This window comes from Hyperoodon ampullatus, assembly GCF_949752795.1.
Source record: "Hyperoodon ampullatus genome assembly, chromosome: 10".
Lineage (NCBI taxonomy): Eukaryota > Metazoa > Chordata > Mammalia > Artiodactyla > Ziphiidae > Hyperoodon > Hyperoodon ampullatus.
Genome location: NC_136923.1, coordinates 6,081,782 through 6,195,312, shown reverse-complemented (window position 1 = coordinate 6,195,312; position 113,531 = coordinate 6,081,782). Strand labels below are relative to the sequence as shown.

The 113,531-nt window shown below is 43.5% G+C and overlaps 1 protein-coding gene across 3 annotated transcripts; it reads right to left on the bottom strand.

Moving 5' to 3' along the window:
- Window positions 1–4,434: 4,434 nt before the first annotated feature.
- TAMM41 (TAM41 mitochondrial translocator assembly and maintenance homolog) lies at window positions 4,435–113,274 on the bottom strand (the record flags this gene model as incomplete). Of its 3 annotated transcripts, none has more annotated exons than XM_079712361.1 (8): window positions 4,435–4,553; window positions 67,695–67,757; window positions 69,261–69,426; window positions 84,789–84,934; window positions 100,672–100,822; window positions 108,010–108,102; window positions 110,533–110,715; window positions 113,140–113,274. In XM_079712361.1, the coding sequence occupies 8 exons, from the start codon at window positions 113,272–113,274 to the stop codon at window positions 4,435–4,437; spliced, it is 1,056 nt and encodes a 351-aa protein (XP_079568487.1). The 3 variants fall into 3 exon arrangements, with proteins under 3 accessions (XP_079568487.1, XP_079568488.1, XP_079568489.1); XM_079712362.1 differs by lacking the exon at window positions 4,435–4,553 and adding an exon at window positions 58,134–58,265; XM_079712363.1 differs by lacking the exons at window positions 4,435–4,553; window positions 67,695–67,757 and adding an exon at window positions 58,189–58,265.
- Between the last annotated feature and the right edge of the window lie 257 nt (window positions 113,275–113,531).

Below are 113,531 nucleotides of genomic sequence, written 5' to 3'. Positions count from 1 at the left end.
GGAGCCTCCTCTTCACTTTGGCTCCCTTATTACTGCCCCTACTACCCCTTTTGGCTTTTGCCCCCACCAGTAACTGACTCCTGTCATACCTTCATCATTCAAACTGCTCAGAGAGAAGATTTGATTCTTGTCTTTCTACCAATCCACAAAAATGGCCACAATCTGATTTACCTTGAAGTCCTGGGTCCACGATGGTCTGTGAAGTCAAGCGCGGTCCAGTGATGAAAACTGAGAGCGGGGAGAGGAGAGCGGGGAGAGGCAGAATTACAGGGTGGAGCGCACAGCTGCCCCATCAAGACAGATATAACTCACACATGGAAAAGCCCTCAGGAGTTCAATTAAGTGGGAATAAGGTCTTTGCCTTTCCATTTGCTCCTTTCGATTTTTTAAGGCCTCCCCAGTTAGTACTGTAAAGACAGTTTTCTTTTCCACACCACATTCCCGATAAGTAGTTCATTTTTCAGGGTGTCCTCCCATGTCATACTCCACAGGGGTCATAAGGGAAACCCCACTGGCTGCCAATCTGAAATGGTCGCAGTGCACAGGGACTCTTATTGTTCTTCTAGATGCACTAACCTGTCTATGAAGGAAGTCTTTCTCTACCTGTATCCCTTTGCTTCTAACGTGCTCTCGTGAATCTCTCCTGGTCTTCCTATCTTGCTTTCTTCACTCCAGCTCGTTCCGCAGAGAGCACAGATGGGGGTTCTAGTTCACACTCAGTCTCCGGGTGACAGTGTGAGCCTTGGAAGTCAGCTTGCAGCCCTGGGGCTAAGCCTTCACTTCTGGGAGGAGCTTAGACCAGATCACTATCGGCACACAGGTTTCATCTTGAGCACCAGCTGTGCCTGGAGCCCTCCCTTAAGAGGGCCTCTGAAGCTATTGTTGAGGTTCAATGAAAAAAGAATGTCAAGATTGATTAGTAACGTCTGCTGTGGGTGGGGAATAGGAACTGCTGAATCAGGTGTTTGCCATTTTTGATCTAGAAGAGCTCTACAAATACCTTCTAGCAATAACTTCTCTCTTTTCTCATAGAGAACAGGTGAATTTCTACTTTTCTGCGGGCCAAAGTAACTAGTGGGAAAACCCAAATGGTCTTATTTCAGTGAGAGAGTACAGAATAAGAAATAATCTAAAATAATAATGGTACCTAACACTTAATGAGCACTTACTCCAGCCCAGGCACTAAGTGCTTTAAGATAATTAAGCCTCACAACAGCCCTGTGAGATAGGGACTGTAAATACCCCTATGAAGCAAATAAAGAAACTGAAGCATTGAGAGGTTAAATAACTTGTCGAGGTCTTAAAGATAATAAGGGCACAACTAGAATTGAACCCTGGCAGTCTGATTCTGGAGTCCACGTGTTTAGCCTGTCAGCCACAGCAGACACCCCCTGGGAACTTGCTAGTAATGCACACTCTCAGGCCCACTCAGGCCTACTGAATTAGAATCTGCACTTCAACAAGTCCCCCAGATGATTCATATTCACATTATGTTTTGAGCAGCACTGGTCTACATCATATTGTCTCCTAGAAGGATATTAGCTGCCTTTGTTAAACGTTTACAGTACTCATGCACTTTGCTAAACATTATGCCTGCATAATTGCAATTAATCCACATAAAAGTCCTAGAAGGGAAATCCTAAAAGATCAATGGATTGATCAATGTCAACATCCTGGTTGTGATATAGCGCTTTCGTTTTGCAAGATGTTACTGGTGGGGTAAAGGATATATGGGATATCTCTGTATTATTTCTGACAATCGCATATGAATCTACAACAACCTCACAATTTAAAGCATAATTTAAAAATCCTATGATCTAAGTTTTATTTTTTCCTACTTGTATTGTTGAGGAAACAGAAGCTTTAGAGAGACTAAGTAAGCAGGCCCAGGGTAATTCAACTTAACAAATAAGTATGGAGGCCCTCCTATGTGCAAGGGGGCTGGCTACAGCAGTGAACACATTGCCCTCACTGAGCTATCATTCCTGGGTGGGCAGTCATAATTCAAACCCAGAGCTGCTTGCCGAGTCCTCTAGTGCCCAGATTTCAGAGATATGGTCACAGGATCACAATGTGGTAAATAGAGCTGTGAATAGTTAAAACATTTGCAAAATTTCTAGGCAGATGTACATGAAGGTCTCTAACAGTGCCAGACAGGCAATAAGCACTCAATCCCCTTTCTTCTTTTCCGTCTCAGAGTGCAGAAGTGAGCCTCACCTCCACCTTGACCCCACAGGGATTTTACCCCCCCCACACCTGGATGGAATCCCATGGTGGGGCCGCTGGAGTGGTAGTAACCTGAGCCTCCAGCCCCATGCCGAATTCCATGGAGAGCCTTGCTCCAGGGCTGTGTTCCAAGGGAACGTACCATCTGAAACCTGTCAAGGAGTCAGTGGTGAGCTTTTTTCTGAATGTCAGCTCTTTTCACAGCATGGATCTGAAGGAGTCCCCTTAAGTAAGACCAGATTTATGGCCAGAACAATTGCTCAGACCTCGGATCTCTAAGTGATGTTTAACACTGGTGCAAAGATTGGCTTTGTCCTCGCACAAGGAATTTTCCTTCCAATACTGTAAGGATGATTGCACCTGGCAATCTATTCTTGTTGTCTTTCTTAGACACAGACTTCGGTGGGCCGGGGTGGGAGATAAGAAGAGCCATTTTCCGTAGAAAAGAATGTTGCAGATGCTGGATTCAAGGCCGGCTAGAGTTTGGCCACAGTTAACTGCCTACCTCTCAGATGGAGAATGGTTTGAGCTGGGGAACTCCACCAAAAATAAGCATGGGTTTTTCTTCTGAGGGTGGACACACTCAGAGGACATCACCTCAGAGAGAAATTCTTCAAACCAAGACTGCCATGTCTCTCCTGGCTCCAACTGCTTCTTTGGCATCAACTCTTACAAGCACGTGCTGTACACAGGCAAGAAGAAAGTAAACAGCAAAGGAAGATCGGCATACTGGGTACCAGCCACGTGCCAGGCACTGTGCTGTGCTGAGCACTCTCATTTAATGCAGTGTGATCCTGTGAGGGAGTATTGATGACCCCATTCAGCAGATGAGGAAATGGGGGCTCAGAGCAGGTAGAATATTTGCCTTAGTGCAACTACTTGAGCAGGGCCAAACCAGGATTCAAACCACCTGGCCTGACTCCTCATTCAATAATCTTTCAACAATATCACTCAGCTCACCCAAAAGAGACCCCTTTGATAATCCCTAAATAAATCACTGAATCTACACTCCTAGACCGACACTTCAATTCTGAAGGGAAATATCTCCTCCTGGTTTCCCATTCCCTGTGGGCTACCATGTGGAATTGGAATTTAGTAGGGTCTTAACATCATTTCTGACATTGCTTGTCAAAAGATGGAGAAGCCCTTGGCGCGTGAAAATGGCTGAGACTTCAGCATCAGACAGACCAGAGTTCAAACCTTGGTTCCACCATTTTCTAGCTGCATGACACCGGGCACAAACGTGGACCCTGCTCAAACTTTCATTTTCTCACCTATGTAACAGGGATGATTCCCACTTAGAAAGGTGCTTATAAGACGAATACTGACAGATACAGAGAGAGAAAGACAAATATTGTATGATCTCCCTCATATGTGGAATCTTAAAAAAAAGAAAAGAAAAGAAAGAAACCAAACTCATAAAAAAGAGATCAGATGTGTGGTTACCAGAGGTGGCGGGGGGGAGGGGAAATGGGATGAAGGTGGTCAAAAGGTACAGACTTCCAATTATAAGGTACATGAGTACTAGAGATGTAACACACACAGCATGATCCATATAATTAACACTGCTGTATAGTGTATTTGAAAGCTGTCAGGAGAGTAAATCATAAGACTTCTCATCCTGAGTCAAAAAAAACACATTTTTTTTCCTTTTTAAAAATCTATTTGAGATGATGGATGTTAACTAAACTTGTGGTAATCGTTTCACGATATATGTAAGTCAAGTCATTCTGCTGTACACCTGAAACTTATTCAGTGCTGTATGTCAATTACACCTCAGTAAAACTGGAAAAAAAAAAGCAAAAGCCCTGAGTGAAAAAAAGGCATGGTTTTTAAAATTATTAAGTACTTTATAAAGTATTAAAATTCTTTAATGGCTTTTTTTTTCTTCCACTTCATCATTCGTCTGATTGACCCTACAGTTGATTACTTAGGACAGCTTTAAAATCCAGGTCAACCTTGCTTAGACTGATGAATTTGTATTAGCTTGTATTTTTTTTAAAAAGTGTTTGTATACATTGGAACAGTCACATAATCAATAAAAGTGGGTCCCATTTCAAAGTCCAATGTGACCCCACTGCATGCAGCCCTGGAATACCCAGTAAGCAGACTGTGTTAGTATTTAAGACACCACAACGTACAAAACTTTTTGAAGAATTTGAGATATATTGATAAATAACTAGTTACCTTGGACAAACCACGTCTTCTTTATACTACACTTACAGCTTCATATCCTTCTGAATCACACAGACAAGGAGGCAGGATAACCTTTCCAGTGCTTACTGGCAGCAGGGAAAGTGGGTTTGGGTCCAAAACAGATAAGGTTTCTGTACAGAGAGAAAAAAGAAGGGCAAGGGTATGTTTTGTTTTGTTTTGTTTTCTTTCCAAAGGGGGAGAGAGTCTCCCAAAGAATAGTAAGCTGATGGCCTGGGGTGGTAGGTGATGTCGTTTCTGTACCTTGGAGGCTGCTTCAGAAGGGCTGCCCAGCCTGCCTTCCATCTGCCTCTCCCCAGCTCACTCCTCCTCTCCAGCAACTTTGTGTGGATCCTGGGGTTGTGCTGTGAGGGTCCTTGATCTGATTAGGGCAATTCTTCCTCTCTCCCTTCCACCCCCCACCACCCCCCCCGCCCCGCCACGCTTTTTCCCTCCCTCCCTCCCTTTCTTCCTTCGATCTAGAGCACCTTCTGTCTTACTGTTCTAGACACTGAAGATTCAACTGCCAATAACTCAGACAAGGTCCTGCTCCCGTGGAGCTAATGCTCTAGTGGAGGGGTGCTGGGGAGGAGGTGGGAGAGACATGATTAGCCAGGAAACATGGTTTACGTCATGTAAGTTAACTTAAAAGAGATCATTTAAAATAGTGATAAGATCAATGAAGAAAATAAAACAGGGAATGAAATAGAGAATGACCCGTTGTGGCAGCAGAGTGGCATCAACCTGACAGTGTGATCAGGGAGGACTCCTACGAGGAGGTAACGTTTGAGTTGAGACCTGAATGATGACAAGGAACCAGTCGTGCCACGATCTGGGGGAAAGACCTCCAAGCAGAAGGAACAGCAAGTGCAAAGGCTCTGGGGCAGGAGCAAGTCTGCTGTGTTTGAAGAACTGAGTGAAGGCCAGGGTGGCTGGACCACAATAAACGGGGGAGAAGAGCGGTTTGAGATAAAGCTGGGGCAGTGGACTGGCTATGGGAAGGAGTTCAGACTTTATTCTCCATGCAAAGGGAAGCTATTTGAGGGGGTGACATGATTTGGATTCTTAAAAGGTCTCTCTGATGGCTGTGTAGAGAATAGACTATCGGGGGTGGGGGGGTGGTCTTAGTCCTTCCGGGCTGCTATAACACAAATACCATAGACTGGGTGACTTAAATGACAAACGTTTATTTCTCACAGTTCTGGGGCCTGGCAAGTCCAAGGTCAAGGCACTGGCATATCTGGTGTCTGGTGAGGCCTGGCTTCTTTGTTCTTAGATGGGCATCTTTTTGCTGTACCCTCACATGGCAGAAGGGGCAGGGGAGGTGCCTGGAGTCTCGTATAAGAGCACTAAGCCCATTAATGAAGGCTCCACTCTCATGACCTGATCACCTCCCAAAGGCCCTACCTCCAAATGCCATCACACTGGGGAGTAGGTCTCCACATATGAACTGGGGGAGAGGGCATAAGCATTCAGTCTATAGCCGGCAGGGAGCGAGGAAGGAGATAAGTTAGGAGACTTCAGCAATCTTTCTGATGAGAGAGGATGGAGGTTCCAAATAAAATAAGAGACTAATGAAGACAAGTGGACAGATCTGAGGTATAGTTTGGAGATAGATGTACTGCGTAAGGTAATGTCAGCTACTGAACCAAATGACCCCAAAAACTTAGTGGTTTTTGACATAAAGTCCAAACAGTGAGCAGTTCTAGAAGAGCAAGTGGCTCTCCTCCAAGTGGTGACTCGGGGACCGAGGATCCTCATCTTGTGACTCTGCCAACCCCTGGGGCCCCAGAATCCTTTGAGGATCCTCTTCATCCAGCAGACAGATGGAGAAGGACACGTGGGCCTGCTGTGGCACAGATCATTCCACTTATATCTCTTGATGAGAGCTAGTCATGTGACTTCGCCCAAATGACAGGAGCTACGAAATGTAGTCCCTGTTTGGGCAACTACTTCCCATCAATGGTCCTACACTGTGGAAAGGGGACACAGATTTGCGTCCAGCTGGCCGTTTCTGTCATGGCAGAGTTGGCAGACCTTTTGGTGGATTGCACGTAGGGGTTGGAGGAAAGCAAGGTCCCCAAGATGACTCCTTGGCTTTTGGCATGAGCAAGGTGAAAGGTGGGCTTTAAGTGAAATGGGAACTTTGGGAAGGAGGAGATTTATACTGGGAGCAGGAGGAATTAAGACTTCCACTTTGGACGTATGTAATGTGAGCTGCCTCTGCGATACCCAAAAGGGACTGTTGGAAAGGCAGTTGGGTATATGAGCCAGGACTGCAAAGGACGTGTCAAGAGTGAAGATTTAAATGTCGCATTTCCCCTTTCCCCAGTGGCTTCTGATCCTGGTGCGGGTCCTCCATTGCCCTTGATCCTCCATGCACTAACTACATCAGCATACATTCACTTCTCCTTAGAGATAATGTTTATAACTCCACTACGCATGAAATGATAGCTTTTACTATTACATGCATTCACTCATCCAACACTTTATTGAGTGTCTATTATGTGCTGACCACTAGTGATTAGCAAGGAAGAAGACGTAGTCTCTGCCTCATGAAGATTTATTCTAGTAGGAGAAGATAGATAATAAACAAATAAAGAAGTAAGTATAGGGTGTCAGGTACACTGAAGAGAAACAGGGCAGGGTAAGAAAATACTAGAAGCAGGAGGACTTCTATAGTAAGAAATATATGAGCAGAAACTGGAAGGAAGTTGAGGGAGCAAATCATGTGTCTCTAAGGGGGGAGGAGGTGCCAAAGCAAGGACCAAGCAGGTGCAAAGACCCAGAGGCAGAAGAGGGCCTGGCGTGTTTTGAAACCAGTCAGGAGGTCACTGTAGCTGGAGAGGGGTGGGAGGGGAAGACTGGTAGCGATGAGGTCAGAGAGATGGGCAGGGGGCAGGTCATGCAGTAGCCAAAACAGGTTTTTTTCCCCCCAACACCTTCATGTAACTGGAGAAGGAGGGAGAAAAACACTATTTCCGGGTGCAGAAATCTTTGCAAAAAAAGTAACACACAATCAAGGACTTCCTGTGCAGTTCCCCAGATGAAACACCTTCGAAGTGGAGGATTTGCGACCAAAATGAGAAAGGGTCACGGTTTCCTACTGCGAAGTATAAGACACACAATCTCTCCTCCTGCAGTAGGTTTGCTGCACAGTTAATTGCAGCCACATGTGAAGCGCTGCAGGGGAGTGTTTGAAGCCAGCGCCATCAGAGACCGGGACAAACACCCCCCAGCACTCCTGCTCCCAGCAAAACCAGTTGTGTGATCAGCCCAGGAGGACGGGAACAGAAAAGTGCTGCGATGATAAATACTATGTTTTCTGAATTTCAGCTCCAAAATCTGAGCTAGAGGCCTTTTATTGGCTTCTTTTTATAAACATCAAAAGAAGCTGATTTCAATGAAAAAAAATTTTTTTCCAGGAAGAAAAAATTTTTCTGTTTTCTCTGTTCAATTACTGTCCATGATTCCCTCCTGATCTGCCCACAGCAGTGAGGCCGTGGAACCAAAATAGCCACTGTGGAGGCTGGGCATTTTATCTCTGCTCTTGATCTTGGTGGGACCTGGCAGGACACTGCCGCTGCCGGCAGTAACTGCAAACATGTGGGCAGGGCTTTCGAGCTGATGCTCCTGAGGTTGTGTTATTTAATGCTGACATCCCTAGAACTGGGCCCGTTTTCTCTGACCCACAGTGGAGTGTGTATACTGGACTGGGTTTTGGCTCCCCAGCATCTAGAGGTTTATCCTATTTGGGGGAGACTCTCCATTGGCTGGGTCTACAGAAACCAAAGGGGGCCACGTGGTCCCTCCCTGACAGCCAGGATGTAGGGGAATGGGTGAGGCTCAGCCAAATGGACGTTCCTGCCAAGGTTCTTCATTCTTGAGACAGTGATTTGAAGGCTTGGTGGTGGCAGCCATGTCGAGAGTCCTGGGACACCAGTGCCCGGGCTGAAGTGGTGAATGCAGTGCCGGGACAGCCAGGGCTTCTTCCCTTCCCGAGCTCCTGACCACATTCTGAGCCTGAATCTCTAGCCTCCCATCTATTCTTTGGCCACCCAATACCCATCCTATAACCTCTCTTTCTGCTTATATTAACCAGAGACCTTTTCTGTTGACTATAACCCAGAACCCTGGCCTACTCTTAAGTCATCTGCAGACCCCCATTCATGAACAAAAATTCCCCTGGACTCCCAGAGTTCACTTATATTGTTTTTGTTCTCATGTTGCTCGAATATGGACACCATAAAACTCAACGTAAGTTCCTTAGAGGCTTGCACCTTTTTTTTTCTTCCACTCTTACTGAGATATCATTGACCTATATGTATAAGTTTAAGGTGTACAGCATAGATTTGAGTTACATACATCATGAAATGATGACCACAATACATTCTGAACATCCGTCATCTTATACAGATACAACGTTAAAGAAATAGGGAAAAAAAAAAACCGTTTTCCTTGTGATGAGAACTCTTAGGATTTGTACCTTTTTAAAAGGCTTGTAGCTTTTTTTTTTTTTTTTTTTTTTTTTGGCCACACTGTGCAGCTTGTGGGATCTTAGTTCCCTGATCAGGGATTGAACCCGGACCCTCGGCAGTGAAAGTGCTAAGTCCTAACCACTGGACCGCCAGGGAATTCCCTGGCTTGTAGCTTTTAAGCAATTATAAAACACAAACGTATTTGCAAGCTAAATATATGCAATTCCACTAGATCAGCAATGTTGAAATTAACAGCATTAACTTAATATGACAGATGATGTTGTTCCGTGAAACTAAATATGTTAGCAGTGTGAATATGGAACTCACCTCTGGGCTCATGTGTTTGTATTTTCTTACTACCGTGGGCCCCTTGGCGACTTAACTCTCCTGCCTTTTCTCCATTCAAACCACCATGAACGCTTCATTCATCCAGCTTGTCTTGGGGTCCTTGGCTCTTTATTTTGCATGGGCACATCATTCACTACTGAGGACCACTGATGTTCTTTTGGCTTTGGCTGGGACAATTACAATGATTCTACTCCGCTTAAATGCCACTGTAAACACATATGCAAATGCAGGGCCTGAAATCAGGTAGAAAGGTCATCCAGATGACCCGGTATTTGCTTATATCAAATTTTTAAAGATTGACATAAAAAATACTAGAGTTTAAAAATTCTCATAGAAAACTCATAACTTCCTAAGACTACATTTGTAAACCTCAGTTTCAGAAATCACGACAAAGCAATTAGGAGCACAAGCTTTAGAGTTTAAAAAAAAAATCCTAGTTTTGAATCCTAACCCCACCCTTTAATAGTCTTGGAATCTTGGGCAAGTTAACTCCTTTGAGTCTTAATTTTCTCACCTGTAAAACGGAACCATAATATCTATCTCTTAGAACAGCTGTATTTCACAAGATGATTACGTAACTATTCAATAAATGGTAGTCATTATTGTTATTGGCATCCTAATTGACATTCAAGTTGGTTAACATATTTGCCCCAGTTCAGACAGCCAGCTAGTCACAGAGACAGAACTGGAACCCACATTTTCTCAACACCTAGCCCTTTGCTTTTAATACCATCTGTGTGGATCATCTGAGGGATTTACACTGCAGGAAGTCACTCAGTCCCCAGGTTAATTCCACTGAAGATCCTTCTAAAAAAACTGATCTGATTATTCCCCTGCTTGAAAACTTCTGTCTACCTCCTCCTATTCATTACACCTGTGGTTCTCCACATGGGGTCCCCTCATCAGCAGGGACAAACGTAAATTCTCAGGCCCCATCCCAGACAGACTCAGTCAGAAACTCTGGCAGTGGGGCCCAGCAATCTGCATTTTAACACACACCCCCCACCCCCGCCACCAGATGATCCTGAAGCAGGCTATGGTCTGAGAATTGCTGCTTTACAGAAACAAGTCCAGACTTCTTAGTACGGCATTCAAGGATCTTCCTGTTCTGGTCCCAGCCCATTTTTCTAGCCTTTTCTTCTAACACTCCTAAAACACTCTTATGCTCCAACACCATTAGACTTTCCTCTCTGTCTTAAACTTGACAGGCCCTTTTAGGCCTTGGTACCTGCAGTGCAGTTCCCTCTACGAGCATTTCTTCAAAAGATCTCTTTCTCGGTGGAGCCTTCCCTGATTGCCTCAAGGCTGGATTTGCAGCTTTGCAGCCTATTTGTCATACTTCCATCACACACAGCATGCAACCCTTGGGGACTGGCTTCTTTCACTCAGCGTGATTCCCTGGAGAGCCATCCAAGCTGCTGTGTGTATTAATAGCCCATTCCTTTTACTGCTGAGGAATACTCCACGGTGTGGACGGACCAGTTTGTTTAACCATTCACATGTTGAAGGACATCTGGACTCTCTCCAGCTATTGGCTGCTACAAACAAAGTTGCTGTGAATGTTCCTGTACAAGTGTTTGTGTGAACCTGCCCAGTGTTTTTGAACCCTTTCTGTGACTGGGGAATTCCCCCTTTAGAGTCCTGCTCACTGAAGACAGAGCCAGAAAAACTCATTTTCCCAACTTGCATGTGGGGAGCAAGTTCTGTCCATCAGACACAGCCATGCAAGGTTTTGTTCACAAGTGAGCAGTGTGACGAAGCAGGCACTCCAGGGACTCATGTTAAGACAAGGGTGAGAGCAGAGGCAACCGGCTTTGAGGGCAGCACTGGTGGGGGCTGGGTGTCCATGTCACTGCAGCTGGTGAGCTTCAGTGACTATACCAGCTGGGCTGTGGCAGTGGGGTCTTTGCTGAAAGTCCCGTGGGGTGGTTTGGGCATTGTTTCTGGTCCTGTAGCCTCCAAGCCCCCCTCTCTGGTCCTCTTGGAAATATCTAATATTCTTTTACAAATTTATTTTCGGCTCAAATAAACTTGAGTGGATTCTGTTATTTGCAATTAAGAACTGTAACCAATCTCCATCCCTAGCCTCATTGCTAGCCACTCCTAAACTTAGTGCTTCAGCTCTACTAAGCTCCCTCTAGTTTCCCAAATATTCAGAGCAGCACGTACTTCCCCTATTAGGTGCTTGTCACACTGTACTAACATTGCCTGTTTACTTATCTGTCTCCCTCCAGGAACTGTAAACCGGTATCTCCAGCCTGTGTCACACTTCTATTGCCCTTAGTATATGTTCAGTCAATCTTCAAATGATAATTCAAATGATTGCTCATCTTTTTTTTTTTTTTTTTTTTTTTTTTTTTTTTTTTTTTTGCTGTACGCGGGCCTCTCACTGCTGTGGCCTCTCCCGTTGCAGAGCACAGGCTCCGGACACACAGGCTCCGCGGCCATGGCTCGCGGGCCCAGCCGCTCCGCGGCATGTGGGATCTTCCGGGATCGGGGCACGAACCCGTGTCCCCTGCATCGGCAGGCAGACTCTCAACCACAATTGCTCATCTTTATCTTTGATGAGATAAGAACAATGCCTGTGACTAGTACTATTATGGTCACTTTGCCAGTCTGAACTAAAGTTTCCTCATCTATAAAATGGAATAACACCACTAAGAGAAGGACAGTTGAAAAGTCAGTGGCGACCACAACAGAAAACCAACATCCCAATTTTAAAAACTAGTCAAGGGAAACTTCCCTTGTGGCACAGTGGTTAAGAATCCGCCTGCCAATTCAGGGGACATGGGTTCGAGCCCTGGTCCGGGAAGATCACACATGCTGAGGAGCAACTAAGCCCATGCGCCACAACTACTGAGCCCGCATGCCACAACTACTGAAGCCTGCACACCTAGAGCCTGTGCTCCGCAACAAGAGAAACCACCACAATGAGAAGTCCGTGCACTGTGACAAAGAGTAGCCTCTGCTCACTGCAACTAGAGAAAGCCCGCATGCAGCAACGAAGACCCAACGCAGCCAAAAATAAAAAAAAATAATAAATTTATTTTAAAAAAATTGGCCAAGGACTTGAATAGATATTTCTCCAAAGAAGATATACAAGTGGTGAATAAGCACATGAAAAGATGCTCAACATTACTAATCATTAAGGAAATGTAAATCAAAATCACAGTGAGCTACACCTCACACCCATTAGGATCGCTGTTTTTTTTAAAAAAGAAGAAAAAAAAAAAAACCCAGAAGACAGAAAACAAGTGTTGGTGAGGATGTGGAGAAATTGGAACCCTTGTACACTGACACTGGGAATGTAAAATGGTGCAGCTTCTATGGAAAACAGTATGGTGATTACTCAAAATTTTAAAATAGAGCTATCATATGATCCTGCAATCCCACTTTTGGATATTTACCCTAAAGAATTGAAAGGAAGGCAATTCTGACACATGCTACAACATGGAGAAACCTTGAGGACATTATGCGAAGTGAAATAAGTCACAAAAGGACAAACACTGTACAATCCCACTATATGAGGTACCTAGAGTACTAGTCAAATTCATATAGACAGAAAGTAAACTGGTGATTGCCAAGGGCTGGGGGGAGGGGGAATGAGGAGATAGTATTTAATGGGGGCAGAGTTTCAGTTTTGCAAGATGAAAAGAGTTCTAAGGATGGATGGTGATGACGGTTGTACAATAATGTGAATGTACTTAATGCCTCTGAACTGTACACTTAAAAGTGGTTAAAATGGGGCTTCCCTGGTGGTGCAGTGGTTGAGAGTCCGCCTGCCGATGCAGGGGACACGGGTTCGTGCCCCAGTCCAGGAGGATCCCACTTGCCGCGGAGCAGCTAGGCCCGTGAGCCATGGCCGCTGGGCCTGCGCGTCCGGAGCCTGTGCCCCACAACGAGAGAGGCCACAACAGTGAGAGGCCCGTGTACCAAAAAACAAAATAAAACAAAACAAGACAAAAAAAATGGTTAAGATGGTAAACTTTATGCTATATGTATTTTTCCACAAATTTTTTAAAAGGTTAGTAACAGGGCTTCCCTGGTGGCTCAGTTGTTGAGAGTCCGCCTGCCGATGCAGGGGACACGGGTTCGTGCCCCAGTCCGGGAAGATCCCACATGCCGCGGAGCGGCTGGGCCCGTGAGCCATGGCTGCTGAGCCTGCGCGTCCGGAGCCTGTGCTCCGCAACGGGAGAGGCCACAACAGTGAGAGGCCCGCATACCGCAAAAAAAAAAAAAAAAAAAAAAAAAAAGGTTAGTAACAAACCACAATGTTACCACTTCATTTCCACTAGAATGGCTAGAAGAGTATCAAGTGCTGGCAAAGACTGTGAAGCAACTGAAACTCTCATACACTGTTGGGCACATTTTATAAACATTTAAAAATTTAAACATTTACTTATCACATGACTGCGATTCTACTGCTAGATAGATACCTAAGAGAAATGAAATGTTACAAAAAGACTTGCACACAAACGTCAGAGCAGCTTTACTTATAATAGTAAAAAACTGCAAAAAGCTATTAAAACTTTTTAATAGTAAAAATTAAATGCCCTTCAATAGGTAAAAAATAAACAAATTGAGATAGGTTGACACAATGGATTACTTCTTAGCAAAAAAAGGAATAACCTACTGATACATGCAACAGCAGGGATTAATCTCAAAAACATTATGGTGAAAAAAAGAAACCAGGGGCTTCCCTGGTGGCGCAGTGGTTGAGAGTCCGCCTGCCGATGCAGGGGACACGAGTTCGTGCCCTGGTCCGGGAAGATCCCACATGCCGCAGAGCAGCTGGGCCCGTGAGCCATGGCTGCTGAGCCTGCGCGTCCGGAGCCTGTGCTCCGCAACGGGAGAGGCCACAACAGTGAGAGGCCCGCGTACAGCAAAAAAAAAAAAAAAAGAAAAAAGAAAGAAACCAGATACAAAGGACTACATGTGTGATTTCAGCTCTATGAAATTCTAGAAAAGACAGGTCTAATCTATGGTGATGGAGATGCAGTCAGTGGTTGCCTGTGATAGGGCTTAGGAGGGATTGACTGCAAAGAGGCATGACGGAACTTTCTGGAGTGGTAGAAGTCATTTATACTGTATTGGTGGTTACATATGTGCATACATTTGTCAAAAGTCCTTGAGGCATGCACCTAAAACAGATCTACATTATATGTCGATAAAGTTGAAAGAAGGTTGGGAGGACGCAGATGAGAAAGTGTACTCAGGGGCTTCCCTGGTGGCGCAGCGGTTGGGAGTCCGCCTGCCGATGCAGGGGACGCGGGTTCGTGCCCCGGTCCGGGAGGATCCCACATGCCGCGGAGCGGCTGGGCCCGTGGGCCGTGGCCGCTGGGCCTGTGCGTCCGGAGCCTGTGCTCCGCAACGGGAGAGGCCGCAGCAGTGAGAGGCCTGCGTACCGCAAAAAAAAAAAAAAAGAAAAAAAAAGAAAGTGTACTCAGTATCTATGTTTCAAACTTTAGATTTCAGCCTCAAAGTGATTAGAATGTCTCACATTAATGTTATAAATGTTTTGGGTACTCTTACAATGCAGCAGTAAAATGATAGAGAAAGAAAAGAAGCAAAAACTGACACTTTCCAGAGTTTTCTCTTTGAAGAGAAAAAGCTGGACGGTATGGTGGAGAGCCTGACATTTGAAACTGTGGCCACTATTCTGTTACCATGAAAAGTCTGAGAGCCCAGAGGGGGCCTGCAAGGCACCTTCAAATGATATCTATTACCATTTGATCCTCAATACCCAAGAAGTAGATTTGACTGCACTCATGTTTCCAGTTGTTAAATAACTTCCTTGTGGTGGAACTAGGGCTTGAACTTAAATCTGTCTCCAAAGTCCATAGTCTTTTGACCACAAACCCCGAAACTGGAATCCTATGGTCATATGCTGTGGGTCCTGCCACCAAAGCCCATTTCCTTTGCTTTACAATGATGAGGGTCCCCAGAAGAGCCCCTGAATTCTGTGCGACTCCAACCTACATAGGACAAACAGTCCACTGTTACTACTGTTGGTCAGGTTGCTTTCTTTTTCAGACATGTATTTCTTTTTATTTACAGTGGTGTTCAATGCAAATCAATTCCATAACATGAGAAGTTACTGTGGATCAAAGCACAGACACAATGTACAATCCAAAACAGATGTACAGCTTTCGGGCCATGAAGCAAAAGGGAATGTTCATTCACACCCACAATAGCTTGAGATCTATTGGTTCTGCTTGTTCCCATGTTGGTTTCTCAAGATGTCAAGACTTGACTTTGGTTGTGAAGACTACTGAGGCCGTCCTGGATCTTGGAACATCTTGGCGTTGGTGTGTGACCACAAGATAAAAGACTTCACAGAGTGTCTATTTCTAGATAGCTTTCTCTGTATCAGTTGTAAAATATCTATTTCCCAGAATCAGGCTATGTTAGGCTTCCAACCCTTTAGACCCAGGTTCTAACCCTTTAGACCCAGGTTCTAACCCTCTAAAAATACGGACAGATTGTGATGGGTGTTGCGATTGCTCATGTCACTCTGCTGACTGCAGCCCATGGCTTAGATTCCTATCCTGCTTCAGGAAAGTCTGTTGAAGGGTCTGCGCATCAATAAAGGCCTGGTTGGGCTTCCCTGGTGGCGCAGTGGTTAAGAATCTGCCTGCCAACACAGGGGACACGGGTTCGAGCCCTGGTCTGGGAAGATCTCCCATGCTGCGGAGCAACTAAGCCTGTGCGCCACAACTACTGAGCCTGCGCTCTAGAGTCCACGGGCCGCAACTACTGAGCCCTCGAGCCACAACTCCTGAAGCCCGGGTGCCTAGAGCCCATACTCTGCAACAAGAGAAGCCACCGCAATGAGAAGCCCATGCACCGCAACGAAGAGTAGCCCCCGCTCGCCGCAACTAGAGAAAGCCCATGCACAGCAGCGAAGACGCATCGCAGCCAAAGATAAATAAAATAAATACTTTTATAAAACAACAACAACAGCAAAGGCCTGGTTCACTGTCAACTCAGCACACGTGCAGGCTGACACTGACATCCTGGTTGGATTGGTCAGCCTCCTTCTCGTGTACTGAGTCGTGGAACTGAAGCTTCATTGGGGACAGGCTCCAGACAGGGCCCAGTTTCTCCCTCCCTCAGCTCTCCCTTCCTGGGGAACCTAGTTTATCCGCAGGCTCCAAGCTTCTCTACTTCTGTGGCAGTGAAATGGCTACTGCAGGTCCAGGTCACACACTCTCACACCACAGCAGCCAGAGGAAGAGGAAGAGTCTTTTCCAGGAGTTTCCAGAAGAGACTTACTCAGGAGCCCGAGCAAGCATCCTCTTGGAAGTCCTTGGCTGTGTCCAGCCCTGAGCTGTACGCTGCAGAAGGCAAGCCCATTGCTGTGACCAGTAAGTGCCTGCTCTGGAGGAGGAGGGGGTCAGACCCTCTAAACCACATGGGTGGTAGGAGAAGATGGGGGTACATTCCCTCCTGAGTAGCCTCCTCCATACTTTGAACTGACTGGCTTAACCCTAAAGCATGTCAAGTCTGGACATTGTTCAGTTCTTAGATCCATGAAACTCCCTGCTGCATTTGGCGGTGTTGATCCTTGAAATTCTCTAGTCTACAGGTTCCCTGACCTGGCTATCAGCAAAGTACATCAAAGTGGAGAATTTTACACTACCCATGCCCAGGGGATTCAGATTTCACGGGTATGAGGTTGGGGCAGGGGACAGACATCTGCACGTTTACAAAACCTCATGGGTGACTTTGATGCAAGCAGCCCTGATGGAGAACCACTGCCCTAGGCTGCTGTGACATCACCCCTCCCGGTCCATTCATTCTCTCTGCAGGTATGTACTGAGTGTGCACTAGGTGCCAGGCACTCAGGTAGGTGCCGAGCATATGGGGACGAACAAGGCAGACAAGCTCACGTCTTTTTTTTTTTTTTTTTTTTTTTTTTTGCGGTACGCGGGCCTCTCACTGTTGTGGCCTCTCCCGTTGCAGAGCACAGGCTCCGGACGCGCAGGCTCAGCGGCCATGGTTCACGGGCCCAGCCGCTCCGCGGCATGTGGGACCTTCCCGGACCGGGGCACGAACCCGTGTCCCCTGCATCGGCAGGCGGACTCTCAACCACTGCGCCACCAGGGAAGCCCCAAGCTCACGTCTTTATGGAGCTTACGTCTTAATGGGGGAAGGGAAAAGAGACAAATAATTACTTAGGTTCCAGAGATTTCAGATGGTGCTACAAGCTAGAAAGGAAATAACTCAGGATGAAGTGAGTAGGAATAAAAAGAGCTACCTGAGACAGGATGGTCGAGAGTGTCTGCCCTGCATGATTCACAGCGGCCGAGGCATGGAAGCCAACTAAGGGTCCATCGATGGATGAATGGATAAATGCACATATATACAATGGAATACTGTTCAGCCTTAAAAAAAGAAGGAATTCGTGCCTTTTGTGCCAAGATGCATGAACCTAGAGGACACTGTGCTAAGTGAAATAAGCCAGACAAAGACAAATTATGTAGGATTCCAGTGACATGAGGAATCTGAACTGGTCAAACTCATAGAAGGCAAGAGTAGAAAGGTGGCTACCACGGGCTGGTGAGGGAGACAGTGAGGTGATGATCAAAGGGTACAGACTGCAGTCAGGCAAGATAAATAACTTCCGGTGATCTATTATACAGCATAGTGCCTGGAGCTAACAGCATCATATTGCATACCTAAAATATGCTGAGAGGATAGATCTTATGTTCAGTGTGCTTACCACACACACAAACACACACACACACACACACAAAATACTACTAACTAAGGGGAGTGGAGGAACCCAATAATAATAATGAGGAGGTGATGGATACGTTTATAGCCTTGATGGGGGATGGTTTCACAGGTGTATACTTATCCCCAAACCCACTGAGTTGTGTACATTAAATCTGCACAGCTTTTTTGCATGTCAATCATACCTCAATAAAGTGGTTTAATAAATGGCTGCCCTGGAAGGTGGGGAAGGTCAGAAGGACAGACCCAAGACAGGAATGAGCTTGGTGCGCCGGAGGAAAGAGGAAGGTCGGGTGTGCATCCAGGCAGAAGGGGCAGGAGGCAGGAGATCGAGGAGGCAGGGCCCTGTGGGCGGCAGTAAGGAGCTCAGACTTACTCTCAAAGCAGCGGGAAGCCTCATATACTCCCCGTATTCTTGTGCGTCTCTGGGTTTTCTGAGAGCTGCTTTCTCTCCACCTGCCCCTTAAGCTTTGCAGTTCTCCCAGCCTCTCTCCCTGCCCCTTGTTTTTCTCATTCTACCCAGGGAGGTGGGGGGATCTTGATTGTTCTCAGTTGGCCATCAAGACCTCTCCTGGGTCTTGTGCTCATGTATCAGATGCAGCTGGACCCCCCATCTAGCCCAGAGGCCCCTCAAACTTGTGCAAGGTCCTCGGTAGCCTCCCCTTAAATCGGCTCCACCCCTGTAACTCCAGCAGGTAACAACGCTCCCTGCTACCCAGACAACCACCTAGAAACCAGAGTGTCCTCCTGAGTCCCTCCCTCTCTCTCACCTCCACAGCCAATTACCGATTTATTCTAACCTCGTAAATATGTCTCAGATCTCTCTTTTCCTCACTATCCTGCCTAATGACAGTCCTAAACCAGAGGGCCACAGCTCTCCCCGGGCAGCCGCAGTCGCCCCGCATCGTCCCCCTCCCCCAGTCCTGTCCCCTCAGCTACGCTCTTCACTGTGAACTTGCTAAAGCGTTAAGTCTGCAGGGGATGAACCTGGAAAAGTCCAAATTCCTCCCAGTGTGGTGGTGGGATCTACTTTTTCTCCCTCCCTGCCCCCAGCCCTGTTCTTCTTGACCTTGGCAGATGCCTAAGCCAGGGTAACAAAAGAAAGCCTTGAGGATGGAATTCAGGGTAGAGGGAGAGACCCAGCATAACACAAAGACTTGAGATATGCAAAGAGGGTCGCTATCTAGAGGGTCGCTATCTACGTTTTGAGGACACAGGCGGGTCAAGGAGATGGGAAAAGGCATCTGGACAGGACGAGCATAGGAGGACCCTGAGCGCTCTGGGTACCCTCAGGTGGGAACATTCAGCTTGAACCTGAAGAGAAGGACCACTTCGTGTGGCCCTGTGACCGATGTGACCGATGTGCCCGCACTACAGCTGCTGGATCCTGTGCCCTCCTCTCACTGTGAAGGGGTCACCGCCGCGCAGGATGCTCCGCGGCACCCCTCCTCCCACACACCTCTCCCACCTCCTCTGTTACCTTCCTGGAAAGGACTCGGACCCTCCTGTGAGCCTCTGCGGCTCTTGCTTCTCCCGTGCGCTGTTCTCATACCTGCAATGACTTCACTCCTGCCCACCTCCTGGCTATGCTCCGCTCATCCTGACGACTGCCGTTCCATGTCTGAGTATTACGTAAGGGGGAGGAAAGCCATGTTTGCGCATCACACAGTCCCGGATTAGAGCTCCAGCTACACTGTTTACTCAGTGTGAGACCTTAGCAAGCATTTTGTCTGTCTTATTACCAGGAAACGAGACAAACCCTTCCTTGTGGGTCTTTCTGAGGCTCAAATGCACTTATTTAAAGTGCCTGGCACATAGTAGGTGCTCAATAAATGTTAGCTCTCTTTCTTGCCCTCGAGGCACTCAATAAATGTTGGTCCTAATTCTAGAGTCACCGAACAGCTAGTCTGATAGCACTGCCTTTCCCTTCTTCCTTGACCTCCCTTTACAGGTTAACATGTGTGCAATTTTCATTTATTATGTATTGGAAATGATGTATTTTCCATGCAGAGTAACAGACAGGAGCTATCACGTACTAGGTGTCTACTCCGTGTCTGACCTTCACCAGGGGTTTTCTAGACAGTCCCTCAGTTAATATTCACAATGACTGCTGGGGGTCAGTAGTATTAAACTCTATCCTACTCTGACCAAGTTGAGGCTCTAAGTTAAATAACTTCCCTGAAGTCACACAGCCAGTAACTGAGACAGTCAAGATAGAAAGCCAGTCTTCTGGATTCCAAAGCCCATATCTTTACAAATAGACCACATTTCCTCTCATGAAAATTACAATATAACAATAATAGTAATAGAAATAGTTAGCACTTAGTGATTATCGATTTCCTGGGAATTATTATTATAACTCCGAGCATGTATTAGTTTAATGAACTTCTGCAAACACCTTATGAACTATTATTATCCAGTTTTTCAGAGAAGACCTGAAGCATAGGAGATGAAATGACTTGTCCAGACCGTGAGCAGAATCTATTTGTATATATAACATGCAGAACACTGTACTCTTCAGTTTATCTTTTTTCTTCAAGGAGCATAAGACCCACAATCAAACGAGAGAGGGAATAAGTGGGTAAGTTTTACACACCTTGTTGTTAGCTGTTATGCTGAAATTCAGGGGAGGGGCAATACTGAGTGTGTTCAGGGTTTGAAAGCCTGTGTACAGAGGCACTGTTTTCCTGGAACTCTGCATGTGCAGTGGAGGCCACCACCACAGAAGGGCGGGCTAGATCCTGAGGGTCACGAGGAGGGCAAAGGAATCCGGAGATGAAGTTTGTCACCCATCCCTGGAGACCTACAGAGTCAGAAGCCGTACAAAGATGATGAGCAGCCCAAGAGCGCAAGGACAGACTCTTCCAACCAGCAAACAGAGCAGACAACTTGCACAGTCCCTCGGGAGTGTGTCACCATGATGTCACCTTGTTTATTCCCCTCGTGGGAATCGGGCCCCACTGGGGCTTGATTAACCGCCAGCCGCAGAGAGCAAAATGACAATGCTTTTAAACTTATTCTTCAGACCGTCAGTAGCTCCCCAGCTAGAAGTCACTCAGAAGTAAATCTCAGGGTTGTTTAATCTTTGCTCTGATTCTGCGATTTAGCAGCAATTCTGTGTCACTTCCCTTCAATCACTTGGCTTGTCACCACTTCTTCAGTGCGGTGTGAAAATCATCCATGCAGACAAACATGTATTCATGGAGAGTTTCATGCCCATTCACCGAGAAGGTGCTCAGGAGATGATGGTGAATAAGGATGGGACAGTCCCCGTGGGCTAGGAACTGAGTCAAGGTGGGAAGGGGGACATTTAAGAAACAGAGTTGTATTAGGAGTTCTTAAAGGAGGTGAACAGAGAGCCCTGGGCGTCCACAACGCAGGTCCCAACTCAGTCTTGGGAGGACAGAGGATGCTTCCCTGCAGAGTCGATGTCTAACTGAGGCTGGGGGTAGAGTAGGAGCGAGGCAGGTAAAAGAAGGGAAGAACAGCATGTACGAAGGCGGGAGACAGCACGTCCAAGGAACGGAGACGATTCCAGTTGCCTGAAGGGTAGAGAGCCAGAGGGAGGGCGCTGCAAGGCGAAGAGGACACCGGGTCACAGCAGATTGTACAGGACTCCGTAGGCCAGGTTAAGGCGTGAACGGTTTCAGGGCTTTTCGTTTTTTAAGGGTGATGAAGACATTCAAGGGTTTTAAGCATCCCACCGTCTCGGCAGCGTAGGATGGACGGAAGGAAGAAGAGGGCAGGCAGGTGAGAGGCCACTGCGGCAGTGGAGGTGGGAAACCGAGGTGTCTCGGGCTGGGATGGAGGTGGTGGGCGTGGAGAGGAGTGAATGGTTTGAGAGAGATTTAGGAGTGAGGATTAGCAAGATTTGGTGAGATTACAGAGTGTAATGATGGAATAGCAACTACTTTTCATCTTTCTCATAAAAGATATCCATCAGGGATTCACCAGCCTGTGCTTGCTATTATCTATTTTTTTAAATTTTATTATTTATTAATTAATTAATTTTATTTTTGGCTGCGTTGGGCCTTCGTTGCTGCGCGCGGTCTTTCTCTAGTTGTGGTGAGCGGGGGCTACTCTTCGCTGCGGTGCGCGGGCTTCTCATTGCGGTGGCTTCTCTTGTTGTGGAGCATGGGCTCTAGGCACATGGGCTTCAGCAGTTGTGGCTCACGGGCTCAGTAGTTGTGGCTCGCAGGCTCTAGAGCACAGGCTCAGTAGTTGTGGTGCACCGGCTTAGTTGCTCCATGGCATGTCGGATCTTCCTGGACCAGGACTCAAACCCGTGTCCCCTGCATTGGCAGGCGGATTCTTAACCACTGCGCCACCAGGGAAGTCCCTGTGCTTGGTATTAATCAGCTCCTGTCTGTACTATTCAGGGAAAGGACTGATTGCCCGTTTAGGAACCTATGGGTTGATCAATGGGGCTTCCATTCTTTGGGCCAACAGTTATTAGGCATCTTTCATGTGCCAAACACTGTGCCAGGCACCAGAAATACAAACAAAAATGTGACATCGTCTCTATTTTGAAGTGGAAAGAGCACTGGAACAGGCAGACATGGGTTCAAATTTCCGCCTCACCACCTCCTGGGCTCCAGGGAAAATTTGAAGTCCTTTAACCTTTTGGAGCCTCAGTTTGTAACAGGGGGATCAAAACACCCAACCTCCAGAGTTGGTGTGGAGATTAATGAGAGTGTATGGAAAACAAGGGCAGTGTGTGACTCAGTAAATGTTCACTCCCACCACCCCAGCCCAGCTCTTCCTCTCTCCAGGGTTAAGTAGCTAGACTAAAACCAAATTCTGTAAATCAGGTTTAAGAAAACATTCCTCAGTAGAAAACCCACAAGTTGATGGACCTAATAATATTTCCGTAACACACAACTGCAGTCATTCTGGATGGGCGAGTTGCTGCCCTCCCAGGAAGCTTTCTGAAGTAAAGAAATATATTTTCTTTGGCTCTGTGAGCATTGATTTTCCTTATAGACTTTGGGATTCTGGTTTGCATGCTCATCCTAAGGCCACATTTCCCCTCCTGACCACCCCACCCCCACCCCACCCGGTCTCTCTGCTTTTCTCCTTCCTTCTTCCCTGTCCAGGTTTCTGGTGGCCCCCATCCAGCCCCTCGGGCTCCTCGTCCAGAATCAAGTGTCATGTTGGTGCCCTGGGTGTCCATATTGAGCTCTCTACCCACACAGGGGAAATGCCAATCCAAGCACAAGTCACTGGACAGGCTGCCCAGGTCTTGGCCTCTCCGTCTCCCAGGGAGCATACCTTCACAAGCCACACGTCCAGAGAGCTGTGGATTTCTTAGCCTCCTTTCCTGGGTGTACGTGTCTGTGCACGTGTGTGTGTGCACGTGCGTGAACAAAGAGGACATCCTTCCCCAGGGAGCTTGAGCCGCGCCCTTCCCCTTGCTTGGTGCCCCTGCGTCTCCTGTCACTACACAAAAGGCCGATTCCTGGTCACCTCTGCCGGCTTTCCCACCCAGAGCCCTGCTGGCCCATTTATCACTCACTGTGATCCATTTATGCTGCACAGACATATTTATTATGTCTTTTAATGTGGCTATGTTTTTTCTCTCTCTTTTCATACTTTTTCTGTCATTTCATATATTTGGAGCAGCAGAAAGCCTCAAAGCATGACCCGACGACACCACCTCAAGCAGAAGCCTCCCAGGTCCTCTCCACACACTTCTGTTAGCCCGCTAGCTACCTGGTATTAAAAGCGTTTACACGGCTGACTCCACAGCTCGCCCAAAGCCATAGGTCAAGTAGCAGAGCCAGGATTTGAACTTCAGTCTACTGACTCCAAGGCCTCTTGTCCAGAACACTGAGGAATAAACAACTGGCACAAAACAGGTGCTCAGTTGATGTTTGTTGAGTGACTTAATGTTAGACTCCCATTGCTATCTTGTAGATTTATCATAATCCTCCTTTGTTTTTTCTTCCCTAAGCTAACATTGTATCCCTCTCCTTAGAAATGCAAGGTCAGTGAACACCTAATTCTTACCTATCCTGCCCTTCCCATGCGCAGAGCAAACACTACAATCGGTCAGACTCTCTCTTATTGCCCAGACCTTGATGCATGACCCCTCCTTACCCAGCACTTCAGACACTCACTATTAGTTGATGAGCATTTGGCCTCCCAGAGTAGACACAAATTTTTCTTTTATCAACTGAAGGTCCTAAATCTCTTGAAAAACAAAACAGGAAAATTTTTTAAATTAGTTACATGCAGTGGTCTCCTTCTATTGTCCTGGAATTTTTACTTCACACTCTAATTTTGGTCTACAACCTGAAAAACAAACACATTTAGAAATAATACAATTCTGTGGTCCTGGTTATCTGTAAACAGCCCACAACTGAGAACATTTGCTATAACTTCCCATAATGTTGCTTATATTTGAAAAAGGTTCAATTTCTCTTACTTAGTTTCACACCAAACCAGTGAGGTGGGTATTGTTCATTTTTTACCGATGAGGAAAATGAAGCTCAGAGAGGTTAAGTGACTTGGCTAAAGTTGCACAGTAGGTGGGTGGCAGAACCTGTAACACAACCCAGATCTTTTCATATCTAACCTTTGTATTGCCTAGTATATCAGTGCATTTCTACTGTTCTATTGTTTTTCTAAAACAATACTTTTCAACTGCCAGAAACATGAATAGGACCTTCATAATCATTTTTGTTTCAACATTATCTTTGACTAACAGGATAAAACATTTACAGAATCACTGATTTTTATTTGTTAAAGATCTCTTTTTGTGTTTTGTATTGTTTTGTTTTGCTTTATCGTTGTTTGACTTTTACATTTTATAAGTATGATACTGTGAGTGCCAGAGCTGCTGCTCTGCGTCCTCAGTGCTCAGTGAGGTGCTAGCCCCTGACACATGTTTTCAGAGCTGTCACAAACCGTGATCCCAAAAGTGACACAACCTTAAAGCTCAGGCTTGGCAGGGAGGTCCCAAGGCACATAATCTTGCTTTTTTCAATAAAGATGACTGAGTAAATGTATAACCACGTTTGATTTAGGTTCTACGCAAGCCTTTTCATAGGTCAGACGCCACAAATCGCACAGATTTTAAAAAATAACTTCTAAAAAATAGGTATCCTGGGCTTCCCTGGTGGCGCAGTGGTTAAGAGTCTGCCTGCCGATGCAGGGGACACGGGTTCGTGCCCCGGTCCGGGAAGATCCCACATGCTGCGGAGCGGCTGGGCCCGTGAGCCATGGCCGCTGAGCCTGCACATCCGGAGCCTGTGCTCCACAACGGGAGAGGCCACAACAGTGAGAGGCCCGCGTACCGCAAAAAAAAAAAAAAAGGTATCCTGTGTTTTAGCAAGGAAAATACAGTCATTGTCAGATCATGATTTGTATGAAATGCTTTGTGACTCAATCAACTACCAGCTGACCTCAGGATGCAAACCTTAGCTGGCTCTACCCCTCCTGTGGTTTTTCCACACTATTTTTGTAGCTTTCATTTAAAATAATGTTAGCTGGAGCCTCCACTATAACCAGGTCATTGTTCTCCTGCTTCAACTGTTCCTCCAGCAGAGCTGACAATAGCAGCCGTCACTCTGGCTCTGCTTAAGTACAAAGCCATTGTCAAGTGGACCCAAGGACCTCCTGGGCTCAAGGCTTTTATCATCAGCCCCAGTGACCTACAAATATCCATCAGGGTCGACAGTGAGTACATCACTGTCCTGTGTAACATCATCATCATCATAACTTCCTTACTATGGAGCATGTAATCTACTGAGCCTTTTACATGAATTAGTTATTCATGTAATTTTAACTTTCACAACACCTCTATGGAGTAGATACTGCAATTTTCTTTACACAGATAATGAAATCATTAAGCTAAATGAAAGAAGCCAATCACAAAAGGCCACATAGCATATGATTGCATTTTAAAATTATTTGTTCTAGTTTGTACTATAGTTTTGCAAGGTGTTACCACTGGGAGAAACTGGATAAAAGGCACATGGATCTCTCTCTTTTATTCATTACAACTGCATGGAATTTACAGTGATCTAAATATACAAAACATAATTTAAAAACATACTCAATCTCTTTCCTGTTCCTCTCCTCCCAAAATAAGAATTCTTCCAGGAGCAGCATGTCCCTGTTTTTTAAATGATGTTGCTATTTGGTGGCATCTTCTGCTTTTGGAAACCACAGGCCCAGTTCATTGACACTATGAATTTTTCAAGAGCTGACCAAAGTGTTGGATGCACCAAAAATGTCTGACTCCAAAAGGTGAAAAGAAAACCACAAAATCATTGACAAATGTTTACATATCTACAAACTATGATCCTACATCAAACAGTCAGCTGTAACTCAACTCAGCTCATATACTTCTGTGTGTGCGTGCGTGCATGTGTGTGTGTGTATCATACATACTTAATATTTAATGTGGGGTTTCATGAGAATTTGAAACCCAGAGGTGACCTGGCTTGGAATCCTGTCTTTACCTCTTGTAGCTCTGTGACTTTGGATACATTTCTTTTTTTTTTTTTTTTTTTTTTTGTGGTACGTGGGCCTCTCACTGTTGTGGCCTCTCCCGTTGTGGAGCACAGGCTCCAGACACACAGGCTCAGCGGTCATGGCTCACGGGCCCAGCTGCTCCGCGGCATGTGGGATCTTCCCAGACTGGGGCACGAACCCGCGTCCCCTGCGTCGGCAGGTGGACTCTCAACCACTGAGCCACCAGGGAAGCCCTGGATACGTTTCTTAACTTCTTTGAGTCTCGATTTCAAAAGAACTCGAATAGCCAAAACAATCTTTAGAAAGAACAACATAGCTGGAGGAATCACATTCCCTGACTTCAGACTATATTACAAAGCTACAGTGATCAAAACAGTATGGCACTGGCATAGAAACAGACATATAGATCAATGGAACAGGATAAGAAACCCATAAATAAACCCACACACTTATGGTCAATTAATCTATGACAAAGGAGGCAAGAATATTCAATGGAGAAAAGACAATCTCTTCAGTAAGTGATGCTGGAAAAACTGGACAGCTACATATAAAAGACTGAAATTAGAACATTCTCTAACACCATATACAAAAATAAACTCAAAATGGATTAAAGACCGCAAAGTAAGACCAGAAACCATAAAACTCCTAAAGGAAAACACAGGCAGAACACTCTTTGACATAAATCATAGCAATATTTTTTTGGATCCGTCCCCTAAAGCAAAGGAAATAAAAGCAAAAATAAGCAAATGGTACCTAATTAAACTTAAAAGCCTTTGTACAGCAAAGGAGACCATCCACAAAATGAAAAGACGCTCTACAGAATAGGAGAAAATGTTTGCAAATGATATGACTGATAAGGGGTTAACATCCAAAATATATACACAGCTCATACAACTCAACATCAAAAAAACAAACAACCTGATTAAAAAATGGGCAGAAGATCTGAATAGACATTTTTCCAAAGAGGAGATGCAGATGGCCAAGAAACACATAAAAAGATGCTCAACATCACTAATCACCAGGAAAATGCAAATCAAAACCACAGTGAGAGATCACCACACATCAGCCAGAATAGTTATCATCAAAAAGAACACAAACAACAAATGTTGACAAGGATGTGGAGAAAAGGGAACCCTCGTACGCTATTTGAGGGACAGTAAATCAGTGCAGTCACTGTGGAAACAGTATGAATGTTACTCAGAAAACTAAAAATAGAACTACCCAGTAATTCCACTCCTGGGTATATATCTGAAGGAAACAAAAACGCTAAATCAAAAAGATACATGTACCTGAAAATGGAAAATAGAGCTACCGTATGACCCAGCAATCCCACTCCTGGGCATATAGCCGAAGAAAAACTTGGTTCAAAAGGACACATGCAGGGCTTCCCTGGTGGCGCAGTGGTTGAGAGTCCGCCGCAGACACGGGTTTGTGCCTCGGTCCGGGAAGATCCCACATGCCGCGGAGTGGCTGGGCCCATGAGCTATGGCCACTGAGCCTGCGTGTCTGGAGCCTGTGCTCCGCAACGGGAGAGGCCACAACAGTGAGAGGCCCACATACCACACACACACAAAAAAAGGGTACATGCACCCCAATGTTCACTGCAGCATTATTTACAATTGCCAAGATATGGAAGCAACCTAAGTGTCCATCAACAGATGAATGCATAAAGAAGATGTGACACACACACACACACACACACACACACACACACAATGGAATATTACTCAGCCCTAAGAAAGAATGAAATCTTGCCACTTGCAAGAGCATGGATGGACTTGGAGGGTATTATGCTAAGTGAAATAAGTCAGACAGAGAAAGACAAATACTGTATGATATCCCTTAATCTAAAAAATACAAATGAATATAATAAAAAAGAAACAGACTCACAGATATAGAGAACAAATTAGTGGTTACTAGTGAGGAGAGGGAAGTGGGGAGGGGCAACGTGGGTGTAGGGGATTCAGAGGTACAAACTACTATGTATAAAATTAAGGACTTCCCTGGTGGTCCACTGGTTAGGACTCCACGCTCCCACTCTGGGGGTCACAGGTTCGATCCCTGGTCAGGGAACTATGATCCTACATGTTATGCGGCATGGCCAAAAGACAAAATAAAATAAAATTAGCTACAATGATATATTGTACAATAGAAGGAATACAGCCAATATTTTATAATAACTATAAATGGAGCATAACCTTTAAAATTGTGAATCACTATACTGTACACTTGAAATTATATAATATTATACATCAACTATAGTACAATGAAAAAAATTATACTACAATTTGGATATTGAATTGATAGAATTCACCAATTTTAGCTCTATTCAATGTAGAGTACTTAAAACACACACACACACACACACTCACAATGCAGTTATAATCCACTACCATGAAATAAGCCCATTTAAAGGGTATAGTTCAATTATTTTAGTATATTCACAAACTGGTACAACTATCACCACTATCTGATTCCAGAACATTTTTATCAACCCAAAAAGAAATTCCCAGCCCATTATCAGTAACTGCTCATCTCTTCCCCCACCTCCATCCCCACTAAACCTAGGCCACCACTAATCAACTTTCTGTCTCTGTGGATTTGTCTATTCTGGACATTTCATATAAATGCAAACATATGCTATGTGGCCTTTTGTGATTGCCTTCTTTCACTTAGCTTAATGTTTCAAGGGTCATCCATCTCATAGAACACATTAGAATTTCATTCCTTTTTAAGGCTGAATAATATTTCATTGCATGGGATACACATTTTATTTATCCATTTATCAGTCCATGGACATTTATGTCATTTCTACTTCTTTGCTATTATGAATAATGCTGCTGGGAATACTGCTGTGTGTGTTTTTGTGTGGAGGCACATTTACTGGGTCATTTGGTAACTCGATGGAACTGCCAAACTGTTTTCTACAGCATCTGTACCATGTTTCACTCCCACCAGCAGTGTACGAGGCTTCTAATTACTCCACATTCTCACCAACGCTTATCTGTCTTTTTGATTATGGCCATCCTAGTGGGTGTGAAGTATCTCATCATAGTTTTGATTTGCATTTTCTTAATGATTAATAATACCGAGCATCTTTTAATGTGCTTATTGGTCATTTGTATATCTTTGGATGGAGATAAACTACTTTTAAAAGTCTTGAAGGTACTTGATGATAAAGGGAATGTAACAATGTGTTTACTGCATTTTGATGTTGGAATAGAAGAAAAAAAATATGTATTTACACACTCACTATTAAGGCATTTTCTGAGCACCTATGATATTCCAGCTACCAGGAGGTACAGAGATAAGAAAAAACCCTACCGTCAATCATGAGAGGTGGCATGGATAAGATGTTGTAGTCAGGTTCCTGGCACTTTTATAAAGGTCTGCTTCTGACTTAACATATCATCCAGATAATTCATCTTCATCCCTGGCAGGGGCAGAAAGCCAATGAGACAAGGTCCCTGATCTCTAGTAGCTCACTGTCTAGTGGGGGAGACAAGCACAGAAAGAAAGACACCACTGCCATCCCATATGGTCAAGACAATGGCGGTTGTCTGTCCAAAGAGGCATGGGAGCACCAAGCAGGGAGCAATTAATTCGGCTAAGCATCTAGGAAGGGTGCTTAGGGGAGATGACATTTGAATTTGGTGTTAAAGGATGTCTAGAGGCTTGGCAGATGGAGAAAGCGGAAGGGTGTTCTAGGCTGGACAAAGGCATGGCATCAGGGCTGATCATGAGCAGAGGCGGAGGGTGCAAAGTCGAGATGGAAGGGAGTGAGTGACGGGCTGTGTAGAGCCACACGAAGGAGCTTCTGTCTACACAGTGTAAATTTGGAGATTTTTTTAAAGCAGAAGAATGGTGTGATTGAATCTGAGGCTTAAGTGATCAGTGTGGGGCAGCCAAGTAGATGATTTAAGAGGTTGGCAAACTCTCTAAAGGGTCAAATAGTAAACATTTTTTGCCTTGCCAAAATATGATCTTCATCCCAGCTTCTCAGCTCCACTATTGTAGTGTGAAAGCAGCCATAGACAATACTTACATGTATAAGCCTGGCTGTGTCTGAATACAGCTCATTTACAGAACAAGGCAGAGTCTATTTGTCTGGTTTACTGACTGCTAGATTAGGCAAAGGGAAGAATGAAAGCAAGTAGGCCCCTGACTATCCAGAAGTTCTCTTACTGGTGGTGAAAATCAAAACCAAACGAGGGAAGTTTTTGTTTTTAGTAGATCTCTATTGGAGTATAATTGCTTCACAATACTGTGTTAGTTTCTGTTGCATAATAAGGAGAATCAGCATACACATACACATGTCCCCATATCCCCTCCCTCTTGAGCCTCCCTCCCATCCTCCCTATCCCATGCTTCTAGGTCATCGCAAAGCACCGAGCTGATCTCCCTTTGCTATGCTGCTGCTTCCTACCAGCCAACTATTTTACATTCAGTAGTGTATATATGTTGACGCTACTCTCACTTCGCCCCAGTGTTGCTATCCCACCCCATGTCCTTAAGTCCATTCTCTACATTTACCTCTTTATTCCTGCCCTCTAGCTAGGTTCATCAGTACCTTTTTTTTTTTTTTTTTAGATTCCATATATATGTGTTAGCATACGGTATTTGTTTCTCTCTTTCTGACTTACTTCACTAGGTATGACAGACTCTAGGTCCATCCACCTCACTACAAATAACTCAATTTCATTTCTTTTTATGGCTGAGTAATATTCCATTGTATATATGTGCCACATCTTCTTTATTCATTCATCTGTCAATGGACATTTAGGTTGGTTCCTTGTCCTGGCTATTGTAAATAGTGTTGCAATGAATATTGGGGTGCATGTCTCTTTTTGAATTATGGTTTTCTCAGGGTATATGCCCAGTAGTGGGATTGCTGGGTCATATGGTAGTTCTAGTTTTAGTTTTTTAAGGAAGCTCCATACTGTTTTCATAGTGGTTTTATCAATTTACATTCCCACCAACCGTGTAGGAGGGTTCCCTTTTCAACACACCCTTCCCAGCATTTATTGTTTCTAGCTTTTTTGATAATGGTCATTCTGACTGGTGTGAGGTGATACCTCGTAGTTTTGATGTGCATTTCTCTAATAATTACTGGTGTTGAGCATCTTTTCATGTTCCTCTTGGCCATGTGTATGTCTTCCTTGGTGAAATGTCTACTTAGGTCTTCTGCCCATTTTTTAACTGGATTGTTTGTTTTTTTGATATTGAGCTTCATGAGCTGTTTGTATATTTTGGAGATTAATCCTTTGTCTGTTGTTTCATTTGCAAATATTTTCTCCAATTCTGAGTGTTATCTTTTTGTCTTGTTTATGGTTTCCTTTGCTGTGCAAAAGCTTTTAAGTTTAATTAAGTCCCATTTGTTTATTTTTGTTTTTATTTCTGTTACTCAAGGCAGTGAGTCAAAAAAGATCTTGCTGTGGTTTATGTCAAACAGTGTTCTTCCTACGTTTTCCTCTAAAAGTTTTATAGTATCTAGTCTTACATTTAAGTCTTTAATCCATTTGGAGTTTATTTTTGGTGATGGTGTTAGGTGTTCTACTTTTATTCTTTTACATGTAACTGTCCAGTTTTCCCAGCACCACTTATTGAAGAGACTGTCTTTTCTCCATTGTATATGCTTACCTCCTTTGTCGTAACTTAGTTGACCATAGATGCATGGGTTTATCTCTGGGCATTCTATCCTGTACCATTGATCTACATTTCTGTTTTTGTGCCAGTACCATACTGTCTTGATTACTGTAGCTTTGTGGTATAGTTTGAAGTTGGGGAGCCTGATTCCTCCAACTCCATTTTCCTTTCTCAAGATTGCTTTGGCTATTCAGGTCTTTTGTGTTTCCATATGAAATATAAGATTTTTTCTTCTAATTCTGTGAAGAATGCCATTGGTAGCTTGATAGGAATTGCACTGAATCTGTAGATTGCTTTGGGTAGTATAGTCATTTTCACAATATTGATTCTTCCAATCCAAGAACATGGTATATATCTCCAACTGTTTATGTCATCTTTGATTTCTTTCATCAGCATTTTATAGTTTTCTGAGTACAAGTCTTTCACCTCCTTAGGCAGGTTTATTCCTAGGTATTTTATTCTTTTTGTTGCAATAGTAAATGGGATTGTTTCCATAATTTCTCTGATTTTTTGTTGTTGGAGTATAGGAGTGCCAGAGATTTCCGTGCTTTAATTTTGTATCCTGCAATCTTACCAAATACATTGATTAGTTCTAGTAGTTTTCTGGTGGCATCTTTAGGATTTTCTATGTATAGTATCATGTCATCGGCAAACAGTGACAATTTTACTTCTTCTTTTCCAATTTGTATTCCTTTTATTTCCGTTTCTTCTCTGATTGCTGTGGCTAGGACTTCCAAAACTATGTTGAATAAGAGCGGCGAGAGTGGACATTCTTTTTTTTTCCTGATCCTAGTGGAAATGCTTTCAGTTTTTCACCATTGAGTATGATGCTTGCTGTGGGTTTGTCATATATGGCCTTTATTATGTTGAGGTAGGTTCCCTCTATGCCCATTTTCTGGAGAGTTTTTATCATAAATAGGTGTTGAATTTTGTCAAAAGCTTTTTCTGCATCTATTGAGATGATCATATGGTTTTTATTCCTTAATTTGTTAATGTGGTGTATCACATTGATTGATTTGCGTATATTGAAGAATCCTTGCATCCCTGGGATAAATCCCACTTGATCATCTTGTATGATCCTTTTAATGTGCTGTTGGATTCTGTTTGCTAGTATTTTGTTCAGCATTTTTTCATCTATGTTCATCAGTGATATTGATCTATTATTTTCTTTTTTTGTGGTATCTTTTTCTGGTTTTGGTATCAGGGTGATGGTGGCCTTGTAGAATGAATTTGGGAGTGTTTCTCCCTCTGCAATTTTTTGGAAGAGATTGAGAAGGATTGGTGTTAGGTCTTCTCTAAATGTTTGATAGAATTCGCCTGTGAAGCCATCTGGTCCTGGACTTTTGTTTGTTGGAAGATTTTAAATTACGGTTTCAATTTCATTACTTGTGATAGGTCTGTTTATATTTTCTAATTCTTCCTGGTTCGGTCTTGGAAAATTGTGCCTTTCCAAGAATTTGTCCATTTCTTCGTGGTTGTCCATTTTATTGGCATATAGTTGTTTGTAGTAGTCTCTTCTAATCCTTTGGATTTCTGCAGTGTCAGATGTGATTTCTCCTTCTTCATTTCTTATTTTATTGATTTGCATCCTCTCCCTTTTTTTCCTTGATGAGTCTGGCTAAAGGTTTATCAATTTTGTTTATCTTCTCAAAGAACAAGCTTTTAGTTTTATTGATCTTTGCTATTGTTTTCTTCATTTCTATTTCATTTATTTGTGCTCTGATCTTTATTTCTTTCCTTCAACTGACTTTGGGTTTTCTTTGTTCTTCTTTCTCTACCTGCTTTAAGTATAGGGTTAGATTGAGATTTTTCTTGTTTCTTGAGGTGAGATTGATTGCTATAAACTTCCCTCTTAGAACTGCTTTTGCTGCATCCCATAGGTTTTGGGTCTTCGTGTTTTCGTTGTCATTTGTTTCTATGTATTTTTAAATTTCTTCTTTGATTTCTTCAGTGATCTCTTGGTTATTTAGTAGCGCACTGTTTAGCCTCCAGGTATTTGTGTTTTTTACAGTTTTTTCCTATAACTGATTTCCAATCTCATAGCGTTGTGGTCAGAAAAGATGCTTGATACAATTTCAATTTTCTTAAATTTTCCGAGGCTTGATTGTGACCCAAGATGTGATCTATCCTGGAGAATGTTCCATGTGCACTTGAGAAGAAAGTGTATTCTGCCACTTTTGGGTGGAATGTTCTATAAATATTAATTAGATCTATCTGGTCTATTGTGTCATTTAAAGCTTGTGTCTCCTTACTTACTTTCTGTTTGGATGATCTGTCCATTGGTGTAAGTGGGATGTTAAAGTCCCCTACTATTATTGTGTTACTGTCGATTTCTCCTTTCATGGCTGTTAGAATTTGCCTTATGTATTGAGGTGCTCCTATGTTGGGTGCTTATTTATAATTGTTATATCTTCTTCTTGGATTGATCCTTTGATCATTATGTAGTGTCCCTCCTTATCTCTTGTAACAGTCTTTATTTTAAAGTCTATTTTATCTGATATGAGTATTGCTACTCCAGCTTTCTTTTGATTTCCATTTGCATGGAATATCTTTTTCCATCCCTTTACTTTCAGTCTGGATTGTCCCTAGATCAGAAGTGGGACTCTTGTAGACAGCATATATATGGGTTTTGCTTTTGTATCCATTCAGCCAGTCTGTGTCTTTTGGTTTGGGCATTTAATCCATTTACATTCAAGGTTATTATCAATATGTATGTTCCTATTACCATTTTCTTAATTGTTTTGGGTTTGTTTTTGTGGGTCTTTTTCTTCTCTTGTGTTTCCCAGCTTAGAGAAGTTTCTTCAGCATTTGTTGTAAAGATGGTTTGGTGGTGCTGAATTCTCTCAGCTTTTGTTTGTCTGAAAAGCTTTTGACTTCTCCATCGAATCTGAATGAGATCCTTGCTGGGTAGAGTAATCTTGGTTGTAGGGTTTTCTCTCTCATCACTTTAAGTGTATTCTGCCACTCCCTCTGGCCTGCAGAGTTTCCACTGAAAAATCAGCTGATAACATTATAGGGATTCCTCTGCATGTTATTTTTTGGTTTTCCACAAGGGAAATTTTAGTTGAGGCAGATGCTACCTTCAGAGTGCCAGAAGAGTCAGGTCCTCAACATGGGCTAGGCTGGAGAGTGGAACTCTGCCTCCCAGCCCCATCCAACCTTCAGCCAGCATTTGGTACAAGGCAAGGCAGAACTCTGAGGCTGTGCCAAAGCACACCATTCCTTCAGGCCACTGGAGTTCTCTGCCAGTCCCTGTGTTAACCACATGGGAGATATGGAGCCTAAATCAGGGACCATCCTGCCAAGGAACCACAGTCAGGGAAGAAGGAGCCTGGATAACAAGGTAGGAAGTCCTGGCAAAGCATAACTTGGTCTGGGACAGTAAGGCTTGATTCCAGGTAATTTAAAGAATTTCTTCAGGGCACCCCCTGGAACCCAGAGGTGGGATGCACAGGTGGTCCTGGACCAGAGCCGGGAGCTGCACAGCTGGAAGCAGGTGCCTGTTTATTTCAGTGTCTGCTGCAGACTTTGCAAGCCGGCTTTCTACCTCAGTGTGTGGAGGGCTCATCCATAAGCCTGGGGTGGAGACACGGAGAAAGTTTGTAAGTGGCCCTAAAAAACTATGCAGGCTTTTCAAAAATCCGTTTAAAAGGCTTGGCCTGCTGATGAAAACTGTCAAGCTTCTTTGCTCTTGGCCGGGATTAAGTCAACCTAGGCAGTAACACTGGAATCGCACACTCACCAGCTTCTCTGATTGGCTGCTGGTGACATAATAGAAGTTCAGGAAGGTGATTGGTGGGCCAGGCGCGGCTGCTGAGCCGTGAACTTAAAAAGGGAACAGAATGGGGGGGGGGGAAGCCACCAACCAACACATTTTAAAGCATGGGTTCCTGTTTTAAATAATAAAGATGGTGTTCAAGATAGTGATATCTCTGCATGGTCCCTAAGGTGTACCTGGGTTCCTTTGTGTTGCTTCTGCCTCCCCCGTCCCAGGTGTCTTACTCTGTCTCTCCCTGGAGACTTGCAGGCAAGTGCCGACAGGTCCCCCTCCACTGCCAGTCCCCCTCTCTCTGCCCAAACCTGATCTCTGCAGCCCCGAGGCGGGCAGCCCAGGCCGGCTGAGCCCCCGGGGCTTTCCCTGCTCCAGCAGCCATGCCGGCAGCATCTCGAGCCGTGCCCTGGTGCTGGCGCAGGCAGCCTCCTTGGCAAATTCTCCAACAGAGCAAAGCCATAGCGGGAGCAATGAACATGACGAGAAGCAGGAACGTGTCGGCCTAGCCAGGAGAGGACTGTTTTCTTTAACACAACAGGGGCTGGGGCCGGGCTCACCTGGGGAGTCACTGCACATCCTCTGCCCTTGGCAGGCGACCAGAGGAGAAGAGAACGCAGGCATAACAGCCGGTGGCCTCAAGGGACAGTGTGTGGGGCATTTTAGAAAGGCTCTGGGTTTGCAGAAGGGAATAGCACAACATGGCAGGGAAGCCCTTGAGGTTGGGATTCTACCCCTGATGTGCTGCAAACTTGCTGTGTGATTTTTGGGCTCTTCTCTGAGTCTCTGTTGCCTCCCCTGTGGGATGCGGGATACAATCCAATTATCTCCAGGCCTTTTCCATCTCAGGCTTATGGAACACTTGTGTTCCAGGGGCAAAACGAGGTGTTCCCACACCAATAGTATTAACAATGCCTGGTGTTTATTAACCTTCCTACTATGGGGCAGGTGCTGTGCTGGGGGCTTTACAGACACTAATGCTAATCTTGAGAATAATCCTGCCAAGTAGGTATCGTCTCCATTTTAGAAGAGGAAGCAGGTTCCAAGAGATTGACTAACCTGTCCACCGTCCCACAGCTAATACTCTTAATTTGAACCCAGGTCTTTCTGACTGCAAAGTCCCCCAAATATAATTATTTTTTTCCTTTTTGATTTGCTTTAAAAAAAAAAAAGCTAATGACTAGTACTTGGTCAATTTTAAGTTTTTCTCCCAATATTTTTCTTTGATGACTACTATCAAATAGTAGCGGAACACCCAAACCTCTTGGAAAATGTATACTGGAAATGAAACGAATGTACTGGAGACTCTTGGAAACTGGATCCTGAGGAAACCCGTCTAGAGCCTCAGCAGCTCGTCTCCTTCATGAACCAGTCTGCTTGAGGCACGTCAGTGTGCAAGTTTAATCAAGCAGAACATTTCTGACCCAACTAGATGCTAAGTACATCAACGTATTCTCAGCTATATCATGGTTCGTATGAGACATAGAAATGCAGGTGTTTCATCATCTTCTGCAAAGGAAGCTGACTTCCAGGTGCTCTGCGACCAAAAACAGGTTTGCGCACCCTGGTTCTGACTCCATGAAGGTGCAATTTACGGGCAGGAAAACTTCCTGGACGAACAGAGTGAAGGAGAGCTCTCTCAGCACCTTAGAAAACCCAGCCCTGCGAGGCGTCTGCTTCTCTTCCCTGGGAGTCAGAAGACGTCCTTTCCCTTTAAATGTGCACCTGGAAAGTTCTCTATCAAACCAGACTGTCACAGGCAGGCCCTCCACCCTGCCAACAAGAGCAGTCACTGAGATCCAGGGTGGCTGTTGACTAGCTGGCGGGGTTAGCACAGATGGACTAGCTGGACCATGGACAGACGGGGGGCACTTGCCATGAAGGGACCACACACCACAGGCCCAGGGGGTGGCGCCCGCGATCTCCTGACTCCCACAGCTGCCCTCGGACCTCACCTCTCTCCCTTTGAGGCTCAGGCCACGAGCCAGAACACTTTTCCTCTTGCTGACCTCCGACATTCGCTGCAGGCCTTGGAGCCCTGCTCACCAGCCCCACCAGGGTCACATTCCCTGCTGCTGTCCTGGCGATTTCTGACATCTACGTGGACAACTCACCCTTCAACTATGTTTCTCAGGACAGCATTGCTGTTTCAGGCAGGTGGCCAGGGTCTAATCGTTCTGCAGTCCCATCTCCACTATGTAAACTGTTACAAATTTTAAGAGACGTGTGTGCTGAGAAGTCTTAAAATAAAGTCAAGCCAGTGTGCTGGTGCAGGAATCTTAGTACAGGTCCAGACTTTTACTGCACTCCTACGGAAAGCAAGGTGTTACGATGCATATTATCCCACTGGATCCTAAAGTTAAGCATTTGAGCTTTTGCATTTGAGTAAAAGCATTAAGCTTTTACTTTTGTATTTATAGTTAATCTAGTTGTAAAAAGGGTTTGGGCATCTCTAAAAAAGCAGTTGTGGTGCTACTATGTGATGTCAGGATTAATATCACTACAGTTTTACAGATTAAAAAAAAAAAACCCTGATGGGACTTCCCTGGTGGTCCAGTGGGTAGGATTCTGTACTCCCAAGGCAGGGGGCCCAGGTTCGATCCTTGGTAGGGGAACTAGATCCCGCATGCCACAACTAAGAGTCCACATGCCGCAACTAAGAATCCGAATGCCACAACTAAATATCCCGCATGCAGCAATTAAGTCCCGACACAGCCAAATTAATTAATTAATCAATCAATTAATTTAAAAAAACAAACCCTGAGACTTAGAATAAACGTTGTCCCCAAGGCTGCATAGTAATTGGTATAATGGAAACTTGAACTTAAATCTAAGAGGTATAGTGAGAAGAACAGAGTGCAAAATGGGAATATTAACATCCATCTGGCAGGGTTATTGTAGGAAAATGATACAATTTACGTGAAGGGGAGGAGAGCACAGCAATGTTGCCTTCCTTCCCCTCCATCTTCAGATTCTGAGCTCTTTCCATTATACCACTCTGCCTCCTCATCACCGCAGTTCATCAGAGAGGATATTATACATCAGCTTTACAATGGATAAAATACTACCACAGTCATTTAATTGGGCTTCATGCCAACCCTTGCAAAGTAGGCATTATCCCCATTTTCCAGACAAGGAAACCCAACTTCTTAGCGGATGAATGACCTCCTGGAGCCTCTCAGCTGACAAGCAGCAGGGTTGGGATTTGAACCCCAGTCTAACGACCCCCAGAGGCTACACCTTTTCCGTTAAACCATGCACTTTCTGAGTCGATAATTAAGCTTCTAACAGCAATAAGCATAGAAGGAATATGTATTTCCTTTAGATAAGTTAATACTATGTGGAAATATCATTTGGGAATTGGAAAGTAGAAACACTTTCTCTTCTGTTCTGTGAGTAAAAAGGAAAGAGAAACTGAGAAGAGTGTTCGCTACAAAATTGTATGTACGTACGTAATCGTGTAAAATAATCATGTAGTTTAAGGTTCACACGCAAACCTGATGGAAACATAAAAATATATATAGGGCTTCCCTGGTAGCGTGGTGGTTGAGAGTCCGCCTGCCGATGCGGGGGACGCGGGTTTGTGCCCCGGTCCGGGAAGATCCCACGTGCCGCGGAGCAGCTGGGCCCGTGAGCCGTGGCCACTGAGCCTGCGCATCTTGAGCCTGTGCTCCGCAACAGGAGAGGCCGCAGCGGTGAGGGGCCTGCGTACCGCAAAAAAAAAAAAAAAAAAAAAAAAAAATATATATATATATATATATATAATATATATATATAAAGCATAAAAATATTCTGAAAGAAACATCATAAAATATGCTTATTGCATATTTTAAAAATAAATGTATTTTACATTTATAAATGAGTTAAACATTTCTAAAACTTTCATTCTTTTGTTGGAAGAAAATCTGCTTCTTTTGTCTTGAATAAAGATATCTGGGAAACACGTTTGTTGTTCTAGTTAAATAAAACCACTGACAGGTCTACATTTGTGGTGGCTGTGGCTGTACTCTTAATAAAAATAACGAAAATATTACCCAAGCCCCTCCCTGACCTGCTGACTTGGAAACAGGTCACCTCCCAGTGAATTCACAGTTACGTGCTTCGATTAGCATCGGATTCTGGAAGAGCTCCAAAATTTGAAAACCAAACTGCTTTCAGCATCTGGTCCTCCCAAAAAGGAAACCTTAAAATTATCTTTGAGTTATGAAGGATGCATAATAAGGTTATGTTAAACAACTAGAGTATAGTTACAAAAGAAAAACTGAAATGGAATCTCCTGTACCAGGGATGGAATCAAGTCTAAATAAATATTTAAATCACAATGTAAATGCATTTGATTAAAATTTTCAATCAAGGTTTTTGGACTAAAGCATATATTGAAACCTTACTCATTTGGTTTCAATTAAGTTTTCAATATAAAAATATGTAATTGGCCAAGGAACAGGGTGTCAAAACCTCAGATCCCACAGGGCCAGGCAGGTAATATAAACCAGAGTTTGGAGAGATGAGTTCCCTCACCTGCAAAATGAGAATAATAAAAATATATGTCTCACAGCACTGTTATGAGGCTTACGTTAGATAATGCCCGTGAAAAAGGACTCAGAGACATGTATATAGCTGTTAAGACTCTGCACAAATAGTGGGCATTGTGTTTGTATAATCTTTCCCCAACTGCTTTCTTTGAATGACATCACAAAGTCCTAATAAGCTACTCTTTCTTTTACACACCCTCGACACACCCACAATCTTTCTTCTTTCCCATCCATGATGAAGCTGATACAATGGCACAGGAACATCTAAAAGACGGAAGTCAAACAAAGTGGGATGTTCCTGCTTCATCATTTTCCTCAACAAATTTTTGTGAGAGCTTCCATGGGCAAGGCATGGGTGACCAGAAGAAATGAAAAGAGTTCTTACCGGCCATCCCGTGAAGAGAGAACAGTCTTCACTGCACTTCAGAAAGAAACCAGGATACAGACTGTCTGAAAAGGTCCAGGGGAGCACTGCCCAGGGGAGGCATCATGGGAGCCACAATTTTAAACTGTACAGAGGCACGTTAAAACAAAAAAAGTAGGGACTTCCCTGGCGGTCCAGTGGTTAAGACTTCACCTTCCAATGTAGGGGGTGTGGGTTCAATCCCTGGTTGGGGAGCTAAGATCCCACAGGCGTCATGGCCAAAAAACCAAAACAGAAAACAGAAGCAATATTGTACCAAATTCAATAAAGACTTTTAAAATGGTCCATATCAAGAAAAAAAAAATCTTATAAAGTATAAAGGAACAGGTGAAATTAGTATTAATACTAGCATTAATGATATATTTAGCCAAGGTATCCAAAATATAATCATCTCAATATACATTCAATATTAAAAATTATTCATGAGCCATCCTACATTCTTTTTTTCATGCTAAGTCTTCGAAATCTGGCATAAATTCTACACTCACATCACATCTCACTTTGGAGCGGTCATATGTCAAGGGCTCTATGGCCACGTGTCTAGTGGCCACCATGCTGGGCTGCACAGGTCTGAGATCTTTAGAGAAAAGGGCTAAAAAAAGTGTTAACATATGAACAGCCAATATTTGAATGTTTGTTCTATATTACAGGGGCTCTGAGGTGTTATAGCTGAAAAGATCTGGAAGAGAGTTGTTCCAGACAACTGAAAAGGAAAGAAACTGTTCTGAAAAGAGTTGTTGCCTTGGAACACAGACCCGGCTGCCGTGCTCCGATCTGGGAGTACTCCGCAAGGCCACCCGGCCCCAGAGCTTCCCTGGAGGACCAGCGGAGGCCGCTATTGAAGCTGCATCCCAGCCCAGCTTCTCCCTCAGCCTGCCCTCGCTGCCCTCACTTTCTTCCAGGGGCTGTTCCTCTACCACTCCCTGATAAACCTCCTGCAGGCCGATCCCCTTCTCAGAGTCTGTTTCCCAGGGAACCCGCCTAGGCCTTACATCCTCAGTGCTACATTGTCCTTCTCGAGGGAAGCGACTCTATCAACAGACTGAGACTTTCGTCTGCCATAGTTGCCCAAGGACATGGAGGTCTGTGGGCCTCTTGCAGGATGATTAGCTACATCTCTGCAGCAAACAAGGAAAATACGTCACCACGGCAAATTCCCTCTTAGAAGTCCCTCCAGTCTCAGGAATCGTACTTGCTTCTCCAATTTCTATAAGACATTGAGAAACTTGCACTCAGTATGCGACTGTGGTAAGACTGGATGTCATCGGACATCACGATGGGCCCCCCGTTTCGGCACTGCTGCCTCACATGTGAGGCGTGTAGATACTCAAGTCGAAAGTCCCAGCAGCTCTTCTGAGAGCACCACCGGCTCTGGGGCAGGCTGAGGAGTCCTACTCTCCAGCAGAGGGCTGGAAGCAATGTACCCAGGCATTTCCTGGCATTGCACTGGAGAGCAACCAAACAGAGTAGGACCTCCTCCGAGTTGTCCCTGTGTCCTAAAGTCTAGCTTGGCTTAGAGATGAGAGGTAGCCCTGGTTGGAGACCCTGAAACTAAACTCTAAATTCTCAGGCAAAAAAATTAAAGCCCTACTTGCTGTTTCCTGTCAACTCCTTAACTCCCACCATTCCTATGAGGCCATCTCAAGGGACTTCTCCATAAGACCTTTCTTCTGTTTATTTTTAAAAGCTTTATTGAGATATAATTCACATACCATACAATTCACTGTTTAATGTACTTAAACCACTGAATTTAAGTACAATTCAATGGTTTTTAGTGTATTCACAGAGTTGTGCAACCATAACCACGATCAGTTTTAGAACATTTTCAATAACCCAAAAAGAAACCTCTCATCTCTGAGCTGTCATTCCCAAGCCCCCTCAATTACCCACCTCCGGCCTCAGGTAACCACTCACCTACTTTCTCTATACATTTGTCTATTCTGGGTATTCAATAGACACTGAGTCATATATTATGGGGTCTTTTGTGTGTGGCTTCTTTCCCTGAGTATAATGTGCTCAAGGTGCATCCACGTTGCAGCATGTGTCAGCACTCCATTCCTTCTTATTGCTGAATAATATTCCATTGTAAGGGGTATACCACATTTTCTTTATCCACTCATCATGATGGACACTGGGATGTTTCCACTTCTTGGCTATTGTGGATCGCGGTGCTGTATTTACATACACGTTTTTGTTTGGGCATCTGTTTTCATTTCTCTTGGGTGCGTAGCTTAAAGTGGGGTTGTTGGATGATGTGGTAAATGTTTAACCATTTGAGGAAGTGCCAGATGGTTTTCCACAGCAGCTGCACCCTCAATTCTCACAAGGAGTGGCTGAGGGTTCTGATTCTCCACATCTTCACCAATGCTTGCCATTTTCTGTTTTTTTGATTAGGGCCACCCTAGTGGGCGTAAAGTGGTAGCTCATTGTGGTTTGATTTGCATTTTCCTGATGACTAATGATGTCGAGCATCTTTTCATGTGCTTATTGGCTGTTTATCTTCTTTGGAAAAATGTCTATTCAGATCCTTTGCCCATTTTAAAATATGGTTGTCTTCTTATTATTGAATTAAATAGTTCTTTATATATCCTAGGTACAAGGACCTTCTCCAATATATGATTTGCAAATATTTTCTCCCATTCTGTGGGTTTTCTTTTCACTTTCTTGATGGTGTCCGTTGAAGCACAAAAGTTCAAAATTTTGATGATGTCTAGTATATTTTTTTCTTTCGTTGCTTGCGCTTTTGGTGTTATGTCTAAGAAACCGTTGACTAATTCAAGGTTATGATTTACTCATGTTTTCTTCTAAGAGTTATATATTTTTAGCTGTTACACTTAGGCTTTGATCCATTTGAATTCATTTTGGTATGGTGTGAGGTAAGGGTTCAGCTTTTTTGACCCTCCCAATTGAATGTGACCTTTCCCACTTTGTCAGTCAGGATAGGCTAGGTTATATTGCAGTAACAAGTATTTCCCAAATCTCAGAGGCTACAACCACAAATGTTTGTTTTCCACTCATGCTAAGAGCGCATCGTGGGTCAGCTGTGGCTCTGCTTCACGTTTTCTTCACTCTGCGACCCAGACTGTTGGCATTGCCTCTCCCTGGAACACTGCCAGTCCTATGGCAGGGGGAAACAAGACAGGATAGACTCTGGGCTGACTCCTTAAGTTTCTGTCCAGAAGTGACATGTGTCTCTTCCATTCTCACTTCATTGGCCAAAACAAGTCATAAGGCTAAATCTGATGTCTATGGGGGAAGAAGATTAATCCTCCCATAGGGCAGGCACTCCAAGGAGGAAACACTGATCGTTCAGGGGAACAGGAATACAATTTAACACTTCCTCACTATCCCCTGTATGACTTGATGCCTTGTTCTCCTGGTTTTCCTTCCGAACTCAGCATGCCAGGACCTGAACTTATCACCGTCCTCATCACCCCAAAATCTGCTCCTCATCCTGAACCCCCAACTTGGGAAACAGCACCCCATTCTCCTGGTTGCCCCAGCCAGAACCTTGACACCACTTTCTCCATATTCAACCATCAAGCTGTACTGAGTCTGCTTCCTAAACATCAGTTGAAGTTGTCTCTCTGGGTCCATTCTTGGTGACTGTGCCCTAGACCACCATTGCCTCTTCACTGGATGATCAGAGAGTCCTGTCCCTTCAAATCCATTCTCCATGCTGAGGCCATAATCATTTCCATAAAATGAAAATCGTTTTCCACTCTCCAGCTCAAAATCCCTGCTGGCTCTTCATTGCTCTGGGGATAATGATTAATACACTAACAGGCCTTGTAAGACCTTTCATGATCTGGCTTCAGCCATCTCTCCAGCCTCACTTCTGTACGGTATCAGCCTGGTATTTTATTGCTCTTGAGCTAACTTTAGTTCCCTAAATGCACGGTGATGACTTCACTCAGGGCTTTTATCCCCATGTGTGCAATACTGTTCTTCCTCTTCTGAGTAAATCATACTTCTTCTTAAAGTAGTAGGCTGGGCATCACTTGCTCCTTCCTTCAGACTAGGCGATCACTAAGTGATGGGAAGATGGTTTAGCTAAGAGGCTAAAAGGGAGGGCTCTGGAACCCGACGCCCCAGTTTTGAATCCTGGCTGTCATCTACGATCTGTGAAACAGTGTGCAGGGTATAGCTTCCCTGGGCCTCCATTTCCTCAGGCATAAAATAGGGGATAATAAGAGTCCCTATTACATAAGGCTGTGGGGAGGATTAAATGAATAAATACAGAGAGAATGCTGAGAATAGCGCCTGACACACTGGGAGGACTCAAACAATACTTGCCTTTACTTTTAGGTATCTTCATAGCAGCCTATAGTGACCCCTATAATTCAGCATTTATCAGACAAACATAATTCACAATTTAATGACCTGCTTTTCTGCACTGTAAGATCCTTAGAGTTGAGACAATGTCTTATCCATTATTAGTGCTCCAGTTGACATGTAGTCAGCATTTATTAAACATCTGTTAAGTACTAAGTCAATTAATCCATGAACTTCTCTTCATGGCATTGATCCCTTCTCATCTTGTATTATGATATGAGGATGAACTCTGCCCTCCCTACTTGCTAATCTTACGGAGGGCGGGATCCCATCTCCCCCCAGCCCCACATCGCTAAGCAACACTGAATTACTATCAGTTGAATTCAATTCTCTTGAGAGCCTTTAGCCTTCTCCTGCTTTTCCACCTGCTACAGTCCCTGATGTATAATACTTCCATGGAACCCATGGTAACCTGGAATTCCAGGGAAAGACTTTCCTTTTTCTGTCGCCCAAACATTACAGTTGGTCAGTCATATAGGAAGGAGTTGAGGATAATGAAACTCAAGTTAAGAGTTAGGAGTTACATTTAGGTGGGGTGTCCTGTAATTTTTGAAAAGAAGATGAGCCTAGAGATTTTGTTCTTCTTGATCTCATAAAAGCTACTGAAATCCTAGGTGCTGTTATAATTGACCTACCTGCTGGGTGGGTAGAAGAGCAGGCTGAAGTGAAAGGGGGATTAAGTGGGATGTAAAAGCTGCAGGTTTTAGTCCAGGCTGTCAACAAATACATGTGGCCTTGGAAGTTGCAACCTGTCTGGGACCTCCTTATCCCACTGGGACAGTGAGGGAGGGTAAACGGTCTCTAGGCTCTGCAGCGAGTCTGACATTTCATGCATCATCTCTCCAGAAGGAGCTCATTCTAGGAAGGAATGTTTTTATCATTCCACTTGATCTCAGAAGAAATAGAAATAGTGTAGGAGAAACTAAACCAGATGACTTTAGTCCCATGGCTAGTGATGGCTGAAAATAATCACAGGAGAGATCATCTGGATGAACTTGGAGAGAATTACCCACCTCTTGCAGGCAAGGCCCAAAGTGGGGTGTGATGCTGAACAGCAAGTGGACTTCTGAGTCGGACAGACCCGAATGCAAACCCCAGCCTTGCCACGTACTAGCTGTGGGGTGGTGGGCCCGCTATCGAACCTCTTTAACCCTGAGTTTCCTTGGTTGTAAAAAAAAAACCAGGAATCACATGGATGCTGTTGAAGCAGGGTAAGGATTAAAGGAAGCAGTTTATGTATGACCACTGGGGTTCACAGGCCTTTGGTAAATGTTGGGTCATTTCCCTGTTCTGTTCCATCCTCCATTAATTTAAAGGACTTGCACACTCACTGGTACCTGTGCCACTGGACCCACTTGCTCCTCAGCGCAGGTTGACAGTGGACATTTCTGTGGGTTAGATGAGCTCGGGAACTTTTTGGTCAGGACCAGACAGAGTGCCTGGGTCGACGAGCATCTTCTCTTAGTCAGATACAGTGAGTCTGATCAAATTCACACTCCTGCCTCTTTCTGTTCACTGAGGGTGTTTTGGTAGTTAGGGGACCACCAGCTCCGGGGGTCCTGGAGGGCAGGGCTCAGGGGGGAGACACAGGGCCACACAGTACCTCAATGGAGCAGGAATCCATGATGCAGCTGGAGCCGCAACCCAGGACTGTGGCCATGGAGACACCTTAGGAACGACAGGACTACCTCTTACTTGTAAGGGGTTCTGCTCACGTGACAGAGTAGAGAAGGCCTCTCAGCGCGCGGCTCTCCCGACGCTCGCCTGGGGATCGTGTGGGCACACGCAGTGTGCAGAGGCAGCCCTCCAGGGCCGCACTGCCTTGTACTTGTACCCTTGCCACTTTTTCTCCCATCCCCCAAAGACCGCTCCTGTGGCAACCACATGAGCAAGCTCAGCCACCGCCTCCCTCAGGTAGGCCCAATGTCTCCTGGCTGCTCTGGGGCAGAGCTCACCTGGGATTTGCTCATGAGTCTTGGGTCACCGAGTCCTAAACTTTTTCCGAGGTTGCCCGGCTGAGAAAGAGACATGTTATGACCGGAAGCCATGACTCAATTCTAGGGGACGCTGCTTTGGGAATCAGGCTTTGCATTAGACAGTTGTGAATTCTCAGAGTGTTTTACGGAATTCTAGCCAGATATCAGGGAGATTTCTTTATTTAGGCTTTATTTAGTCAGCTAGTCACTTTTATAGGGCAGAGAGTAAAAGCTTCCCCAAAAGTCAAGTATTAGTCAAATGGAAGCAATGTCAATGATAACAGCTACCGCTGCCTTCTGTGTGCCCAGCTGTGGATAAGCACAGTGGTTACGGGCACTGAGACTGGATTCAGACGATTCAAACGTGTGTGTGGATCTTGGCTCTACCACTTAACTAGCTGTGTGACTCTGGGTAAATTATCTGACCTCTCTGAGCCTCAGTTTCCTCATTTGTAGGATAGTAATAGTACCGACCTTATAGGGTTGCAGTGAGGGTAAGTGAGTTAAGAAACAGTCCTTAGCACAGTATGCATTATCAAATTCTCACTACTCAACATGCAAAACTTGGAACCATGTTCAACAGTGAAAGTTAATAAAAGACTAGAACGACCCAATAAAGACAGGACCACTAAGGATGCAGGTCCTGCAGGAAGGAAGATTGGGTCACCCCAGTAGGACAGTAGAAACACGGAACGGGTGATGAAAGAAAGATACTGGACGTGTCTGCTGTGACACCCTGACCAGTTCAGAAAAATGAGGTGGGTGTATTTTCTTCCTTACTTGAAAATGTGTAGTACACACACTCACTCACTGACCGGCTTGTATGTATTTTTTGTTTTTTTGGTGTTTTTTTTTGCGGTACGCGGGCCTCTCACTGCTGCGGAGCACAGGCTCCGGACGCGCAGGCCCAGCGGCCGTGGCTCACGGGCCCAGCTGCTCCACGGCACGTGGGATCCTCCCGGACCAGGGCACGAACCCGTGTCCCCTGAATCGGCAGGTGGACTCTCAACAACTGCCCCACCAGGGAAGCCCTCATATGTATTTTTAACCCCCTTTATTCTCCTCTATTATTTTCTGTAAGAAGCGGTGGGGAACTTCACAGGTTAGTTTCTAGGTTACACGACAGTCAGGTGAGACTGTGATTGCAAGAGGAATTAGCACCACCCAGAGACGGATACAATGTTCTTTTCTGCCAGAAAGCAAGAGCATTTTCTTTTGTACCAAGGATAGTGCCTGGTGTCGGTGGAGCTGGGGGTGCTGCTGTTACCGTGGGAAGGTCACATATGGATTAAATGGTGTGCATGGATGCCCTGTCACTGGAGTGGACGTGGCAGTTTTTATCTGGTAGGACCCAGACACACGCCTATTCTTTACACTCCACTCTGGAATGTAAACTACCTTTTTCAGGTTTTCTTACCTGGTGACTTTCTATCAGGTTTTGCCAGTTGGAGACAATGGCAGGTCGGAGGGTGAGGGAATAGCAAAGTTCCCGGGTTTGCCTCCAACATTCGTGGTCCCCTGTGGCCTCTGGGCAGGGGTGGGACTGCTTTAGCAGCTACCACAGTGGCAGGGGCATTGGGCCAATTATCTTATGCTGCATAACAAGCCTCCCCCAACTTAGCAACTTCTAACAATAATCATTTTGTGATTCCCCCTCAGAGTTCTGGGAGTTTGACTGGTGGTCCTGGCTTGGGGTCTCACGCTTGGCCGTGGTCACTCACTCACTTGCCTGGCGGCTGGTGCTGTCAGCCAGAGCAGTTATACGTCCTCTCTGTGTGGTCTGGGCTTCCTCACAACATGGCAGCTGGGCTCTAAGAGCAAGTGTCCCAAGAGCCAAGGGGAAGGTGTGCCACATTTTAGGATCTCATCTCGTAAGTCAGGGTATCTCATCCGCTGCATTCTATCTGTTAGAAACAAGTCACTGAGGCCAGCCCATATTCAGGGAATGAGAATTAAGAGTCCACCTACTGATGGGAAGACGGCCAAAGAATTTGCAAACATATTTTGAAACCACCACAGGCAGCATCTCTGGATCACAGCAAGCAGGTCAGCTTGGAGACTGCAGTCTCGGGATGTTAGCCGCTTCCTGATCCTTGGAGTCATCCCTTCCTCCTTCTCCCTTTTGTAACTAATTCCCTTGATAAAATCCCCTCTGTTTGATATACCCAGGACTGTTTCTCTTTTCCTGACAGATATATGCAGGCTATCCCTAGCTATCCAAACTCACCATCTGAACTGAATAGTAGAGTGACTTGTAGAAACATAAACTATTATCATGTGCCAAGAACCATGCTAGGTGCTGAACATATGTTTCCTCATTTAATTCTAATACCAGCCCTGCCAGAGAGGTAGGAGTGTACCTACCTCACAGCACAGAAACTGAAGCTCAGAAAGGTTAAATAACTTGCCCAAGAACATGGCTGGAAGGAAGTCTGACTCTCAAGTACATTTATTTTTGGGTCTCCTGGAGTTCGAGAAGAGCTACTTCCTGCCATAGAATTCCTTTTTCCTCAGAGGAAGTCTCAGCCCTCATCCTTGTATACCTGTTTGATGACTCCCAACTTAGATATCTATACTTCAAAATGCATTGAGGAAAAGGAAGATAAGAATACATCTAGGAGAAGTGGAACACAGAGACTCAAGCATTCATCAATTACGAAAGCTACGGGGTGTGTAGGAAAAGGCACCAGACCAGGGAGTTTGCAGGCCTGTGTCAAGCCTCAGCCACGATGCTCATGTGCATTCTGACCCTCGGCTGTCATTTTCTCTCTTGCGGCCTCAGGTATCCCCACACTGGAAAATGACCCTGATATTCTGTGCTCTTCTGAGTATTTACTGTCTAAACTAGTTGGGGACATAAAAGGCTATATTAGATACAGGGGGGACAAGTTAAAGTTAAAATAAAGCCAGCTTATAGGGCTTCTAAAAATTTTTATTTTATTATTTTTTAATATAGCAGGTTCTTATTAGTTATCTATTTTATACATATTACTGTATATATGTCAATCCCAAACTCCAAGTTCATCCCCCTCCCCCCAGGCCCCCACTCCTGCTTTCCCCGCTTAGTGTCCATACGTTTGTTCTCTACATCTGTACCTCTATTACTGCCTTGCAAACCAGTTCATCTGTACCATTTTTCTAGATTCCACATATATGCGTTAATATACGACATTTGTTTTTCTCTTTCTGACTTACTTCACTCTGTATGACAGTCTCTAGGTCCAGCCACGTCTCTACAAATGACCCAATTTCATTCCTTTTTATGGCTGGTAATATTCCACTGTACATATGTACCACATCTTCTTTATCCATTCATCTGTTGATGGCTATTTAGGTTGCTTCCATGACCTGGCTATTGCAAATAGTGCTGCAATGAACATTGGGGTGCATGTGTCTTTTTGACTTATGGTTTGCTCTGGGTATATGCCCAGTAGTGGGATTGCTGGGTCATATAGTAATTTTATTTTTAGTTTTTTAAGGAAGCTCCATACTGTTCTCCATAGTGGTTTTATCAATTTACATTCCCACCAACAGTGCAAGAGGGTTCCCTTTTCTCCACACACTGTCCAGCATTTGCTGTTTGTACATTTTCTGATGATGGCCATCCTAACTGGTGTGAGGTGATACCTCGTTGTTTTGATTTGCATTTCTCTAATAATTAGTGATGCTGAGCAGTTTTCATGTGCCTCTTGGCCATCTGTATGTCTTCTTTGGAGAAATGTCTATTTAGGTCTTCTGACCAGTTTTTAATTGGGTTGTTTTTTTAATATTGAGCTGCATGAGCTGTTTATATATTTTGGAGATTAATCCTTTGTCTGTTGATTTGTTTGCAAATATCTTCTCCCATTCTGAGGGTTGTCTTTTTATCTTGTTTATAGTTTCCTTTGCTGTGCAGAAGCTTTTAAGTTTCATTAGGTCCCATTTGTTTATTTTTGTTTTTATTTCCAATACTCTAGGAGGTGGATCAAAAAAGATCTTGCTGTGATTTATGTCAAACTGTTCTTCCTATGTTTTCCTCTAAGAGTTTTATAGTGTCTGGTCTTACATTTAGGTCTTCAATCCATTTTGAGTTTATTTTTGTGTATGGTGTTAGGGAGTGTTCTAATTTCATTCTTTTACATGTAGTTGTCCAGTTTTCCCAGCACCACTTATCGAACACACTGTCTTTTCTCCATTGTATACCCTTGCCTCCTTTGTCATAGATTAGTTAACCATAGGTGTGTGGGTTCATCTCTGGCCTTTCTATCCTGTTCCATTGATCTATATTTCTGTTTTTGTGCCAGTACCATATTGTCTTGATTACTGTAGCTTTGTAGTATAGTCTGAAGTCAGGGAGTCTGATTCCTCCAGCTTCATTTATTTCCCTCAAGACTGCTTTGGCTATTCGGGGTCTTTTGTGTCTCCATACAAATTTTAAGATTTTTTGTTCTACTTCTATAAAAAATGCCATTGGTAATTTGATAGGGATTGCATTGAATGTGTAGATTGCTTTGGTGAGTATAGTCATTTTCACAATAGTGATTCTGCCAATCCAAGAACATGGTATATCTCTCCATCTGTTTGTGCCATCTTTGATTTCTTTCATAAGTGTCTTACAGTTTTCTGAGTACAGGTCTTTTACCTCCTTAGGTAGGTTTATTCCTGGATATTTTCTTTTTGTTGCAATGGTGAATGGGACTGTTTCCTTAATTTCTCTTTCTGATCTTTCATTGTTAGTATATAGGAATGCAAGAGATTTATTTTATTTATTTCTTTTTTTATAAATTTATTTATTTAGTTTTGGCTGTGTTGGGTCTTTGTTGCTGTGTGCAGGCTTTCTCTAGTTGCGGCGAGTGGGGGCTACTCTTTGTTGTGGTGTGCATGCTTCTCATTGCGGTGGCTTCTCTTGTTGTGGAGCACAGGCTCTAGGCGTGCAGGCTTCAGTAGTTGTGGCACGCGGGCTCTAGAACGCAGGCTCAGTAGTTGTGGCACACGGGCTTAGTTGCTCCATGGCATGTGGGATCTTCCCAGACCAGGGATCAAACCCATGTCCCCTGCATTGGCAGGCGGATTCTTAACCACTGCGCCACCAGGGAAGTCCCTAGGAATGTAAGAGATTTCTGTGCATTAATTTTGTACCCTGCAACTTTACCAAATTCACTGATTAGCTCTATTGGTTTTCTGGTGGCATCTTTAGGATTCTCTATGTGTAGTATCATGTCATCTGCAAACACTGACAGTTTTACTTCTTCTTTTCCAATTTGTATTCCTTTGATTTCTTTTTCTTCTCTGATTGCCACTGTCTAGGACTTCCAAAACTATGTTGAATAAGAGTGGTGAGAGTGGATATCCTTGTCTTGTTCCTGATCTTAGAGGAAATGCTTTCAGTTTTTCACCATTGAGAATGATGTTTGCTGTGGGCTTGTTGTATATGGCCTTTATTATGTTGAGGTAGGTTCCCTCTATGCCCACTTTCTGGAGAGTTTTAATCATAAATCAGTGTTAAATTTTGTCAAAAGCTTTTTCTGCATCTATTGAGATGATCATATATGGTTTTTATTCTTCAAATTGTTAATATGGTGTATCACATTGATTGATTTGCGTATATTGAAGAATCCTTGCATCCCTGGGATAAATCCCACTTCATCATGGTGTATGATCCTTTTAATGTGTTGTTGGATTCTGTTTGCTAGTATTTTGTTGAGGATTTTTGCATCTATATTCATCAGTGATATCGGTCTGTAATTTTCTTTTTTTGTAGTATCTTTGTCTGATTTTGGTATCAGGGTGATGGTGGCCTTGTAGAATGAATTTGGGAGTGTTCCTTCCTCTGCAATTTTTTGGAAGAGTTTGAGAAGGATGGGTGTTAGCTCTTCTCTAAATGTTTGATAGAATTCACCTGTGAAGCCATCTGGTCCTGGACTTTTGTTTCTTGGAAGATTTTTAATCACAGTTTCAATTTCATTACTTGTGATTGGTCTGTTCATATTTTCTATTTCTTCCTGGTTCAGTCTTGGAAGGTTATACCTTTCAAAGAATTTGTCCATTTCTTCCAGATTATCCATTTTATTGGCATAGAGTTGTTTGTAGTAGTCTCTTAGGATGCTTTGTATTTCTGCAGTGTCTGTTGTAACTTCTCCTTTTTCATTTCTAATTTTATTGATTTGAGTCCTCTCCCTCTTTTTCTTGATGAGTCTAGCCAGCGGTTTATCACTTTTGTTTATTTTCTCAAAGAACCAGCTTTTAGTTTTATTGATCTTTGCTATTTTTTTCTTTGTTTCTATTTCATTTATTTCTGCTCTGATCTTTATGATTTCTTTCCTTCTACTAACTTTGGGTTTTGTTTGCTCTTCTTTCTCTGGTTCCTTTAGGTGTAAGGTTAGATTGTTTGAGATTTTTCTTTTTCTTGAGGTAGCACTGTAATGCTATAAACTTCCCTCTTAGAACTGCTTTTGCTGCATCCCACAGGTTTGGGATCATCATGTTTTCTTTGTCATTGGTCTTGAGGTATTTTTTGATTTCCTCTTTGATTTCTTCAGTGATCTCTTGGTTATTCATTGTTTAGCCTCCATGTATTTGTGTTTATTACATTTTTTCCCCTGTAATTTATTTCTAATCTCATAGCATTGGGGCCAGAAAAGATTCCTAATATGAATTCAATTTTCTTAAATTTACCGAGGCTTGACTTGTGACCCAAGATGTGACCTATCCTGGAGAGTGTTCCATGTGCACTTGAGAAGAAAGTGTAATCTGCTGGTTTTGGATGGAATGTCCTATAAATATCAATTAAATCTATCTGGTCTATTGTGTCATTTAAAGCTTGTGTTTCCTTATTTATTTTCTGTCTGGATGATCTGTCCATTGGTGTAAGTGAGGTGTTAAAGTCCCCCACTATTATTGTGTTACTGTTGATTTCCTCTTTTATAGCTGTTAGCATGTGCCTTAGGTATTGAGGTGTTCCTATGTTGGGTGCATATATTTATAATTGTTATATCTTCTTCTTGTATTGATCCCTTGATCATTATGTAGTGTTCTTCCTTGTCTCTTGTAACATTCTTTATTTTAACATCTATTTTATCTGACAGGAGTATTGCTACTCCAGCTTTCTTTTGATTTCCATTTGCATGGAGTATCTTTTTCCATCCCCTCACTTTCAGTCTGTATGTGTCCCTAGTCTGAAGTAGGTCTCTCATAGACAGCATACATATGGGTATTGTTTTTGTATCCATTCAGTGAGCCTGTGTCTTTTAGTTGGAGCATTTAATCCATTCACGTTTAAGGTAATTATTGATATGTATGTTCTTATTACCATTTTCTAATTGTTTTGAGTTTGTTTTTGTAGGTCCTTTTCTTCTCTTGTGTTTCCCACTTAGAGAGGTTCCTTTAGCATTTGTTGTAGAGCTGGTTTGGTGGTGCTGAATTCTCTTAGCTTTTGCTTATCTGTAAACCTTTTGATTTCTCCATCAAATCTGAATGATATCCTTGCCAGGTACAGTAATCTTGGTTGTAAGTTCTTCCCTTTCATCACTTTAAATATATCATGCCACTCCCTTCTGGCTTGTAGAGTTTCTGCTGAGAAATCAGCTGTTAACCTTATGGGAGTTCCCATGTATATTACCTGTCATTTTTCCCTTGTTGCTTTCAATAATTTTTGTCAATTTGATTACTATGTGTCTTGGCGTATTTCTCCTTGGGTTTATCCTGTCTGGGACTCTCTGCGTTTCCTGGACTTGGGTGGCTATTTCCTTTCCCATGTTAGGGAAGTTTTTGATTATAATCTCTTCAAATATTTTCTCAGGTCCTTTCTCTCTCTCTTCTCCTTCTGGGACCCCAATAATGCGAATGTTGGTACGTTCAATGCTGTCCCCAAGGTCTCTTAGGTTGTCTTCATTTCATTTTTTTTCTTTATTCTGTTCCACGGCAGTGAATTCCACCATTCTGTCTTCCAAGTCACTTATCTGTTCTTCTGCCTCAGTTATTCTGCTATTGATCCCATCTAGTGTATTTTTCATTTCAGTTATTGTATTGTTTATCTGTTTGTTTTTCCTTTAATTCTTCTAGGTGTTTGTTCTGTAATCCTCCAGGTCTTTGTTAAACATTTCTTGCATCTTCTCAATCTTTGTCTACATTCTTTTTCCGAGGTCCTGGATTGTCTTCACTATCAGTATTCTGAATTCTTTTTCTGGAAGGTTTCCTATCTCCACTTCATTTAGTTGTTTTTCTGGGGTTTTATCTTGTTCCTTCATCTGGTACATAGTCCTCCGCCTTTTCATTTTGTCTGTCTTTCTGTGAATGTGGTTTTCGTTCCACAGGCTGCAGGATTCTAGGTCTTCTTGCTTTTGTGATCTGCCCTCTGGTGGATGAGGCTATCTAAGAGGCTTGTGCAAGCTTCCTGATGGGAGGGACTGGTGGTGGCCAGAGCTCAGTAAAACTTTAATCCACTTGTCTGCTGATGGGTGGGGCTGCATTCCCTCCCTGTTGGTTGTTTGGCCTCAGGTGACTCAGCACTGGAGGCTACAGGCTCTTTGGTGGGGCTAATGGCAGACTCAAGCCCGGGAGGGCTCACATCAAGGAGTACTTCCCAGAGCTTCTGCTTCCAGTGTCCTTGTCCCCACGGTGAGCCACAGCCACCCCTGGCCTCTGCAGGAGACCCTCCAACACTAGCTGGTAGGTTGGTTCAGACTCCTATGGTGTCACTGCTCCTTCCCCTGGGTCCTGATGCACACACTACTTTGTGTGTGCCCTCCAAGAGGGGAGTCTCTGTTTCCCCCAGTCCTGTTGAAATCCTGCAATCAAATCCCGCTAGCCTTCACAGTCTGATTCTCTGGGAATTCCTCCTCCTGTTGCCAGACCCCCAGGTTGGGAAGCCTGACGTGGGGCTCAGAACCTTCACTCCAGTGGGTGGACCTCTGTGGTATAAGTGTTCTCCAGCCTGTGAGTCACCCACCCAGCGGTTATGGGATTTGATTTTATTGTGATTGCACCCCTCCTACTGTCTCACTGCGGTTCTCCTTTGTCTTTGCATGTGGGGTATCTTTTTTTGGTGAGTTCCAGTGTCTTCCTATAGATGACTGTTCAGCAGTTAGTTGTGACTCCGGTGCTCTCGGAAGAGGGAGTGAGCACACGTTCTTCTACTCCACCATCTTGAACCAATTTTGCAGCTTATAGGTCTTGAATAATCTTGTTATAGATTGAATGTTTGTGTCCCCTCAGAATTCTCTCACCACCCCCACCCCCAATGTGATGATGTTCAGAGGTGGGGCCTTTGGCAGGTAACATGGTCATGAGATTAGTGAATGGGATTAGTATCCTTATAAGAAGAAACATGAGACCTTGCTTTGGGTCTGCTGGCTCCACTGTGAGAGGAGACACTGGGAAAACAGGCCTCTGCAACTAGGAAGACGCTCTCGCCAGAAACCGACCATATCAGCAACCCTGGTCTCAGATTTCCAGGCCCCAGAACTGTGAAAAATCAATTTCTGCTGTTTATGAGCCAACCAATGTGTGGTATCTGTCATGGCAGCCTGAACTGACCAAGGCTGATGGGAAATACTTATTTTATCCCATAAGCAGTGGGGAATCATTTTAGCTTCTTGAGGAAGAACCTGACCCAACAAAACAAAAACACTTGCAGAAGAAAACAGTAACAAAAACAATAATAGAAAGTAATGACAGAAGTGACTTTTACTGAATACTACCAGGCAGTGTCCTAGTACATAGGACACTTGGCTTGCAGGACCTTCACTACAGCCCAAGGAGGTCTTTACTGTTATTCCCTTTTCAGAGATGGTAAAACTGTTCAGAGACACTAAGTAACTTGCCCAAAGTCACACAGCTAGTCAGCAGTGGAGCGAAGATTCAACCCAGTTTGATCATATCTTAAGGCTGAGCTCTTTTGTGTTGGAATGACTGAACCCAAAGGTAGAAAAAATTAGTAGAAAACTATTGTTCAAATTTTCAAAAGAACCTAAGGGTCTGCACTAGAGCACTGGGCAATGGAAACAGGGTGAGGTGGAGACAATCTGAGAAAAGAAGGACAAAACCTGAGCTTGGACTGAAGAGACGATGTGCCGGGCGAGGGAACAGATGCTGCCTCCCCCCATACCCCCATTTCCATCCATCTGTCAGCTCCTCCTGCAGTCCATGAGCTGGAGGGGAGGCAGGCTCAGGTCCAAGCTCCTTGGCCTGGTTCCCCCTGGCCATTCCTGGTGCAGGGATGGGCAAGTTACCCATTAGGGCCCAGGAATCCAGACAGAGGCTTGCTGGGAACTGCTGCAGTTCCGTTGCTTTTCTAAGAGGGCTTCTGAAAGGAACTCTGTCTCCCCAGATGCAGATGGGGGTGCACACAGCCCTTGAGGCTGTTGTCAGGGGTCTCAGAGTTAAGAGGAGAGCTGGCCTTAGTGTGATGTCAACGTGGCAAAGGATGGAGAAAGGAGGGAAATTGGTCTGCTAACCCCCTGAATCAATCCAACTCTGAAGCCCACCAACCTCTGACTTTCCAGTTCTTTGAGCTGATGAGTACTTTGTCGTTTCCTGCTCCCCACACACTCCTGTTACATGGGAAAGCTCTGCACCGGTCTGTTGCAGGTTCCTCACTTGAGTCACCACCACACACCCTCATGGAGAACAAGGAGAAATGTTAAACACCCAGATCCAGGAAGATGCAGACTGGAGCTCTCACTGGAGAAAACCGAGTGAGCGGATGGAGCTGAGGCAGACAGAGCCAAAGCTCCTGCCCTAGCACGGGGCCGCCGGTCCACAGCACATGCACCACTGCTTAGACCTCCGACCCTTGCTGCCAAACAGACCACAGCCGAAGCTCTCAGGAAAGCAGGGCCCAGATGGTGCTGTGTGTAAAGAGGACTCTTCTCATGCTGAGTCCTCAAAGGTATTGGTTCCCCCTGGATAAATGTCTGACGCATACATTTCCAAAATCCAGTACAGTATCATGCAAACCAAGACCTCTTCAAATTCAACCAAATAGGTCAGAGTAACAGACGTTGTTCTGTCAAAAAGGATCACTTTATTCAGCTACACATAACATAGATAAAAGCAAGCAAAATCAGGATGTTTTTCTCAGCCATCCTTTCCACATTTTATGCAGTTTTAGAGAACTATAAATCACTGATTTCTTCAGGCCTAAAAGAGAAAAGAAGAGAGAGTAAGAACGCTGAGGCTTACTGAGTGGATGCTCAGTGGAGGGCCTGTGGTATTCGGATCAGACTCATCCTTGGAGTAGAACAGCGATGGGCTAACTGGGGGTCCAGGAGAGCCTGGGGGCCTGACAGGGTCCAGGACACCCTGGGGGCCATCATGATCAACGGGAGGGAAAAGACTGATTTCCGCATCTGCTGAAGCAGTGATACAGATGCCAAAGGCACCCAAGCTTCTGGGGTAAGGGAGCCGTTTCAGGTAGGAGCATGCTGCAACCTTTGAATTTAGCAGCTTTTTGAAAAAGAAGGAGAAAGAAAGGCAAAGACAAGACGCCGTATGTAAGTGAGCATCCTTGGCCCCCTTTCTAGCCCCCGATGCCTCCCAACCACCCCCAGCGCACTGCTGCCATGTCCCTGCATGTGACGCCGGTTTGCCCGTGGTGAAGGGCGTTCCCACCACGCCCTGCCTGGTAGACGCCAAGATCCTGTTCAGATTTTTCCTCTGGAAGCACCGGGCTCCCCGGCCGATTCAGACACTGTTCTTCCTGGTCCCACGGCGCCTGTGCTGACGCCCAGCTCAGCACTCACCACACTGCACAGTGCTCTCCTGTCCCTCTGCCTACCCCGGGAGCTCCTTGAGGACAGGGACCTTGTCCTATTCATCCTGGGTTCCCCATCACCTAGTGCAGCACCCGGCACACAGCAGGTGCTCAGTAAACACCTGCAGTGACGGAACAGATGCACCTTGTTCAGACACCTGCCCTTCCAGCACCCCATCTATTGAGTCACAACTGCCTGATGAAACCAGAGGAGAGGCTCTCGGGGGGTTCACGGGAAAGAAGTCTGACGGCATGGACTAAGCGGGGTGCTGCTGTCTGTCAGATCTCACAGGATCCTATTTGCAGACGGTGTTACGGGCTTGACCTTCTTTGTGTTGAGGATGAGATCATTCAGTCTGTGTTTCAGGATGTGGCCCAAAGATCTGAACAGTCTTTTTCACCCTGGGATCCAGACATGGTCTGCGCTGCAGGTGTGACATGTAGTGTGGGCACCGCTCACGAGGTATAACAGGACCGGTTCCGGAGGCTCTGAGCACTGGCGTGTAAGCGCTCTTAAAAATACCTGATCATGTTACCTGCAGGCCGCCTCATGCACTTAGGACCTTTTACGAGGCCACTGCAGGCAGCGGCAGGTAAAAAGGCAGGGCACTGATAAAGTCATTAGTGAATGCTTCTAGAAGCTGTGGCCTCGCTTGTCCACTGACTGACTCCTGCAAACTGAGACTCGTCAAGAAACTCAGAGCTCCTTTTCCTGCCTCCACCCCTTTTAATTTTCTCCCTGGAGCAACCACTGGTAAACCTCACCCACTCGAGCACTGGGACTGGAATCTTATTACGTAAGGTGCTTTTTAAAATTCCAGGCAGAACCGATCAAGACACCAAGGTAGCTGCACACAGTAAGGCTCAACGAGGCAACCCCAGGGCACTGAGTCACAGCGAGAGGAAGAGGCATCGACCACAGTGAGTCCCAGCTCAGCTTCACAAACCTTCCTCACAGACTCTGGGGAGCTTAACATTTAAGGTAAATATACCACAGTCCAGGAGCGGCATCGTGGAGCCATTTTTTGCTGCTAGTGGATAGAAACCTCCCTTAATTAAAAAGTCTCTCCCTTCGACAGCTCTGCCAGAGACATGTTCTCAGGATGGCTGCAGCAGGGGACTGATCTGGCAACGGCACTGGAAGGGGAGTCAGGAGAGCGGGATGTTAGTCCCCGCTGGGGACAGGGAGACATCCCGTCTCTGGGCATCAACTTCCTCATCTGCAAACTGACAGGTGGGATTAGGTTACGGGTTCTCCAACGAGCGGCCCACAGACAGACCTCAGTCTGAGAACTCCCTGAAGCTGCAGGGAGGTTTGCTGAGTGTGCGCACGTGCGCACGTCTGTGCAGAGGGCCCAGAGTTTTAGTCAGAGTCTCACTGGGAGCCAGAATTTTCAAAAGGTTAAGAACCAAGAGATTAGAAGGAAGGATCCTGCCTCAATATTCTAGTTGCAATGAAGGTGGAGGACTAAACTTCATGAACTTGGAGTCGGCAATATTTCCTAAACAGGACACAAAAAGCTGTTAACCTTACAGGAAAAAACTGATAAACTGGACTAAGTAAGATTAAGAACTTTTCATCAAAAGACACCATTAAGAGAGTGAGACGACAAGCCCTAGAGTGGGGGACTTTTGCATTCCACTTGTCCAACGAAGGACCCGTATCCACACTATACAGAGATTTCAGTGTAAAAAACAAACAAACAAACAAACAAAAAAACCCGGCAAACAATTCAAAAGAAAAATGAGCAAAGGTAGAATAGGCACTTCACAAAAGAGGATATCCACGTAAGCATGTGAACAAATGCTCAACTTTATTGGTCATCAGGAAAGTGTAAGTTAAAACTCCAATATGATATGTCTACTCACCTACCAGAGGGCCTAAAAAGAAAAAGACCTACTATCAAGCACTGGTCATGGAGGTACTGCAGCAGGAATTCTGCTGCTTGGAGTGTAACCTAGACACTTGTTAAGTAGTATCTACCACAACTGGACATTCACACACTTTATTTTTGTGTGTGTGTGTTTTTTTTTTTTTTTGCGGTACGCGGGCCTCTCACTGCTGTGGCCTCTCCCGTTGCGGAGCACAGGCTCCGGACGCGCAGGCTCAGCGGCCATGGCTCACGGGCCCAGCCGCTCTGCGGCATGTGGGATCCTCCCAGACCGGGGCACGAACCCACATTCCCTGCATTGGCAGGCGGACTCTCAACCACTGCGCCACCAGGGAAGCCCCACACACTTTATGATACAGTAATTCCACCCGTAACTAAAAACTTAACAGAAATGCATACCTACACTCACTCGAAGACAGGTACCAAAACATGCATAGCAGGACTCTTTGAAATAGCCCCAAACTGGAAACAACCTGGTAAATCATCAACAGTAGAATGGATGAACTGTGCTCTAGTCAGACGATGGATGAGTTGCAATGAGAATAAATGGACTACTCCCAACACCACAAGGAACCTCACTGCTGTTACAAGGAGGGAAAGACGTGAGAGAGTATGTACTTATATAATGTTCAAAAATGGGCAAAACAGAAGCGTGGCATGAGAGGTCAGGAGAGTAGGTACTCTGGATGGAGCAGCGACTGGACGGGGCACAGTGGGGTTCTGGGGGAACTGGCCCTATTCTAGTTCTTCATCTGGGCACTGGGTTCACGAGTCTGTTCACTTTCTGAAAATTCACCAAATTTATGGTTTGTGTACTTTTCTGTATATATGGAGACTTCCCCTACTACCAGAAAATTCAGAATCTTCCATTTATTCAGTCACTGAAATACACTGAACAGGCATTTCTTGGGCACCAACACATACGGGACATGGAGCTAGTTGTTGGGGACACCGATATGAACAACAGTCCTGTCTCTGCCCTCACAGAGTTTATAATCCACAGACTTCTACTTGGCCGACACTGACACTTTGTTTGGTTTCTGCTTCCTTTCTAAAGAAGACGATGGTGATTTAGGAAGTCTGCATTTAGAATGCGTCTTGAAGGAAGACAGCCTGCTAAGAGAGAAACTGTACTCTAAGAACCATCACTGTTGACTTTGCTCCTTCCCCAGTGGATAAAGGTGCAAACATCTCCTTAGTGACATCCTGTTTAGGAAGATCCTTATTTACCTAAAGCTGGTCATTATGAACACTGATTAGTATCCAAAGTCAGGATTTTTTTTTGGAAGCAAACGGAAATCTACTCTAATATATGGCTCCTAAGGTTTTTCTTCTGTTGATTTCCAGCATGTTTCATGTTACCTACAGCAAAATCACTACATATGTAAGACTATGAATTCCCTGTGTGACCTTAAACTGATAGGTCCAGTGACAGACAAAATTCTCCAGGAAACAATGTGAGGCAGAGATGAGACCAGGTTGTGAGAGGTCTCTACCGTCCCATAATCCTATATTTCAGATTTTTAGGAGAGAAAATCAGCAAGCCCCAAACATTCTTCCAATTAATTTCCAACCACAGTTAGCTATATCTACAAAGAAAATCTCTTCTGAGGCAGTTTTATTTTTAAAACTTTCAGGTTTAAATGATAAATATATCACCAGAAAAATCTTTATTATCGTGTGTTCTTCTTATTGAAACATGTAGGTACCAAAAAATGGGGATAAAATGTTTCCGTTATAAGAGATGAGGAGAGGATAATCAATGATACATTCTATCACTTTGAAGAAAGGGCTGGTAAGGACCGACCGAGGCATGCCGGAATCTTTTTAGGAACAAGACTAAACCTGTCTTGTTAAAGTTGAATCTTTTGAAGCTACAGAGGTACATAGGTATTTGACCCCACAGTTAATTCTGATTGACCAGAAAGTCAGGTGGGGAAAAATAAAGCCACATTTCAAAGATTAAACTTGTCATCCTCCCCCACGTTCCCTCACCCCAGGAAAGGCACCTCCGTCTCCGCTCCCCAAGCCAGAAACCTGGGAGCTTCTCTGGCTCCTCTCTGCTTCACTGCCCGAATCCCTCCCATCACCAAGACCTAGGGATGCGCCTTTCAAGTACTGCCTGCATCTCTCCTTTGCCTCTCCTGGAAAACCCTGAGTCAGGGTGGCCAGGCCTCCTCACCTGGCAGGCTGCGGCCGTAGCCGATCCGTTTCCCAAGCAACAGCATCATCTCCCCCCACGCTGCTCTCTATCCTCTCGCTACAGCAGTCTTTCGACAATCCTTCAGCGGCTCCCCTCCCCCCTCAGTGAAACTCTGGATTCCCCTTCAGGCTTTTACAGGCCTTCCCCTGTCTGGCTCCTGCTTGCTTCTCAGTCTAACTGCTAAGCCCCTGACCCATTTCTCCCCAAGCTCCCCCCAACCCCCGCCGTCCCTCAAAGATGCAAACAGTTCCACTCCTCTCTACTCATTCAGGTTAGACACATAAATGACTGTGGCTGATCAGAACATGATGTTTGCTTGGCCGGGCTGAGCCGGGATGCTGTGTGCTGCTGCCCTGCAGGGCGGCGCAGGCAAGGACCAGGAGGCTCAGCAGTCTCCTGCTTTCCTGAGCTGCCTGGCTGCAGCTGCTGCCCCGAGACCCTGATAAAAACCGGGCTGCTCCATTAACAGCACAGTCTAAGAAGTCAGTATTATCTTCCCAATAACCAACTCCCAGGCTAAAGGGAAAAACAGTGTTTGGTTTTGGAAGTAGCTCTGTACTCACCTTGGAACGTGGGTATATCTGATGGTAGGGGAATTTCAGGGAACTAATACAGAGTGTCAGACCACATGAGGACACCTGCCGTGTCACCCAACACAGTTCATTAGAAAGGGCAACCCTTCGGGCTGACATAGAGCCTGGCTTCCGTCTCTTCCAGGAAGAGACTGATACTTAGATCTAGACTCACTCAAGTTTATAAAGCACCTACTAGGTACTGGGTACATACCGGACACTCTCACAACATGCCACAAGTTGGGTATTAGTATCCCCTCCATTTCAAGGCAGAAGGGCTGTTAACATACCAAGGTCACAGAGCGAAGACGTGAACTACAACTTGGAGCCAAGGCCTTCTTATCACAATCTTAGCTTCGCTCTCTCTGAATTGAACACTATTTGAATATAAAAGTTATTCACTAGCTAAGGAGGCCCTTCCTTTTTACTCCCACAACGAGCGGCTGGTTGCAGAGGGGAGGAGTGATAAGGGCTACAAAGGAGGAAAAGTGCAACCAAATAACCTGGGATTTTCTCACGCTGCAGGTGATACATCAGCTGGCTGAAAACCTGACCACAGGCAGACCTTGGGAGGTTTCAGGAAGATGCCCCCAGCACAAGCCAGGCAGAACAGCAGCAATTATGACCACACCCAGAGGACTTCTGAAGAGCAGTGCACAGGAGGAGAGAGGTTCTGAAGCTTGCTGTGAAGTTAAGAGGACAGAGAAAGAGTAAACCAGCCACTCAGGGCCTACGGTCGCTAGTTTACTCCAGCTGGAGACCTAGTGACGGGGCTACTGCTAGTTGAATAGGAAAATGCAAGGAGGCATGTTCTAAAGAGACGTCAGGAAGCTTTTAGGTAATGATACCAAAGAGGAAAGACCAGGCACTGTGCTGGTGCTCCTATATGTCTTAAGATATAATTTTCACAACCCAGTGAGGCAGGCATAATTATCCCTATGAAATTAAAACTAAGAAAAATTAGGTAACTTACCCAAGTCACAGTAGTTAAGCTGGAGTTTAAACCCTAATCTCTGAGGCTCACAAACCCCTGCCCTTGGCCTGGGCCACCTGCATCATAGCCCTCAACCACCATAAACCAGAGAAGCCAGAGCACAGGGTAAGCAAACCCAGCAAAATCTGAAGGAATGCGCATCACCATCCACAATTCCTGCAACCTCAGAGCAGGCTGCAGATATTCTGTCACTCTGGTTCCACAATCCAACGAAGCATCTTTAGAGGGGAAGGGAGAAAAGCAGTGAGCACTCAGAGGAGGCAGCACTGAGCACTCCACCGCCACAGGGAAATCTGGGCTGCGGGTTCCATGAGATGATACCCACTGCCCTCTGCTGGCAACCAGGAAGAACAAGAGGAAAGAGGACCAAAGATCCATCTCAGGTTGACGTGTCAAGAGATGATGAGGGTGGATGGAACTTCCCTGGTGGCGCAGTGGTTAAGAATCCGCCTGCCAATGCAGGGGACATGGGTTTGAGCCCTGGTCCAGGAAGATTCCACATGCCACGGAGCAACGAAGCCCATGCACCTCAACTACTGAGCCCGTGTGCCACAACTACTGAAGCCCGCATGCCTAGAGCCCATGCTCCGCAACAGGAGACGCCACCACATTGAGAAGCCCGTGCACTGCAACGAAGAGTAGCCCCTGCTCGCCACAACTAGAGAAAGCCCGTGCGCAGCAACAAAGACCCAATGCAGCCAAAAAAAAAAAAAAAGAGAGAGATGATGAGGGTGGCTTTTTAAAAACCTTTTATTAGAGATGAATTAAGCTTATAAAAGAACAGCATAATATGTTCCCATGTATCTTCACCAGCTTCAACAATGTATCAACTCACAGCCAATCTTGAGTCATCCCCACCCTTACCCACTTCCCTCCAACATGTTTTCCTTTGAAGCAATTCTCAGACATCCTGTCATTTCATCTGTAAATATTTTAGTATGTATCTCTACAAGAAAATGATTTTTTAACCCCATATCACCAGCATTATCACAACTAAAAAAAAAAAATCAACAAATCTAGTAGTTGCTTATAGCACAGGAAGCCAAAAATAAAAAAAGCCAAAGCATCCAGCCTCACCCAAGGATTATGGTAAGGGAGTTGCAATCTTGCAAAACACAGATTAATAGCCTGAGCCGCCCAAGCAAACAAAAGCACCTCATCTTCAGCCTTGCCAGGATAAATCAGCAAGAAAACAGATTAAATAAATATCTTAATTGGAAATGCAAAGCTATGCACCCGAGTGGTAGGACAATCTTCAGCTGAGTAGGTTTGGCACATGTGCTACTAAACCTTTGTTGACGGGCTGAATCTTTCCAAAGATTCAGGAGGGCAACACTTGGCTGTGTCCCCAGGCAACCAGAGCGAGGCGTTAAGAGGTGTGATCATGCAGCTCCCTGGCAATCTCAAGCCAGGGATCAGAATCAGGCTGAAAGACCACTCCCTTCTTCAGGTTCCCTCTATGCCATTTATCCCTAGTGCTGCAAACTTCTATTTATGTGTCTGTCTCCCCTTCTAGATGATGAAGCCCCTGAAGGCAGGATGGTACAGGGTTCACCCTATATCCTGCGTGGCGAGCACATAAGGGATGCTCAGTAGACAGCTGCATAAAGAGAGACTGAACTGGAAAAGTCCGTCATCAGACAATACCAAGTGTTGGAAAGAATGGGGAGAAACAAGAACTTTTGTTTGCTCCTAGTGGGATGATAAAATGATAAACCACTTTGGCAACTTGGCAATATCCAAAGATATGCTCAAATGTTTAAGCCCATAACACAAGAACAGGATGTTTTAAATTTAAAAAAAAAAGGAATATTCAGAGAACAAAAAAAGAAAAGAGCTCCTAGAAATTAAAATAACAAAAATAAAACAACTCAATGGAAACTAAAGTGGAGAAAGCAAAGCAAAAGGACAAAGAGATCAAAAAAAGGACACGAAAGAAAGAAAACCAAAGGACCAGTCTAGGAGGTCCAACTGTTTGAATAAAAGGAGCTCCAGAAAGAGAAGAGAGAAAACAGATGGGAAGAACGAATACAATAAATTTTTCCTATATTCTTATACTCTGAGTTTCCAAACTGAAGGGCAATGAGTATTCAGTGTAACAGATAAAAACAGACTCACATCGAAACACACCACTGAGAAACTTCAGAGCCCTGGGGTTAAAAGAAGACCTAAAAGGCTTCCACAAAGAACGTACACAAAGGATAAAGAATCAGAACTTGCTAGAAGTGAGAAGATAATCGGAGCAACGGTATCAAAATTCTAAAGGACAACTATTTCTAATCGTCTGCAGCCTAAGTCTCAGTCAGGCGTGAGGGTGGACTGAAGACACACTTGGCCACACATGGGCTCCAAATCTGCCTCCCCTGCCCCCTTTCCCACGAAGTTCCCGGATGGTGTGCGTCACCAAAATGAGGCTGTGCGCCACAAAAATCAAAGACACCAGATACAGGAAACAGGGTTCCTCACGTGAGACAGGTGATGACAGCCTCTGTGGGAAAAGAAAGCCGTGCAGGCAAGGAAAAGGGTATCACATGGCGCAGCTACGAATCACAGTAACACAGTCAGACAATGGAAACTCAAGACTGGCTTCGCTAAAGCTACGGCACAACCATATTTGGAACACAGAGGGATGGGTGCGGGGGTGTGTGTGTGCGCGTTGGTGGGGCAGTTGAATTCTAATCTGCTAGAGTGAGACGTCCACAGATGATGCCTAAAGTTAAAAGGAGAGAAGCAGCCATATATAAGCTCATTATCCAGAGAAACAGCAGTGGAAACAAAAATAACCCACCAGGAGAGTCAGCAGTGGTTGTCTCTGGAGAGGAACACTGGCCGGGGGGAGGGCAAGGTACTGCTGTTTTCGCAACAATATCATGTGTAACTCCCACAGATATAAAAACGCAAGGGGAAACCTGCACATGAGGAGTAACTGGGAAAACGCAGACGGGCAGCAAATCCTCCCAGCAGCACCTCAGACTCCGGACTACAGCGCCATCTGCCTGTCTGTATGTTACTGCGGTGTCCTAGGTTAGGACCATCAAAATTCAGCATTTCACGAGTACTTGCAGGATACAGATGAAGCTTTACATTTTAACCAGGAGCACTGAGGCTGCTCAATCCAGCAGGTACGTTAAGTGTGGACTGTGAACAATTCTTACCAGCAGTGAAGATGCCCTTGGCGCTCTGTCTCATACTGGAAGGTCTCACGATTGCTGAGAGCCCTGTGAGGGAAAAAACAGTAACAATGCCAAAAAAGCCAGATGTGAGTCATCCTAACACTTTTAAAACTTGAACTAAATATTCTTTCCAGCTATACAATAAAACCAGCAAATCCATCTCTGGTGTCAGAGTGACAGGGAAAAGAGTATCAGGATCGAGGTCCAGGAGACTGGAGCTGCCAGCTGTGTCAACGACCAGCTGTGTCGCTGACCAGCTGTGTGAACACAAGCAAATGACCGCCCCACTCTGGGTCTGGGATGCCTCAGCTTACAACCAGTGGGTTAGGTGACCCTTGAAGGTCATTTTTTTCACTTTAAATCTGCTTAAGTCTGCTGGTTCTCAATTCCAAGATGTGAAAAGATTGGGGAAAAAAACACCAAACGTTTCTGCCTAGGAGGAAAACTTATTCTGAAATCACTCAGAGGACTCCTCAGTGAGGACAGCGGGACAGTCCTTCAGGCCCTCAGAAAGGCAGAAGAACTCACACCATGACCAGAAAAGACACGCCTCCACATGTATCTTCAGAAGAGGTACCCGGCGCCCTAGGCACATGCTCCGCTCTGCCCAACGGGCAGGTCTCTCCATGCGACACCGTCACCGTGACTTGCATCCTGCCAGGTGGCCGGGCTGCTCCCTGGGGAAGCTCAGCAAATACATACTCAACGGTAAACGGTGCGCTCATCTGAGGGAGGGCATCATTTTCAACTTCATGATTTCCTTACTTACTGACTGACCTTGTAAATTACCTGTAACACCTCAAAAGGCAGCAAGTCTCTGAAGGTCAGGCTCAGATTTTTGGTCCACATTGGGGATGACATGAGGAACAGGGCCCATGTTGGAGCAGACCTACCGTGCACACAGGAGCTACACCAAGGGGGCGTCGGCCAAGGAGAGTGGTGTTCTTGATGTTATAAAAGCATTAAAAATGTCACCAGTCTCGGGCTTCCCTGGTGGCGCACTGGTTGAGGGTCCGCCTGCCGATGCAGGGGACATGGGTTCGTGCCCCGGTCTGGGAAGATCCCACATGCCGCGGAGCGTCTGGGCCCGTGAGCCATGGCCGCTGAGCCTGCGCGTCCAGAGCCTGTGCTCCGCAACGGGAGAGGCCACAACAGTGAGAGGCCCGCATAGCGCCAAAAAAAAAAAAAAAAAAAAAAAAGTCACCAGTCTCCATCCTCCTCAGACCACATTGAGGAACAAACACATGTCTTTGAAATAACTTCTAAACGGTATGCCCTTGGGACCAAAAGAATCATTGTTTCCCTCTCTGTCAGTGATTTAGGACCCAGGGATCTGAAAATAGAAGTACTTTCAGCACCCTAGTTCAAACAAACAAGAATTTAGGTTGGGAAAACTCCCAGACTGTTAGTGCTTTCTTATTCTGAGAGGAAATCTCTCTCTCCATCTCACTAGGCAAGAAAGAATAGAGAACCCGTCTCAGCCACAAAGTTTGCTCCCCCCGGCCCCCTCCGGCCAACACTTCCTCCCGGTCAGATTCATGCACGTACCTAGACGCACCACGTCTCCACAGTCGGGGTCATGAGCCACTTGTAATAAAGTTTCTTCCACATCTCTGTTTTTTCCAGGAGGGTCCATAATATGATTTATTTGTTGCTGTAAGGTTTTGGGCAATGTCATTAGCTGAGTGAACTGTCCTTCTGGGCTTTTATCGATCTAAGGAAAAAAAAAAGATGATGTCTATGGAAAGTGCTTTGAATTCTAAAAATATTCAAAGCACATGGCTTCTCCTTAAAACCACACAAACATATATGAACTCACACCTAGTAAACTAGGCAGATGCTAAGGAGACTTTCTCCTTTCTGAAACTAAATGCCTAGGTGTTAAGGATTCTAAGTTCCTTCGAACAAGTTAATTCTTTTCCTATGATATTCTGTTTGTACTTAAGAAATTTCTTTCAAGAATCAATTTTTGACTCTCAGTTTTAAAATTTCTATTTGTTCTAAATCCGGTAGTTAAAGAAAGTAAAATTTCAGCTAAAATTCATCAACACACTGGCACATCCAAGTACTCATTTTCTTTTATTTATTTATTTATTTATGGCTGTGTTGGGTCTTCGTTGCTGCACGCGGGCTTTCTCTAGTTGCGGCGAGCATGGGCTACTCTTCGTTGCGGTCGTGGGCTTCTCATTGCGGTGGCTTCTCTTATTGTGGAGCACGGGCTCTAGGCGCACGGACTTCAGTAGTTGTGACATGTGGGCTCTGCAGTTGTAGCTCACGGGCTCCAGAGAGCAGGCTCAGAAGTTGTGGCCCCCGGGCTTAGTTGCTCCACGGCATGTGGGATCTTCCCAGACCAGGGCTTGAACCCGTGTCCCCTGCATTGGCAGGTGGATTCTTAACCTCTGCACCACCAGGGAAGTTCCCCAAGTACTCATTTTAAACATAGGGGCACAAAGTAACATAGTCAGTAACATGCAGCCAATCAGAGAGTGGGATCTAAATTTGTGTCTCTTGTCTGTAGGGCCTTTTATGTACCATGCTGTATTTCATAAACTGTAGGAATAAACTGATGACACAGACTAATCTTTATTCACTTTTAATCCCCCGGCACATAGTAAGTACTCAAAAAACATCGGTTGAATAGAGGATGAATAACTGCACCAATAAAGCTTAGTTGTCATTATTTCTTAAACAGCAGTAAGTTATACCAATGGTTTCTGTTCCCAGGGTATTCTAAAATACATCAAATTTAAAGAAAAATACAGATATAAAACTATGCATTAGACTTTACTTGGAAACCTGTGAATCAAAAGTTATCCATAGAGCTAAGCCCACACCCAGCTTCCCTAACTCCTAGTCTAATATATTTTACGTCATGGAACTAAATTTTTCCAAAATCATGTAAACATCGACTGCCTACCAAGGTGAAAACCAGCACCACTGCCCTCAGCAGCTCATCACATTATTCTCCCAGTAAGAATCTGTCTTGTATTCTTTCAACAAGCATTTAGGTTTTAACTTTAAGAGAACAGTAAGAAAAAAAATTAGATAAATGAATGTATTAAATTTTAGATTTGGATTTTCCAGATATGACCAACTTTCTTAATAATTAGAATTCATTCATTCTACCATTTTTTCATTCAACAAATATTTACTGAGTATATGCCAATGTCTAGATTTTCTAGTTTTATCTATAAAATCTATGCAAAAAAGAAGAAAATGCTATTATTTAGTGGCTCCAATAAAGTGAAGGATTTTTTAACCTAAATATTTCATATTTATCATTGAGATGGTCTTAAATTCACAGGATTCAACCTCTACTTAGCTTTGGTTAGATAAATGACAAAAAATGTGAATATTTCTGTAAAATATGCTAGAAATGACATTTATAGACTCATATTTTGGGGCCAAGTATTGAGATTAGTCACTAGGATCTTGTATTTCAAGGCTTTACCTATGAAACTTCCAGGAATTTTAGAGATGCCAAAATGGCTGAGTAATATGAGGAATTAGAAAACAGTATTTGCCACTGCTTTCTCTTGAGGAAAAGAATGCACTGGAGTTTTTGTTTGAAAGCATGTGTTTAAAGACAAAATATTAGGTGACATGTTCAAATAAATTGCAAAATTCTAATTATCCTTACTCTTCAATTCTCATTAAAACACAAACGTGAAAGCATTCAGTTAAATTATGAGTCAAATTGCATTTTCAAAGCAGACATGGAAAAGACCACATGTTCTATGATTCCATTTACAGGAAGTGTCTAGAATAGGCAAATCCACGGAGTCAGAAAGTAGATTAGTGGCTGCCTGCCAGGAGGGGAAGCTAGGTACTGCTACTGGGAATGGGGTGTCTTTTTGGAGTGATGAGAATGTTGTAAAAGATTGTGGTGATGGTTGCACAACTCTGTAAATAGACTAAAAACCACCGAATTTTATGGTATGTAAATTATATCTCAACAAGGCTGATGTTTTAAAAAAGCAGATAGGGGCATACGATAGTGGATGCTGTGTTGCACCGACCAGATCCTGGCTTTGGCGCAAGGTCCTCATTCTGCCAGCTGCTGGGAAAGCTGGCTGACTTCCTGTCTCAGAGTCCCTCCCAGAACTGTCCTCAGGCAAAGGGAGCTGCCTGTATCCAAAGACTGGAAAATGCAGGAGTACAAAGGCCTGGTCTCTTTGCCCCAAGTGGGGACAGCCAGGAAGGGCCATCGAGCTCCACAGTGCCATCACAGGATCAGATGGAGTCTTTGTTTCTAATCTCCCCAATCCTGATCCTACACAACTGGTACCAAGGGTGGTCCTAGAAAGCACATTCTCAGACAGCATTTTGGAGCTATCGTAGTGTAGAAGGCCAAGTGGAAGCCTCTGAAGCTGCCGTTCTCACCCCCTGGCCAAAAGAGTAATGAAAAAACAAAACCACATCACAGGAGGAATGGCAGAGATTAATGCCACCTATAGACCTGAAGGATGCAGGGGTGTGATGTTTAATTTTGTATGTCAACTTGGCTAGGCTACAGGGCCCAGCTGCTTGGTTAAACTTTAGTCCAGATGTTACTGTAAAGGTATCTTTTTAAGTCAGTAGACTTTGAGTAGCAGATGACCCCCGTTAATATGGATGGGCCTCATCCAGTCAGTTGAAGGCCTTATGAAAAAAGACTAAAGTTTCCTGAGGAAGAAGGAAGTCTGCCTCCAGATTGCCCTCGGGCTCAAGAGTACAACATCCTCTTCACTGGGTCTCCGGCCTGCTGGCTTGCCCTGCAAATTTCAAACTTGCCAACCCTCACAATTCTGTGAGTTAATTCCCTAAAATAAATCTTTCTCTATATATCCTATTGGTCCTGTTTCTCTGGAGAACCCTGACTAATACTAGAGCTGATGGTCCCATCATACCTCCACTGAGTCTGGCCTTCACAAAATCCAAATGGATTCTGGGAGATTGTAGCAGACCACCACAAACTCAACCAAGTAGAAGCCCCGCTGTATCGGCTGTACCAGAGGTGGTAAGTCTGCCGAAGCGTATCAACAGAACCTCAGGTACCTGGACGGGGCCACGGACCTGGCGAATGCATTCTCTGCCATCCATAGAGGAAGGAGGATCAGAAGCAGCTCACGTTCATACGGGACAGACAAGAGTGCACCTTAACGATTTGCCTCAGGGCCATGTTAACTCCCCCATCCTCTGTCATAAGACATTCAAAGAAAACCAGACTATTTGGCTATTCTGTATAATCTCATTGGTCCACTACATCAATGACATGTTGCTGCTGTCACCTGGTGAGCACTAAAGGGCAAGTACACTGGAGGCCTCAGTAGATATATGCACCCCAGAGGGTAAAAGATAAACCTCATGAAGTTTGAGGAGCACACCACATCAGGGAGGTTTTTAGGGGTCAAGTGATCTGGAGCACTCTGGGACATCCTCTCCAAAGTAAAGATCAACTTGCGGCATCTTGCACCTCTCACCACTAAGAAAGAAGCACACTGCCTGAGAGGCCTCTTCAGGTTCTAGAGGCAGCATATTCCACACTTGGGAATAATGCTCAGAGCCATTTACCCAGTGATATAAAAGGAGGCCAGGTCTGTGAGGGGCCAGAGCAAAAACGAGCTCTGCACTAGATACAGGCAGCAGGGTAAGCAGCCCTCCACCGTGTGGGCCATACCTCCCTGTAAACTACGGTACTAAAGGTATCCTCAGTGTACAGAGAAGCCCTGGGAAGCTACAGTGGGCTCCCAGTAGGAGATCACAATGTAGACTGCTAGGGTTCTGGAGCAAGGCCACGCCATCTGTAGTGAAGAACCACACGCCATTTGAAATCAGCTCCTAGATGCTACACCCTGGCAGAGATGGAGCTTCTAACCATGGGACATCAAATGACCATGTATCAAGAACTGCCCATTATGAACTGGGATCTGCCAGATTCACCAAGTCATAAGGTCACGAAGCTCAAGAGCAATCCACTGTAGGATGTAAGAGATACACCAGCATTGGACATGAGCAGGGCCAGAGGGCACAAGTCAGCTGCACAAACAGGAAACCCAGTCCCCCATAATTTCCACTGTTGCACCAGCACATAATGTTCTACTTCTCCACTGGCTCATGCACATGGCTACAGGGAGGCTTCTGGAGGAGGATAAAGGATGAGCTTGCTTCATGGATGATTTGGCTTGTAGTATGTACGGGGTGAAAATGATGCATTATAGCCGCACCCAGGGATAGCCCTGGAAGACACTGATGAGGAGCTATTGTCCCAATGAGTATGCTGCAGGTGGCACACCTGGTTACCCACTTTACATGGAAAAAGTGGCCCAAGATAAAAATATATAAAGACTCAAAGAGTGGACAATGGTTCTTTGGTTGGTTAGGGACCTAAAAGGAAAAAGATGAGAAGGTGGAAGACAGGATTTGGGGGAAGAGGCACGTGGATGGACCTATGGGAGGGGACACAAAATATGAAGATCTCTGTATTGTACGTTAATGCTTCCTTCAGAGAGCATCCAACACAGAAGAAGCAACAACAACCAAAAGAACAATTTAGCCAGTTGATTCAATAGGCTCTTTCATCCCAGTGATGGCATAACAGCTTGTAGCAGGAGTAGTGGGCGGTAGGGATAGAGGCTCTGCCCAGATCCAATATCAGGGGCTTCTACTCACCAAGGCTGACTGAGCCACTGCTGCGGTTGAAAGTCCATCCTGACAGCAACAGAGGCCAACACTGAGATCCTCATAACATGACCATCTCCTGAGACTAACCAGCCACTTGGTGATAAGTTGACTACACTGGATCCCTTCCACCTGGGAATGGGCAGCAACTCCTCTTGCCTGGAAGTCATTCATATTCTGAGCATGGGCTTGCCTTTCCTGCCCACAGGACTCAGCCAATACCACTGTACAGGGCTCACAGGGCACAGGTGCAGGACGGGCACAGGATCACGGCTCCACTGTTCCTACCACACAGTGCGCCAAAGCTGCCAGCCTGGGAGAGCAGTAGTTCTCAAAAAGGGGACATTTTTGGCCCCCACAACAAAGAATTATTCAGCCTAAAATGTCAACCGTGTCACTGTTGAAAAACCCAATGAAAGAGCTTTGAAGAAGAGCTGAGCAACAGCTTACAGATGATAGCCTGTGACAGTGAGGCACAGTATATGCCCTAAATTAATGGCTGTTATAGAGTACTATGTCCCCAACTGCTAGACTAAATGAGTCTGGGAACCACAGGGTAAAAGGAGAAACAGACTTGCTTACTGTCATTCCCAGGAACCACCTGGGAAATCTGTGCTTCCCATCTCCACAACTTTAGGACTGTGGGTCTAGAGATCCTAGTTTCCAAAGAAGAAATGCTTCTCCCAGAGGACACAGTAAGCATCCTATTAAACTTAAAGCTATGAGAGGGCAGACAGCAGAAGCAACAAGAACTACAATCCTGCAGCCTGTAGAACAAAAACCACATTCACAGAAAGATAGACAAGATGAAAAGGCAGAGGGCTATGTACCAAATGAAGGAACAAGATAAAACCCCAGGAAAACAACTAAATGAAGTGGAGATACGCAACCTTCCAGAAAAAGAATTCAGAATAACGATAGTGAAGATGATCCAGGACCTCAGAAAAAGAATGAAGGCACAGATCAAGAAGATGCAATAAATGTTTAACAAAGACCTAGAAGAATTAAAGAACAAACAAGCAGAAATGAACAATACAATAACTGAAATGAAAAATACACGAGAAGGAATCAATAGTAGAATAACTGAGGCAGAAGAATGGATAAGTGACCTGGAAGATAGAATGGTGGAATTCACTGCCGCAGAACAGAATAAAGAAAAAAGAATGAAAAGAACTGAAGACAGCCTAAGAGACCTCTGGGACAACATTAAACGCAACAACATTTGCATTATAGGGGTCTCAGAAGGAGAAGAGAGAGAGAGAAAACACCTGAGAAAATATTTTAAGAGATAATAGTCGAAAACTTCCCTAATACAGGAAAGGAAATAGCCACACAAGTCCAGGAAGCACAGAGAGTCCCAGGCAGGACAAACCCAAGGAGAAACACGCCAAGGCACATAGTAATCAAACTGACAAAAATTAAAGACAAAGAAAAATTATTGAAAGCAATAAGGGAAAAATGACAAATAACATACAACGGAACTCTAAGGTTAACAGCTGATTTCTCAGTAGAAAGTCTATAAGCCAGAGGGAGTGGCATGATATATCTAAAGTGATGAAAGGGAAGAACAAGAACCTACAACCAAGATTACTCTACCCAACGAGGATCTCATTCAGATTTGATGGAGAAATCAAAAGGTTTACAGACAAGCAAAAGCTAAGAGAATTCAGCACCACCAAACCAGCTCTACAACAAATGCTAAAGGAACTTCTCTAAGTGGAAACAGAAGAGAAGAAAAGGACCTACAAAAACAAACCCCCCAAAATTAAGAAAATGGTAATAGGAACATACATATCGATAATTACCTGAAACATGAATGGATTAAATGGTCCAACCAAAAGACAGAGGCTCGCTGAAGGGATACAAAAACAAGACCCATATATATGCTGTCTACAAGAGACCCGCTAGGGACACATACAGACTGAAAGTGAGGGGATGGAAAAAGATATCCATGCAAATGGAAATCAAAAGAAAGCTGGAGTAGCAATACTCATATCAGATAAAATAGATGTTAAAATAAAGACTGTTACAAGAGACAAGGAAGGACACTACATAATGATCAAGGGATCAATCCAAGAGGAGAATATAACAACTATAAACATTTATGCACCCAACATAACAGCACTTCAACATAAGGCAACTGCTAACAGCTATAAAAGAGGAAATCGACAGTAACACAGGAATAGTGGGGGACTTTAACATCTCACTTACACCAATGGACAGATCATCCAAACAGAAAATTAATAAGGAAACACAAGCTTTAAATGACACAATAGACCAGATGGATTTAATTGATATTTATAGGACACTCCATCCAAAAACAGCAGATTAGGGCTTCCCTGGTGGCGCAGTGGTTGAGAGTCCACCTGCTGATGCAGGGGACACGGGTTCGTGCTCCGGTCTGGGAGGATCCCACATGCCGTGGAGCGGCTGGGCCCGTGAGCTGTGGCCGCTGAGCCTGCGCGTCTGGAGCCTGTGCTCCGCAACGGGAGAGGCCACAACAGTGAGAGGCCCATGTACTGCAAAAAAAAAAAAAAAAAGCAAAAAAAACCCAAAAACAGCAGATTACACTTTCTTCTCAAGTGCACATGGAACATTCTCCAGGACAGATCACATCTTGGGTCACAAATCAAGCCTCAGTGAATTTAAGAAATTTGAAATCATATCAAGCATGTTTTCTGACCACAATGTTATGAGATTAGAAATCAATTACAGGCAAAAAACCGTAAAAACCACACACGCATGGAGGCTAAACAATACATTACTAAATAATCAAGAGGTCAGTGAAGAAATAAAAAAGGAAATCAAAAAAAACCTAGAGACAAATGACAACAAAAACACGACGATCCAAAATCTACAGGATGCAGCAAAAGCAGTTCTAAGAGGGACGTTTAAAGCAATACAAGCCTACCTGAAGAAACAGGAACAATCTCAAATGAACAATCTAACCTTACACCTAAAGGAACTAGAGAAAGAAGAACAAACAAAACCCAAAGTTAGTAGAAGGAAGAAATCATAAAGATCAGAGCAGAAATAAATGAAATAGAAACAAGGAAAACAATAGCAAAGATAAATAAAACTAAAAGCTGGTTCTTTGAGAAGATAAAAAAAATTGATAAACCACTGGCTAGACTCATCAAGAAAAAGAGGGAGAGGACTCAAATCAATAAAATTAGAAACGAAAAAGGAGAAGTTACAATAGACACCGCAGAAATACAAAGCATCCTAAGAGACTACTACAAACAACTCTATGCCAATAAAATGGATAATCTGGAAGAAATGGACAAATTCTTTGAAAGGTATAACCTTCCAAGACTGAACCAGGAAGAAATAGAAAATATGAACAGACCCATCACAAGTAATGAAATTGAAACTGTGATTAAAAATCTTCCAAGAAACAAAAGTCCAGGACCAGATGGCTTCACAGGTGAATTCCATCAAACATTTAGAGAAGAGCTAACACCCATCCTTCTCAAACTCTTCCAAAAAATTGCAGAGGAAGGAACACTCCCAAACTCATTCTACAAGGCCACCATCACCCTGATACCAAAATCAGACAAAGATACTACAAAAAAAGAAAATTACAGACCGATATCACTGATGAATATAGATGCAAAAATCCTCAACAAAATACTAGCAAACAGAATCCAACAACACATTAAAAGGATCATACACCATGATCAAGTGGGATTTATCCCAGGGATGCAAGGATTCTTCAATATACGCAAATCAATCAATGTGATACACCATATTAACAATTTGAAGAATAAAAACCATATGATCATCTCAACAGATGCAGAAAAAGCTTTTGAGAAAATTCAACACCCATTTATGATAAAAACTCTCCAGAAAGTGGGCATAGAGGGAACCTACCTCAACATAATAAAGGCCATATACGACAAACCCACAGCAAACATCATTCTCAATGGTGAAAAACTGAAAGCATTTCCTCTAAGATCAGGAACAATACAAGGATGTCCACTCTTGCCACTATTATTCAACATAGTTTTGGAAGTCTTAGCCACGGCAATCAGAGAAGAAAAATAAATAAAAGGAATACAAATTGGAAAAGAAGTAAAACTGTCACAGTTTGCAGATGACATGATACTATACATAGAGAATCCTAAAGATACCCCTGAAAACTACTAGAGCTAATCAATGAATTTGGTAAAGTTGAAGGATACAAAATTAATGCACAGAAATCTCTTGCATTCCTATACACTAATGATGAAAAATCTGAAAGAGAAATTAAGGAAACACTCCCATTTACCACTGCAACAAAAAGAATAAAATACCTAGGAATAAACCTACCTAGGGAGACAAAAGACCTGTATGCAGAAAACTATAAGACACTGATGAAAGAAATTAAAGATGATACAAACAGATGGAGAGATATACCATGTTCTTGGATTGGAAGAATCAATATTCTTCCAATCTTGGAACATGGAGAATCACTATACTACCCAAAGCAACCTACAGATTCAATGTAATCCCTATCAAATTACCAATGGTATTTTTTACAGAACTAGAACAAAAAAATCTTAAAATTCGTATGGAGACACAGAAGATCCCAAATAGCAAAAGCAGTCTTGAGGGGAAAAAATGGAGCTGGAGGAATCAGACTCCTTGACTTCAGATTATACTACAAAGCTACAGTAATGAAGACAATATGGTACTGGCACTGGCACAAAAACAGAAATATAGATCAAGGGAACAAGATAGAAAGCCACACACCTATGGTCAACTAATCTATGACAAAGGAGGCAATGATATACAATGGAGAAAAGACAGTCTCTTCAATAAGTGGTGCTGTGAAAACTGGACAGCTACATGTAAAAGAATGAAATCAGAACACTCCCTAACACCATACACAAAAAGAAACTCAAAATGGATTCGAGACCTAAATGTAAGACCAGACACTATAAAACTCTTAGAGGAAAACATAGGAAGAACACTGTTTGACATAAATCAGCGCAAGATCTTTTTTGACCCACCTCCTAAAGTAATGGAAATAAAACCAAAAATAAACAAATGGGACCTAATGAAACTTCAAAGCTTTTGCACAGCAAACATAAACAAGACGAAAAGACAACCCTCAGAATGGGAGAAAATATTTGCCAACGAATCAACGGACAAAGGATTAATCTCCAAAATATATAAACAGCTCATGCAGCTCAATTTTAAAAAACAAACAACCCTATAAAAAATGGGTAGAAGACCTAAATAGACATTTCTCCAAAGAAGACATACAGATAGCCAAGAAGCACATGAAAAGCTGCTCAACATCACTAATTATTAGAGAAATGCAAATCAAAACTACAATGAGGTATCACCTCACACCAGTTAGAATGGGCATCATCAGAAAATCTACAAACAATAAATGCTGGAGAGGGTGTGGAGAAAAGGGTACCCTCTTGCACTGTTGGTGGGAATGTAAACTGATACAGCCACTATGGAAAACAGTATGGAGGTTCCTTAAAAAACTAAAAATAGAATTACCATATGAACCAGCAATCCCACTACTGGGCATATACCCAGAGAAAACCATAATTCAAAAAGACACATGCACCTCAATGTTCACTACAGCACTATTTACAATAGCCAGGTCATGGAAGCAACCTAAATGTCCATCAACAGACAAATGGATGAAGAAGATATGGTACATATATACAATGGAATATTACTCAGCCATAAAAAGGAACGAAATTGGGTCATTTGTAGAGACGTGGATGGACCTAGAGACTGTCATACAGAGTGAAGTAAGTCAGAAATAGAAAAACAAATATCGTATATTAATGCATATATATGGAACCTAGAAAAATGGCACAGATGAACCGGTTTGCAGGGCAGAAATAGAGACACAGATGTAGAGAACAAAAGTATGGATACCAAGGGTGGTGGTGGTGGTGTGATGAATTGGGACATTGGGATTGACATATATACAACACTAATATGTATAAAATGGATAACTAATAAAAAAAAAAACTTAAAGCTATAACTGCCGTCCAATCACTTTAGAATCTCAGGCAGACAAGAAGTCCAGAAGACAAAGAAATGAATCATCATACTAGCAGAAATAATTAAACCTGACCATCAGGAGATAGGGCTGCTGGTACACATCTCTTACTACCTCTTGCCCAACTTTGATGGTAAATGGAAAGTGTAGTAGCTACAGTCCGAGATGGGCATGGTGACCGGGGTCTCAGACTCCTCAGGGATGAAGGTCTAGGCCACCTCACCTAGACCAGCCGAAATGCTAGAAAGGGTGAGGGGAATTTGGAATGGGCAGCAGAGGGGGGAAAGGATGGGTATCAGTGGCAGCTTTAAGACGAGATGCATCTCTGGGAACTGAGCTCAGCCCACTCATCTTATTCTTGTGCATTTCCCCACAATAAGAAGCCAGTTAGAACAAAGATCATCCAGGTTTTCAGAGGCCAAACTGAGGGATTTGGAAGTTTATTTTCACAGTTAAAGGAAATTCCCAGCTCTTTTCCCTTGCTCAGTTTCTAAAAGTTGGCAGCTAGGCACATTATCTTTCCGTATCCTCTAACCAGAGAGTAGATGATGTCTCTCTGGAGAAATTCTACAGATACTAAAACTTGGGGTCTTCCAATGAAACAGCCAGGTCCTTGTCCCAAATCCTACAGTGAAGCTCACCAGCTGACAAGCTCTATCCATCACAAAGAACTCCCAGTCTTCATTTTTTAAACTGCCTTGCTCGTTAAAAAACAGGCCACAAAGGATGTGAGAACATTTGAGAAAAGCTTCTAACACAACAGATGAGAGTGAATGCATAGAAAAAAAGGAACTAAGAGAAACAGAGACAATATAGAGAGCAAGAAAAAACTTCAAAAATTATAATAAAGATCATTAAAGAGATGAGGAAAGATAATGCATTCATACAAGAACAGGATGCTATAAAAAAGAACATTCAGAGGAAATTAAAAATTCAACAGAAGTGTTAGAAGATTGATTCAAAAAATTCTTCTGGAAAACAGAACAAAAACCCAAAGAAACAGGAATGAGGGAAAGAAACAATCGAACAAGGAGGTCCAACAACCAACTAACAGGAATTCTAGAAAGAACAAACTAAGAAAATGGATATGAAGAAATGATAAGAGAAAATTTCATTACAGAAATGATAAAAGAAAATTTCCTAGAACTGAAGCTCGTGAATTTCCAAAAGAGGCTCATGAAATGCCAGAGTAATAAATGAAAAACATGGGAATTCCCTGGCATTCCAGCAGTTAGGACTCCATGCTTCCGCTGCAGGGGGCAAGGGTTTGATCCCTGGTTGGGGAACAAAGATCCCATAAGCTGCGTGGTGCAGCCAAAAAAATAATATTAAAAAAATAAATGGGGCCTCCCTGGTGGCGCAGTGGTTGAGAGTCCGCCTGCCGATGCAGGGGATACGGGTTCGTGCCCCGGTCTGGGAGGATCCCATATGCCGCGGAGCGGCTGGGCCCGTGAGCCATGGCTGCTGAGCCTGCGCATCCGGAGCCTGTGCTCCGCAACGGGAGAGGCCACAACAGTGAGAGGCCCGCGTACCACAAAAAAAAAAAAAAAATAAATAAATGAAAAACATATACACAAAGACAAAGGCAAATCATCATGAAATTTAAGAATACTGGAAAAAAGGAAAAGATCCTAAATACTGTCAGAGAGATAAAAAAAGGTCACATCCAAAGGACAGGGAATCTGAATAGTGTTGGACTTTTTTTTTTTTAATTCAAACAGAAAGTCACAAAAATTATAATCATCCTCATCAGTTCACTCAGTCCCATGTAATTAATTTTTTTTCATTCTTGATCGTTTGTTAGCACTTTTATGAATTCATCAGTTTTCCATTAGAGCTCTGAAAACGCTTATTCATTCAGTTCAGCAGTAGTCAGTTACCAGAAGCCTGTACTTGTCAGAGCCTTTTCCATGAATTCCTTGAAGATTAACCCTTTTATAGGAACATTTTTGAAAAAGCATCAGAGTACACCCAGAACTGTCTGTAAATGACAAAAGACTTAAAAATGACCACGGTTAAAGATTTGATGAAAGTTCATAATAATGCAATTGACAAGGAAATTTAGTTTTTTCTGAGATATACATTTTAAACTAATAACCAGAATTATGACTTATAACATTATACCAGAACATATAAGATTTTTAGAAATTTCATGTAAGGTCTGAAACATTTATATTAACTTATTTCCATACAAATAACCCAAAGAAAGTTTATTATTAGTTGTTTGTTTGCTTGTTTTTTTATACTGCAGGTTCTTATTAGTCATCAATTTTATACACATCAGTGTATACATGTCAATCCCAATCTCCCAATTCAGCACACCACCATCCCCACCCCACCGCGGTTTTCCCCCCTTGGTGTCCATACGTTTGTTCTCTACATCTGTGTCTCAACTTCTGCCCTGCAAACCGGTTCATCTGTACCATCTTTCTAGGTTCCACATACATGTGTTAATATATGATATTTGTTTTTCTCTTTCTGACTTATTTCACTCTGTATGACAGTCTCTACTGTTGGACTTTTGAATGCAACACTAGAAGCTAGAATAAATGAAGCTATGACTTAAAACTTCTGAGGGAAAATTACTGCCAGCCTAGAATTTGATATCTAGCTCAAACTATCAATCAGTGTGAGGGTAGAATTTTCAGATGTACATGGTCTCAAAAAATTTACCTCCTTCACAACCTATGTTAGGAAGTACTAAAAGGTATACTTCATCAAAATTAAAGTGTAAACCGTGAAAGAGGGAAAGATCCAGTAAACCAAAAACTTGCAAAGGAGAGGGGAAGAAATTCTCCGGTATTAATGAAAGAAAGTTTCAGAAGAGCTGTGCATCAAGCCTAGAACGCAACCAGCCCCGAAAGGAACAGGGGACACAGGGCTCCAGGAAGAACGTCCCCAAGAAAAGTAAGAAACAGAGAACACACCTGATGTGTTTGTCTACAGTGGAAGATGTTCTACAGATTCGTAGCAGAAATTGAGGGTGAATTAGTTACAGGTACGGAGAAACTAAGCAAGTGAAAAAAATGAGACAGTGATTAACTCCAAGAAAAACAAAGTTGTACAGGAAAGGAAATTTCATAGTATATCTTAGCAATGAAGAAAGTCAGTTGTCATAATGAAGTAAATATTGACTATTACCCTAACCCAAAATTATGTAATAACTATACATGGAGCATAAGCAGTGGAGGAGCTGGGGTGGGGAGGAGGAAGAGAGAGAGAGAGAGAGAGAATGTATGTGTGTTGATTGCGGTGCATAAGAGAGTAAAAAATCCTCATTTTCCATAGAAAGGTGACAAAAATAAAGTACAAATTGGAAAAAATGAAGAATAACAATCAAACCATATTACTTAGAAATATGGAGGTAAACATAAGAAGAATCAGTGAAGGAGACGAAAGCAGTTGCTCTGGGAAGTAGCACAGACAAGTAGGAAGGTGTACAGCAGGGAACTGCTGCTTTTTGTTACAAACCTTGGGGTGCCACTTGGTTTTTAAACAGTATGCATGCATTACTTTGAGACAAGTAAAAATTAAAAACAAAAAAACTCAATCTAAAGCAAACATGGCAAAATCTGTTAACCTGAGTGGTGGGTATTCTGGGCATTCATGTTATTCTCCAACATTACATTTAAAATAATTCCTACTTTTTAAAAGTTTCTTTTTGGTTCTAGAAATGCCATTAATTTGTCATTCAACATAATATTAGTTGCTCCTATTATGTGGAAGAGGAAGAGCATTAAAAAAGTAAAATAGTGTTCCTTATCATAAAGATAAAAAACTATGAATTCTATAGTTTAAAAAATCTTAAATGCAAATTACTTTTCTCAAAGGAAAGGCTCTTTGATCTTTCTTTTCAAAAAATTTAATATTTTGAAGAATGCCTTGAAATAAAGTTTTGTTTGATGTATCAAAAGAAAACTTCCAAGACATGATACCTATAACAAGTGGGGAAAAAACAAGCTTCAGAATAACCTGTATGAACACATTTATGTAAAGTAAAACCAAACAAAAAAGACCAAACTGCTTCATACATGTGTATATGTACAAATACATACAAAAGTACATGCAACAAGCTCTGGAAGAAAACATGCCAAACTGTTAATAAGGCTACCTCTGGGGAGGCAGATGGGCTTGGGGATGGAAAGAAGGTAATTTCAGAGTTTATTTTCACTCATTTTTGATTAATAATTAACATATGTAGTAAGAACTTCAAATGGCAAAAAAGACACACATGGTGAAGACCAGTCCCCACCCACCCCCGCCTCATGTCAGCCCTTGGTCCCCTTCTCCAAAGGCAGCCTCTGATTACTAGTCACTTACTAGTCATTTGTGTACCTTTTAGCCTTATTTCAAATATATGGAAGAACATAAATCCACAGTATTTCCCACGGATAGTTTACCTCCAGGCTGCCTTGCTGGATTTTGTACACCACTTGGGGATTCTCCTGTAGAATGCTGCCGTAGAGCTCACGAAAGTGGGCTATGTTGGGCTTCACAATATTCAACACTTTTGCCTTATCCTCTCCGACCACCATCCGAAAGTCACCTGGTTAAAACAAAGAGAAAAACGAATTTTCCACTGCGAATTCACATTCTGATCTGTGAACTACAGTCCCCCAGGTGACACTGCACTAGTTCAACCTGGCAGGATCTCTCATTCAAAACATTTGCTTTTTCACCTTAAAACTGTGAACACAGTACCCCAGAAATTCAGGCACATGTTTGGGGGGAAAGAGAGGCTCTCAAATCACAAAGCCCTTTAGCAGTTAAAATATAGTTACCTAAGTACAAAAGGTAGTCACCATTGAGAGGTTAATATGTGTTTGTTTTTCCAATGCAGAAGATTCTGTATTTATAAACTTGCATCTTGTGAACAAAACTCTGCCTGTGACCAGTCACAGAGATGGGGGTTGTGTGCCTCACCATAACTGTGTCCTTGGTACTGCTTACTCAGCTTGGCCCTGCTTGCTGTTTGCGTGAGGGCTTTTGAGGTGCTTTATGAATATAAATAGCCTTATTATATTTGATAAGGGCAAGGTTTACATTTAAGATAAACTTTAAAGCAGATATAATTTTAAAAATTGCAAGTGGTGAACTTGCTGATCTTCTAGAGAAGCCAAGAGGCAACTGGGACTCCTGGGGACACAGATGCTGATGGTGGCCATTCTGAGGAGCTCATTCTACCATGAGGACACTGGTGCTGGCATGTGCCATCTTAGAGTCCTCCCTCTAGCCTATTAGCACCAGGCCTGCTCATTACTGGGTCAGAACCAGCCCCAGGCCCTACAGCCAATCACCCTTGGACAAGCCCCAACCACCAGCAGGCCAGTGGCCACCACACAGGCAGGGCCTGGCAGCTAATTGGGCCAGGGACCAGCCCTGCCCATGAGCATGCCCAAAGAAGTCAGCCCCACCACAAAAGAAGGGCCCATGTGGCCCATACAGGGGGCACCCCTATATAGTCCTGGTGACCAGAAGGAAGAGTGCTGCTGGGACCCAAAGGACGTCTCCTACATAAGGCTACTCCTCCAAGATTGGGAAACATCCAGCATCACCCTGATGCCAAACCAAACAAGCAGGCAGCATCACCCTGATACCAAAACCAGACAAACATGCCACAAAAAGAAAGAAAAGAAAAGAAAAGAAAAATACAGGCCAATATCAATGATAAACTTAGATGTAAAAATCGTCAACAAAATATCACCAAATCAAATTTAACAATATACTAAAAGGATCACACACCACGATCAAGTGGGATTTATCCTAGGGATGCAACAATGGTTCAATATCTGCAAATTAATCAATGTGATATACCAGATTAACAAACTGAAAAATAAAAATCATATGATCATCTCAACTGATGCAGAAAAAGTTTCTGACAAAATTCAACATCCATTTATGATCAAAATTCTCAACAAAGTAGCTACAGAGGAAACACACTGAACATAATAAAGGATATATATGATAAACATACAGCCAACATCATACTCAATGGTGAAAAGCTGAAAGCATTTCCTCTAAGATCAGGAATAAGACAAGGATGCCCACAGTCACCACTTTGATTTAACCTGGCATTGGAAGTCCTAGCCACAGCAATCAGACAAGAAAAAGAGGTAAAGGGAATCCAAATTGGAAAGGAAGAAGTAAAACTGTCAGTGTTTGCAGATGACATGATACTACACATAGAAAATCTTAAAGTTGCCACCAAAAAAAACTATTAGAACAAAATGAGTTAAGTTGAAGGATACAAAATTAATATACAGAAATCTGTTGCATTTCTATATACTAACAATGAAATATCAGAAAGATAAATTAAGAAAACAATCCCATTTACACTTCCATCAAAAAGAATAAAATACCTAGGAATAAATCTAACCAAGGAGGTAAAGGACTTGTACTCAGAAAACTATAAGACATTGATGAAATAAACTGAAGACTACACAAACGGAAAGATATACCATGCTCATGGATTGGAAGAGTTAATATTGTTAAAATGACCATACTATCCAAGGCAACCTACAAATTCAGTGCAATCCTTATCAAAGTACCAGTGGCATTTTTCACAGAACTAGAATGAATAATTCTAAAATTTATATGGAAACACAAAAGACCCCAAAAAGCCAAAGCAATCTTGAGAAAGAAGAACAAAGCTGGAGGTATCATCCTCCCTGATTTCCAATTACACTACAAAGCTACAGAAATTAAAACAGTATGGCACTGGCACAAGAACAGACACATAGATCAAAGGAACAGAACAGAGAGTGCAGAAATAGACCCACACTTACACGTTCAATTAATCTATGACAAAGAAGGCAAGAATATACCATGGGGAAAAGACAATCTCTTCAATAAATGGTACTGGAAAACTGGATAGCTACATGCAAAAGAATGAAACTGGACTTCTTTCTCACACCACATACAAAAATAAACTCAAAATGGGTTAAAGACTTACAAATAAGACCTGAAACCATAAAACTCTGTCCATATGAGCTTTAATATCAGTCTTAGCAATATTTTGGGGGGCTTTGTCTCCTCAGGCAAGGGACATAAAAGCAAAAATAAACAGATGGGACTACATCAAACTAAAAAGCTTTTGCACAGCAAAGGAAACTATCAACAAAATAGCAGTCTACTTAATGGGAGAAGATACTTGCAAATGATATATGCAACTCATACAACTCAACAACAAAAAAACCCAAACAACCTGATTAAAAAATGGGCAGCAGATCTGAATAGACATTTTTCCAAAGAAGTTTTATACAGATGGCCAATAGACACATGAAAAGATGCTCAAACCACTAATCATTAGGCAAATGCAAAATAAAGCCACAATGAGATACCACCTTACACCTGTCAGAATGGCTATCATCAAAAAGACTACAAGTAACAAGTGTTGGCAAGGATGTGGAAAAAAGGGAACCGTCATTCAGGAATGTAAATTAGTACAGCCACTACAGAAAACAGTATGAAGGTTCCTCAAAAAATTAAAAATAGAACTACTGTATGATCCAGGAATCCCACTTCTGGGTATTTTTCCAAAGAAAACAAAACACTAATTTGAAAAGATATATGCACTCCTATGTTCACTGCAGAATTATTTACAACTGCCAAGATATGGAAGCAACCTAAGTGCCCACTGATGGATGAATGGATAAAGAAGATGGGATATATAATATATACACATACACACACACACAATGGAGTATTAGCCATAAAAAAAGAATGAAATCTTGCCATTTGCGACAACATGGATTGACCTATAGGGTATTATGCTAAGCAAAATAAGTCAGAGAAAGACAAATACTGTATGATTTCACTTATATGTGGAAACTGAAAAACAAAACAAACAACAAAACTGAAACAGTCTCACAGACACAGAGAACAAACGTATGGTTGCCAAAGGGGATGGGGGTAGAGAGATGAGTGAAATAGGTGAGAGAGAGTAAGAAGTATAAACTTCCATTTATAAAAGAAATGTCACAGGGATGTAATATACAGCATAGGGAATATAGTCAGTAACATTGTAATAACTATGTATGGTGACAGATGATAACTAGACTTATCATGGTGATCATTTTGTAATGTATAAAAATATAAAATCACTGTGTTGTACACTGAAACTAATATAATATTGTAAGTCAATTATACTTCAATTAAAAAAAAAGCACAAAAGGCTGCCTCTATATGATGCCAAAGCATCTGGAAAAAAAGTATGAAATTTAGTTTAAAAAAAAAAAAAGACTACGCTCAGTTTAAAGTTAAAAAAAAATTGCAAGTGGTGAGAAATGAGGAAGCTTACATTTGCCTGTGGGATGAACTGAGCTGCAAAATACTAATTCCAAAGGACAAAGAGCAACTTTTGAAACAAACTTAAAGTGCCCTACCCTGCCCATGCCACTGGCGACCATCAGCAAGATATGGGGGCAAAAGAGTGAGGAAATGGGAAAACTTGTGTGAACGCCTATTGGGCTAATGTTAACTCAGAAGAGGCTGGGCACACATGAGGACCCTCTGGGGAAGCCTGGAGAGAGCCATGTGGCTGAAGCCTTTGCTGGGTAGATAGAAAGAAGTCTGGGGGAGGAGTGAGGTGGAAAGAGCAGGCAGATACCTCAGCTGCTGAGGAATCCCCTGGGGGGAGGGTGACAATGTAACTTATCATCCGAACTAGGTCACTTTTGAGGGTGAAGTGGGCAATGCAAAGTCATCAGGACAAGTATTAACTGGGCAAAGCAGGACATGTGGTTACCCTCACCGATTTCTTTTCTTGGGAGCAGGGAAGGGAATCATCAAAATTATGACCAGCCACAGCAGATCTTCTAGAGCAAACTGTTGGTCTGTTTGGAAAAATAAAAAGATATCCAATAGTAAGTATGTACTTCAGTAAGGAATAAAATACACTGGATTTTTAAGCTTCAAAGGACCAACTTACACTACAATTTGGAAGAAAGCATGTGGGGACTATAAGCTTTGGAAAAAGACTTACAAACAGCCTCTGGAACCCGACCTTTGTGAGATGAAGTCGGGACTGGTTAGAGCAGTGAGCTCAAGTGAGTCCTGTCCTAACAAGCTGCTCAAATACAGACGAGACTGTTTTTTTCACTATTATTTTAAAGGGAAGAGAGTTACATAGTTAAACCCTGGGACGACTGCTAGTGAGGGTGTAGAGAAATTGCTTCTTTCACATAATGCTTTTGACTTTATAAACTGCTAACATACTTCTGGAAGCGGTGAATGATGAAACCTCATCTCTGGAGAGGAAGCCCCAAGCAACAAACCCAAACAGAGGTTAGGAGGCAAAGTTTGCTGAGCGTTTGCTTTGTCATATTACCTCATTTGTCCACGCACCTGTCCTCTCAGGTGGATGCTGCCCTATCCCGATCTAGCACAAAGGCAAGAGAGACACAGGGATGATGGAACCCGCCTGAGGTTTCCCAAGAAGCAACTGAATACATTCCACACACACAACTGTTCACTGAAGCACTATTTATAACACTAAAATCCTGGCAGCAACCAAATGCCCCACGACAGGGGAACGGTGCACCCACACCTACCATGGAGCAGGGTGCAACCACTAAAAATTACAGGCACAACACACTGTGAGATGGAAAATGACCATGTAATAATGTGCAGCTAAGAAACCAGGATACAAAAGTACAAGAAGGAAACAACTGTAAAAAAACAGGAAAAACAAGACAAAAGGACTATTTTTAAATGGTTATGTTTGCTCTAATAAGATACACATTTATTGCGGGTTTTTTAATGGCCTGTGCTTCACACTGGTTGTCTTGTTCAGGGCTGGCAAAGCCTCGTAAAGAAGGTACTTATTGGGACTTCCCGGGTGGCGCAGTGGTTAAGAATCTGCCTATCAGAGCCAGGGATACATATTCGAGCCCTGGTCTGGGAAGAACCCACATGCCTCGAAGCAGCTAAGCCCGTGGGCCACAACTACTGAGCCTGTGCTCTAGAGGCCATGAGCCACAACTACTGAGCCCACGTGCCACAACTACTGAAGCCAACGAGCCTAGAGCCCATGCTCCACAATGAGAGAAGCCACAGAGATGAGAAGCCTGTGCACCGCAATGAAGAGTAGTCCCCGCTCGCTGCAACCAGAGAAAGCCTGTGCGCAGCAGCTATGACCCAACACAGCCAAAAATAAATAAATAAATAAATTTTTTAAAAAATGAAGGTACTGATTATTCTCAATTTCAATGATGAGGAGATGGAGTTGCAAAGACAGCTTGCCCAAGGCCCAGCCACCTCTTAGTATCAGGGCAGTGATGTCTTAGGTACTAGCTTTACTTCACTTTGTAATTTTCCTCCATTTCCCTCACTTCTGTAATGTTGGCACACTACTTCTAGCATTTTAAAATAAATTCGCAGATGCACAGACATGCTATCTCAGCAAATGTGAATGGAGACGCAGCTGGGTTAACGTTCAATTGTGTAAATCCTTACGCTTTTATTCAGAGCCTATAAATGTTTTCTATTAATCTCTGAAGGGGTGAAATGTCATCAAACTCTGAATCTAACAGGCTGGCTCAGAAGTGAAAGATCAAATTGCATCACTGTTGAGTTCTAAATATTTGTGCCATTTCTTCTCCCCTGTACATTCCACAAACAAAAAGTTCTTATATTTTAGATAGTAACTTTCTGAGAGAGGGACTGTACGTTACCAATATGTAAGGGAATACAAATCCAAATCCTCCCCTAAGAACAACTGCATGCCACGATGAAAGGAGCTGGAAAATACTATGGACTTTCTGAGAACACGGACTGAAGCTTATTCGTCCCTGAACCGCCAGCTCCTCACGCACTGCCTGGCACAGGAAGGCACATCAATAAATGTCTGCTGAATTGAATTTCTCCAACTGCTGTGCAGCAGAACCGGCTCAGTCATGGGGAACAGCAAGCAAATGGGCTTATTACCTGCTGCTTCAGAACAAAATGAATAAAATCGTGAGCACAGCATGAACCAGCATCTGATCATAAGAATCAATTTTTCTTACCTGCAAATATATGTTTACAACAAAATACAGGGATTGAGAAAAAATGACTGCTGACTTTTATTTTATGCCTCTACTGGTGGGTTTAACTCTTAACTGCTCAAGCCAGAGAACTGCCAGTCTAATTCAATGGGTAACCAAAAGGGTAACCTCTCCTTGACCTGAAATAAGACAAACTCAGAGGCTTGTAACCCATCTGTAGCTGGCCTGCTCTATGATTCCAGCATGTCTGCAGCGGTCAGGGACGTTATTACAAAGGTAGGGATGTGAGTGGAAAGGCCCCAGCTCTCAAGTCTGGCAATGTCCCAGGGCGGCTGCGGTTGAGTTGCTTAACCTTTCTGAATCAGTTTCCTTCTCTGCAAAATGTCTGTAATAGTCATACTAACCTCACAAAATTGCTTTTAGGTTCAAATGATTAAGGTATTAGAAAATGCTTTGTAAATAGTGAAGCAGATATTGTTGTGATGACGTGTATATGGGAAGGGCAAGGATAGAGGGTGCAGGAAGCCCTGAGTTTTTAAGATACTGACTGGGTAACTTTCCCCTCTTAGACTAACTGCACTACGGCTGTCATCTCAGTTCAATAAATATCTGGGTGGTTTCTAAGTGCCAGGAGCCATGCTGGACTCTGGGGATACAAAGATACAGGCTCTGCCCAGGCGGCAAGTGACATGAAAACAGAGCATTTCAGTGCAGGTTACAACGTGGAACTCCCAAGTGAAAGTGTTCAGGAACAGGAGCCCAAGCTGGAAGTGGACATGGCAGCGTAATGCTCATTTTAGACAGTTGTGGGTTTTTTTGAGATGTAATTCACATACCATACAATTCATCTATGTCAAGTACATAATTCCATGCTTATTTACAGGGCTATGCAACTATCTAATTTTAGACCATTTCAGGCTCCCTAAAAGAAACCCTGTACCCTTAACAGTCACTCTCCCTCCACCCGTCCACCCCCAGCCCCAGGCAAAGACTAATCTGCTTTCTGTCTCTATAGATTTGCCTATCCTGGACATTTTATATAAGTGGAATTGCACAACATATGGTCTCTTATGATTAGCATAATGTTTTCAAAGTTTATCATGTTGTAGCACTTATCAGTACTTATTCCTGTTTATGACTAAATAATATTCCACTGGATGGATGTACCACATTTTATTTATCCATCTCTCAGTTGATGGGCATTTGGGTTGTTTTTACTTTTGGGCCATTTTTTATGAATAACGCTGCTATGAACATTTGTGTATGACTTTTCGTCTGGATATATGTTTTCATTTCTCTTGGGTAGATACCCAGGAGTATAACTGTTGGGTCATATAGTTACTCTAAGTTTAATATTTTGAGGGACTGTGAAACTGTTTTTCCAAAGCAGCTGTACCATTTTACATGCTATCAGCAACGTATGAGGGCTTCAGTTTCTCCACAACCTCAACACCTGTTCTCGCCTGTCGTTTTGATTATAGCCATTGTAGTCGGTGTGAAACAGGGTCTCTGTGGTTTTGTTTGACATTTCCCTAATTACGAATGATGCTGAACATCTTTTCATGTGCTTATTTGCTATTTGTATACTTTCTTTGAAAAAATGTCCTTTGCCCATTTCTATATTAGGTTGTCTTTTTACTGCAGTCTAAGAATTCTTCATACATTCTGGATACTAGTCCTTATCAGATACATGATTTGTAAGTATTTTCTCCCATTTTGTTGGTTGCCTTTTCACTTTCTTGACAGTTTTGTTTGCAGCACAGAAGTTTAATTTTTATATAGTCCCATTTATCTATTTCTTTTGTTGCTTGTGCTTTTGGTGTGTACCTACGAAACCACTGCCTAACCCAAAGTGACTCTTCTAAAAGTCTTACAGTTTTAGCTCTTACATCCATGATTCATTTTGAGTTAATTTTGTGTAGGGTGTATGTTAGGGGGTCCAACTTCATTCTTTTGCATGTGGACAAAATAATTCTTATTTTAAAAAAGATGACTAAGGCGGTATTTCTAGGAGGCAGCCTAACACATCATTCGAAATACATCCCCAAAATACCTCCATGGCTGCAGAAAACATACCATCACTGCACGTGGAAGAGAATGAGATAAGAATAAATAGCTGATGTACTCGGTGATATAAATTTGAATCATATATAAATTTTGGGGGACTTCCCTGGTGGCACAATGGTTAAGAATCCACCTGCCAAAGCAGGGGACATGAGTTCGAGCCCTGGTTGGGGAAGATCCCATGTGCCACGGAGCAACTAAGCCCATGCGTCACAACTATTGAGCCTGCATTCTATAGCCTGCGAGCCACAACTGCTGAAGCCTGCGTGCCACAGCTAGCGAAGCCCAGGCACCCAGAGCCTGTGCTCCGCAACAAGAGAAGCCACCGCAATGAGAAGCCCATGCACCGCAATGAAGAGTAGCCCCCGCTCGCCACAACTAGAGAAAGCCTGCGCGCAGCAACAAAGACCCAATGACAAAGACCCAACGCAGCCAAAAATAAATAAATAAACAAATTTATTTAAAATCAATCAATCAATAAATAAAATTTTCTCTTCCTTTAGAGAACACATAACGGAGAGGTGTAGGGAGGGACGGGGAGGAATAAGATTTACGATACTGGTTCAGGAAGGAACCAATGTCACAACCATCCACCCATTCATTCACCAAGTATTTACTGAGCACCCAGTACATGTCAGGTACCACTGTAAGCACTGGAGGACAGTGAGCAAAGCAAGGCAAAAACGTCTGCCCTCAGCATCCTAGTGGTAGAACAAAGACCAAAGAATCCCAACAAATAAACAGTACTTCAGATGATGGAAAGTGCACCAAAGAAAACACAAGCTGAAAAAGCTGGCCAGAAATGGGGAGCGAGACACAAGGGGCCCTGGGGGAAGAGTGTCCCAGGTGTAAATCAGGAATGACACATGCCTCACAGACACTTTGTAGAACAGTGACGGGCTAAGAGCAAGGGTTCTAGAACCAGAGTGCCTGTGTTCTAATCCAAGCTCAGGACTAGAAGCTACATGACCCAGGACAAGCTACTTACTTCTCTGGGTTTCGGTATCCTCAAATATAAAATGGAAGCAGCAGTAGTTGTCAGTTTACAAGTTTCCAGGATTAAATGAGTTAATACATGTAAAGCACTTAGAATAATACCTGATACACAGTAAGTAATCCAGAAACGTTAGATATGACTGGTGATTAATATCCCTTCAGGAGTGCTGCATGCTCAGAAATTAGCAAGTGACTGAGTAAAAAGAGTTCCAAGTGAGGCTTCAGCAAAAGCTCAAGCTTGCCAAGCCTGGAGAAATATGCTTCCAAATTACTGAAAGAGTCAATCCCCAAAATGCAAGTCATTCAATGACACTGCTTGCAAGGTCACAGATGGTGTGACTGTCATGGAATAAATCTTAACACTCTCACCCCAGAGAAAATGTTTCTTTACTGCCTTTGACCAGGATCCAGAAATGGGGATGTTTACTCACACTTTTAGAGTTCGGGCACCCATTTCTAATTTTTTTCTCCAAGAATCACTCAACTGGTACTTCCTCACTGCTTTGTCTTATTCCTAGAAGTAGCTGAGACTGCGTTTAGACAATCTGGCAACTAAACAAACCCATTCTCTCTCTTACTGACAGTGCTTGAAGGTGTTTTTTGTTTCTTAAGGACTGTAAAGGGCCAAGTGAATCCACCTGATTTAAGTACTCTGCTAACTTCAACAGGCATTACTTGTCAACATGTAACAAGTTTTATGATTATTATAACTGACAACATAAGTCCAATTTGGAGAATGTGTCCAAGGAAGTTAGACAACTTCCAACTCTGCCCCCTTCCATACCAAAGTAATTTGGCCAAAGTGAGTCGCAGCAGTGTCATTAATAAAACAATGATGGATGGAGGTAGCCTGAGCGCCCACCAATCACTGAATGATCGAGAGAATAAAGGTGTCTCAGCCTGAGGAAAACCTCTATAGCCAGCAATAGCACACAATAATAGTAATAAATAATAATAGCAGTCATTTTCTGAGCCCCAACCATCAATGAGGTATGAAGCTGGGGGCTTTTATAAATATTATCTCATTGAAACCTTTTTATGAGATAGTTATTTCTGTTTTACAAAGAAGAAAACAGGCTCAGAAAGGTTCCAGCACCTCCACAAGGCTGGTGTTCAAACTCACATCTGACTGTAGTCTTGCCCTTTCTAAGTGTCTGTGTTAATACAAGCAAACATGTATCCAGAATAATAATGGCTAACATTTACTGAACATTTACTACGTGCCAGGCACTGGGCTAAGCACTTTACATGTATGATTTAATTTAATCTCTATAAAAACCTTTTTTAGAGAGAGAAAAACTGAGTCACAAGGAGGCAGAAAGTTAATTAAGGTTATAGCTAAGACGTGAACCCAGGAGTCTGACTGGGTTTTTAACACTTTATTAATGCTCCCTTCCATGAAGTAATATTATGACTTAGAAAAAAAAATAGCGAAGTACTAAATATCAATAGAATACTTAATTGAAGCAGTTAAGGGTTTGACCTTGATTATTTTCACGTGAAACTGTTCCCATCTCTGAGGCACTGCCCTAGTTCGAGGCTTCATCACCATCCGGACTTGCTGGGCTCTGTCCATCCACCCAACACACATGCACAGATGCCTGCCATGAGCCACAGCGGAGTTCCGGAGGCCAAAGATTTAGGGCAACCGACACAGACTCGGTCCTAACTATCCTCCCCACTGACTCCTCTCTGCCTGGTCACCTCTCACCGGGCTCTGCTCACGGGTCCTCGGATGCTGGTGCTCAGTTCCAACGTCACCTTGGGAGAGGCCTTCCCTGGTTACACTAAAGTAACGTTCTCCTTCCTCCCCTATTCTGTGCTGCCACGTGTTTGCTGTCTGATTTTTTACCTACAAAGAAAGCCCCAGGAGGGCAGGGACTGTGCCTGCCTTGTTTATTTCCTTCATCCCCAGAGCTTACAAGGGTGCCAGGCAGAGAAGACTCCCCTAATTATATGCTGAATGAAAAAACTTTCCTGTTTTTAGTCTCTTTCCCTCCTGCACACTGCTGGCAAAATTATCTTTCCAAAACAACAAATCTTGGACCAACTTGCAATGCTTGAAAACTTCTGTGGCTCTTAGTTGTGTATTGCTTGTCAAATTCCCACCTCTTCACTTTGTATTCAATGCCCTGCACAACCCCAGCCTAACCTCTTCTCCAAAATACCAGAGAGGCAGTGAATTTAAATGGTTAAGAGTGTGGGCTAAGATTTCAGCTCCACCACCTACTAGTCTACCAAACAACTGACCTGAGACAGATTTGGGCCTTGGTTTTCTCACCTGTTAAATGGCGACAATAATAGAGCACCCAATCAAAGGGTTGTGGTGAGGATTAAGCTAGTTATTAGATCAAAAGTATTCAGAGTCATTCCTGGTACACAATAAAAAAATGCGACTTTCTCCTGCCATAGCCATGGACCTGAGTCTCGTCAATCTGCTCCTTCTTCCCTAAACAAGCCATGCTTTTCACACTCCCCTGCCTTTTCCACATGGGCTGTTTTTTAAATCTACCACTGACTCACCATGACTGTATACGTTTATTAATGTGCAGTTCTTTACAGCAGAAACTGTAGCTTTAGTTCTTCATATGTTATGGTACGCTGATTCACTTGATAAATATTAAACCAGGATCATTACCTAAAATTAGTCATTTTAATAGTTTGTACTTCCATAAGAATGTTCAAGGTGGCCCTTTAAAGTTCATTTGGTTTTCTTTTTCTGTTTACTTAAATGCTGACTTCTAAGAATAACTGAAGGATTAGAAAGCTTTCTCCTCCCCAATTTTGCAGGCTCTCATCATCCACCTACTCCTTTCTCACCATCATTTATAACATTAATGCCACAAATACTGACCCCAGGGCAGTTAAAGTGATCCTTAAATACTGCATAAAATATAGGGGTTATTATTACTACTAGCAATACTGACAGATCTTGCCTCTGCCAGTAATTACTGGCAGGAACGTGTCCAATAACACAGAGACACTGTTTTCTCTGTGTCCCTCCCGACCCCGCCTGGGAGAAATGTTGAATTTCACAGGTGAGGGACAACATATTCTCTCTCTCAACTGGAACCAGGTGGAAAATAAATATCTAAGTTGGAAATAAAAATAGTTTGGTGGGTAATTTAAAGTCTGGAATATTCTGAGGGCTTGGGAGGTTTAGGTAGTTTGCCCAAGGGATAGAATCTGATCAATTCAAGGATACTGGGTTCTCAGAAGCCTAAGAAAGGCAGGTAGAAAAGCTTGCCTTTCAACACATCGCCTGGGGCAAGTCTCATACCTATGAAGGACACCTGCCTGCAGGGCTTATATCCTTCCCCATGTGCACTCTCCTAGTATAGTTCCATCATATTAAGGGCTAGGTAACCATTAATTATACTGTGTCCTGGCTTAGGAACAACCATCATATACAATGTTGTTCCAATGGGAAAATATATCCCCAGTCTAAACAACTGGCTTACAGAAGACTTTTTGGAAAATGTCTCATTCTAAGGTAGGGACTACACAGTGTTGGCATTAGTCCCTCTGGAGAGGACTGGCAAGTATTGTGTCCTAAGTTTTGCGGGAAAAAGAAGCCAACCTCTTTGAAATGAGTAATGTAGGCTACTTGGCCAAATTCTCAGATCCAAATCTGGGTTAAGCAATCACAAACAACAGGAAGCGGCAAGATGAGAATTGGAAGTGACCGGAGGCTGAGGGGCTGGAGTCAGACACGGCGAGGTGCGAGACCCGGCCGTGGGGAGCAGCCCGCTTCCTCTGCCAGCTCTTCCCCCAACAGCCCAGGGCCAGCTCCTTGTCACTATTTCCACCTACGCTCCGTGTCAGCACTCAGAGTGCCTTCCTGGACTACCCACTGTGAGACAGCCTTACCCTCAGCCTGATATATTTTCTTCTCTTCACGGCACTTAGCGCGATCTCAAACTGCCTTATTGCTTCTTTACTGTCTGCCTCTCCCTAAAAGACCAGAAACTCCACGAGGAGTTTCACTCGCGTCACGCTTGCTAGTGTGCACCCAGGCCTAGCACAGTGTGTGCCACAGGGAAGACACACAACACACATTTGTTGAACAAACAGGGCTGTAGTACGAGGATTCAGTATTGGAATAAAGGAATAAATGATCCATCCACCTACCTACATATCTATCTGCCTACTTACTGACCTCCTTATCTGTGTCTGGAACAGCATCTCTATACAGCAGCCCTTAATAAATATTACAGAAGAAGCGACACAGAGGATGATACTGCTATGAATCAGCAAGTGTTTACTGAACAAGAGGAGAAGCCAGGAGCATAAGACACAGTCCTTCCAGGAGGCAGAGCACAACTCAGCTCAAGACTGAGAGCAGCCTGAGTGCCGACTTGAAGTCTGCAAATAGGTGGGAGCAGTGATAAGCTCCGATAAATGTCTTTAGTCACTGTTCTGACTGTACAGAGAACTGGAATCCACCTAACACTATGCTGATCTTGACAACGTGGGCAGAGCAGAGAACGGCTCTGCATCTTCTCCCACGAAGTCAACAAAAGGCTTCTGGTCCCCCCTGTCTCACAGGGGAGCGTGGGGAGGGAGGTACCCAGAGGCCCTCCCCACGTGTTCATCCTGGAGGCAGCCACGCCACGCCTGCTCCCCTGCCTTTGCCATGAGAAGCTGGAAGCAACCAAGACCAAGGTTATGTCACCTCCTTTCTTGGCCGTGTTGCAATGACAGCTATGGTCACAGCACACACATTTTGGGAAAAAGACTGAAGAACAAGACCTTTCAGATCTCTTTCAGCAGTGCGTTTCCATGAAATCTTATCTGTACAGGGATTCAGAAAATGAGTCAACTGCCTTTGCAATTTTTTGAGTATAGAGTTCTTTGACTCACACTTAAAAGTTGGGAAAGAGGATACTTATTTAAGATAGTGGTTTTCAAACAATTTTTTAAGTAGCAGGCTATTTTTTTGTAAACAGAGTTTTACACGGACCCTTAACACGTTAAAAAGATCAGTGGGGTGTGGTGAGGGGGTCGGGATCCGCCCTCTCAGCCTCCCCTGTGCCCTGACATCTCTGAGGAGCACAACTGGTTTAAGGGGAAAGGAAGTTAAAATTTAGATAAATAAAGAGATGAATGGGGAAGGAGGGCAAGCTTTCCTTAATGTGAGGAAAGACGGAGTGGGCAAGTCTCCACTTTGTGCCCATCAGAGTAAAGACTGGCTCAAGCAAGGACCGTCAGTGGAAATTCACACTAGGAGGGCAAGTTTGGTAAGAAGCAGCGTATATGCCTCACCTTCAAATGTCTCCCCAGAGTTTGCTTAGAAAGGAGAAAACGCTGCTTGTCAGGGCACCAACATCACTGGTCTGTAGACTTCAAATATGTGAATGTCATGCAAGACAAAGAAAGGCTGAGGAAACATTACAAATTAAAAGATAAAAGAGACATGGCATCTAAGTACAATATATGATCCTTGACTGAATCATGTACTTGAAGGAAAAATATAGTATAAAGGACATTATTGGGACAACCGACAACCTCTGGAATAAGGAACATCAATTTGACGGAAGTGCTGTATTGATGTTAAATTTCCTGAATTTGGTGACTGTACTGTGGTTATGTAAGAGAATGTCCTTGTTCTTAGGAAACAAGTACTGAAGTATCTGGCCTAAAGGGGACGTGATATCTGTGACCTACACTCTAATAGTTCAGAAAAATATATATAATATGGAGTATTTACACATACAGAGGGAGCAGTGGTTCTCAACGTGGGATCCCTGGAGGAGCACCAGCATCACCAGGACCTTGCTAGACACACAGATTCTTGGGCCTCATCCCAGACCCCCCAAATCAGCCGTCTTGTCTGTTCTAACAAGCCCTCCAGAGGATTCAGCTGCTCACTAGCTTTTGAAAATCACGGATACAGAATGATAAAACAAGTGTGGCGAAACATTTCTGGGGACAGGGCACATGGCAGTTTTCTGGATCATTACTGAAACTTCTCTGTACCTTTGAAATTGTTTCAAAATAAAATTGAACAATAACAACAACAAAAAGATTACCCTATGTAGAGATGTGGAAAGGAAGAGACCCTGGGGGCAAGGAGGGAAATCAAAGAACTCCTGCAGCGACCTTCAAAGAGGTGGTGGGATTCGAGCCTTGGCTGCTGCAGCTCCAGTGCAGGGCGAGGGGCAGGGTGTCTGGCCTGCACAGTCTTCCAACAGCGAATCTCCTTCCTGTAGAAAGTACGGGCATGAAACCTACTGACCTGAATATGAGAGTCTGGCAATCTCTATAAACAGGTCTTCCTCAGAAAAGCTTTCGGGGAGCATGAGGAAAGCAGCGGTCACAGCACTCTTCAGATTTTTATCCAGGGCTGACCTGAGAGCGACATTCTCATTCATTGCTACGATTTTCACCTGGAAAAAGCAGAACATTCAGAAGAAAAATTCCAGAAGTGGAGTATTGCCCAATCTATGTGTTTATACATACACTGGAACTGTCCTAAACACTTAGCCCTGAAGATCTTTGAGTATTAGGCCAGTTGACATGAAATATTTATTATTCTAATAAGCAATTCCAGAGTCTCCTGTTTTAAGCCCAAATCAGAGAACTCGTAACATAGGAAAGAAAAACAAATATTGTTCTTAAATGAGGAAACTCAACATGAGTTTTGAAAAAGAAGTCAGTACTAAATGGAATAAATGACCTTTGGGAAATTTAGTATTTTTTTATTTTTTAATCTCATTGTTCTTCACTTAATTTTATGGTGGACAAAGGCATTTTACTTCTTTATTTAGAACTCACCTCTGTTCTTAACCATACATAACCTAAGCAGGTCATGCTCTATTTTGAACTGATTTTGAATGTGCCTAAGGAAAAGGGAAAGAAAATTAGCTACAGTAGAATCTGCTATCTTTGACTTCTCCCAATCCATCAAGATAGAAATTGCTCCAGTGTGTTCTGACTGGTTTTAAAGACTGCACTGCAGTTAAGAGAATGTGTTCAAGTCCTAGCTCCATCTCTTACTAGCTCTGTGACTATGGGCATCATTCCTTATCAGTAAAACAGGGTTAATAACCGAACCAAGCTTATAAGGTTGCTGGGAAGATTAAATGAGATGTTTCATCTGAAGCCGCAGCTGAAGTGAGATTCCTTGTGTGTTTCTTGGTGCACAACGCAAGCGTTTCTCTGAGCCAGGGGTTCTCACCTTTAGTAAGCATCAGAATCTCCTGCAGGGCTTGTTAAAACACATATTATGGGACTTTCCTGGTGGCGCAGTAGTTAAGAATCTGCCTGCCAATGCAAGGGACATGGGTTTGATCCCTGGTCCAGGAAGATCCCACATGCCATGGAGCAACTAAGCCTGTGTGCCACAAATACTGAACCTGCGCTCCAGAGCCTGCATGCCGCAACTATTGAAGCCTGCGCGCCTAGAGCCTGTGCTCCACAACGAGAAGCCACCGCAACGAGAGGCCCGTGCACCACAACTAGAGAAAGCCCGTGCGCAGCAACAAAGACCCAACGCAGCCAAAAAAAAAAAAAAAACCCCACATATTATTAGGCCCATCCTCCAGTGTTTCTGACTCAGTAGGCCTGGATGAGGCCTGAAAATGTACATTTCTAACAGGTTCCCAGGTAATGTTGATGCTGCTGGTCCAGGGTCCACATTTTGAGAACCACTGCTCTAAGGTGTATATTTACTTTGAACTAGAATTGCCAAATTGCTCTTTGTAGCGATTGTGCCAATTTGCACTCCTGACATAATCTTAAACTATCATGTTGCTTCTGACTGATTTTCTCAACAAGCGAAGTGTCTAGAAATCCCTAATAAGGACACCCATGTATCTGAAATGTAACCACCATCTCTAAATCATTTAGTGCTGTCACCACATTTTTCTCGTGTTCTAGAAAGTAGGGCTTAAATTGCCTTTTATTTATCAAATATAGATAATTTCTGACAAAATTCAGATGGCACATAAAAGACACATACAGTATGAGAAACTCCAAACTAAAATTTTATTAGATAGCAAGGAAAGACAGGAATGATGTATATCCCCAAGTATAGTTTCTTCTCTAATTTTTTTTATTAATTGTGAAAAGCAATATTAGAAACATAACTATTTTATAAATCTGGCTTAAGAACCTAAAATCTGTCTTTTACCTTTTGTCCCTACTTTTTTTTAAGGGAATATTTATAACGTACAAACCTCTCATGTGATAGGTAAGCCACTTAATTCCATACTACCACCTCCTCCCTCATAATTACAAGGACTTAATGGCCTGGATTAAGCCTTGCAGCACTTGGGTGAGTTCAGTATTACTGCGAACATCTGCAGATAGTCAAAGCAAGGAGCCGTCCAGGAGCAGGATCTGCCCAAGGTTGCATAATGAGTTGATGGCAAAAATCAGGGTAACACCCTTGTACTTGGCAAATCCAGCTCTAAATATTTTGAGTTATCCTCATGCATTCTGTTCTTGTTAACTTTTAATCTTGAAAGATGATTAAAACAAAATTTAAGGTCCTATTATAATTCCTATGTCTATTCCTTGAATAACGTTCCTGCCTTACACTCCATACAGAATCAAGGATCTAGGAGGGCAACCTCCTCATCTCACTAACGGGGAAACTGAGGCCCAGAGGGTTAAAAGATCTCCCCACGAGGAACAGTGGCACACCGTACCAGGACCCAGGATTCGTGAAGTGAGCCTGTGAAGCCTGTTTACTTCCAAATTCCTATTCTTCATCCTCATTCACCAGGTCCTGCTCAATAATTCCTCACCCTCTTTTGTGTGTGTGTGTGTGTGTGGGGGGACTGTTTACAGAAACTCAATGGAAATAGAAGTTATTTTGAGATACTAACAAAGATGCAAAGGAAAGAGTAAGTTTGGGGAAATTTTCTTTTCTGTGAAATACCCTTGTTCTCCAAGAAAGTGTCTACGTAAGGTTGTTTAAAAAAAAAAAAAAGGCAGTCTGTTTGCTACTTAAGGTTAAGAGAGTGAAAATAAAAGCACCCTTACTCAAAGGAAAAATGTCAGTTCAGAAGACTCTGCTACTGTGCTGATCTGGTTCTCAGTGTAAGGTGAACTAGCAACTTGTCTCAGAAGCACTGTTATTTGTTGTTCAGAGTAAAAAGCCAGTGAACTCTTGGGACCCTGCCAGAGAGGCCTGGGAAAAAAAGAAAGTCCTCAGATTTGTGAATAGCTGTTTGTATCTTACTGGGAATGCCCTGAACTGAACCACAGATATAGCATTAGCACTACTGCCAAGGGGAAAATCTTTACTGGAGAGAGGAAGGGGCAACACTTGAAGGGACTTTCAAAAGCCCAACTTGAGAGATTTGTGAGTACCTTTCAAGATAGAAAAAAAGAGAAAGTCACATGTGGTCTCCTCTATAATAGTCACATGGAGACAGAGCTTGAATTGCAAAGAGTGAAGTTATAGGCACAAAGAACACAGTCCTACCTCGTGTTCAAAGACTCGACCATTAACCAAATGACACTTCCCGCAGTAGTTTTCCATTCCAAATGAACAGAAAGGCTAATTTTTGCTTGAGGACCAAAAAGAAACAGTGAACATTTGAGCTGGATTAAAAAAAACCTTTTCATCTACCTGTTGGACTACGGGCTCTTGAGGCTAGCAATGTGGTGGTTTTTAAAAAAATTCTTTTGGCATGCACAGAAAAAAAAACGTAGTTGTCTTTTGAATAAGTACATCAATGGCTTAATCTTTTCATTTCCAAGGCTAGAAGTCCAAAGATTTGCTCTCAGCCGGGCAGAGCCAAGACTAGTAAGCCAGGCTTTCCAACTCCCATTCAGGGACCTTTTATACCACTGGGATTTTACTATCTACAAAAAAGTAAATCAACAGAGTTACAATATGGTGATGCTTGCAAACTGTGAATATACTAACAACCACTGAATTGTACACTTTAAAGGGCTGAATTATATGGTATGTGATTATATCTCAGTAAACCTGTTATAAAAAGCTGTATGACTAGCAAGTAAAATGGAATGAATACATTAAAATAAATTAAATAAAATAAATTAAATAAATTAAAATCCTCTTAACAAGGTGGCAAAATACCCTTGTTTGCCAATGTGAATGCTTTAAAAATTCAAGCCATATTATCTATACATGAAATACAGAACAACATGAAATACAAAAATCCAACTTACATTAAATAAATTAGAGAAGTGCAAATACTACTTTAGACGACTTCTGACTTAAAAAAAGATTGGCCACTGGGGCTTCTCTGGTGGCGCAGTGGTTGAGAGTCCGCCTGCCGATGCAGGGGACACGGGTTCGTGCCCTGGTCCGGGAAGATCCCACATGCTGTGGAGCGGCTGGGCCTGTGAGCCATGGCCGCTGAGCCTGCGTGTCCGGAGCCTGTGCTCCGCAATGGGAGAGGCCACAACAGTGAGAGCCCCACGTACCGCAAAAAAAAAAAAAAAAAAAAAGATTGGCCACAACAAGGTTCTATTAAATACTTTTCATGTTTCTTGACTTGGAAGACTGATTGGTAAATAACTCAAACTTAAAGCTGCACTAGAAGTAAAAATGGGTTATCGCCTCAATTATGAGGAAGGTAAATGGTTAAAGTCTGATAGAAATTTAACTTGCACTCAGCTTTTTCCAGAAATGTCCATTTTTTAAGCAAACTACTCCTTTATATATTTTTTTGATAGTGAACTTTATGTTTTAGAGCAGGTTAAGGTCCACAGCAAAACCAAATGGGAAGTACAGAGAGTTCCCATATATCCCCTGCATATTCCTTTTAAAGACTTAAATTGCTAGTGACTGAGAAATTCGACTCTATTTGCAATATGGAAGATAATTTTAGAGCTTTAGACAATATAAGTTTATGTAACTCGTTTTAAAACACATAAAAACAAAAAATTCACACTCACTCTCATAATTCTTTCTTAAGATAGTCACCCATTATTTTTGTCCAAAATGCTACCAACCCTTTCTTTTCATCGGATTTGTTTCATCGAGTTTGATTAATATGTGCTGCCACCTAGAGGTAAAAATAGTTAGTTTAAAGATAGTTATCCTAAGAATTCTCCAGTTAACAGTGATTTCTGCGGGAAAGGGAAACTGGAGGCAGGTGTGGGTGGAAGAGTTAATTCACCCATTTATGATTTTTGATTTTTAAAAATCGTGTCATGTTCAACACCTCAAATGGTGTTTAAGATTGTTTAATTTTCTTGTGCTAGAAGCTTCTTAATAAGTTGGAGGGGCAGTCACTGTTATAAAGAACATTTTCTTTTCCAAGTTAGCTGAGAAATGCAGTTTTGTTTAATCTGAGTGTAGCTGTCACTACTTGTCTTGAATTGATGTTTTTATTTTTTTAGGATACATGACATTTAGATGAAATGTGAGGTCATTTCTAGTTCTTACATTCTGAGATTTCATGGCATTATAGTTTTCTACAGCCTATTTCTAAAAATAACTTGAACTATTCCAAGCACAAAACATAGTACAGAGAATAATATAACATTTTCACATTCAATATCTCATTTTATCTCAAAATAACTCTGAGACAGGCGAGGACAGAGAGAAGAGAAAGATTGTTTCCTGAGTGTCTACTAGACGCCAGACATTTCAGATCTAGGCATTTCTCAAACACCTTTTGAGGTCGGTGTCACTGGCCTTGTCCCCAGGTAAGGGTGTCACAAGGCCCAGGGAGATTAAGTCACTGGTGCAGGGTCACACAGCTGGGGAGTGTCAGAGCTGGGACCCAAACCCCAGATCTGTCTGATTCTAAAACACCTGTGTCCTTTCCACCATTACCATTCTGCTTCCAATTTTCAACACCTTTGTGAAGTAGGCAGGGCAAGGATTGCTACTCCCATTCTACAGGGAAACTACCTGAGGTTCAGAAAGGTAAAACAACTTGCCTAAGAACACATAAACAGCTAATAAGTAGCAGGAATGAACAAGGCCCAAGGCTTCTAATTCCACGTTTATTAATCTTCCTATCAAACTACATATTTTGTATATTTAAAAAGGAACTTGGAAAGAAAAGGAATATTTACAAATTTCCAATTACATTTATTTGCTTAATTATGAGGCTTACTAGTTATCCAGCCTAGAAATGAGAAATTCATCTACATAAATAGGAAATTCAATCAGTAACCTATTGTTTCCAGACTTAAAACGTGTTTTTACTGAAGTAAAAATTATATACTGTACAGTAAAGCAAACAAATCTAATCAGCATGGCTTGACAAATATTTATACATGGATGTACCCATGTAACTATCACCTTGATCAAATGCTTCTGTATGTCTTAATGACCTACACTATTAAATTTTAAGCCCAGATACAAGGCAAGAGAATCTGAACCTCCCAAATATATCAATAGAGGTTTTATGACACAACCAAGTAAGCTAGGACTGTATAAATTTCTTTAATTTCTTGCCATAGCTGACAAAAAAGGAGCAGCATAGTCACCCATGAGAGGCATTTGGGAATAATTCCTGAACCCTCTTTGGGACCTAAGACCCTCTGACAGCACAGAGAAAATTCTTCCTTGCTGGGAGATTAGCAACTGTGACAACTACAAATAGTTCTTTTTTTTTTTGTTTAATTTTATTAAAAAATTTTTTTTGGCTGCACTGGGTCTTAGTTGTGGCACGTGGGATCCTCATTGCGGCATGCAGGATCTTTCATTGCAGCGTGCAGGCTTCTCTCTAGTTGTGGCATGTGGGTTTTCTCTCTAGTTGTGGAGCGCGGGCTCCAGAGCGCGTGGACTCTGTAGTTTGCAGCACGCAGGCTCTCTTGTTGAGGCGCGTGAGCTCAATAGTTGTGGCGCGCGGGCTTAGTTGCCCTGCAGCATGTGGGATCTTAGTTCCCCGATCAGGGATCGAACCTGAGTCCCCTTCATTGGAAGGCAAATTCTTTACCACTGGACCACCAGGGAAGTCCTCAAATAGTTCTTAAACTACGAAAATACCCCTTCTCAGAAAACAGACTATACAACTGCAAAAAAGAAGAAACCTGATAATTTGTGAATGCGAGTCAAAAGTTCAAGTCCTCTCGACTTTTTTCTGTTTTCTGTTTGTTTCCATTTCTAGTAAAGCCGGAGAAGCCTGCCCCTACAGCCTACTCCAGCAATGTCCCAAATGAGGGTAGGGCCTGAGGAGGAGAATAAAGGGGATCAGAGTCCACTTGCCCCAGAATGATGACCTGTCTCATTCACTTATTCAACAAATATTTGCTGAATGCGTACTACATGCCAGGCATCATCCCAGGCACTGTTGGGACAAATCACTGGACAAACAGTGCCCCATGGCACTTGCATTCCAGAAGAGGTGGCGGTCTGGGGAGGCGGACAGAGGCTCCACCAAGGCACTGGACACCTCTTCTGCCATCCTCCCCAGCCCAACGGACTGACTCTGAACCTGATCCATTCAGACAACTGGAGAATCTTGAGAGGGAGGGAGGGAGGGAGCAGTGTGGGTAATCCTTGGATACTGTTTGGCAACAAATTCTGCAGGGAGGGAAAGGAGTGTGAAGCTCATTTCTACGTCACTGCAATCACAAAGATCAAAGTAAGGTGAGGTTCAGAGAGGAGAGACGTCCCTAATGAAACACTCACCGGTTTTTGGAGTCGTCCAGCGATGTATAAGTTATTCCAGTCGAGGAGATCTTCGATCAAAACACTAGTGCTAATAATGCCATATTTGATAAGCTGGAAAAGAAAAGAAATGGGCATGAAAAATAGCAAAATACCACACTGATGCTTACGCAAGTACAAAACATAAAGAAATAAAATAAATTTCTGACCAGAGCAGAAGCTTGATTTCCAAAGCCACTTAAACTGCCTACCTTGTAAAAATACACATCTCCACAAAATCTTTTGCAAAGGATTAGTTTCCAAGACTGTGTGTTTCCTCAGGTATTCGAGGTGAAGTGACCACTGTTTTAACTCAGGCTCGTGTGACGTTAGAGGCAGGGTAGCTCTTAGAGGCTGTCTGGTACTGGTCCTCAGTGGACTGGAAATAAAAAAACTGGTCCTTCACCACAGACACTTCAAGAAGTGATAACATAGTTCACGTTTCTCATTTGAGAAATAAGAAACCTGAAGCTCAGAGAGAATAAATGATGTGCCCAAGATGGCACCACGTACAGCAGAGTTAAACTAGGTCCCTGAATTTCAGTCTGGGCTTCCAATGTTTGTTTCATTACAAAGCACAAGAAATTTTCTTTAACGTCTTCACTGACATCCTTTACATGGTGAATTTCTCTTTCACTATAGGCTCTTTCAAATGCTTTTATAATCAAAAAGCAACATTCAAAAATAAAACCTCTTTATCAGTGCTGAACACATGGAATTATGGTCAAGCTCATTTCAATAGTAATTCACACAAACCCTGAATGCAGTTGTTCCAGGTTATGAAATCCCATTTGCTTCAACAAATATCTTCAGACTCACTTCACTGAACTTCAGTACCCAAACAGCCTTCTCAGGCTGCAAAGATCTAAAAAGTAGCTAAAGAATTTCAATTAAAAAGTACAGTCCCTTTGGCACATAATTATGCCCAAACATTGGGTTACTGGAGATTGTAATATGATTTGAAACTACTAATTAGAGATCGGCTCAGCATAATATTGATATGGAGAAAGAACACAGCTACGCGTCTGGCAGGACTAGAGCAGACGTGCAAGGCTGGGCTGAACAACCTTCTTCCCTCCGCTCTGGCCACAGGATTGCAGACAGCCCTTCTTGCTGCAGGCGTGTAACAGCTGAGAGGTCATGGGAACATCACAGGGGCCTGTCACTAACTAGCTGCAAGACCTTAGGGAGGTCATTTCCTCTCTCCGAGCCTTGGTTTCCTCATCTGCAAACCACAGGTGGTGTCGGATGGGACCTTAACCAGAAAAGTAAATGTATGGCCCAAAGACGTCACCAATCAGTCACAGCACTCATTCCAGCCACATTCAGATAGGTCTTCAAAATCCTTCTCAAGTCAGTACTCCAACCTCCTGCCCTTCAAAGTGGGGTCCACTGACCAGTAGCACCAGCATCACCAGATGCAGAATATCAGGCTCCATTCCAGACCAACTGAATCAGAATCTGCATTTCAAAAAGAGCCTCAGGTGACTCGTCTGCACATCAAAGGATGACTGCTCTAAGCCCTCAGCAGCATGGAACAAAGCTGGCACAGCAGGGTCACCCTCAGCGCAGCTGACCTCTAGGAGGCATCTGACTCAGTTCCCCATTGGTCCTCTCAGACTGGGGTCCTGCCTGGAAGCCCTTGTAGAGCCCGGGGCCTCCACATGAAAGACGGCTGGGCAGGGTTCCTGCTGTCACACAACCCTCTGCTGGGATCCGGGTTCTCACCGGCTCTCCAATACTCCTCATCAAATTCCACCCACCCGATGGCAACAAGAGGCACCACGTGCTCCCATCGACCTATGAGACCCTCTCCTATAAGACCCTCTCCTATGATACCCTCTCCACTTGCAACTTCTTTCTGGGAGTGTCTGCCCCTCTGTATGTAGATAAGATTAATTTCCTCCCTGATCCACAGTGGGCCTGCCTATTCCTCCCACTGCCCAAACCAGTGGTTCTCAAAGTTTGTTTCAGACCAGTAGCATCAGCAACGTTTGAAAGCTTGTTAGAAATGCAAATCTTTGTTGCTAAGAGAGTAAACCTTAAAAGTTCCCATCACCAGAAAAAAAAACAATTGTAAATATACGTGGTGATGGATGTTACCTAGACTTACTGTGATCATCTCACTCTCTCTATATATATATAAATATCTAATCACTATGTTGCACACCTAAAACTACTACAATGTTATATGACAATTACCGCTCAGTTTTTTAAAAATGCAAATCCTCAAACCCTACCCCAGACCTACTGAATCAGGAACTCTGGGGGTGGGAACCAGCAATCTGTGTGTCCTACAGGCACTCCAGGTGAGTTTGATGCACACTAAAATTTGAGAACCAAAACAATTTGGCCAAAGGCAAAAAATAAAAAAAGTCACATTCACCACCTTCATCCAGCAAAAGTGTGAACATTTCCTAACTGTAAGAACACATTTATTTAGCTTATTCTATTAACAAAGGTTAATAACCACCCAAGTTAAGACAAAGGCCCGCAGTCACTTACCCTCCCATCACACATGATCAATGGGTTGTAGTAAACCCCGGCGCCGTAGTTATTCTGGACAGTGGTGATAAACCTGGGCCCCAGAACTTTTAGGAAAGAGTAATGGTTCCAGTTTTTCTTCAGGTTCTTTGAATGCCATGCAACAGGGTCATCGACTGTGAACACGAAGTCCAGCATGGCATCCTGGGAGGTGAAGAAAAGAGAATAATTTTAGTTTTAATTCCTAGAAAGGCACCTAGGCAGAGTGGAAAGCTCTAAGGCTCTATGCTACTGTGATTAACAGCAGACCCAGGGCTGTCATCAGAAACTTAAGCAAGTCCCTGGAACCAATCTGTGCTTCGTTTTTGTCAACTCACATAACAACAGTAACACTTATTGATGTTCCGGACCTCTTTTAAACACTTTATATATTATACATATAGTAACTCTTTTTAGCCTCAAAACAATCCTACCAGGTAGGTACTGTCATTATCTCATTTTTATAGGAAAGGAAAACCAAGGCACAGAGTAAGTTCCTTGCCCAAGGACACATGGCTACTGAGTGACAGACATAATCTGGCTCCAAATTCTGTGCTGGACCACTTTGCCACAGTCTTTCATCTAAATCTAGTTAAACGTGCTCTACTTTTCTTCCAGATCAAATAACACCATATGGACAAGCTCTATAAAGCGTTATGTAAAGGGCAATAAGTTAATTTAACTCTCACCCATAGGTCCTGGGATAGAGGTAAAGACCTCAAAGTCTACTGGGGAGAACAGACAGGTTGCTAGCAAAAACTTGGTAGAAGAACACAAAATGCACTAATTTCACTCAGAGTGGGGTCAGAGAAGAAGGAGGAGTTTTCCTACAGGTTTACATTCTTCCAGACTCTGATAAGTCTGAGTCTTAAAAGAATGTGCAAGTTAAGCGGGCTTGGTGAAGTACTAGGAGGCCTGAGGAAGGGAGGGAGTGCTGTTAGGGGAAAACATTCTTGTGGAGATGAGAGCCGGTAGGACTGGAATGGGACGCAGGCAGGGGAGTGGCGGGAGATGGGACCAGAGAGGGAGGCTGGTTGCATGCTAAGAAATGTTCCTGCAGTAGAAAGGGAGGAGGAGAGACTAAAGGATGGAACACCACACGAGGCTAACTGCCACTAAGGCACTGAGGGCAGGGGCTCATCTGGGAGAGACTTAGGTGCTGGAGTTTACTTGTTAACTTGTAGGGAATGAGGGTGAGGGAAAATGAAGGACCTTTTCTTGGAGGGAATTCCAGGTCTGCTCAAAGGAAAATCTACACAGGAAAATGAAGAGGCGTCTATAGAATCAGGAGGCCAAGGCCTGTTCTGAGTTTCCCACAGTGTGATCCACAAACCAGTGGTGGGTGATACTTAAGATTTGGGGTGGACATGTTTTTTAAAAATTTATGTTAATGTATGTTACAAGAAAATAACTAGCCTATTGCAAACTACAGTTAGGTTGCCCAACCTATATGCTCCAAATCTGTAATTTCTCATATGCTCTCAATTTAAAGAAAACTATTACTTAAATACTAGTATAGGTGGGAAACAGGAAATCCAAGCAACGGTACAGACGGCCTCACCAGGAAGCGAAGAGACGAAGGTTAACTGAAAGACAGATTACAGCCAGGTGTCCAAATCCACGAGGCCCTAGTGCAAACTACACACTACCATTTCCTTCATTTATTAAAGAAACCCAGTCCAGAACACGAGTTGCACAGACAGAAAACATCTCTATCTAGACTCGCGCTCCTTTTACATTAATTCAGCAAGAGCTCAAAAGCTGTATCAAAGTCAATTAAAAGCCTCATTTAAATGGAAAATATCTGCCTGCCACTTGTCTGCTATGTCTTGAATCTTGTCGCCACCTTGGAAGCAAAGTTTTTTTCCATTTGCAGAAGAAAAAAAAAACTGCAATCACAAGGAAAACTGTACCCTCACTACTGTTGTGCTCAGCCAACTCTGAAGAGAACAATGCCTAGCCCTAAGCAGACTCCTGTTAAATGTCCTGAGCAGGGGCAAATATACTGCTTATCACTAACTTCCGCGGTCAGTAAACGTCACTGCCCGTGCCCTGACCCTACAATCAGTCCGTCAGCTTCCCCAAGTCAGGAGAATCATTTTGTATTTTCTCCTACAACCAGAGACGTGGTTCTCAAGCTTGGCTGCGTAGTAGAATCACCTGGGAAGTTTTTAAAGTTCCTGAAGCCCAGGCTCATCTCAGACCAATTAAATCTCAATCTCCGCAGCTGGAACCCAGATATCTGTATTTTTTTAAGCTTCCCAGAAAACTCCAATATTCAGCCGAGGCTGGGAACACTGAACTAGCTCCTGGCAAATATTTCTCTTCCTTTCTTCCATCTTGTCGCTGCATCAGCTCTTCCCTCCGGCATGATTGCACCTCCCGCTCTAGACCTAAGCTGACTCCTACGTATCCTTCAAAACTCAGCTCACGCTATCGTTCTACTAGGAGCACTTTTGTTCGGTTTGTACTTTGCCAGTTGATACGTGGAGTGCGCAGAGCAGACAGGCAGCTCTAGGACTCTGGAGGGACCGGAAGGCAAAGGGAACTCGTGAGAACATTCCCGGCGTGGGGCCGGCCCGGGCTCACCTTCTGGTCTGAGTTGGGCCCCGCCTGGCGGTACACCCCCGAGCCGTAGGCGAAAGCCAGGCTCAGCTCCTCGGGGAAGTGAGACAGGATCTTGCGAAAGGCCACCCCCGAGCTCTGCAAAGCCTGCAGAGCCATGGGGCCGGGGCTCAGACAGGGACCCTTGGAGGCAGCAGCCGGGGAACGAGTACCCGCTCAGGGTGGGAGATGGAAGCCGGGGACCGGCCCAGACGGGAGAAAGCTGGAGCCGGGGGCGGGGAGTGGAGGAGCTGGCAAGGACTCGGGGCTGCACACCAGTCACACACGAGGCGGGTAGGCACCCGGCAAGCAACCAGATAAGCGTCGGTCGGGCCGGTCTAGCGCCCACCCCGGGCCACGCCTCCTGCACGCACACG